Raw genomic sequence first — 144,179 nt, forward strand, 5'->3', positions numbered from 1 at the left:
TTCCGGTCCTCATTTATGACATCTAACATTGATGAGTTGCTGTCAATATCCCTTTTATGCTGATTCCAAGCATACATAGATTTGATATGATGCTCTGCCTTCGAATGGAGCTTAAACCCAGAATCTTTAAACTGCGCCTTTTTCCAGTTACAAAAACCTGACTGTGATGTGAAGGCAGATTAAGGTGTATTGAGCAGAGAAAAATGCCTACAGGCGAAACAATAAGTCGAATCTTGATTTACAGAATATTCAAGCCAAGAATTGTCCTTATACTAGGAGCAGTTGAAAGCCCTTTTCCTAGTACCATGCTGAGTTCTGGGAAATGTTTTCAGACACGGCTGTACAGGACCGTCTTCTCTGGTTCTTGAAATGTCTGAAATACAAGTTAAATAATGTGTCATATCTCTATGGAAATGTATAATTAAGGGATCCACAATATTAGATACTAACAGCTGCTAACTAAAATGTGTAGTTTAAAGTATAGGCCTGGCCTACCATCGGGTCCTTTTAGAACAGCATATCTGGTGCTTGATGCAGTTGGGAGGGGCTCGATGACATCTCCTGGCAGCTCTGGCTCACTGTCGTGCTCAGAGCCAGAGGTCTCTGTGTCATCCCTTGATATATCTATTACATTAAAATAACACAAGAATCATTAGTGTATAATCACTACAAAAATGCCACAGCCATCAAACCAAGAACACACATGAATCAACAACCAACATTTTAAAGTGAGGCTTTATCTGACAAAACCATCTATTACAAGCTGAAGCTAAACTTAAATTCTGAACTGGGCATGTGACTGACTGCCTGGTAGATGCTCTGACCTGGTGGTGGTAGACAGGGTCCTTGTGAAGTCTGACCACACTGACTCTGACTAGCCTCAGGTAGGGAGCTGCTCTGGGGTCCGGTGGTGATGCAAGGGCTGGGGTCTGTTTTCACCTGATCTGCCTGTTTGTGCTTCCTTAAAAAGAAGTCTGATATCTCTCCCTTTCTTTTCATGTTTATTTGACCCTATGCAAAAATAAGACAGCCTATGGTTACATCTAAGCATCCAATTACCCACATTTTAGACCAATCTCAATCTTAATTACAAATCCCCATTATCATAACTGTAGCTTAAAATCATCTACCAGCCTAAGTTACTAGTTAGATCATGGCTAGCCCTACTCTGCAGTAAGTAACTTAGCAAACTATAATTTATTACTCCTTTACGATTGTAAACAGGCTATCTGCAAATTGTGGTAATCTTTTTAGTAACGTTAACAGATTGATAATAACAATTGTTTGTTTTCAGTTCAAGTACGAAAATCTAACTGAGTTAATGGATTTTAAATTGCTGGTTGTTAACTTGCTGAACACTGACAGCTGTAGCCTACTAGTTACCCCACATTAGCTAAACATTCGTATACTGTAACTTACAACACCACACTGCATATGCGTTTATTACTAGCACAGATGTAAACATAATGTTAGGCTAAATTGGGAACCGATCTCTCTTATCTGATTAAATGTCTGTTAATGGAGCCAAATGTCTAATGTTAACTTACACAGTGACTCAACTTTCGTAAAAGTTGTTCAGGAAACCTAAACCTGATGCTAAACCTTAAAACTTACTTTAAATATGATGCTTTCGCAAATCACAAAAAGAGCTTGTGGAACTGTGGAAATATTCTCTCTTCTTCTTCTGTATGTTCTTCTCAATCCTATTCTTCTGTATCTCTCAACCAACGTTAATTTTCTCTCTTCCTCGTCCTCAATTTGAAAAATGCGCCGCCGAACATCAAAATAAATTCTTCTTTCAACAAGAGGTGAAATGAGGTGTCAATCAGCATCAAACTGCCAGTAGCGAATTCAATTTTGGGGTGGCACCCGGGGTGGCCAAACAGATGTCAGGGGTGTCCAGTGCCACCCCGGACACCCCTCTGGCTCTGCCGCTGGTGTTAGGAATGTCTGTCACCTTACCTACGTTTAAGCACAACTAAACACGACATTTAATTCAAGAAATATTTTCAATATCGTTGTGTTGTTATTACTCAACTGTGTAAGGCCTCATTATAATGTTATTACTCAACCAGCATACTTTGTTGCTGGTTGACTTTTAGAATAGTTTGTTTTAAAATCTATGTTTCCTCATGCACATTGATTGATTATTTGATCATATACTAAACTCAGTTAAAAAAGAAACGTCCTCTCACTGTCAACTGCATTTATTTTCAGCAAACTTAACATGTGTAAATATTTGTATGAACATAACAAGATTCAACAACTGAGACATACACTGAACAAGTTCCACAGACATGTGACTAACAGGAATGGAATAATGTGTCCCTGAACAAAGGGGGGGTCAAAATCAAAAGTAACAGTCAGTATCTGGTGTAGCTACCAGCTGCATTAGGTACTGAAGTGTACCTCCTCCTCATGGACTGCAACAGATTTGCCAGATCTTTCTGTGAGATGTTACCCCACTCATCCACCAAGGCACCTGCAAGTTCCCAGACATTTCTGGGGGGGAATGGCCCTAGCCTTCACCCTCGGATCCAACACAGCCCAGACGTGCTCAATGGGATTGAGATCCGGGCTCTTCGCTGGCCATGGCAGAACACTGACATTCCTGTCTTGCAGGAAATCACGCACAGAACGAGCAGTATGGCTGGTGGCATTGTCATACTGGAGGGTCATGTTCACCTCCAAATCGATCCCACTCCAGAGTACAGGCTCGATGTAACGCTCATTCCTTCGACGATAAACACGAATCCAACCATCACCCCTGGTGAGACAAAACCGTGATTCGTCAGTGAAGAGCACTTTTTGCCAGTCCTGTCTGGTCCAGCGACGGTTGGTTTGTTCCCATAGGCGACGATGTTGCCGGTGATGTCTGGTGAGGACCTTCCTTACAACAAGCCTACAAGCCCTCAGTCCAGCCTCTCTCAGCCTATTGTGGACAGTCTGAGCACTGATGGAGGGATTGTGCGTTCCTGGTGTAACTCGGGCAGTTGTTGTTGCCATCCTGTACAGGTGTGATGTTCGGATGTACCGATCCTGTGCAGGTGTTGTTACACGTGGTCTGCCACTGCGAGGATTATCAACTGTTGGTCCTGTCTCCCAGTACCGCTGTCTTAGGTGTATCACAGTATGGACATTGCAATTTATTGCCCTGGCCACATCTGCAATACTCACGCCTCCTTCCAGCATACCTAAGGCACGCTCATGCAGATGAGCAGGGACCCTGGGCATCTTTCTTTTGGTGTTTTTCAGAGTCAGTAGAAAGGCCTCTTTAGTGTCCTAAGTTTTCATAACTGTGACCTTAATTGCCTACTGTCTGTAAGCTGTTAGTGTCTTAATGAACGTCCCACAGGTGCATGTTCATTAATTGTTTATGGTGCATTGAACAAGCATGGGAAACAGTGTTTAAACCCTTTACAATGAAGATCTGTGAAGTAATTTAGTTTTTTACGAATTATCTTTAAAAGACAGGGTGCTGAAAAAGGGACGTTTCTTTTTTTGCTGAGTTTATACAAAGATAAATATAAATACATTTTTCTAAACTAATCCAATCTGTAAGGGGTTGGACTTTTTCCAATCTGTAAGGAGTTGGCTAGATTGCACCTGATACTGAGATGGTTGTTCCAGTTTAGATGGTTTAGGTAGTCTTATTTATTTAGTCTTTTACCATAGCAGGTTGTGGGTGATAAGATATTCCAGTTGTTGGATATCCTCCCTCTGGCTGGATTCCGATGGGAATTACTAATCAATTCACAAACCAGTGTATTGTGACTTGCAGGTCTGATGTGGCCCATGAGCCAGGAATTTCAGACCACAATGTTGAGAACAACTAGGCCATAACTAAAGGTCATATGAATGTTTAAATATGTGAAAGGTTTAGTTTTAATTGAAACACATTCACTCAAGCAGTCACTTGGTGAAGGCTTCTGGAATACAAGTTATTGAATGCAACAATTATGTCTCTGTCACTAACAAACACAGTCATATGTGGGTATCTCTCACCTTCACTCGAAAGACATGAGGGGAAATATGCAAATATGGCTTTACACCCTATAATGTTAAAACACCTCCAGTGTTTAGTGTTCAAAACATGTTCTGGTGTTTACAATCTAAACACTGTGACAGGTTTCCATTGAAATTCTAAATGAACACGTTTAAAAAGTGTTACAGAAAAGTGTTTAGTTATATGTTCAGATCCTAAACACTTGGTTTTATAGTGTACAATAGACAGAATATAGGATCTAACTACATTGTATGATGCTGTTTAATATCTGTCTCCTTTTGGAACTAAATCAATGATTTAGAGATGTTAGGTGTGTGTCTACTCCGATGGTAATTCAAAGAGAAGGACATTGCTAAACTGTATACTATGTGTGTGAGTGCAGGACTAGGAGAACATTCAAGTGCATATCGACACTGTAATTAGAGAACAGAAAGCTGCAGCTTGACACTGCTTGGTTTTCCATTGTCGTTTGGTCTTTGTTGTTCGACGGAAGAAAAAAAGATTTCCCAGTTTCCCAGTTATGTTTTCATCAAAGCTTTTCTTTGGCACTTCAGAGCAAAGTCAGTATGGAAATGTGTTGTGCTGCCTGGAAAGCTGTCAAAAAGCTCCCACCTTGGATGAGAAACCATGGTAATTCAACTGGGCTCCTGTCTTCTGTGTGTTCAGGTCTCCTCATTATTCAGCTTTGCAGGGTAATGGCGTCTTGCTCTGTTTTATCTGTCAGCTCACAGAAAACCATAGTTTTTTAGCCCTGTATATTAGATGCCAACATCAAAGGCAGCTGTCTTGACACAAGAGGGGATTTTTTTTTTTTATAACAAAAAAAAAAGAGGAAACCCTCCCGGTAGGCGAAAATTGAATCTCTTTACGTCTAGGGTGATGTGTGTATTGAGAATAGATTTGTTGGTTGGCATCTATGTGTTTGTTCTGAAGTAAACAGCACGGCTTGTTTGGGTGTAACTGTCAGGTAACTGTGTGTGTCCCGTGTGAAAATGGGTTTGTTCGCAAAGTGGGAAATTCACTCTCGCTGTCTGATCAATGGGGATTTAAGTTACCAGTGACAAATGCATAAGTGGAGTCAGGAAAGATGCACCCCTGGCATAACAGCAACAGCAGCCACAAATTCCATGAGCAAGTTTTGGGATGTTTTTTTCTGAGTTTTTACCAACTGAATGCCACAAAAAGTATTTTACAAACAACAACATGGATTTGGGCCAGTAACTTTGTTTTGAGTTTGATTTAACTTAGTTATTCTCTGAGCCCCCTCGCAACTTTTCCCTAGCTATCCTCATCCAATCCCTTCCGCTGTCTGTGTTCATATGGAACCACTGCGCCCTTGGGTGGTGGCCCCCGCCACAGCTGCAGTGGTATTAGCAAGGTGTATGCCAGCGTGTGTGTGTGTGTGTGTGTGTGTGTGTGTGTGTGTGTGTGTGTGTGTGTGTGTGTGTGTGTGTGTGTGTGTGTGTGTGTGTGTGTGTGTGTGTGTGCGCGAGGGAGGACTCTTCAGAAGATGGGTAGAGCAAATTAAAACTCACCGCAGGAAACATTCGCTCTTGGCACTCTTCATCCCTAGCAGCTGCACACACCCCGACCATCATCTGCCATTTTGACACATCCACAGGGCGTAGCAGGGGTGCCAACTTGACACCCCACAGCTCCTAGAGTCTCCAGGCCCCTGCCTCCAGCCAAACAGGTGTGTGACATCATGCCACTGGTTCCTCTTCGGGGCCAGGGGAACAGGCACAGTGACTGGAGAAGAAAGGTGGGAGGTGGAGGGAACAAAAGGAGGTTAGGCCTTTACCTGACAAGCTCATTGATAACGTTTGGGAGCAGAGCCCTTAAGTTGGTGGCAAATTGCCTATGAATTCCCCTGCAGATTTCTGGCCAGAGTCCGGTGCTGGGCGCTAAATGGACTCATTAGTTATGATTTTTTGGAGTTAGTAGAGAGTTTCACACTCCATAACAGAGCATGTTACTGTAAATCCAGAGACGTTATTAATCTGTGAAGGGTTATTGACGTCCAACTGTTGTTTGAAATCTGAACATTACAAAATAGTACATTTACTCAATTGAAGATAGTGATATAATTCAACCACAAATATTTTTCTTTGTCTCTCTTAAATGATTGAATCAAGAACTTATGCAAAAGAAAATAAGTTAAAAATGTGGACACACCTACTCATTCAAGGGTTTTTCTTTATTTTTACTATTTTCTACATTGCTTATTTGAGCTGTTCCTGCCATAATATGGACTTGGTCTTTTACCAACAAGGGCTATCTTCTGTATACTACCCCTACCTTGTCACAACACAACTGCTTGTCTCAAATTCCACAATCTTACTTTTAACAAGGCACACCTGTTAATTGAAACGCATTCCAGGTGACTACCTTATGAAGCTGGTTGAGAGAATGCCAAAAGTGTGCAAAGCTGTCATCAAGGCAAAGGGTGGCTACTTGGAAGAATCACAAATATAAAAATGTTAGTTTTTATTTTCTAAACACTTTTTGGGTTACTACATGGTTCCATATGTGTTATTTTATAGTTTTGATGTCTTCACTATATTATAAAATGTAGAAAATAGTCTAAATAAATAAATGAATTCTTTGAATGAGTAGGTGTGTCCAAACTTTTGACTGGCACTGTACATATTTAGAACGTATCTCCCAGATACACTTCTCTGCTTTCTAAATCCCAAGTGACAGATAACGTAGCAGAGGAGAGGGAGGCTGTGAGTAGCCTGGGGGGTTCCTGAAGGCTCCCGTCTGGGACCTGTTCATAATCACTGGACAGACACACAGACATAGTGACGCACAGACAAACACAGTCAGGGTTGTGGTACAGTGGTACAGCCTCTCTCCCCCGGCTTCCCCAGCCCGAGTCAGCACCCCAAGGCTACATGTTATGGTGATCCCCTGGTCTGGTCTCTCATCCTGGTCAAGAATCTCACATGTTGTCAGTTGTCTCCAGCGCGTGTTGAATAAGACCAAGATGTTGATGAGATGAAGGGGACAGAGGAGAGGGTTGGAGGGGAGAAGGCGGTGGCATAGGATGTGAGGTTGGGGAGGGCTCTCTCATCACACTGAGAGGAAGAGTTTGTTCTCAAGAATCCACAAGAACCAAACTATGAAGGTAGAATATAACTCACATAGACCTACTGTTGGACCAAATGGAAAGATACAGTATATTGAAGCTAACAATGATGATTACATTCACAGACTCTATACTCTATCTGTTAGATAGATCTGTTAGATGTCTGATATTGTTGAATCAATTATTTAAAAATAAATTCAAAGGAAATATAAAGGGTTGGATTTAGAAATGTGACAACATTGATGCCTTTATCAAGACTTTAATGTGAATGTGTTTATAATAAAGTATGGCACATCAGTGACTGATTTCTGTTTGTTGGTCTAAGCATGTACAGTAGCATCCATTGATGTGTTTCTGTGAGTCCACAGACAGCTTTTCTCTTGGCTTCGCCTAAGGGTATTTCTCCTCTTGTTGCTGTTCAACAACACTTTCCATCCTGATGAGCTGCTACTGGAGATGCAGTAACCTATGGGCGGGGAAGTATATTATGTCTATCTGGATATTCTTATATAGCTGGCTAGCTGTGAAAGCTGAAGACAAACACTGGCTATTTCCAAATCTCCTATTTGTTCAGTGGTCCGTGGTTCACTAAGATATCTGGAAGCGTGGAGCAGGTGAGACCCATGCTGTCACCAGTGGTGTAAAGTACTTAAGTAAAAATAATTTAAAGTACTACTTAAGTCGTTTTTTGTGGTATCTGTACTTTACTATTTATAATTTTGTCTACTTTTACTTTTACTTCACTACATTCCTAAATAAAGTAATGTACTTTTTACTCCATCAATTTTCCCTGACACCCAAAAGCACTCTTTACATTTTGAGTGCTTAGCAGGACAGGAAAATGGTCCAATTCTCGCACTTATCAAGAGAACGTCCCTGGTTAACCCTATTGCTTCTGATCTGGCGGACTCATAGCACACATGCTTTGTTTGTTAGTTATGTCTGAATGTTGGAGAGTGCCCCTGGCTATTCATAAATAAACAAACAAGAAAATGGTGCTGTCTGGTTGGCTTAATATAAGGAATTTTTAATTATTTATATTTAAATTTACTTTTGATACTTAAGTATATTTAAAATCAAATACTTTTAGACTTTTACTCAAGTAGAACTTTACTGGTGACTTTCAACTTTTACTTGAGTCATTTTCTATTAAGATATATTTACTTTTACTCAAGTATGGCGATTGGGTACTTTTTCCACTAATAGCTGTCACCAGTTTGGTTTGGTTAGGGTTCTGAGCTGGCCTGATCAGACCATGGGAACCAATGCCGGCTTGAGATATGCTGCATGCCTATGTGTGTGTAAACAAATGTGAATGCAAGTAATGCATGTCCATGATAGACCTTAACAGAAGCTTGAGTTACTCATGCAAGGAGTTGAACATCCTTGTCTCTGTGAATTCATCTGTTTATATTCTGTCTTACTTGCTTTATCTGAGAGAGCTTACCTGGGGAAAAAAAGGTGTGTGGGGGGTGTAGAATATTAGGTGGGGGGGCTTACCACCAGAGACGTCCACTGACCTACAGTCTTAGGGCTGTTGGACTGGAACCAGGGCCTTGTTCTGACAAAGCAAGCGTTGCGTGAGCTGTGACGGATGGCGCCGGTCCGTTTGAGAGCCCCTAAGCAGGTGTGTCTCGTTCACATCTGCAGGGGAGCACAGTGAACCGAGACAAAATGGCAGACGCACTGGGCCCCATCCGCTACCTGTGCACTGAGACACACTAATGATTATGGATGCAAGCATATTAACGGTCACATCTGTAAGAGAGCACAACAACCAGCACACTGGGACTGAGTCAGCACTTTCAACTCCCCACTGGAAAATAGGCATACTGGTGTCAATGTGGAAAATGGTGCCTCTGTCTCCCTCGTAGGGCATAAGATAACTTGACCATTGTTCTAGCTTTCAGTATGTGTCGGCAGGAGATGTTCTTCCTCTATACTATAGAGTTCAGAAGTTTGCCAGTTTAACTTTAGTATCCACTTCAACTGGATTTCCCCAAGAAGGGCAGACATTCAGGACATTGAGGCAAAACAAGAAACACAAAATGATCTAATGAATTCATCAACTTGAAAACAGCTTTAAATATTCATTCTAAGAGTATAGGTAATAAATTAATTATTACTCATTGACTCATTATTTAAAAATGCATAATGTCATTTGCATAGTTTATTTTCCTGATAGGAAATAATAATGGGTATAGTTGTCTTGTAGTGTCTTTCATGACGGATGAAGCTCGCGTCTTTTTGTTCCCCCATCCTCCCTCTCTCCTACTTGCTTCTCATTAAAGTTTTAAAGGAGGCTGTTTTAATTGTCAATCCTTTGACAGGTTGATAAAAGCAACTTGACAATTAAGTTCATGGGTGCCGTTATGCATATTAACTAGGTCTTATTTGGGTTTCTATTGTTATTGGAAGGAGCACTCCTGGTGGAGATAAATGTCAACCATTAACTTTTTCTCTGCTAGGAACTTGGCGTAATTAAGCTTGTTTTGGAAGACTGCCAGTGGAGACTCTAGAGAGGAGAACTTTCAGTATTCACTCTATCAATGAGTAATACCAATTCTATAACACTACAGTAACAATATTACACCAAGTCTTCTACGATATACTGTAACTGTAATAGTCTCTGGCACTATACTGTTCACGGATCAATGGCAATCACCTAGCTTCCCTTCCAAGTCAACTCTAATGTTGGTAAAAAGACGTCAACTTCCGATGAGTCTGTTTCTTATGACTGTTGACAATTTTTCTGTAAAATTACTATATAAGACTAGCAAGAACATTAGGTAAAGGGAAAGGCGGCAGGGGTGAGAGAAAGTAGGCAAGAGAGAGATGTGACCGAGAGAAGAGGTGATAGAATATGAAGAGTGGGCAAGAGAGTTGGAGAAACATAGGGTGCAGCCAGATTACCCAGCACACCTTGCACCACTCTGCAGGGCCCACACACTCACATCAAAGCGGTACCCCATCTGCCCGAGGCACAGTCAGCCCCCTGTCCATCCCCCATGTCACTCCACACATCCTCCTGTTCATGTTGAATAATTGACAGATCTGTTTTACATGCTCAGCATTTGCTAGGACATGGCATTGTGACTCTGAATGGGGCATGACTCCACCAGGGCACTGGGTTGGCTGACTTCATTACAATGGAGGCCTACTAATACTCTATGGGGCTGAATTCAATCAAACTTGCGCTGGTAAAATATTGTTGTTACCACGGTGTAAAAGCACACTCTTAGGAAGAGTAATGAAAAAAACAAAGGTTATTTTGATTACGATTACAATTCTTGTTTTAGTCATGAAGTGCCTGCAGGTTTAATTTTAAAAAGTTTTGGGGATTATGATTACAATTCTTGATTTACTTATGAAGTGCAGATTTGATTGAAAACAAGTGAATTTCTTACCCCACAGGTTACTGGTTCAACGATAACAAGTATCTAATGTGTACTTATTACTGATTGTGCTGAACGTTTTGGCTGTCTCACAACAAAGACAGAATGTCCATGCATCGAAAACGACAATGACTCCCCTGCTATCTGAAGGGGATGGGTGTGTTTGTGCCAGAAAACCTCTGAAGTCATATAAGCCATAACCAGTCTGTCAAGCCAGGTCTCTTTCAGGGTCTCTTAATACCAGTTACAGTAGGAGGTTTAGTGGAGTCCCCCTGACTTTGGTGCAGTAATAGTTTCAGCAACTGGAATGCAACTTTGGATAAATCGTGTTTGGTGTGCACAATACCACAGTGCTAACAAAACAGGGTGGTTTGATAAAAGTGATTGTCATAATTTTATTTTAGAGGGAATTCATCTAAAATCCAAGCATTGTTGTTATTACTGTAATACCAAATAGGCATGGTTGCAATCTGTGAATATGGACATTAGGATTGAGATAGACAACAGTGTACACAGTACTAGATCTGTTTTACCTCAAGACAACGAGGGAAACCCTGACTCTGTTCATTTTGATCCTTTACCTTGACCTCTGAAGTGTGTCGCCACCAACCTGAGGGCTTGACTTGGCCCAACCTTTCCCACAACCTCCTGGGAATGATAATCTCAGTGTGGGCGTTTACAACGGACGCCAGACACAACACCATTAGCCACAACCCTACTGCTGCTCATTAGGACCCCGGTCGATAGAGGTGACCACAGAGATCGTCAGCGCTGCAGAACCACCAACCAGCTATATCACTCTTCAGAGTTATTATTATAAACAGGAGTGTCTGAGACTTAGGGCTGTCTTCCTCTCCTTATGGCTGTAAATGGGGAAGGTTGGCCTGAGTAAGTGATTGACTGTAGCTACCTTAATTATAATATATACTACTTTAGTCTGCAAAAGAGTATTGTCTGCAATAAGAATGGAAGTAATAAGTGGGTGTTCTGGTCTCCTGTCTTCTTTATGGGGTTGGTATGACACATCGCTAAGAAAAGAGAAACCTAGGCTGGGATTTAATCACATCAGACTTTGCGGAAAATGTGTCATTTAAAGGTACTTTTCGATTGATCCGGCATATCCAGTCTTTACCATGCATGAGGTCTCGACAAACGCGGGAACATTGCTTTTAAAAGCACCATTGTCGACAAAGGTATACGGATTGAATCCCGGCCCTAGTGAGATGTAGAGTAGAGTCTAACAATCACAGAGAAGATATTTTAGGGTTGATGAACTTCATATACCATGAACAAAGTGTTTGTAAAATTGACATTGGAGATGTGTTTTTCATGAGGTCAATATTATTGTTACAATGGCAGTCATTTGTGAACCTACAATGGTAATATCAAGTGCTCTGAGAGACCAGATCACAACGTGTATGAAAAAAATGAACTACCTAGTTGCTTTATAAAATAGTGATTATAGGATCTGTTTTGTATCAAAAGAGCAAAATAACTTGCCAATCATTTCTCTATTTCTTTGCTTTAAATGAGAGTTGTGGACCTATAACTCACAGGAAATAGAAGATAAAAGAAGCTGATCCTGCATGTGTATTCAGCTGAGAGGTGAATCATATTGAGGCAAAATGTGAAACTAAGAAAAAGGGGAGATGTATTGATTTTTGGTGGAGCCAGGGAAAGAAAAGAGAGGGAATAAAGAAGTGCTCTTTGGCCGATGTGTCCAAATGATGTCCAGTGGGAGCTGCTTAATGGTGGGGGAGGGGTGAAGGGGGGTTCAGGGGGTGAGGTGGGGATGACGGGGGCAGGTGCCTACCCTGACTAAGGCATGGAACTGCCCTTAGGCTAGGGCTAATAGTATTGGCTGAGCTTACTATAAGCAGCTCTCTCCTAATGGCCAACTATGAGTGTGCCACAGGACAGACAGGTATTGATTGGTTCAAATGCTCTCGAGTTGACAACAGCAAAAAGTGAAAACCTTTCAGGCATATATAAACTCCCAGCAAATTTTGTCACCCAGCAAGGTAATTAAAAATGTGCGCTTAGAGTAGATACACTCATTAAAAGTGCATATAATCTTTCATCTCACACACGCACACATAAAAAAACACACGCATGCGCACACGCACGCACGCACACGCGCACACACACACTCTATCCTCAATTAATTTTCCTTGTTTAGAGTGAATGACCTCTACTTTTTAACACTGACATCCTAGCTTACCTACCATCATTGAAGAACTTACATTTTTCGTCTGTGAGAGCCTTGAGGAAAAATCACTCTAATGCAAATGATTCAGAAGGAAATTGTGTTTTTTGTTTTGATGAATGTGTATTAATTTTATACTCAAACAGTTATGGATTGAACCATAATGTAAAGGGTTGGCATACTGTATCTCTTTGAAAAACGAGCAGCATGCAGGTAAGCCTATATTTTACATGGAACAATACCATATATGTTAGCTTTGTTTCCATGTTTTCATTCCTCCCCCCCCAAATGCTGTGTACAAGATTTTCTCTTATTCACAAGAGGCACTTTCCAGACTGCTTGAGGCATCTGCTTTTGATTGCATAATTCCCCAGAGAAGAACAACACTGACTGAATTCAGACCTATAATATACCGAACAAATAACAAACCAGCTCTACTCTTCGAATCCATGGTTCCTAAAGAGAAGGAATTGGAAAATAAATTCTTACTTGAAACCTTAGCACATTCTAAAGGCACTGGAGAATGACGAAGAGAGGGGATAGAACCTTTTTCCTGACTGAGAAGCGTATAGGCCATAGCCCAGACTGTCTATGTTGCCTAATAGGATCAAAACACTGTGCCAGTGGGACAAAAGGCTCCACTACTAGCTCATCTTCCTAATGTTACAATCAAGAGTGTTAAGGTGATCAAAATATTGGGAATAGTTTTGTTTTTGGGGAACAAAGGCAACCACTTTGTCTTAATGAGACAATATGTTTTCATGTGTGATTAAATGCAAAATAAAACTGATAAAATATAAATATCCATGTTTTGAGACTAGCATGGTTTCATCTGAACTTTCTCTACATTGTGCTGGGAGTTGATGTTCATTTAAAACTGAGTGGACGTGGGCACAATCAGACAGTGTGCTGTATGAATGTAAATCCCTCAAATTATGTGACCAAAAAAAACGAAATTCCAAAAGTCAAGAAAAGGACTGCTACATTCTAATGATAGAGCTGCTCTCAAAGCAGTAGCTTTTTAGTTTTCCATTAAATGCTCTTTGTCTGGCTGTTTGTGGCGTACAGTGGAGTGCGCTACATTGCTACTTTCTTCTCTACAGGGGCCCTGGGCTCCCCAAGCAATAGGAGTAAATTAGAGTGCACCTGTTCCAGCTCCAAGATAAGCCATCTCCAGGGGCTTTGCTCTGAGTAAAATGAAGTGAGTGAAGAATAAACAGAATATCACAGCATTACCCCACCAAGGTGAAGTTGCTGCCACTCTGGGGAACTGGTTCGTTTTGCACAACACCCAGTGAAATATCCTCCATAAAGCCCAATGGTAGACTGGAGGAACGGCCTTGTTCCCAGAGCACAGAGAATAGAGCTATGTTTAGTGCTCTGAGCAAGGCAGTCTGTTTTTCTATCTATTGGTAAGCTAAAGTTCTATCCTCTACTATAGTGGTAAAGGAATGGGTCATTTCAAACAGGTTGGGACAGAATCAACATAGAACATCTCTAATGGTGAAATATACAATAGCTCACATCTCTCATCTTTCTGTACTAATACAAAATATATTCAAATGTATTTCATTAGCTGTGCAAAGTCTAACTAAGAAATGTGTCAGTGGATCTCCCTTTCTTCTCAGCAGCCTAGCTGCATGAGTTACATCTAGCACTCCTTTCTTACAAGAAATAAAAGCTAGAACCCCAGTGTGATATCTGAAGGCCACTGGCCAGAGATGGCTAGTATGCAAAAAACATGCTGTTGGTCCACACATAAGGGAATGGATAATTAGAGGCTAGAATGTAATTCATCATTGCATTGTATGTTTGATTTTCTTCATATCCCACAACATATAACCCCCCCCATTAGCCTCCCATTCGCATCTCACCCCAGCACTGTTCACCTATAACACATTATCATTATTGTGGCTAATTGCATGGCTTGCCTTGAAGTCGGGTTGGAGACTCGTGATCTGGGGTTGAAAACGTGGACATGGATCCTGTCCTCCTTCACAGCTTGCCATATACTGCTAATTGCTATGTAGCGATGGGCTGAAACCTACTTAGGGGACATGGCATAGAAAAGTCTAGGGAGGAAGGCTTACAGTATGGGTCCAGCATTAGATGTTGTGGGTCATGGGGAGTGCCGTACCCAAATGATCATGTAAGAACTTTTACTGTTATGGCCCACCTCTAACAGTACAGCGACATTATCTCAACTCTGGTCCAAAGACTAAAATTTTTATCAGAAAAGTTTAAAGAGAGGGCAACAGAAGAAGGATATCTCTCAAAAGTATGAGGTCACAAGAAAATAAAAATGTTTCATTCAGAAAACATATCTTTGCTATTGATGAGTTCATGTAAATGATGCTATCCCCCTTAATTCCGATGAGAACAGTTCTACAGTACATTATTAACTTATAACCTCCGATGAGTCACAGCTCCCAATGGGCATTAGGAACAGGAAATGAAAAGCTGCACACAGTGGTGACAAAGCCTCAACCATCTCATCTGCTGTTGTGATCTCACACCATCTGTAGGAACTCTGGCTCTCCAGTAGAACTGGTTTCTTAAAACTCATTATTCGATTTGTCCAAAAGAGATTTCAAAATCAAACAAAAATGAATGATATTATTATTTATACATCACAATCCTCTTGGATAAATTATTTACACATGCTGTATGATTCATGATTGATCTATGTGCAAACAAAACAGAGCTAACATTCAGCACTAACTGTTGTAAGAAACAAGCTGCTAAGATAACATTTCCAAAACGCAAACACTGGCCTTTAGCAGTGTCTTACTGGGGTACTTTGAGACATGGGTCGTTCCACAAAATGAATCTCTTTTGCATCCCTTTGATATTGTAAGTAAAAAATGTGCACCAATATTGAATGTTAAAAGCCTGTTATATTAAATTAGTTTCCCTTTATTATAGACCACATGGAACATTAAATAAAGCCCTAGTTATTTGGTTGCTTTAACAAAATCATTTCTGAAGATTATTGTTTATTTCATTAAAAAAACATATCTTTGCTAATGATGAGTTCATATGAATGATGATATCCCCCTTCATTTTAGGTATAAAAAAAAACCTGGCCCTCATTTTAAATCTCTACGGGATGAGTGTCCCTAAACCGGGACAGTTGTTGCTAACGTGCGCTAATGTGACTAGAATGACATTATATACAACAGACAACTTTCTGGGAAAAATACATTTCTTATATGGGCAGAAAGCTTAAATTCTTGTTAATCTAACTGCAGTGTCCAATTAACAGTAGCTATTACAGTGATAAAATGCCATGCTATTGTTTGAGGAGAGTGCACAACAACATCAAAAACTTTTATCACAGCAACTGGTTTGATACATTCACCTCTGAAGTTAAATAATGTACTTACATTCAGTAATCTTACTCTGATTTGTCATCCTGCGGGTCCCAGAGATAAAATGCAGCATAGGTTTGTTTGATAAAATCAATTTCTATGTTCAAATGTAGCGACTGGGGTATACAGTTTGACCCCACGGCCATCAAGATGTATGAAATTTAGTGTATAAGCTAATGATTCATCATGTATGACATTCCTGAGTGTGTAAACTTTCATTTTGGCCTTCCCTGTAGCTCAGTTGGTAGAGCATGGTGTTTGCAACGCCAGGGTTGTGGGTTCGATTCCCACGGGGGGCCAGCACAGAAAAAAAATGTATGCATTCACTACTGTAAGTCGCTCTGGATAAGAGCGTCTGCTAAATGACTAAAATGTAAAATGTAAATGTAAATTTTTTATTACCATAGCATTTTGTATGTTCTCTATAGTTATGTACTTGAAAATGTATCAATTGACCAATTCGGCACATTTGGGCAAACTCCTGGCAGACTTGATACAAAATATTGTGCAGTAATGTAATTCTTCACTGGATCAGTCTGAAACATTGTGCACACACTGCTGCCATCTGGTGGTCAACATCTAAATTACACCTAGACTCCTATCTGAAAGTATGGCCAATCTCCTGCATTTCAAAGATGGTAAAAAAAATATATAAAATAAATATATGTATTATCTTTTATCAGATCTAATGTGTTATATTCTCCTACATTAATTTCACATTTCCGCAAACTTCAACACATTTCCTTTCCAATGGTATGAAGAATATGCATATCCTTGCTTCAGGTCCTGAGCTACAAGCAGTTAGATTTAGGTATGTCATTTTAGGCAAAAATTGAAAAAAAGGGTACGATCCTTTAAGGTCAACACTGTTATGTGAACTGAAAAATGTAATATGGTGAAACCATTTTTTTTTAAGAAACATTGAACATCTAATAGTCAAATCCGACTCTGGAGATTTATGGTGGAAAACTGAGTGGGTCTAGCATAACACGTCAACCCTTTTACTTATAGATAGACAGGCAAAACATTTTTTTAACAATTAAAATGTTTGGTGAAGCTTGCATTTGATTACACCACCATGTCGTACACAACAAGCTTCAGTTACCCCTTTCATTAGGGGATTTATGGCTAATTTAAGATTAAATCGTCAACCCTGTTACGGTCAACCCTGTTACTTTGTTTGTCACTTAATATAGGCACTTAATATAGTCATTTTTTATTTAACCTCTTGAGATTGGAAAACAGGTTATTTTATTAAGTTGAACATGTGCTCTTCATGACAGAATGTTAAAATTAGGTGAAATAAAAGTTTTTTTTTCCACCAAGTTATACTATACCCAAAAGGGACTCATTTCATGGAACGACACACATATCCATCAAAGCACAGCTGTATTCATTAATATTTCATATTTACTTCTCCTCACAGTGCTTTAACACTATTCTTTGATCAAAGGATATAACTTGGTTCTCAACAGGAAGGTTCCCTGCCAGCATACAGTAGAAGAGAGGAGCCCAGTCTACTGTAATAACTAACATATACTATAGAAATGTATCCTATAGCAAATACCTGTTGTTACAGTAACTCAGAAATTACAATGTTTATTTACAGTATGTGTTAATGAGAGAGACATGCTTATACTTTCACTATGTACTTTTGTTCATCCTAGCAAATATTTTGGTGAAAACAGCAGCATGTGCCACTCACCTGGATTTTAAGACCAGTGTAACCCATCCTCGGCAATTCAAATATATTATTCTTAAATGTTTTCACCAACATGTGTCATGCATGTTTTAGGTTGAAGTGACAGCTGTTTGATTCAATTCTTTGTTTGATTTTGAGAAATGTTCAATTTATATGATTGAAATGCTTGATGAGGTATGGACTAGATTCATAATCAGACAGCTCAAGAGTGTCACCATGTGGGGAAATGTGGATATGGCAAAACATTCAAATGTAATATGTGATGTATTATGAGACCATCATCATCCATTAGGCAATTTTAGTTTTGGTACAATACACTGAATTGGTGCTTTGTTGCTCACAGTCCAAAGTTTAACAATAACATAATCACTACAAAACATATCAAAATGATTTGATATGTCAAATAATATAGATCAAATAGGCTAATGATTGCCTTAGACCACCACATAACCTTGTCATCCCAAGTTCCTTGATGGATACCCTTACTATGAGATACTAAAATCCCTTTAAGTTCCCTCTGAAGTATTTGATGGCCTCCCTTGCATTTAAACTCTCTCTGAAGACTAACTTTGCTTCTCTCTATAGCCTGCGGGAACATTGTACTACCCACATGAAACTTCAATTGATATTCCATCTCACGGTTACCTCATGGGAAATTCACCAAGCTGTTAATAATAAGAGACACAATAATAAGTCACCTACTAGGGCATACAACTTCATCATACACTCAATCTTAACTGGTCTAACTGATGAATGTTTGAAAATAGCATTTGTTCTTTCTCTTCAAGTATACTGAGACCAATTGTTATAGATAATAATCTCTAAACTGATACTGAAATTATGAAAACAAAGTAGGATGCTTGTTGGATGTACTCTTTTGACAGATATAAAATGAAATGCTTTGGCCTTGGATGGATGGGTTTTGAGAAATTTTTCCTGAAGCTATTATAAAAATAAGTATTGTTTTGAAGATTACTCAATGGCACAAAGAATCAAAATGTATTGCTCTTCATAATAGTATTCCCTCCGAGCGAGGACAAGTAACAATGGGCTATTCTACCTTCCTGTCCTTTCCCTCTCAATGCGCCAATGGATGTGACCTCCATCTTTAACAATAGCCAACCAATAACACAAGCACTTGGCTTTCTGCCACCACCACTAAGGCCCTATAAGGTTGCTTTTTATCTCTGTTGTTATATTTAAAGATGACATCCTAGCCTGCCGGCCTCTACTATTGTCTCCACCATGATTATTTGCCACTGTTGTTAAGCTCCAGTTGCAGGTCTTGGATGAAAAGGTCACCACTCAATTGGAAAACAGTCATTAGAATGCAGTGGGTACTATTCACCAGTGTGCATGGGGGAGAAAACGCAACAGAGCTGGTTAATCAAAAGTTAATTATATAATTTTCATGCAGATGAGGGCAACATTGAAATGAATCCCAACACTACAATCATTACCAAAAATAAATAAATATATAATTCCAAAATGCTATAAAATGTTCAGGGACTAAGAGGCTGTAAACAATATGAGGTTTAATTTCAGGTAAACAAAGTGAATATCCACCAGGGGGTCTGGAAAGGAGAAAGTGAGGTTAAATCAAATTTGGAAACATAGATACCGGCAATTTTTGTTTTGTATTAAAAGATGTGCAATTAACTAGGTCCTTGGTGAGGCCATCTGGAAAAGAAAGGGGGGATTTAAGAAGGTGTACTGGTTACAATTGGAACAACATTAAATAAATGTGTGGGTAGACCTAAACATATTTTAACCAAATATATATACCCTCATCCTGCCTCATGAACCAATTATGTGTTACTTGGATGAAAAAGTATGAAAAACTGCACTGATTGAATAAAAACAAATATATTACCTAAAAGTATGTTGTCTCCTTGTCGAAACAATTCTAGACTGAGAAAAATGTTGTTTCTTAAATGGTTCTTCCTCAGCTCTTAAGGTTCTTTGGAGAACTTATGCCCAACAAACAACTTTTGAGTTCTTAACATTCTTAACGTGGCATCTACGATATGGAAGCCTGCAGATGTGTCCCTTTCACACCAAACAGCAAATGGGACAATATTACCTAGTGTTGATTTTTCAGTATAACATTTCTAGTGTTGATGCAAGAGTTAAAGTAACACTGTAAAAAGTTAAATTAGCACCCAGTGGTGTAAAATAATCCCATTGTTGGTGTTAATAACCAGAGTTGAAACAAAACCACACCCATTATTATCATATTTCCCACTATGCTCGATTGCAGCTTCATCTACCAACCAATCATCTTCCACAACGCCTTCCCCATATGTCGTGTGCACCTCTGTCATATTGGTCTGACATCTTGGCAATAAAGAGATGGTGTTTGTAGCTCTTATTTGGATCGTTTTTTCCGCAAGCGCCACACACATTGACCGCAGATTTTAAGGGTGTAGTCTTTCTTCTTCTCGGTGAAGCCATTAGCTAGCTAGATATGTCTTTTGCTACGTACTTAGCTAGCTGGAAGGTAGGGCATGTCATTTTTTTCTCCCTTGAGGCCAGGGGGAATAGTTTCTACTATATAGCACTGCCACAAATTCAAACTAGCCTAAATCATAAAAAATAATAATAATAAAAAATCCTGAAAACAAAAATGTGCTTTTTGGTTAGGGTTAGGCATAAGGTTAGCAGTGTGGTTAAGGTTAGGGTTAAGGTTAGGTTTGAAATCTAATTTTAAGAAGATACATTTTAGAAATGGGTGGGGTTTTGCCATGATTAGGACTTTGTGACTGTGTTAACTAGTGACGACCAGGGGGGAATGTTTTTCTAGCAAAGGACATAGCCTGATGACAAATACCTTACTCAGTAAGGTCACTCCCATAGAATGCTATGGTCACTCCTACTAAGGCAAACTTTGACTGGTTTATATCCCAGGCTTATACATATGTGCTGTGTGCACAATAGCCTGGGGACAATGTTACACCAAGAAACATTTAGCTTGATGTAAGCCTCCAACGTAAGCTATTGAATGTGGCATTCTTCTGGAACCAAGTTACAGGTTCTTCAGTACACAAACACACACACAACAATGTAACAAGCCATACCGTGCGGTGCTGGGCCCAGTCAGGACTTTGTCACATTCACCCTCTCCCCCACTGAAAGATCAGAAACAAAATGTTTGGATCATTATAACAGGTTGTAATCAAGCCCTGGTCTCCAGCATGGGAACAGAAGAGTAATATCTGGTGCGGTAGTCTCAGGTAGGACTACTCCAAATCATCTTGGCTCTGACACATACACACACAAACCAATGCAAACTTTGCATGTCCATCAACCCATCTAAACACCCTACAGTAAGCTATGGATTATGAGAGAACCCTCATAAATCAACAGAACGTTTATAAACTATTTATTGACACATTATGTTGTGTCCTGTAATACTCAGCCTGAATATAACATGGACTATTTTGAGATTGTTTTGTCACTGCATAAATACTATACCCCATAATGTCAAAGTAGAATTATGTTTTTTCGAAAAGGTAGACAAATTAATAAAAAATGAAAAGCGGAAATGTCTTGAGTCAATAAGTATTCAAACCTTTTGTTTTGGCAAGCCTAAATAAATGAAAGAGTAAAGATTTGCTTAAGTCACTGTTGAAAGACTACCTAATCTCTGTACACCAAACATACAATTATCTGTAAGGTCCCTCAGTCGAGCAATACATTTCAAACACAGTTTCAAATACAAAAGACCAGGGAGGTTTTCCAATGCCTCGCAAAGAAGGGCACCTATTGGTAGATGGGTAAAAAAATATTTTTGACATTGAATGTCCCTTGAGAGGGACATTCAATGTCAAAGATATTAATTGCACTTTGGATGGTGTATCAATACACCCAGACACTACAAAGATATAGGCGTCCTTCCTAACTCAGTTACCGGAGAGAAAGGAAACCGCTAATAGTGACTTTAAAACAGTTACAGAGTTTAATGTCTGTGATAGGAGAAAACTCAGAACTCAGGACAGATCAACAACATTGTAGTTACTGCACAATATTAACCTAATTGGCAGAGTGAAAAGAAGGAAGCCTGTACAGAATACAAATATTCCAAAACATGAATCCTGTTTGCATCAAGGCACTAAAGCAATACTGCAAAAAAAATGTGACAAAGCAATTAACTTTTTGTCCTGAATACATAGTGTTATGTTTGGGGCAAATCCAACACAAGATATTAGCGTACCAAACTCCATATATTCAGAAATATAAAATATATTTTGATTTGTTTAACACGTTTTGGTTATTACATGATTCCATATGTGTTATTTCTTAGTTTTGATGTCTTCACTATTATTCTACAATGTAGAAAATAATACAAATAAAGAAAAACCCTTGAATGAGTAGGTGTTCTAAAACGTTTGACCAGTAGAATATATCAATCATTGGTTCCAACCTTAAAAGTGACAACAAAGAAAGTTAGCAGGTTGTTAGAAAATACCTTTGTCAAACCTTCTTGATAAGGGTATGTCTGTGCTGCACCAGAAATACTCTAAATGGGGAGATGGGAAACTCGATTCATATGTGACTCACCAACTTGATCCGGTCTCATGTAGCAACATTTTAAATGGTGTTTTTTTACATTGGATAAAAGTAAAGACTCAGAGCTACAAAATAGTATATCATACACTGAATGTTTGAGGAACAATGGGAAAGAAATTCTTCTTTGAAAGTTGCTAAATTAGTACACTCACTTTTGAGAAAATGGCCTTTGACTGTTATGGTATCTAGTGAAGAGCTCTTCTTTGTCTACACCCATTCAGCATCATTCACACCATCTCAAGCTTTAGCCCCACCCATCTCGTTTCGCTCTCGGAGAGTTCAGAGCGCAGACTTGACGCTCTGGCCAATGATTTGTTTACCTTTGGATAACATGAAAACGGCCTAACCAGCTCTTTTGCCAACAATTTCATTATGCTTTTTGTCAACTTTTACCAACACTGGCCATATTCAATGGGTGTTGTACACTTTAGCTTAAGACATGTAGCTAGCTAGCTAGGTAAACAATGAACCTAGCTAGGTAAACAACATGTCAGATCAAACACGTCACGTAATGTTAGCTAACGAGCCAGCCAGCTAACGTTAGCTAGTTAAACAACAATGAACATAGTGCCAAATCATGTCGTTACTACCCTGCATGAATCTGCTGGGAGCCAGCCAACCAGGTTCAATGTTAGCTAGCTAACATTAGGCTCTAACTAGCAAAGCAAACGGCTCTGGGATACGAATAATAACATCAGCTAGGGAGCCAGCCAGCTAATGTTAGCTAGCTATCAGTACACTTTAGCTTACGACATGTAGCTAGCTAGCTAGGTAATCAATTAACCTTGCTAGGTAAATAACGTGTAAGATCACGCTATATCTAGGGGAATTTGTATTTAATTGAGACTGCTAGCTAGCTACATGTTGTAATGGTATAGCTAGCTAGCCCATGCTGCTAATATTAGCTAGCGATCTAACGTTAGCTTGCTAGCAATTGCTGTGAAGTCACCAAAATTATTTGAAATAACAATGGTGGTTATTATGGAATCTAACTCAACGCTTAACTACTGCAAACTCATTTAAATTATAATAAATAAAGGTTACCTTACTCATTTTTCGCTGTCCAGTATTACTACAAGTATCCATTTGATTTCCAAATTCCATCACATGTGCCGTTGCTGTGATACAGAAACACTTCTAACCAAACAGTGCATGCTCACTGAATTAAACGGTAACTACACTCAAAAATCAAAGTTTCTTAGATTTTTTCCATACATCAAAAGTGGTCCCCTGATGCGGTTTAAGCATTGTTGTGAAGACAGAAAATCCCATTGTGCAGTATTTCTATTAAAAAAGTGTGAAAATAACTTGGGGAAGCCAGAAGAAACTGTGAGAGATCCGAAACCTGGAAAAACAAAACCCAGAGAACTGAATTTGTGAAAAGAATACAGAATTAGCTAAATAAAAATACAAACAGGTTTAAAAAAGGCTATCCTGCAGCACAGCAAGTTGAGGTCAAGTCCAATACTGACTATGCACCCTAGAGGGAAAGAGGTTGGGCCATCCAATAACTGTTTTTGAGTAATATAATATAATATATGCCATATAATATGTACACTTGTATCCAAAGAGACTTATAGTCATGTGTGGATACATTTCTACGTATTGGTGGTCCTGGGAATCTAACCCACTATCCTGGCATTACAATGCTCTACCAAGATGCATGATAAGGTTATAAACGCTTTGTGAAGCCTCAATTTAATATTATTTTATAAAGCTTTTATTAAGCGGTGCTTATGCCACCCTTTATAACGCACAGGTTTATGTCATAGTAGATTATTTGATATTGGTGGTTATGTCACACAATGCCACATTTATGAACTCTTTATTTACATGACATATGGTTATAGATCATGATTTATGTTGTGTTTATGAAGGCTTTAAGAAGCCTTTATTAACTGCACATAATTTAAAGCAGGACCAAAATATGTATTGTATTGTCTTAAAGAATTACATTTTAATGACAACATATTCACTTAGGATCTCACTTGGTGAAGGCCACAGGAGTGAAAATGAATGAATGCAACAACCATGTCTCTGTCACTAGCAGGCACAGTCATGAGTGGTACTGGTAACTCTAAAATTCACTCTAAGGGGACCCAGAAAAATATGCAAATAAAGCTTAAAATTCTACTGCAGGGCTATTCAATTCCGGTCCTGGAGGGCCAAAACATTTTAGTTTTTAAAATTTTTGTATGGTTCTTCAAAGAACCATTCCATTTATGGTTCTTCAGAGACGCTGAATGGTTCCCTATGGCATCGCTTTCAAGAACCGTATTTGGTTCCAACTTGCATTTTATTTTAAATACACAACAGGTAATGAACGGGATTGTAACCAGGTGTGTGTGAAAACAAGACAAAACCAATGGATAATGAAAAATGCATCAGTGATGGCTAGAAGACCGTTGACGTCGACCGCCGAGCACCACTCGAACAAGGAGGGCCATCGACTTCGGTAGAAGTCGTGACAAAACCCTTGACTGATTAGGTGTGTCCAAACTTTTGACTGGTACTGTATATCTTTGTTGCAATAGTTGGAGCCAGTTCTCATGTAAAAAACGAGTAAAGTACTTTTTTGAAGTAAAATACTTAAGTCTTTCCTCATCTAAGAAAATGATTGCATTATGCAAATTGTAACCGTGAATATTAACCGAACGATGTTAGGTATCACAAATGAAGAACCATTGTTCTGAAAGTGCAATGGAAAGTGGTTTAATTTCTTTCTAATTCTATGTGCTTTAAAAATGTTCACCTTTTCCCTAAAGTACCGGCGGGTTTGGGTTCATTGGTGGGCATTACAACCACACGCTAACAATGAAGGGTCTCCCTCGTGTTGGCACAGTTCATGAATCATGGGCCCCTAATGCACTACGCGATTAGTGAGGTACCATGTCTGTTGGGCTTTGCCAGAAAATGAGTTCTATTTAAAACAAATGCCCCCTGCAGATTCCTTTCCTTGCCGGATATGAAATGAAAATGTGTATAACTAACACCAATTTATTGAACGACATTAAAGTTTTACACAGTCTTTTAGTGATGTCTATGATCCTGGCAAAACTATTCGAAAAATGACATTTCAGAATTCTTTTTAACTAAACAAAATTCAATTATTCAACAGGTGACATACTCAAGTACATCTGAGGTAAAATAAATGTCCTGTTTCAAAATGCAATTGGTCTTGGGTTTTTATGGATTAAATTATACATGACTGACAAGCAATACGATCTAATTATAAAAGGGACATAAACCACTGTTTCAAATCTAATGACACCATTGAATTTTAATACATTTACTTAATCACCAGCTGTTGTCATGCTAAGGTTGTTGAATTACAAGTTGATCAGGCTTGTCGGTCATGGAAAACAAATATACGATAATAATCAATTCATGGTTTGTCAACTCCACCTCAATCTTATGATGGGTCACTAATTGATGAATCCAAAATTGGATAGGACACTGCAGATACTGTATTGTAAGGACATACAAAGAGACATATCTTTCAATCACTCTTTATTACAATTTTACAGGAGGTTAGTGTTTCATACTTCAAGTAAATTACATCAATCTAAATGTGATCTTAGTTGGAAATGGACAGAACTGTTCTTGAATGCTCCATCATCGTTGTCTTCTTGCTTTTTGTGAATTGTCTCACAGTTCTTTATTTATGTGGCATCCGTTTCTTTGACATCTAGGGAAACAAAGTGAAAACGTCAGAAGTCTACTTTATGTTGTATAATACTGTATCTACAGTATATTACAATGATGTATCAGAAATTAGCAACATTGTCTCCATACATTTATAAGTACCACTTCAGGAAAGCTTTCCGTTTGTCAGCCAATACTCTCATCTTAACATTTCTTTCTGATACTTTGGCATATCTTTTTACAACATATTACAAGGAGACATTAATTCAATATCTTTAGACGAAACAAGGAATTTACCATTAGAAATACAATGAATACATTATCTAACCTATAATATGAATATGAATACTTACTACATCATATGGTCTCAGTCTCTCTGGGACATGGGCACCTGTCTCCTCAGGAAGAACCATTACACCACCTGTGTCCATCATCTTGATAGCAATATGTAAGAGGAATTTGTAATGTTATTACCCATATACTCGATATGCAACACCCTCAAAGAGCTTCATAAACTTTGCCTATGTACTCTTGAAAAGACTGCTACTTGAACAAATATCCCACTCCAAAAATGACGGTCATTTCTGAGATACTGGATCTGGCACGCCTGGCACGACACCATGCCATGCTCAAAGTCGATTTGGTCACTTGTTTTGCCCATTTTGACGTTCAATCGAACAGTAACTGAATACCTTGTTGCTTGTCTGCCTGCTTTATATAGCAAACCACGGCCACGTGACTAGCAAGCCACGGCTGTGTGACTCACTGTCTGTAGGAACGATACATTTACGTGAAAGGGGAACTGACCCCTGGGTGTATATATACATGTTCACAGGTTTTCAAGGCACAGTAGATTTACTTAAAGGACAATTACATGTATGTTCAGGTAGACATAGTTACTTACATACAGGTAAACATAGGGTAAATAGTACTTGCCCTGATGGTGGCCTCCAGCTCCCCAACACTTCTCTTTCCTCCAGGTAGCCACCCATACGACCAATGCTGAGAGAAAGTGACCTGAGCTATCAACGCCAACATCACCACCTGCACAACCGTTTTGCTGCTAAGATCCATGGAAGCTGGAAAAAAAGCCAGTAAAATACAAGCTACATTTGATAGTCCAAAATATTTTATCATAACTCAAATATAGTTTGGGATTGTCTTGCAATGATTACCTATTGAACATGCACTTAGTAGATATTATCAACACATAAATCAGTTAACAATTTTAAATGTACTTGAAAGCATATGAATGAATCACATACTGTCTCCGTTCCGTCTATTCCTTACAGTGTGGTGGGAATAATCATGGGTCCTTTTTATAAGGGTCGTTAGAAATGGAACAGTCATTAGGATTATAATCCCTTCTCCACAGGTGTGACACACTAAGTGCCTAATGGACACTAAACGTCACCAACGGGACCAGCTTAGTGCATAAGCTTCAAACTGAATTTGATGGAAGCAAACAAATTTGTAATGTGTTAAGAGGTGACGTCAGTGTAGATATTATAAATATGTAATGTTTGTAAATTAAATTATATATTTGTCTCAATAAAAAAGTTACTTTGATACAAGTGGCAGCTGGTGGGAGGAGCTATAGGAGGACAAGCTCATTGTATTGGCTGGAAAGGAATAAAAGGAACAGAGTCAAACATGTGGTTTCCATATGTTTGATGTGTTTGATACCGTTCCATTTATTCCATTCCAGCCATTACAATGAGCCTGTCCTCCTATAGCTCCACCCACCAGCCTCCACTGTTTGATACACATGTTTTGTATCTTTTACAAATATGCAGAAATGAATGGCAAATTTGTTTATTTTCTTTGCATTTATTGCACTCAGAATTAAAAAATGTAAACTTTATACAGACTTAAGATTGGGGCGGCAGGTAGCCTAGTGGTTAGAGTGTTGGACCAGTAACTGAAAGGTTGCAAGATCAAATCCCCGAGCTGACAAGGTAAAAATCTGTTGTTCTGCCCCTGAACAAGGCAGTTAACCCACTGTTCCTAGGCCGTCATTGAAAATAAGAATTTGTTCTTAACTGACTTGCCTAGTTAAATGAAGGTAAAATTAAAAAAATGATAAGAGACTGTACAGGAACCACTAGCCTTAATTTCATACTCAGTACATAAGACTGATTCTAAATGAAGACACAATCCTTATACCTTTACCTAATACAGTTCGCCATTTAGCTTACAGTTATTAGTACATACAGGTGGTCCTGAGAATCGAACCCACTACTATACTGGCATTGCAAGTGCCATCCTCTACCAACAGAGCTACAGATAACCACTCCTTAGAGGTTATGAATGCATAAATGTACCTTTGGTATGAAAAGGATAGTCTAACAACACTTAATAACCAGGTAACCAAGTAATTCAAATTTGTGTTATATTACATTTATGATCATATACTGTGTATATATTTCCCATTGAAATTCCAGAAACTAGCTTCCTGAAATTTGCTATTGTCAATAACCGGGTGGCAGGTAGCCTAACGTGTTGCCTAGCGGTTGGGCTAGTAACAGAAAAACCACTGGTTCGAAATCCCTGAGGCGACTAGGTGGAAGTGCCCTTGAACAAGACACTTCACCATAATTGCTCCTGTAAGTTGCTCTGGATAAGAGTGTCTGCTAAATGCTAATAATAATCAAGTTAATTAGTGATTGATATGAGGGCACTATGACTGAACACTCCTTATCAAGAGGAAATTGATGCCTGTTTTTAATGTATACTTTTCAAGTTGAGAACTCTATAAACAGAATAAATACTATATTTTTGGTACATTGGTATTATAATAATTTCCCTTAACACCAATCATGTTTATTACAGAGATGAAGGCTGTTTTATTAACTATATGGGAATAGTAAAATGTATATTTTGTTGAAATCTAACTTCTTAATTTAGTCTTGAAAAACATAAAAACAGTCTGCTGGCTTAGCAGACTGTCTACTTGAAGTTGAAGTCACTTGTCGACAATTGATTCTTGATCAGAAAGGTTTTCCAATCTTTGTATGGCACTGCTTCATGCAAACGCTGAAATGTTAGGTCCAATATACTGTAGTTATTTTGAAAAGCATACAAATGCTTTATATTCTACCTTTAAAAAGTTATTACAACTGTATGTACAGTACCAGTCCAAAGTTTGGAGACACCTACTCATTCCAGGGTGTTTCTTTATTTGTACTATTTTCTACATTGTAGAATAATAGTGAAGACATCAAAACTATGAAATAACACATATGGAATCATGTAGTAACAAAAAAAGTGTCAAATCAATCAAAATATATGTTATATTTCCAAGAGTGTGCAAAGTTGTCATCAAGGCAAAGGGTGGCTGTAGAATCTCAAACATATTTTGATTTGATTAACACTTTTTTTGGTTACTACATGATTCCATATGTGTTAATTAATAGTATTCTACAATGTAGAAAATAGCACAAATAAAGAAAAAACCCCAATACTGTTGATATAAAAAAAACATCATACACAGCAAATATTAAATGGCCCTTTAAGTCACTTGTAAGGTCAGTAAAACAATGACAAACTCTTATGGCAGGTTGTGTATCTTTACAACAGCAGTTCTTTTGTCCAATCTGTGGACTTCCACAGTATGTGCCATAGCTATGGTACAGACCACAGCGAACGAAAGGCAATCTCGTGGTAATGTTTTTAACATACTCAAAATGTACATTAAATTCTACATTATATAAATAGATAAAGATTATATGCATAAATTAATTAAATGTACACTGAGTGTACAAAACATTAAGGACACCTGCTCTTTCCATGACATAGACTGACCAGGTGCAACTCAATATCATGAAGCTGTCCTTAATGTTTTATACACTCAGTGTATATACATAATGTTAACATAATAAACCCTTCATTCCCGTTTTTGATCGAATGGTGTTAGGTTTTCAATTCAAAACGTTTGACATCCAAATACTGAGGACACAAAGCTAGTTGGAAAGTTCATGACTAAATAGACATAATATTCCATTTTCTTTTGGGCTGTTTTGAACGAGCAAACAAAAAAACAGACAGAGACACAAACAAATATATTACAATAAGGTACAATAAGTTTAAGTACTGTGTTTAAGTGCAAAGCGTAAAAAGAGATTAAAAGAGCGATCTAACAAAATGGTATATGCCTGGTGGAAAAATACATGGGTATATGTAGCAGATATTGTCATTTGAAATTGGCATAGTCTGAGAAAATGTCAACAAAATCTTGAACCACTCTGTAGCAGAAGTCATATTGTTCCTGAAACAACAAACAAAACACACAAAACAAACATAAATCACTGAAATACATCATTGTCATTCTTTTGAAGATCATTTGAATGTATGTAATCTTTATACTGTATCTTTTAATTAATTTAGGCTACCATCATGCATTAAATCTCTATGATATAAATTGTATCCAAACATGGCAAACAATGTGTTGATGCTACGATATGTAATACCTACCACAGTCTGAACCATGTGCGGTCTCTTCATGCGTAAGCTCTTGACTGTCTGAAACACGTCCAGTAGGCCCTCGGCTTTCACCCGCTCCAGAATATTACTCAGGGCGATGAATGTCCCAGTCCGACCCGCACCAGCACTGAGAAATAAACCCAGAACAAAATCATCATCATCTACAGCATCGACTAACTACCATTACAGCGTATTGAAATTATGTGCTTAGAACTGAATGTGAATCAAAGGAGTATACTACATTACATACACCCACAGGGTTCTACCAGTTCACTGTCATGCCGTTTGGGCTGCATTGAGCGCCAAAGCAATGCACTGATTTCACAACATTCAGGTAAGTTACACTACATGACTAAAAGTATGTGGACACCTCTTCGTCGAAGATCTCTTTCCAAAATCATGCGCATTAATATGGAATTGGTCGCTCCTTTGCTGCTATAACAGTCTCAACTCTTCTGGGAAGGCTTTCCACTAGATGTTGGAACATTGCTGCGGGGACTTGCTTCCCGTTCAGCCACAAGAGCATTAGTGAGGTCGGGCACTGATGTTGGGCGATTAAACCTGGCTCGCAGTCGGAGTTCCAATACAACTCAAAGGTGTTCCATGGGGTTGAGGTCAGGGCTCATTGTAGGATCATTCAAGTTCTTCCACACCGATCAACAAACCATTTTTGCATGGACCTCACTTTGTGCATGGGGACAATGTCATGCTGAAACAGGAAATGGCCTTCCCCAAACTGTTGCCAAGGCCTAAGGGGCCAAGTCCGAACCATGAAAAACAGCCCCAGACCATTATTCCTCCTCCACCAAACTTTACAGTTGGAAAGGTGGCATCCTATGACGGTGCCACACTGAAAGTCGCTGAGCTCTTCAGTAAAGCCATTCTGCTGCCAATGTGTGTCTATGGAGATTGCATGGCAGGATGCTTGATTTTATATACCTGTCAGCAACGGGTGTGGTTGCAATAGCCAAATCCACTAATTTAAAGAGGTGTCCACATACACCATATATACAAAAGTATCTTGTTAAGAGGTTGATAAGAGATATCTCTAACAGTAGAGCTCCTAGATCTACACCTTCTTAGTCTCCCATTTCCCTAGCCATAGGGCTATACTGCAAACCCAACAGCTTACAGCGTCCTTTCCCATTTGTATTGAAACAATTAGTTGGAGAAAAGGTGACCTTTGACTAATAGTACTAATAATCAGCCTCCCTTAAAGAGACACTAATCCAAACGGTAGCACTAATAAATCTGCTATCTCTCACTCTCTTTGGATTGAGTCAGTGCTTACAATGCCGGTGAGAGCGAGAGAGGAGAGAGGGCGATTGTAATGGGCAAGCACCCACTCCCAACAGATGAGAAAAAGCTTTAAAAAGCCCCTCTTTAGACAGGCCCTGATGAAGGAATACGAGAGAGTGATGACACCATTTCCTGTCGTTAGCTCATTCTATCAGATTAATCAAAGTGCGAGTCGTAGATGATTTCACTTTGAGAGGTTTTAATTGACTGTGAATCAGTGGATTGGATCAATCCCAGTGGGCCGTGCTGCATGATAAGTACTTCACCTGGAGCTACGTATGTTCTGATCAGAGCTTTCACAGCAGTCTTTCACACAAGTAGTTATAAAGAGTTGGCCTGTAGAACAGTCTACAAAGGCTAAATGTACCATTTATTGAAACTGACATGACCAAAATGGAAAAAAAGTAATCTATATTCTTTAAAACATAATTTTGTGTTTGGTATGCTACTAATGTGTTTTGAGCCCCCTAGATTCGATTGACGCAGTACATAACAAAAAAATTGAAGTTACTTCAAAAAAATATATATATCCCCATCAAAATCTGTCAGTTTAAGCTAGAGATATATCTGTTTTTTTTTTTGCATTGGATGTGTCTCAATCCACCGCATCTGCCAGTGCACTTCCACATCTGTGGTGAAAGGTAGTACAGTTAGCACAAAAACGTCTATAACATCCAAACGGTTTGAACTACAAACTATTATGACCACTCTATGCTCTACGACCCCTGAAGGTAACCTGTACCGGTTTTAAAAAACATACGGAAGTATGATGGTAGTTTTGTGCCTACCCCAAAAAGGGGTTAAATATGTGCCAAAAAAAATATACATATATTTCCTGAGTTTTTTTTATATCTCCTAGATATACTGTAGGACAGATACTTCAAAACCTTGTTTTTTATTATTTATGTTTTGACTGTCCTTTTTGCTATTTATGAATGTGTTATTCAATGCGTTTCTATGGGCTTTACTAGTAAAGGCCAAAATCAAAATGTTCTCAAATAATTTGGGATCTTTTTTTTTATAACTAAAGGGGTCCTAAAATTCAAAATCCAATAGCTAAATGATCCATAGTATAACCGTCTGAATTTTTTTTAATCATATGTCAGCTTTGCACCCCCCAAATCCCCACCCCCCCTCAACGTCTTACGCTCTACAGAATTAAAAGGGCAATAGTAATGAGTGTTTTGGGCTACCAGATTTGGTGTGTGTACAGTACATGTACCTTACCTGCAATGTACTATGATAGGGTGGTTTCCAGACTGTTGTTGCTGTCTCTGCACTGATGCAATGATGTCGATCATTCCCTTGCCCTCTGCCGGTATTCCGATCTCAGGCCAGCCGTGGAAATGAAAGTGTCGGACGTGCCTTGACAGTTTTTCCTGGTGATGGGAAACATATGTGATTCATCATTACATACATTCGTATACCTGGTAACAATAAAAATAAACCTAACATGAACTTAACCTAATTCACTTCAAGATAAGACACACATTTAGATAACAGAATGCCATTGATTAGAGGACCAAACCCAGTGATCCTCAAGGACAAAAATAAAGATCACAAAGAATATATTTAAAATACATCCATATCGGGTAGCTCGCGTAAATGCTTGTTTATGTAAAGGAAACTCACTGGTCCATATGTGAGCACCATGTCCTTCAGAGTGAAAGTGTCACATAGGGCATCCCCCTTCAGCTCCAAAGTGTAGTCTCCAAATGTCGCAGTGCCCTCTGCTGGCCAGTACTGGAAACATTTGTCCTGGGGAAAGTGACAGATAAATGTCAGGCAGGGGTGTCAAACATAAAGCCCACAGGTGGGAAAAACAGCCTACATCTACATTGAAATTACTAATAACAAATCGAAACTGTGTAGAAATTATAATGGTTGAAAATAAAATATAATGACAATGGACCTACATTTATAGTCTCTCTGTTCAGCTTAATATAAATTCCCGAAATTAAAGCTATACAGTCAGGGTACATTGAAAATACAGAAAAACGATGGATAGAAATATCTTTGCTAATTTTGACGACAAGGAATGTTTGAGCGGACTTCCAGACCACTGAAGTGGTCCCACGGGGCAAAATGTATTTGACACCCCTGATGTAAGGCAATTCCACATGGATATTTCTGTAGAAGCTCAAGACTATAGAACATTATAATATTAACCCCCCAAAAAATACTAAGATAAATAAATATGTTGTGTATCACTATTAGAGGCAGCTAACTAGCAACGCGTATGCCCAGCCCACCTGAGGACCTCTATTTCCTGTATTTGAGGGGTGCAAAATCGACTTGTCACTTAAATCTCGTTGGATTGATTGCTTTAATTTTACACTGTTGGCTCTTTCCCACTATTGCTTGTGCCATTTTTTCCCCCCACTAACGTTAAGACCTCGGAAACATTTGAAATGACCCGTTAAACACATTCTAGTTATGGCTGAAATGGGCTCAATGGAATACAATGGTTTTCCGTTGCATCTATTGGTGTTGATTTTTTGTGCAAATGAAAAAGTAAACATTTAATAAAGTTTACATTTTTACAAATTAGATGCACTGAAATTAAAGCAATTACCGAATATGAACACTCGGATTATAGTGATACTGATCTCTCAAAAAATGTAAAGCAGGGGTCTCCAACCTTTTCTAGCATGACAGCTACTTCAAAAAATATATAGATATGCTACAATTATTATTTTTTTAATTATAGCTTTTAAATAGGCACATTATTCTCTTCTCCTCTCCCCTTCAACTCTTCCCCAGGTCCTTAACGCACAAAAGAAAGTAGTGCACTATGTTTTATAAACAACTGTAAGGGGGGGCCCTATAAAATAATGTTAAAATATATTTTCCCAAATTACTCTTAAAAGTACAATTGTTCATAGAGAAACAACAAAATTGGATGTTCTGAGTCCATGTCAATTCTTAAATCAAATCGACATGTTGGAGACCCCTGATGTAAAGTATGCATAGATAGGTGTAATCTACAGCCAAGCATTTTGTTTTTAAATCACGTGGGTATCCTTCTCTACACACTTATTAAATTATGCAAGGGAATGTGACAACAGTAATTCATAATTAATGAGGCAGTATAGACAGCGCAGGTTAGCACTGCGTTAGGCCTAAACAGGGGAAGTCTTTGGTGGTTGCAGCCATTATATAATGTATGCAAATACACCCAGTATATACAGTATATGCAAATGAGGCACATATAATTAATTTGATAAATACCTGATATACTAAGAAAATGTATATTAGAAAAAAAAGTGACAATTTACAATGAGTTGAATTCCTGAATTCCCACCAAAATGCCTGAACTCCATTCATTATTTGTCTGTGCCAGTACAATGTTTCATGTGCTATAAATCCGTTAATATAAGATGGATTTTAAAAACGCTAAAAGTTCAGAGGTTCTTCATCCATTGTCCAACTGCAGCATTCATCAGAATTGTATTTTAAAGCTTTTAACAATTTTGATGACTGTTGCTAAAATAACAGCTGTTATTTACTGATCAGGCTGTAGTTAGCTCTTGCCACAGTGGGGTCCGTACCTGTTCCCTCTCCTTGAGTTCAGTGAGCATGACAATAGAGTGACACCTGTACTCCCACACCATCCTCCAGAAGTCTTCTACCGTGTGGGACAGAGGACCTTGGGTAGCGATGAAGTAGTCCTTCTGTCTGTAGCCCTGGAAAAGAACACCCATACTGTTCAGGGCATCATATACGTAAAGACATAAACGGCTCTGGAGAAAGTTAAATGTGCTTCTAAATACTTACATCAATAAATGATGCATTGATGTAGTCCGTGAACTCTTGCCCCCTTTTCATTGACAATATAACCCGGTTGAAGTCATCTGTGGTAAAGCAAAAACCTTAACAACTTCATTTATTTCCAACAATAGTTCAACTACTTGTGTCGTTTGTGTCATTTTACTACAGTATATTAATTCCAAAAACTAAGACTACTTCAAAGGGGTAACTTGGCAAAGTTTTTAGGCCTAAAATGAATTCATATCAAGCATCAATACAGCACTAAGTTTGATGGTGGTAGCATTGTAATGTATTATGGACCAGTTAAGAGTGTCAGAGTATTCCTTACATGGAATGATCTGAAGCACACGGTTCTTCTTCATGTTGGCAGGAAGGTTTCCGGTCCTCATGTTCTCCTTCATTATGCGTACGTTGGTCAGTTTCTGAGGAGAGGATATGGAGTGAAATTAGGACTACTTAAGAGAGATGGCTACCCTCATTTGAATGTGTCTATAAATGTGAGACAATTTAGGAAAGCAGATATACAATAAGTGTTTGACTGGCCCTTACCCTGAACTCTTCTTCTAGGCCCAGCCTTTCGAGGGGTGCTCTGGTATTGTGGAGCTTCTGCAGGTGGCCTTCCAGAGAGGACACATCCAGCTCTGTGTCACCATATAGATAATACTCCAACAGAGCCTGATAGATGAATGAGTACTGCATCTGAAATACAGACAGAGTGAGAGATGGGGTGAAAGAGGCATCTTTGCTTGTTTGTACTGCAGGAATATATTGAAATGTCAGGAAACACTTACATCAGTCTGGACGAGTTGAGAGCGCTGCTCCCGTATTCTGGTCACAAACCCAAAGACATCCAGCCTTCGCTCTACATGCATCATGTCAATCATGGCGTCTATGACGATAAACGTTCCAGTCCTTCCTACGCCAGCACTGAGGAAAGACAAGAGACAGGACAGAATAGTGACCCCTACATTGTCATAGAACTCTGAGGTAAGTTAGATGATTCAATTGAAAGCTAATGCACTGTATTTCTGTGGCTCAGTTTGCAACAGGAATCTTGATTGTGGTATGGCCTAAAATGTGCTAAATTGCAACATGTCCATAAGAAATATTCTAAAAAGCCACATGTCTACAAGCCAACAAAATCCACAGTGTTTGAAGGGCCAGTCACACAGACAGCAGTCTGGGATATCAGTTTAGGGTGATGGAAACCAATCAATGAGGCCCATTCAGGAAGCAAAGCCCCAGTGCCAACACCTGCTTCAACAGGTGTTCCTGCAAGTGTCTGACTTCAGTGGTATAGTCAGAGGCAACATGCCCATAGGGGGAAAGTGCCCCGTCAGATTTTTCCTGTTTAAAAAAAATACTTATGTATAAAGTATCAGTCAAAATTTTGGACACACCTACTCATTCAAGGATTTTTACTATTTTCAACCCAATTGAGATGGCTTGGGATGAGTTGGACAGCAGAGTGAAGGAAAAGCAGCCAACAAATGCTCAGCATATGTGCAAACTCCTTCAAGGTTGTTGGAAAAGCATTCCTCATGAAGCTGGTTGAGAGAATGCCAAGAGTGTGCAAAACTGTCATCAAGGCAAAGGGTGGCTACTTCGAAGAATCTCAAATATAAACACATATTTTAATATGTTTAACACTTTTTTTGGTTACTACATTATTCCATATGTGTTATTTCATAGTTTAAGTCTTCACTATTATTCTACAAAGTAGAAAATCTTTCAAAGATAATTCGTAAAAGTCCAAATAACTTCACAGATCTTCCTTGTAAAGGGTTTAAACACTGTTTCCCATGCTTGATCAATGAACCATAAACAATTAATGAACATGCACCCATGGAACGGTCGTTAAGACACTAACAGCGTACAGACAATAGGCAATTAAGTTCACAGTTATGAAAACTCAGGACACCAAAGAGGCCTTTCTACTGACTCTGAAAAACACCAGAAGAAAGATGCCCAGGGTCCCTGCTCATCTGCGTGAACGAGCCTTAGACATGCTGCAAGGAGGCATGAGGACTGCAGATGTGGCCAGGGCAATAAATTGCAATGTCCGTACTGTGAGACGCCCAAGACAGCAGTACTGGAAGACAGGACGGACAGCTGAAAAACTAGGGAGTTTTTCCTAGCCACCATGCTTCTACACCTGCATTGCTTGCTGTTTGGGGTTTTAGGCTGGGTTTCTGTACAGCACTTTGAGATATCAGCTGATGTAAGAAGGGCTATATAAATACATTTTATTTTATTTTATCGTCCTCGCAGTGGCAGACCACATGTAACAACACCTGCACAGGATCGGTACATCCGAAAATCACACCTGCCGGACAGGTACAGGATGGCAACAACAACTGTCCGAGTTACACCAGGAAAGCACAATCCCTCCATCAGTGCTCAGACTGTCCGCAATAGGCTGAGAGAGGCTGGACTGAGGGCTTGTAGGCCTGTTGTAAGGCAGGTCCTCACCAGACATCAGCGGCAATAACGTCGCCTATGGGCACAAACCCCCCGTCGCTGGACCAGACAGGACTGGCAAAAAGTGCTCTTCACTGACGAGTCGCGGTTTTGTCTCACCAGGGGTGATGGTCGGATTCACGTTTATCGTCGAAGTAATGAGCGTTACACCGAGGCCTGTACTCTGGAGCGGGATCGATTTGGAGGTGGAGGGTCCGTCTGGTCTGGGGCGGTGTGTCACGGCATCATCGTATTGAGCTTGTTGTCATTGCAGGCAATCTCAATGCTGTGAATTACAGGGAAGACATCCTCCTCCTTCATGTGGTACACTTCCTGCAGGCTCATCCTGCGCGCTTCAGCACTCAGCGGTCCCGTTCTGTGAGCTTGTGTGGCCTAACACTCCATGGCTGAGCCATTGTTGCGTCTAGACTTTTCCACTTCACAATAACAGCACTTACAGTTGACCGGGGCAGTTGTAGCAGGGCAGAAATTTGACGAACTGATTTGTTGGAAAGGTAGCATCCTATGACGGTGCAACGTTGAAAGTCACTGAGCTCTTCAGTACGGACCATTCTACGTCCAATGTTTGTATGGCGGTGTGCTAGATTTTATACACCTGTCAGCAACGAGTGTGGCTGAAATAGCAGAATCCACTAATTTAAAGTGGTGTCAACATATTTTTGGCCATGTATACATTTAGATTTAGCCAATATATATATATACACACACACACACACACACACACACACACACACACACACACACACACACACACACACGCACGCACGCACGCACACACACACACACACACACACACAGTTGAAGTCGGAAGTTTAAATACACTAAGGTTGGAGTCATTAAAACTCGTTTTTCAACCACTCCACAATTTTCTTGTTAACAAACTATAGTTTTGGCAAGTCGGTTAGGACATTACTTTGTGCATGACACAAGTAATTTTTCCAACAATTGTTTAAAGACAGATGATTTCACTTATAATTCACTGTATCACAATTCCAGTGGGTCAGAAGTTTACATACACTAAGTTGACTGTGCCTTTAAACAGCTTGGAAAATTCCTGAAAATGAAGTCATGGCTTTAGAAGCTTCTGATAGGCTTATTGACATCATTTGAGTCAATTGGAGGTGTACCTGTGGATGTATTTCAAGGCCTACCTTCAAACTCAGTGCCTCTTTGCTTGACATCATGAGAAAATCTAAAGAAATCAGCCAAGACCTCAGACGGGTTCATCCTTGTGAGCAATTTCCAAACGCATGAAGGTACCATGTTCATCTGTACAAACAATCGTATGCAAGTATAAACACCATGGGACCACACAGCCGTCATTCCGCTCAGGAAGGAGATGCCTTCTGTCTCCTAGAGATGAACGTACTTTGGTGCGAAAAGTGCAAATCAATCCCAGAACAACAGCAAAGGACCTTGTGAAGATGCTGGAGAAAAGAGGTACAAAAGTATCTATATCCACAGTAAAACGAGACCTATGTCGACCTGAAAGGCCGATCATCAAGGAAGAAGCCACTGCTCCAAAACCGCCATTAAAAAAGCCAGACTACGGTTTGCAACTGCACATGGGGACAAAGATCTGACTTTTTGGAGAAATGTCCTCTGGTCTGATGAAACAAAAATAGAACTGTCTGGCCATAATGACCATCGTTATGTTTGGAGGAAAAAGGGGGAGGCTTGCAAGCCGAAGAATACCATCCCAACTGTGAAGCACGGGTTGGCAGCATCATGTTGTGGGGGTGCTTTGCTGCAGGAGGGACTGGTGCACTTCACAAAATAGATGGCAATATGAGGAAAGACAATTATGTAGATATATTGAAGCAACATCAAGACATCAGTCAGGAAGTTAAAGCTTGGTCGCAAATGGGTCTTCCAAATGGACAATGACCCCAAGCATACTTCCAAAGTTGTGGCAAAATGGCTTAAGGATAACAAAGTCAAGGTATTGGAGTGGCCATCACAAAGCCCTGACCTCAATTCCATAGAAGATTTGTGGGCAGAAGTGAAAAAATTATGTGCGAGCAAGGAGGCCAACAAACCTGACTCAGTTACACCAGCTCTGTCAGGAGGAATGGGCCAAAATTCACCCACCTTAATGTGGGAAGTTTGTGGAAGGCTACCCGAAACGTTTGACCCAAGTTAAACAATTTAAAGGCAATGCTTCCAAATACTAACTGAGTGTATGTAAACTTCTGACCCACTGGGAATGTGATGAAATAAATAAAAGCTGAAATAAATCATTCTCTCTACTTTTATTCTGACATTTCATTTTCTTAAAATAAAGTGGTGATCCTAACTGACAGGGGATTTTTACTAGGATTAAATGTCAGGAATTGTGAAAAACTGAGTTTAAATGTATTTGGCTAAGGTGTATGTAAACTTCCGACTTCAACTGTATATAGTAATATTACTAGCCAACCAGCAATTTTATGAAGTTCGCTTTATCTATCCCAGATAGGTTCCCAATCCACCAACCGCATAACTAGCTACCAAGAAGCCATTTCAGGCTATCAAGTTAGAGTAGCTTGTCTAACTATCTTAGCTGGCATGCCTGCTGGCAGGGTTGGTAGACCTTAGAAAAGCAAGCAAATCTAAATGTACTGTATAAGACTCACATTCCTTTCAATCTTTTACCCAGATTTTATCAAAAAGATGCAGAGAAGCATATTTAATTTCTTTAAAAAAAGAAACACCAGTCAGGAGGATACAGACAGCTCAAGATGTATGCTTAGATATGCAGAAAAATATACATAGAATCAAGCATAATGATTATGGCTCTAGATTGCAGGAAAATGCTGTTTCAGGTGTTTAAATAATACCAGATTCTCCAACTGACCCCCCCCCCCCTGCCCCCTTAGATCGTTCATGATGCCCCTTGGTAAGGTAGTTTCATATGACATGACAGAGGCATTGAAATTCCAGCCATACCAGTACTAAATAAAGGAAAGATGATTGGTATACTTTTTTAGTAAACAATTTTACACTATAATCTTGTTAACTTATACATATCATACAGTTTATATTAACCACTATAGCCTTAATTTAGTACAGCCTGTAGATATGAATTTCCAGTTACAATCCCCAGTCTCCTTCCCTGGTTCAGTACCTGCAGTGCACCACGATGGGTCCTGCATAGGACGGGTTGACCGTCTTCACCTTCTTGAGGAACTTGAGCATGCCGATGGGGGAGAAGGGCACCCCAAAGTCTGGCCAGTTGGTAAAGTGGAGCTGGGTGACCAGGCAGGGGGCCCTGGGGCCGTCACTCCCCTGCTGTTACAACAGGAAAACACATCAATCATTTAGATAATAAACTGCAAATTGTCACACCCTGATCTTTTTCACCTGTCTTGTGCTTGTCTCCACCCCCCTTCAGGTATCGCTAATTTTCCCCTGTGCATTTATACCTGTGTTTTCTGTTTATCTGTTGCCAGTTCGTCTTGTCTCGTCAAGCCTACCAGCGTGGTTTTTCCCGTACTCCTGTTCTCTCTAGTCCCTGTTTTCTAGTTCTTCCGGTTTTGACCATTCTACCTGCCCTGACCCTGCCTGCCATTCTGTACATTACTGACTCTGCCCTGGATTACTGACCTCTGCCTGCCCTTGACCTGTCGTTTGCCTGCACCCTGTTTAGTAATAAACATCTTTGATTCGAACTGTCTGCATCTGGGTCTTATCCTGAGTCCTGATAGTAAATACCTGGTCACAGACTCACACAGCATCATGTTTTCTAAGTGAGGGATCATGCACAGGGTTGTCATGTAGGCACATACAATGACACTTACATATTGTACACAGAACTTGCGGATGGTGTAGTCCACCAGTACAGTAAAGTCCTCTGCTGCCACCCTCACGTTCCCATACATCCAACAGCCTTGGTCTGGCCAGTACTGGTAACACTTGTCCTGAAGAGAGGCGAAATGGACATTCAGCAAAGCAAAAAGCAACTATTTGAATAGTTTCACCAATGTGGATGGCAGAGACTTTTATGGGGATTAATATTACTGACCAGGTGATAGAGTTGACAGAGGTGATAGTCTGTCAGTCAATAAGTTAATCACTCTGATATTCTAGACCATTAATGAGACTCTCAGACTAATTATAATCAAGCCTTGGGATGACTTTATCAACAAATTGTTTAGTGCCGCTAAACCCTCTGTTTTGTTATTTATTGATCAGCCCCTTGAGGTTCAATATCAGATGCCAAGTTATTTGGGGTGACACATTGTATGGATTGGGAATGTTAGGAAAGGGTCAAATAAATGATACCCATGACCTTGAGGTGTGAGAAGACAATAAGGGGCCTAGCAAAGGCCCTTTAGAACATCTAAGAATGTTGAACTGTCAAATCATTCCACAAGAGATCCCATTAGCAAATCTGAAGACGTTCTTTACAGGTTGTATATGCAGACAAGGGAGCAGTCAAAGTGAGAGACCTCTTTTCTCTCTTTCAGGTTAGTGAGCATCACTATAGTAGCAGTCTTCTGTTCCCAAACCATCCGCCAAAAGTCTGCCACAGTGTTGTGCATTGGGCCTATGGAAAAGAGAGAGTGACATGCTTACCACAGACATAAGAAGACACTGTAGATATACAGTAGGCCTAGTGTGCTGCAAAATAGCATATGCTCACATAAAAGAGTTAATTGAAAAAAAATGAATCCTCTAGTAGTACAGTATTTTGCACAATAATGTTGCACATGGCTTATTTACCTTGAGCTGCAATGAATTTGTCCTTCTCTTTATAACCCTGGTGAAAAAGAAAATGTGTGTTGGCAAGTTACAGTAGTTATTAGATCGTAATGAGAAAGGAAGTAACACTGGATGCATTGAAGTTATTCATAATAGGATGGAACGAAATACATGGTAAATATAACTCACATCTATGTATGAGGCATTTATGTAGTCCGTACAAGAATAACCATCGATTTGACTTAGCAACACTCTGGAATGGTCATCTGTTGAAAATGGAAGAAAGAGACTAAATTGTACTAGGAAAATAAGTAAGCCTATTTAGAATAATTTCATTACATGTTATAATTTTATTTTTCTCTCTCTTAAGTGGGTTTTATGGTTGCAAAATGTATTCCCATAACAATTCCATCACTCACATGGTAGGATGTTTGGATATCTGTTCTTGTCCCTGTTGATCACCCTGCTAGCCTCCTCAAAGAAGCTGTGCTGGTAGCCACAGGGCAGTGACTACACAGACACAAAACAAACACAGGGGGTCACACTATGAAGCCATTAATGAAGCCCTCATACATACAGCATAATATGTAACAACATAAAGAACTATAAACTCTACGTGACATTATTAGCATTAACAAATTAAGGTATCACACTACTGTGACTACTATGTGTTGTATGAAAAGGAACCTACATTGAACTCCTCTCTGAAAAGCTTGCAGTCGTCTGCCGAGCGTATCCGGAACTGGTCTTCTAGCGAGTCCAGGGAGATGGGGAAGTAACGCTTGTATGGAGATGCGGATCGTGGGAGGAGGACCACTGTCTGCTCTCCTGTGTAAAACAATAAAATAAATGTAAACGTCAATGTTTTTACATTCAGTACAATAATTGTGATATAACTGAAATAATAGTTCTGCATTTTTGTTTTTTAAAGGGAAAAAAGTAGATGACCTAATAACAAATGTGATGAGGTGAACATAAGGAGGGTGACATCTTACTTATAACTTACAATAACACACCTCACCGTTGCAGGACAGAACATCCCTCTCTCCCCCTCACACGGAACCCAAATCGGCTGCGTGCGTGCGCCATCATGCATAAATGTATTTTGTCCCCCCACACCAAACGCGATCACGACAGACAGGTTAAAATATCAAAACAAACTCTGAACCAATTATATTAATTTGGGGACAGGTCGAAAGCTAGCTAGTTAGCTTGCACTTGCTAGCTAATTTGTCCTATTTAGCTAGCTTGCTGTTGCTAGCTAATTTGTCCTGGGATATAAACATTGAGTTGTTATTTTACCTGGAATGCACAAGGTCCTCTACGGCACCAATTAATCCACACATAAAATGGTCAACCGAATCGTTTCTAGTCATCTCTCCTCCTTCCAGGCCTTTTCTTCTCTTGACGTAATATTACGATTGGCAACTTTCATAAATTATGTGCATTACCGCCACCAACCTATTTCGTCTTTCAGCCCCCCACGTGGGTATAATCAATGACGAGATGGCACGTGGGTACGTGCTTCTATAAACCAATGAGTAGATGAGAGAGGCAGGACTTGCAGCGCGATCTGCGTCAGAAATAGAACTGACTTCTATTTTAGCCCTTGGCAACGCAGACGCTTGTTGGCGCGCGAGCAGTGTGGGTGCAATAATTGAATAATATAGATTTCTACATTTATTTTGCAACGAGCGGTGTAGTCAGCCTGTCAGTTTCCAATCTGGGTGTAAAGCTTGATTCCTCCCTGACCTTTGACAGCCACATCAGACACCTTTGTAAAGCGTCATTCTATCACCTCAAGCACATTGCCAAACTCTGTCCCACCCTCACTCAGTCTGATACAGAAAAGCTTGTCTATGACTTTATCTCCTCGAGGCTGGTTTACTGCAATGCACTCTTCATCAGGATCCCTAGCAGGAGTCTCCAGAAGATTCAATACATCCAGAACAGAGCTGCCAGAGTGTGGAAACGCCACCACATCATACCCATCCTGGCATCTCTGCAATGGCTCCCAGTCTTATTCCGGATTGAATGCAGGACCCTCCTGCTGATTTTCCAGTGTATTGATGGTAATGCCCCTCCTTATCTCAAATAACTGCCCTCCATTAACCCCACCCGCACCCTCAGCTAGACCACCCCAGCCTCTGGAATGCCCTTCCGGAACACCTGAAGGCACCACAGACTCTGGGCTCCATTAAAATGGGTCTAAAGACCTTTCTCTTTAGTAAGGCTTTCTGCTGATAGCTGTGATCCTTAGTGTCCTTGTCCCTTGTAGCATCAGCTGTGTTCTTTGTGTCAGTTGACCTGTTAAGTTGTGTTCATTATTTGCTATTTGGTTTCTTTAAATGTTGTATTTATGCACTGTGAGATGGTGTATAATGAAAAGTGCTTTACAAATGTAATAAATTATAATTATTAATTAGGTTAGAAAGTTTGAATTTGGCCTCAACTGCGTGTGGTAAGGTATACAGTGAATCTTTTTATAATTTTCTACCCTTTTAGACGCATTAGTTCGTCTTGACAGATCTCAATAGCAGATTATGTCTTCAGTAGGATATCGCTACAGAATAGACCTGACTTTGTGTTTTGATTGTGACGACTTATCTAGAGAACAGATCAGTATTGAAATTCAAGAAGAACTATGTACACACAACCTAAGGCTTGCATCATATCCCACAACACATACTCAATGGTTCAAATTAAATATTGTATATATAATTAGGGCTGTGGCGGTCATGAAATTATGTCCGCCGGTTATTGTCATGCAAAAGCCTGCCGGTCTCATGGTAATTGGCCGTTAATTAACAAACACGTTAAGCATCTCCAGGCCACCAGCATACAAGCCGCTGATGCGTGCCTTTGGAACATATACAGTGCATTTGGAAAGAATTCAGTCTCCTTGACCTTTTCCACATTTCGTTACGTTACAGCCTTGTTCTAAAATGGATTGAATAATTTTTTCCCCTCATCAATCTACACACAATACCCCATAATGACAAATCGAACAGTTTTTTTTATTTTTATTTTGCAAATGTATTAAAATGTACATAAGTATTCAGACCCTTTGCTATGAGACTCGAAATTGAGCTCAGGCGCATCCTGTTTTTATTGATCATCCTTGAGATGTTTCTACAACTTGATTGGAGTCCACCTGTGGTAAATCCAACTGATTGGACCTGATTTGGAAAGGCACACACCTGTCTATATACAGTGCATTCTGAAAGCATTTAGACCCCTTGACTTTTTCCACATTTTGTCACGTTACAGCCTTATTCTAAAATTGATTAAATTGTATTTTTTCCTCATGACAGCCTGCTTGGAGTTTGTCTACAGGCTTCTAAAGGACTCTCAGACCATGAGAAACCAGATTCTCTGGTCTGATGAAACCAAGATTGAATGCCATGCGTCATGTCTGGAGGAAACCTGGCACCATCCTTACAATGAGAAATGGTGGTCGCACCATCATGCTGTGAGGATGTTTTTCAGCGGCAGAAACTGGGAGACTTGTCAGGATCGAGGTAAAGATGAACGGAACAAAGTACAGAGAGATCATTGATGAAAACCTGCTCCATAAACAAGATTCTCTGGTCTGATAAAACCAAGATTGAACTCTTTGGCTCGAATACCAAGCGTCACATCTCCAGGAAACCTGGCACCATCCCTACGGTGAAGCATGGTGGTGGCAGCATCATGCTGTGGGGATGCTTTTCAGCAGCAGGGACTGGGAGACTAGTCAGGATCGAGCGAAAGATTAACGGAGCAAAGTACAGAGAGATCCTTGATGAAAAGCTGCTCCAGAGCGCTCAGGACCTAAGACTGGGGCAAAGTTTCACCTTCCAACAGGACAACGACCTTATGCACACAGCCAAGACAACGCAGGAGTGGCTCTGAATGTCCTTGAGTGGCCCAGCTAGAGCCCAGACTTGAACCCAATCGAACATCTCTGGAGAGACCTGAAAATAGCTGTGTAGCGAAGCTCCCCATCCAACCTGACAGAGTTTGAGAGAATTTGTAGAGAAGACTGGGAGAAACTCTCCAAATACAGGTGTGTCAAGGTAGTAACATCATACACAAGAAGACTTGAGGCTGTAATCACTGCCAAAGGTGCTTCAACAAAGTACTGAGTAAGGTGTCTGAATTCTTATGTTAATGTGATATTTGCCTATATAGGCTTATGCATATGCTCTAATAGACATATGTGCCCGACCGGCTCAAAATCGGTCTTATGTAGCAAAATTTGAAATTGAGTTTTTTACATTGGATAAAAGTAGAGACTCTGTACACAATGGTATATCATACACTACAGTGGAGAAACAATGGGAAAGTAATTTTGCTTTGAAAGTTGATAAACTTGTAAACTCACGTTTGAGAAAATGGCCTTTGAATGTTTCGGTACTACTATTGGAGAGCCCTTCTTTGTCTACACCCATTCAGCATCGTTCACACCCTATTAAACTTTATCCCCACCCATCTCTTTAAGGGTTGATCCGAATGTACTAACAACAGCAGTCAAGCACACAAGCTAACTTACTAGCTACTTCCAGACATCTAAGTGAGAGAGAACAGATCACTGAACATTACTGGCCCTAGCAGAGCTGGTTAGGCTGTTATGTTATCCAGAGCGTTGGTGACTGCAACTGTGCTGTCAGATTGTCCGTTTGTAAATTCAGAGCGTTTTGTAATCAGAGCGCACACCGGACGCTCTGGCCGATGAGTAGGGTTGATCCGAATGTACTGACTTTACAACGGCAGTCAAGCACCCAAGCTAACTGACTAACATTGACTACTTCCAGACACATAATGAGAGAACACTCCACTCTGACCATTTTAATCACCCTGGCAGAGCTGATGAGGCTGTTTTCATGTTATCCAGAGCGTTGGTGACTGTAACTGTACTGCTGGAAACAATTGAACTACGCTTTTCTGCAGACGTTTACTGACACCGGCCATATTCAACGGGTGTTGAGCGTTAGTAAATTCATTGCTACTCTGCCCTCTCTGGCACACTCAGACAAGAGTGCTATAAAATCGGAGTGATGGCCAGACTGAATTTACGAACACACCCGAAATGGTTACTTACTTACATAGTGGAGTCTTTTGTTAAGACATGTAGCAAGCTAGTTAGGTAAACAATGAACCATAATCACAACTCATGATATTACTAGCCTGCATGAATCTGCAGGTAGCTAACCAACCAGGTTCAATGTTAGCTAGCTAACATCATGCTATAGCTAGCCAAGCAAACGGCTCTTTGTCAAAATTTGAAATGTGTAATATCTGAAAATGTATAGTTAGCTAAAGCACTGTAACGTACAATTTACCTTATTTTAGAGACCAAAAACATAATATTTCTAGGTCAACTGTAATATGAATACCATTGTAAAGTACAATTTCTCACCTTTCCAGCAAAATCAATGACGAGACCTTCATGCTGCTCATCTCTGCATGATTCAAGAAGGCAATGAGCTCCGTCGGGTCTTTTTAAAAATGGTGGGTGGGGAAGCGAAACCTACTTCGTGACAGGGAAAGGGGGAGATGAGGCGTGTGGGGAAACAGCTTTATATAATGTGCCATTGCATACCTATTTGAAGGTTTGTGTCGAATTTGAATTGAGTTTTTAGGGCGGCGCTAATGTTATCTTCAGAAGTAAACAGCGGCTGTCGCGGCTTTTGAGAGTCATGATGGCTTGCAGTGAGGAAGCAAAAAATGTATGCATTCAGTTGTACAATTGACTAGGTATCCCCCCCTTACCCTGTCCCATTCTTGTTTTTAAACTGCGAGAGAAGCGCTACACCTGGTTGAGAGAGGCTGTATGACACAGAATTAGTTGCATTATGTGTGCTGTACGTTATGTCATGACGTCACAATTTAACGTAGAGGTGTCAGAGGGGTCCGTTTTTTTTCAACTTTTCTCCAATACTATCGGACCATTACCATGTCAACCAACGCTTGAATAGAAACGTAGTTCACACCCCAAATTTTGATGCCAACACAGTTGCTACAGTCCCATTAGTTTTCATTGCAGCCTCGTTTCAAGCCGCGGTTGCACACATTTGTACGGAATGGGGTTAGTCAACAGTAGCTAGCTAGCTAGACTATCTTACCCGTATACATCATTCATGGTTGGACGCATCTCCTGTTGGATGCCATGGTTGCCCTTAGTTTGAAGATGTAATTCAGAAACATGTGTTTTCTCCATCTCCTTAGCTATCATACTCGAAGTCCACTGATTTCAAAACTCAGTCCTCCAGAAAGTAGAGAGCAACCACTTATGCAGTTTTAATACACGATAAAAAAATGTTAAATGCAGCGTTAGACAGGATTACCTAGACATACTGACCAGCTCGAATAGACAGAAGCGTGCTATATAGCAGACCAATCCAAACTTATCTCTTGGCATGTCCAACCAATCATGGTTAGTGGGAAGGTTGCTGGCTTTTTCTATGGCTAAACCAACTAGGCTCATAATTTAACAATTTAATTCATAATTGCAGATGGCATACAAGTTTGTTAATAAGGCACATGAAAGTGCACATGTTCGAGAAGGCATTTCTGCCCAAAAACGTATTTTGACAAAAAAGTTTACGTTCAAACGGCTCTCCTGTGAAGTAGTGACCCGCGACATACGCCTAGTTTCCTGAAACAGGTCACATATGGATGTTTTTGAATTAATCATCCATCACTTTCGAAAGTGCTGTCCATTTCGTTGCGTTTGAAACATCCACAACGACCATGTTTTACACTCAGTTTCAACGTGTTGTTTAACTTCTTTCTTCAAATTGATCATCACAGAGAGTAGAATTTTAAAAGCACATACTCTTTTGATGATAAGTGTTTGATGTGATTTTCAGTTGCATTTGCGTTGATGTCAGATGACAATACAGCCCTGAGCCCTGAGTACCAGGCCATTAGAACCTGATCGTTAGCGAGTTGGGTACTACTAACACATGGATAGAGTGCATAAGAGGAGATTACTGTGAGTCAACGGTCAAGTGGAATTTTACTGTGGTCAAGACTCAATGACTGCCGGTGTGGCGGTAATACAGTTACCGCAACAGTCCTATACATAAGATGTATGTGGAAAATTGAAGTTGTGAGACGTACCTTGATCTTCCAAGAAGCCATTTGGAATCTTCTTATCAACCGAGGTGACAAGAGCCTTCCTGTGGTTTCTAAACCTAACCAGAGAGTGTGACAGAGAAGAGGAAAAGGAAACAAAAAAAGAAAGAACTGACCATAACCGATGAAAGAGAATATTTCAGCTCAACAAGTCAGAATAAATAGAAACCCACCATCTGTACTGAAAGCTGTTCTTTCTCATGAGAAGCACAGAGTATCCTCACCACTGAGAGAGGAGTTGACAGTGAGTGAGTGAGTGAGTGAGTGAGTGAGTGATTGAGAGAGAGAGTGTGTGAGTGTGTGAGTGAGTGAGTGAGTGAGCGAGCGAGCATGGTATAATATGACCCAGCTAGGCATTTGTTTTCTGTTTTAGCGGAAGAGCAGTTGCTGGGACACTTCCAACGCACAACCACACGCACACAACGTGGGGGTGGGCTGGGCTGATGATAAAGGAAAGGGTGGGGGTGCGGTGAAGCCACCCAGTGTTGTTTGTTACCTTAGGAAGTATACTGTCGGGAGAACGATGATGATGAGAAGAAGAGAGATGACCAGCATAGAGGAAAGTACATGGGCACCCTGGGTTGTGGGGTTTTCTGGGAAACAAAGATAAATATATTATTTTGTATATTACACATACAAGTGTTTTCAATATTTTAACATCTATATGCACCCATTTAAATAGATAATTGCACTGTGCATGTCTAACAATTGTTTAAATTTAGGATCGAGTTAATGTATGCTGATTGTTCTGGGCCTCGTTTCCCAGAGCCTTCATAGCGTTAAGCTCATCGCTAGAACCATCTTAAGTAGCTGAGTTGTTTCCCAAAACCATAGTTACTGAAGATGCACTTAAATGCTTTTTATTTACCGACTGCCTCAGACCACTCGTAGAACAGCTAAGTGCGTCGTCAGATGCTTTTTTTGCCCTTTTGCATCACTTCATACACAGAAGATGTACGCTAAACACAGAATCAAGAGATATATCTGTCTCTAACGAAGTTGACTACAAATACAAGCAAATAATAAAATTATGCTTCAAATGAAAATGTAGATGACTGCAAAAGATAAATACATTATAGGGCAGGTAGGCCTATATATTTCAATCACATTAACATACATTTTATGTTCATTCCATTGAATTCTATTTAGCTAATTCTAGGCTGCTGTCTGTAATGTTTTCCTCAATATATTTCATGATGTGTAACAACATGTGCGCAGGGTCATAACTACATGAGGACATGGAGGTCAGGAACTTTTTTTCAAACTTGAAAATAAATAAATATATATTATGGCTGTCAAACAATTAAAATAATTAATCGCAGCCTCCCGAGTGGCGCAGCGGTCTAAAGCACTGTATCGATCCCAGGCTGTGTCACAACCGGCCGTGACCGGGAGTACCATAGGGCGGTGCACAATTGTCCCAGCATCGTCCGGGTTAGGGGAGGGATTGGTCGGGGGGGGGCTTTACTTGGCTCATCGTGCTCTAGCAACTCCTTGTGGCGGGCCGGGTGCCTGCAGGCCGATGAGACAAGATCGCAATTGGATATCACGAAATTGGGGAGAAATAGATGGAAAAGTCCTGTAACTTACTAATGCTCCCTCATAAATTAACCCCAACCCTAGCTCCTAACTCTATTTCTGATGTCTAATGTCCCCGGTTGGTCAATTTTTTATTTGTTTACTATTATTGTGGAGACCATAAGTCCCCACAAGAATAGTTACACACACACACACACACACACACACACACACACACACACACACACACACACACACACACACACACACACACACACACACACACACACACACACACACACACACACACACACACACACACACTTAAAGCTTCAGCCATTCCAAATGATTGTTCTCCCAATTACTGACTGGAGGGTTAGCTATAACTTGTCCAACAATGTTATGAATTCCACAGAACATAAACCTGTGACCATACACTTCAGTCCTCCTGTTTCTTTTCACTGAGCCAGTTGCAAAGACAAACAAGACTGTTGACATTTTCAGATGATAAAGCTGCTCTTTACTTTTGCACGATATGCCCAGAGAGTGAAAACAACCTCTCACAAGGTACTGATATAGCAGGTGTTGCCAGGCACCTTCGTGCAATGCAGGCCAGCCTGGTGTGTGCCCCTGCATGCTGTGACCACCACTGTAGAGGACAGTCCTCCATGTTGATGCTGAGCTCTGCTTTGTAACGCTCTACACATTTCTCAATGAACTCCTCCTCTTTATTAGAGTCCGACTCAGAAGAATTCAACAAAAGGGCAGCTTTCTTTTTTGGTGGCTCTGACTCTGTTGCTTTATCAGGTTGCTGTGCAGGCCTCTCTTCCTTCAGAAAGTTGCTGACCAAAGCCCACACCTCACCCTTCTCAGATCTGGGAAGGCACTTCACTTCCTTAAACCTTGGGTTGAGAGCTATGGCGATCTTCAGCCATGTGAGGTTGGTGTTTTCCTTGCGTTTATCCAGGTCTGTTGTGAATGTCAGCTTGAATCTTACCATGTAGGCAGGGTCATCATCAGAGCTCTCCATCACCCAACGGAGATGACACAAAGCAGGCAACACCACTGAGCAGGAAATGTACTTCTCTCCTATCAAAAGTTCAGTCAAGTACCTGCAGTGAAAGATAATTCAAAACTACTTCAGTCAATTGTGAGAGGCTTGTTACAGACTCTCTCTCTCACACACTCTCTCTCTCTCTCTCAAACACACAATTACACAATTGCTCTCTCACACATAGACACATACAACATCTTATTATAACACTAATATAGAGATAAAGAATATTACCTGCAGGGCTCCCATAGTGCTTCCAGCTTCTGCAGTTTCTCCAGTTCTGCTGTGATTGGCATGGTGATGTTTGTTTTCTGTTGGGCCAGTGGCTTTACCATTTCCAGAGTGGAGTTCCATCTTGTTGTGAAATCTTGTGCGAATGACTCCTTCTTTAGCACATTTGGAACTTGCTGTTGTCCTAGCAATGCAGCGTTTGGTGGGCTGTTTGAAATGCCCCCCAAAAATGTGGCATTTGGCTAGGGCATTTTCGAACCCACTGTTCTGTAGGGACACTGTGATGTACATTTGGAGACTGTGCGCGATCAGGGCAGATGTTCAAAAGGCAAATGTCTCGCAGCTGCAATCATGTTCCGTACACTGTCTGTGCAAACTGTGGTAACTTTGATTTCAATGTTCCACTGCTTTGCTAGAGCCATGAAATGCCGAGCGCACGTTTCAGCATAGTGACTGTCTTCTGTCTTCATTATGGCCATAGCGTGTGAATGCAGTTTCCAAGTTCCCTTTGTCCTCCACAGTGTTACATTTACATTTACGTCATTTAGCAGACGCTCTTATCCAGAGCGACTTACAGTAGTGAATCCATACATTCCACAATGTTTTCCCCCGTACTGGTCCCCCGTGGGAATCGAACCCACAACCCTGGCGTTGCAAACGCCATGCTCTACCAACTGAGCCACACGGGACCACGGGGAGTGTTAACTCGCTGCTCGCCGACTTGTCCATAGGCCTCCAGCGCGCACACTCTTGTAGCTTAGCCTGCAAAAGTTGTCCTCTACTGCTACTATTAACGTTACTTGTATTGCCGGCGTCAACAGGATATTTTGCTTGTAAATGATAACAAAGATTCGATATTCAGTACTAGTCAAATATTTGGACCCACCTACTCATTCCAGGTTTTAACTTTATTTTTTATATTTTATACATTGCAGAACAATAGTGAAGACATCAAAATGATGAAATAACACATATGGAACCATGTAGTATCCAAAAAAGTGTTAAACAAATGAAAAAATAATTTATATTTGAGAATCTTCAAAGTAGCAACCCTTGATGACAGCTTTGCACAATATTGTCATTTGTTCAATCAGCTTCATGAGGTAGTCACCTGGAATGCATTTCAATTAACAGGTGTTCCTTGTTAAAAGTACATTTGTGGAATTTCTTTCCTTCTTAATGTGTTTGAGCCAATCAGTTGTGTTGTGACAAGGTAGGGGTGGTATACAGAAGATAGCCCTATTTGGTTAAAGACCAAGTCCATATTATGGCAAGAAGAGCTCAAATAAGCAAAGAGAAACGACAGTCCATGATTACTTTAAGACATTTCTTTCGATCCTATCAGTATCGACAGATGTTCTAACGTTGCACTTAACAAACGTTCTCTCTACGTGCTTGTTTGAGAAACACTCTTAAAAAGTTGACTCGTAAATAACGATGCATCTGGTAAGATCATCGAAATGCTTAAGTTACATCGCAACTGGGAAACGAGGCCCTGTTTGACTCCCTATTCATATGAAAGTTACTTACCTGTAGTCTGGTTCTCATGAGAGGAGTTATGCAAGGTTATTATAGTTGCAGTCAGAAACAACACCATTGTGACTGTGGAGATAAAACAGAACATGAGTGAATACATAATGCTGTAAAAAAAAAAATATCCACTAACTAAATTCCACTAGAGGGCGCCCACGATACAAACAAATTCTGGCCTGACGATGTCAGGGTTGTCAGTGTAAAATAGAGGATGATGCCAGGCCCTCTGACTGTATGATTCTGTAACTCCTTATAGCCTATCAGTTTCCTGTCCTGTCCGAGCATATCCACTTAGCAGCATGGTGCATCTCCTCTGACCTCATATCCCTAAAATACACATATCAATGTCCAAACAGGCAGCATTATCTCATAGTCAACAGAAACCAGATCCCCTGTAGTCCTAGACAGACTGGAGCAAAGCTAAACATAAGCTCAAGAGATGTACATCTCACATAGCAATGAGCAGCGCTTAGGAGGGAGTGGATAGGAGGGAGTGAGAAACAGTGAAAACCGAATGAGAAATATCATTTTCTCGGAACAACCACTTTAAAGGAAGAGGAATCTCCTGTTACCATTGAGTCACTATGTAGCCTGAAGGCACTGCAAGGATGCATAGGCCGTATTAAAAAAGAGTACAGTTAAACAAGAGTACAGTTATTGTTAAGAGTTTTATCCATGTGCAGACTTGAGAGTACCACTTTATTCTCTGTTAAAGTCAGAAAAAGCTGTATGGCATATATATAATTATTAATATTGCCATTGTTAATAATCTCTCTCTTTATCTTTCTCTCTCTCTCTCTCAATTCAATTACATTTGCTTTATTGGCATGATGTAACAATGTACATATTGCCAAAGCTTACTTTGGAGATCTACAATATTAACATAATTAATAATAATAATCAATGCTGTCAAAGGGACAACAGTAACAACAATAACCAAGGGTCAAAATAACCATACATTAAACAATAACAATAAGCATAGAGGACATGTGCAGGTTGGTTGGTCTGTCAGACACTGTCCCTCATCTTATGACAGGCAGAAATGTAGTGCGCTGCCAACCCACAGCTCTCTGCATCCTCCCCCAACAGTGGCTACACATCTCAATGGCAAGGCTGTGCTCACTGAACCTGTACTTTGTCAAGGTTTTTCTAAGGTTTTGATCAGTAACTATGGTCAAATAGTTTGCCACAGTGTACTGTCGATTTAGGGCCAGATAGCACTGGATTTTGCTTTGTGCTTGTGTTTCCCAATAAGTACTGTAGTTTTGTTTTGACTGTGTTGTAATTTGTTTTGATCTGATGGATTGGATGTTCTGGTCCTGAGGCTTCAGTGTGTTAGTAGAACAGGTTTGTCAACTCAGCCCCGGGACCAGCTGGATGTGGGGACTCTTTTCTTTGCTCAGCTCTTGGCATTGAAGGGCTTGGTAATGATATCAAATCAAACTTTATTTGCCACATGCGCCAAATACAACAAGTGTAGACTTTACCGTGAAATGCTTACTCTTGGCATTCTCTCAACCAGCTTCATGAGGTAGTCATCTGGAATGCATTTCAATGAACAGGTGTGCCTTCTTAATTAATGTGTGGAATGTTTTTCCTTCCTAATGCATTTGAGCCAATCAGTTGTGTTGTGACAAGGTAGGGGTGGTATACAGAAGATAGCCCTATTTGGTAAAAGACCAAGTCCATATTATGGCAAGAACAGCTCAAATAAGCAAAGAGAAACGACAGTCATTACTTTAAGACATGAAGGTCAGTCAATGCGGAACATATCAAGAATTTTTCAAGTTTCTTCAAGTGCAGTCGCAAAAACCATCAAGCGCTATAATGAAACTGGCTCTTTTGAGGACTGCCACAGGAAAGGAAGACCCAGAGTTACCTCTGCTGCAGAGGATAAGTTCATTAGAGTTACCAGCCTCAGAAATTGCAGCCCAAATAGAGTGGCAAGAAAAAGTATGTGAACCCTTTAGAATTACCTGGATTTCTGCATAAATTGGTCATAAAATTGTATCTGATCTTCGTCTAAGTCACAACAACACATCCTGCTTAAACTAATAACAAAAACAATTATACTTGTTCATGTCTTTATTGAACACACTGTGTAAACATTCACAGTGCAGGTTGGGAAAAGTATGTGAACCCTTGAATTTAATAACAGGTTGACCCTCCTTTGGCAGCTATAACCTCAACCAAATGTTTTCTGTAGTTGAGGGTCAGACCTGCACAACGGTCAGGAGGAATTTGACCATTCCTCTTTACAAATGTTTCAGTTACACAATATTCTTGGGATGTCTGATGTGAACCTCTCTCTTGAGGTCATGCCACAGCATCTCAATCGGGTTGAGGTCAGGACTGACTGGGTCACTCCAGAAGGCGTATTTTCTTCTGTTCAAGCCATTCTGTTGTTGATTTACTTCTGTCTTTTGGGTTGTTGTCTTGTTGCATCACCTAACTTCTGTAGAGCTTCAATTGGCAGACAGATAGCTCTCCCACAAAATGTCTTGATAAACTTGGGAATACATTTTTCCGTCGATGAGAGCAAGCTGTCTAGGCCCTGAGGCAGCAAAGCAGCCCCAAACCATGATGCTCTCTCCACCATAGTTTACAGTTGGGATGAGGTTTTGATGTTGGTGTGTTGTGCTGTGCCTTTTTTCTCCACACATAGCGTTGTGTGTTCCTTACAAACAACACAACTTTAGTTTCATTTGTCCAAAGAATATTTTGACAGTAGCGCTGTGGAACATCCAGGTGCTTTTTTGCCAACTTCAGACGTGCAGCAATGTTTTTTTGGACAGCCGTGGCTTCTTCCATGGCATCCTCCCATGAACATCATTCTTGTTTAGTGTTTTTGTAACGAGGGTCGAATGAAGGGGACCAAGGCGCAGCATGTAAAGTGCTCATATTTCTTTTAATGACGACACAAAAATAACAGCCAACAGTTCCGTCAGGTAGATGAACAAAACGGAAAACAACTACCCAACAACTACACTACCTTTGACTCATTCCTCTCTGCCTCCTTCTTTCCACTCCTCTCCTCTTTTGACCTCACCCTCTCACCTTCCCCCCCTACTCACAAGGCAGGCAATACGCTTGACCTCATCTTTACTAGATGCTGTTCTTCCACTAATCTCATTGCAACTCCCCTCCAAATCACCGACCACTACCTTGTATCCTTTTCCCTCTCGCTCTCATCCAACACTTCTCACTCTGCCCCTACTCGGATGGTATTGCGCCGTCCCAACCTTCGCTCTCTCTCTCCCGCTACTCTCTCCTCTTCCATCCTATCATCTCTTCCCTCTGCTCAAACCTTCTCCAACCTATCTCCTGATTCTGCCTCCTCAACCCTCCTCTCCTCCCTTTCTGCATCCTTTGATTTTCTCTGTCCCCTATCCTCCAGGCCGACTCGCCTCCCTGCGGACCTGGCATCCTTTCACTCCCTCCTCTCTACATTCTCCTCTTCTGTCTCTGCTGCTAAAGCCACTTTCTACCACTCTAAATTCCAAGCATCTGCCTCTAACCCTAGGAAGCTCTTTGCTACCTTCTCCTCCCTCCTGAATCCTCCTCCCCCTCCCCCCCCTCCTCCCTCTCTGCGGATGACTTCGTCAACCATTTTGAAAAGAAGGTTGACGATATCCGATCCTCGTTTGCTAAGTCAAACGACACCGCTGGTCCTGCTCACACTGCCCTACCCTGTGCTTTGACCTCTTTCTCCCCTCTCTCTCCAGATGAAATCTCGCATCTTGTGACGGCCGGCCGCCCAACAACCTGCCCACTTGACCCTATCCCCTCCTCTCTTCTCCAGACCATTTCCGGAGACCTTCTCCCCTACCTCACCTCGCTAATCAACTCATCGTTGACCGCTGGCTACGTCCCTTCCGTCTTCAAGAGAGCGAGAGTTGCACCCCTTCTGAAAAAACCTACACTCGATCCCTCCGATGTCAACAACTACAGACCAGTATCCCTTCTTTCTTTTCTCTCCAAAACTCTTGAACGTGCCGTCCTTGGCCAGCTCTCCTGCTATCTCTCTCAGAATGACCTTCTTGATCCTAATCAGTCAGGTTTCAAGACTGGGCATTCAACTGAGACTGCTCTTCTCTGTGTCACGGAGGCTCTCCGCACTGCTAAAGCTAACTCTCTCTCCTCTGCTCTCATCCTTCTAGACCTATCTGCTGCCTTTGATACTGTGAACCATCAGATCCTCCTCTCCACCCTCTCCGAGTTGGGCATCTCCGGCGCGGCCCACGCTTGGATTGCGTCCTACCTGACAGGTCGCTCCTACCAGGTGGCGTGGCGAGAATCTGTCTCCGCACCACGCGCTCTCACCACTGGTGTCCCCCAGGGCTCTGTTCTAGGCCCTCTCCTATTCTCGCTATACACCAAGTCACTTGGCTCTGTCATATCCTCAGATGGTCTCTCCTATTATTGCTATGCAGTCGACACACAATTAATCTTCTCCTTTCCCCCTTCTGATAACCAGGCGGCGAATCGCATCTCTGCATGTCTGTCAGACATATCAGTGTGGATGATGGATCACCACCTCAAGCTGAACCTCGGCAAGACGGAGCTGCTCTTCCTCCCGGGGAAGGACTGCCCGTTCCATGATCTCGCCATCACGGTTGACAACTCCGTTGTGTCCTCCTCCCAGAGTGCTAAGAACCTTGGCGTGATCCTGGACAGCACCCTGTCATTCTCCACTAACATCAAGGCGGTGACCCGATCCTGTAGGTTCATGCTCTACAACATTCGCAGAGTACGACCCTGCCTCACACAGGAAGCGGCGCAGGTCCTAATCCAGGCACTTGTCATCTCCCGTCTGGATTACTGCAACTCGCTGTTGGCTGGGCTCCCTGCCTGTGCCATTAAACCCCTACAACTCATCCAGAACGCCGCAGCCCGTCTGGTGTTCAACCTTCCCAAGTTCTCTCACGTCACCCCGCTCCTCCGCTCTCTCCACTGGCTTCCAGTTGAAGCTCGCATCCGCTATAAGACCATGGTGCTTGCCTACGGAGCTGTGAGGGGAACGGCACCTCCGTACCTTCAGGCTCTGATCAGGCCCTACACCCAAACAAGGGCACTGCGTTCATCCACCTCTGGCCTGCTGGCCCCCCTACCTCTGAGGAAGCACAGTTCCCGCTCAGCCCAGTCAAAACTGTTCGCTGCTCTGGCACCCCAATGGTGGAACAAGCTTCCTCACGACGCCAGGACAGCGGAGTCAATCACCACCTTCCGGAGACACCTGAAACCCCACCTCTTTAAGGAATACCTGGGATAGGATAAAGTAATCCTTCTAACCCCCCCTTAAAAGATTTAGATGCATTATTGTAAAGTGGTTGTTCCACTGGATATCATAAGGTGAATGCACCAATTTGTAAGTCGCTCTGGATAAGAGCGTCTGCTAAATGACTTAAATGTAAATGTACCCACAAAACCCAAAGGAAAAACAGGCTGCCTAAGTATGGTTCCTAATCAGAGACAACGATAGACAGCTGCTTCTGGTTAGGAACCATACTCGGCCCAACACGAAGAAATACAAAACATAGAAACTGAACATAGAAATACAAAAACAGACAAACACCCCCTGTCACGCCCTGACCTACTCTACCATAGAAAATAACAACTTACTATGGTCAGGACGTGACAGTTTTATGGATTGTAGACTCGTCAACAGAGATGTTAGCATCTTCCAGAGATTTCTGTATGTCTTTAGCTGACACTCTAAGATTCTTCTTAAACTCATTGAGCCTTCTGTGCTGTGCTCTTGCAGTCATCTTTGCAGGACGGCCACTCCTAGGGAGATTAGCAACAGTGCTGAAATTTCTCCATTTATAGACAATTTGTCTTACCGTGGGCTGACTTTTAGAGATACTTTTGTAGCCCTTTCCAGCTTTATGCAAGGCAACAATTCTTAATCTTAGGTCTTCTCTTTTCTTCGAGGCATGGTTTATCAGGCAATGCTTCTTGTAAATAGCAAAGTAACATTTTGTGAGTGTTTTTTTATGGGGCAGGGCAGCTCTAACTAAAATCTCCAAACTGATCTCATTGTTTTGACTCCAGGTTAGTTGACTCCTGACTCCAATTAGCTTTAGAGAAGTCATTAACCTAGGTGTTCACATACTTTTTCCAACCTACAGTGTGAATGTTTAATTTATGTATTCAATATAGACAAGAAAAATACAATAATTTGTGTGTTATTAGTTTAACCTGTTAGGGCTAGGGGGCAGTATTTGCACAGCTGGATAAAAAAAATGTACCCGATTTAATCTGGTTACTAATCCTACCCAGTATCTAGAATATGCATATACTTATTATATATGGATAGAAAACACTCTAAAGTTTCTAAAACTGTTTGAATGGTGTCTGTGAGTATAACAGAACTCATTTGGCAGGCAAAACCCTGAGACATTTTCTGACAGGAAGTGGATACCTGATGTGTTGTATTACCTTTAAACCTATCCCATTGAAAAACACAGGGGCTGAGGAATATTTTGGCACTTCCTATTGCTTCCACTAGATGTCACCAGCCTTTACAAAGTGTTTTGAGTCTTCTGGAGGGAGATCTGACCGAACAAGAGCCATGGAACGATGATGTCCCATTAGACACCTGGCGCGCGAGTTCATGTTGGGTACCCTCGTTCCAATACGTTATAAAAGAGTATGCATTCGTCCACCTTGAATATTATTCATGTTCTGGTTAAAAAGGCCCTAATGATTTATGCTATACAACGTTTGACATGTTTGAACGAACGTAAATATATTTTTTCCCCTCGTTCATGACGAGAAGTCCGGCTGGCTTAGATCATGTGCTAACAAGACGGAGATTTTTGGACATAAATGATGAGCTTTTTTGAACAAAACTACATTCGTTATGGACCTGTGATACCTGGAAGTGACATCTGATGAAGAGAATCAAAGGTAATGGATTATTTACATAGTATTTTCGATTTTAGATCTCCCCAACATGACGTCTAGTCTGTATCGCAACGCGTATTTTTCTGGGCGCAGTGCTCAGATTATTGCAAAGTGTGATTTCCCAGTAAGGTTATTTTTAAATCTGGCAAGTTGATTGCGTTCAAGAGATGTAAATCTATAATTCTTTAAATGACAATATAATATTTTACCAATGTTTTCTAATTTTAATTATTTAATTTGTGGTGTTGACTTGACTGCCGGTTATTGGAGGGAAATGATTTCCTCAACATCAATGCCATAGTAAAACGCTGTTTTTGGATATAAATATGAACTTGATAGAACTAAAAATGCATGCATTGTCTAACATAATGTCCTAGGAGTGTCATCTGATGGAGATTGTAAAAGGTTAGTGCATCATTTTAGCTGGTTTTATGGTTTTGGTGACCCTGTCTTTGAATTGACAAAACATTACACATAACTCTTGTAAATGTACTGTCCTAACATACTCTAAATTTATGCTTTCGCCGTAAAACCTTTTTGAAATCGTAAAACGTGGTTAGATTAAGGAGATGTTTATCTTTCAAAGGGTGTAAAATAGTTGTATGTTTGAAAATTTTGACATTTATTTGGATTCAAATTTGCCGCTCTTGAAATGCACCTGCTGTTGATGGAGTGCACCACATAGAGGTTAACCTGTTGGGTCTAGGGGGCAGCATTTGCACGTCTGGATAAAAAAAATGTACCCGATTTAATCTGGTTACTAATCCTACCCAGTAACTAGAATATGCATATACTTATTATATATGGATAGAAAACACTCTAAAGTTTCCAAAACTGTTTGAATGGTGTCTGTGAGTATAACAGAACTCATTTGGCAGGCAAAACCCTGAGACATTTTCTGACAGGAAGTGGATACCTGATGTGTTGTATTGACTTTAAACCTCTCCCATTGAAAAACACAGGGGTTTAGGAATATTTTGGCACTTCCTATTGCTTCCACTAGATGTCACCAGCCTTTACAAAGTGTTTTGAGTCTTCTGGAGGGAGATCTGACCGAACAAGAGCCATGGAACGGTGATGTCCCATTAGACACCTGGCGCGCTACTTCATGTTGGGTACCCTCGTTCCAATACGTTATAAAAGGCTATGCATTCGTCCACCTTGAATATTATTCATGTTCTGGTTAAAAAGGCCCTAATGATTTATGCTATACAACGTTTGACATGTTTGAACGAACGGAAATATATTTTTTCCCCTCGTTCATGACGAAGTCCGGCTGGCTTACATCATGTGCTAACGAGACGGAGATTTTTGGACATAAATGATGAGCTTTTTTGAACAAAACTACATTCGTTATGGACCTGTGATACCTGGAAGTGACATCTGATGAAGAGAATCAAAGGTAATGGATTATTTACATAGTATTTTCGATTTTAGATCTCCCCAACATGACGTCTAGTCTGTATCGCAACGCGTATTTTTCTGGGCACAGTGCTCAGATTATTGCAAAGTGTGATTTCCCAGTAAGGTTATTTTTAAATCTGGCAAGTTGATTGCGTTCAAAAGATGTAAATCTATAATTCTTTAAATGACAATATAATATTTTACCAATGTTTTCTAATTTTAATTATTTAATTTCTGACGCTGACTTGACTGCCGGTTATTGGAGGGAAACGATTTCCTCAACATCAATGCCATAGTAAAACGCTGTTTTTGTATATAAATATGAACTTGATAGAACTAAAAATGCATGCATTGTCTAACATAATGTCCTAGGAGTGTCATCTGATGGAGATTGTAAAAGGTTAGTGTATCATTTTAGCTGGTTTTATGGTTTTGGTGACCCTGTCTTTGACTTGACAAAACATTACACACAACTCTTGTAAATGTACTGTCCTAACATACTCTAAATTTATGCTTTCGCCGTAAAACCTTTTTGAAATCGTAAAACGTGGTTAGATTAAGGAGATGTTTATCTTTCAAATGGTGTAACATAGTTGTATTTTTGAAAAATTTGAATTTTGACATTTATTTGGATTCAAATTTGCCGCTCTTGAAATGCACCTGCTGTTGATGGAGTGCACCACAGGTGGCACGCTAGCGTCCCACCTAGCCCCAAGAGGTTAAGGACACTGTGTTCATTTATCGTTGTAAAATTTTATGTAAAATTTATGCAGAAATCCAGGTAATTCCAAAGGGTTCACATACTTTTTCTTGGCACTGTAAATGCATCACAGAGTAAGAGACACATCTTAACATCAACTGTTCAGAGGAGACTCCGTGAATCAGGCCTTCATGGTCAAAGTGCTGCAAAGAAACCACTACAAAAGGACACCAATAAGAAGAAAAGACTTGCTGGGGCCAAGAAACACGAGCAATGGACATTAGACCAGTGGAAATTTGTCCTTTGGTCTGATGAGTCCAAATTTAAGATTTTTGGTTCCAACCACCGTCTATTTGTGAGACGCAGAGTAGGTGAACAGATTATTTATGTATGTGTGGTTCCCACAGTGAAGCAGGGAGGAGGAGGTGTAATGGTGTGGGGGTGCTTTGCTGGTGACACTGTATGTGATTTGTTTAGAATTCAAGAGACACTTAACCAGCACGCCAACCACAGCATTCAGCAGCGATACACCATCCCATCTGGTCTCTGCTTAGTGGGACTATCATTATGTTTTTCAACAGGACAATGACCCAAACACACCTCCAGACTGTGTAAGGGCTATTTGATCAAGAAGGAGAGTGACGGAGTCCTGCATCAGATGACCTGGCCTCCACAATCACCCAACAACAACCCAATTGAGATGATTTTGGTGAGTTGGACCGCAGAGTGGAAAATCAGGAAATCAGGAAAATCAGCCAACAAGTGCTCAAAAATATTTTTTTATCAAAATATTTTGGGGGCAGAAATGTCTTCTCGAACATGTGAACTTCCATGTGCCTTAACAACAACCTTGGATGCCATCTGTTAAATTACGAGCATGGTTGGTTAAGCCACAGAAAAAGTAAGCAACCTTCCCACTAGCCATGATTGGCTGAGATAATGAGTGGGCTGGACATGCCAAGAGAGGAGTTCGGATTGGTCTGCCATATTGAAGGGGTCTGTCTGAGCTCGTCAGTCTGTCTTGGTAAACCTGTCGAACGCTGCTTTTTAAAAAATGTCTTGTTTAGTGGAGCTGCATAAGTGTTGCTCTCCATTTTCTGGAGGAACACATTTTGAAATCAGTGGAATTAGAGTATGATAGCTAAAGAGATGGAGAAAACACTTGTCTCCGAATTACATCTTTAAACTAAGGGCAATCGTGGTATAGCATTCCTGACAGGGAGACGCGTCCATGATGCATGTTGATGTATGCAGATAAGAAAGTCTAGCGTTAGCTAGCTACATTTTCATATATTACATGTTTCTAATTTTGACAGAAAGTGGTTTCATTTCAAGCTAAAGTGTACTGTTAGCTAGCTAGCTAACGTTAGCTGTCTGGCACCCTAGCAGAAACAAATTAGAAACAAATTATCTTACTGTCTCTATAGGACAAAAGAATATTGCGTTAAAGGACAACGTTTAGCTAGCTAACATTAGACCTGGTTGGTTAGCTCCCAGCACTGTGGCATTGTTGCCACTTTGTTGTTTAACTAGCTAACATTAGCTGGCTGGCTTGATAGCTAACGTTACATGACGTGTGTGATCTTAAATGTTGTTTACCTGGCTAGGTTCATTGTTTACCTATATCTCTTAAGCTGAAGTGTACTGTTAGCTAGCTAGCTAACTTTAGCTGGCTACCTAGCGGACGTTATTATTTGTTTCCCAGAGCAGTTTGCTTTTCTAGTTAGAGTCTAATGTTAACCTCTTGACGGTCGCCTAGGATAGGGGCGCCACAGCGCATTTTGAAAAAAATTTGTGCCCATTTTAAACGGCCTACTACTCAAACTCAGAAGCTAGGATATGCATATAATTAAAACATGTGGATAGAAAACACCCTAAAGTTTCTAAAACTGTTTGAATGGTGTCTGTGAGTATAACAGAACTCATATGGCAGTCAAAACCCCGAGACAGATCGAAACAGGAAGTGGAATTCTGAATTGCGAACTCAACTTCATCACGTTGCCTATTAATCACAACGTGAGCTATGGTTCATTGAGCACTTCCTATTGCTTCCACTAGATGTCCCCAGTCTTTACAAAGTGATTTGAGTCTCCTACTGTGAAAACTGACAGAATGACACGCTGTGGAACGTGGTCACACGGAGAGGGCCATCACCATTATGACGCAGGTGCGTCCAAACTTTTGACTGGCATGTCACAAAGATCTGTACACAATTCCTGGAAGCTGAAAATGTCCCAGTTCTCCCATGGCCTGCATACTCGTCAGATATGTCACTCATTGAGCATGTTTGGGATGCTCTAGATCGACATGTACGACAGAATGTCCAGTTCCAGCCAATATCCAGAAACTTCGCACAGCCATTGAAGAGGAGTGGGACAACATTCCACAGCACAATCAACAGCCTAGATCAACTCTATGCAACGGAGATGTGTCGCGCTGCATGAGGGAAATGGTGGTCACACCAGATACTGACTGGTTTTCTGATCCACGCCCCTACCTTTTTCACAGGTATCTGTGACCAACAGATGCATATCTTTATTCCCAGTCTTGTGAAATCCATAGATTAGGCCCTAATGAATTTACTTCCATTGACTGATTTCCTTATATGAACTGTAATTCAGTTAAATCTTAGAAATTGTTGCATGTTGCATTTATATTTTTGTTTCGTATAAATATTATAAAGTGCCAAAATAAATGAATGGTAAGAAAGGAAGTGGAGAAGGAAGTGGAGAATCTGATGATAGCTTCATCTCAAAAAGGAACAGCTGTGCTTAAAACCTGTTGGGGCTAGGGGGCAGTATTTGCACGGCCGGATAAAAAACATACCCGATTTAATCTGGTTACTACTCCTGCCCAGTAACTAGAATATGCATATAATTAGTAGATTTGGATAGGAAACACACTAAAGTTTCTAAAACTGTTTGAATGGTGTCTGTGAGTATAACAGAACTCATATGGCAGTCAAAACCCCGAGACAGATCCTAACAGGAAGTGGAAATCTGATTTGTGGAATCACCTTCAACACTTTGCCTATGAAACACACCGTGAGTTAGGATTCATTTAGCACTTCCTAAGGCTTCCACTAGATGTCAACAGTCTTTACAAAGTGGAGTCCTCTATGGTAGAAACTGACCGAAAGAGAGGCTTGGAAAGTTGGTCATAGAGGGAGGGCCATTACTACTATGACGCGGGCGCCCATGGATACCCTCTCATTCCGAAACGTTTAGTAAGACAATGCAATCGTCCGCCTTGAATATTATTGAAGCTCTGATTGAAAAAGGCCCTAAAGATTTATGTTATACAACGTTTGACATGTTTGAACGAACGTACATTTTTATTTTTTGCACATTCGTGATGACAAGTCCAGCGCACCTCGTACATTATGAGTAGCCTTCGGAACGCGCTAACAAGAAGGAGCTATTGGGACATAAATTATTTACTTTTTCAAACAAAACTACATTTGTTGTGGACCTGGGATTCCTGGAAGTGCCTTCTGATGAAGATAATCAAAGGTAAGGGAATATTTACAATAGTATATTTGATTTCAATGGTTCCAAGATGGCGCTAACCTTTATCGCCTAGCCTATTTTTCTGAGTATAGCAACTCGTTTATTGCAAAGTGTGATTTCGCAGTAAAGTTATTTTTAAATCTGGCAATGCGGTTGCATTCACGAGATGTTAATCTATAATTCTTTGAATGACAATATTATAATTTACCAATGTTTTCGAATAGTAATTTAGTAAATTATAGCGCTGATCCACCGGAAGCATTTGAGGGAAAATATTTTCTGAACGTCACGCGCCGATGTAAAATGCTGTTTTTATATATAAATATCAACTTTATCGAACAAAAAATACATGTATTGTGTAACATGATGTCCAAGGAGTGTCATCTGATGAAGATTGTCAAAGGTTAGTGCTGCATTTAGCTGTGTTTTGGGTATTTGTGATGCATGCTAGTTGCTTTGAAAATGGCAGTGTGATTATTTTGGGCTGGGTACTCTCCTGACATAATCTAATGTTTTGCATTTGCTGTAAAGCCTTTTTGAAATCGGACAACGTGGTTCGATTCAGGAGAGGTGTATCTATAAAATGGTGTAAAATAGTTATATGTTTGAGAAATTGAAGTTATAGCATTTATGAGGTATTTGTATTTCGCGCGACGCGATTCCACTGGCTGTTGACTAGGGTGGGACGCAAGCATCCCACTGGCCCAGAGAGGTTTTAACCTCAACTCACACGCAAACATGAGCAAGCACGACAGACCCTGAGAAAAGTGTTTGCCGTTAAAAATAACATCCTCATATATTTATTGTATCTTTTCCTTTCAGAAGACTTGGAACCTTTACATTTCTCTGTATTAATAATTCAAGAGATATGCAGTTACATGTACTGTATGTATTACAACTGTACAAGAGCTTTCAGATTTGAGAGGTTTTCCCTTTCTGTTCATATGGCAACTGCTTGGCCTCTGGCCGTAAGGTGCTACAGAGGGTAGTGCGTACGGCCCAGGACATCACTGGGGCCAAGCTTCCTGCCATCCAGGATCTCTATACCAGGCGGTGTCAGAGGAAGGCCCTAAAAATTGCCAAAGACTCCAGCCACCCTAGCCATAGACTTCTCTCTGCTACCGCATGGCAAGCGGTACCGGAATGCCAAGTCTAGGTCCAATAGGCTTCTTAACAGCTTCTACCCCCAAGCGATGAGACTACTGAACAGCTAATCAAATGACTACCAAGACTATTTGCATTGACCCCCCCCCCACACGTTTTTACACTGCTGCTACTCGCTGTTTATTATCTATGCATAGTCACTTTACCCCTACCTACATGTACATATTACCTCGACTAACCTGTACCCCCACACATTTACTCGGTACTGGGACTCCCTGTATATAGCCTTGTTGTTGTGATTTTATTGTTGCTCTTACATTTTTTTTGCTTTAGTTAATTTAGTAAATTTAGTTCTTAACTCTTATTTTTCTTAAAACTACATTGTTGGTTAAGGGCTTGTAAGTAAGCATTTCACAGTAAGGTTTACACCAGTTGTATTCGGCGCATGTGACAAATAACATTTGTTTGATTTGATTACAACCAATGTACAATAACATTCATTCATATTTCACTCACATTTCATTTTATTTGTTCTGGTTCAAAAACATACAAGGCCTTCATTCATTTGATCCACCACTAAGTTGTGCAGCAATTGCTAATGTAAATACTATGGTCAAAGGTACTGTACCAGTCAAACGTTTTAGAACACCTACTCATTCAAGGGTTTTTCTTTATTTTTACTATTTTCTACATTGTAGAATAATAGTGAAGACATTACAACTATGAAATAACACATATGGAATCATGTAATAACCAAAAAGTGTTAAATCAAAATATATTTTATATTTCTGATTCTTCAAAGTAGCCACTCTTGAAGGAGTTCCCACGTATGCTGAGCACTTGTTGGCTGCTTTTCCTTTACTGTGCTGTCCAACTCATCCCAAACCATCTCAATTGGGTTGAGGTCGGGTGATTGTGGAGGCCAGGTCATCTGATGCAGCACTCCATCACTCTCCTACTTGGTCAAATAGCCCTTACACAGACTGGAGGTGTGTTTTCCCACTAAGATCAAACCAGATGGGATGGCGTATCGCTGCACAAATGCTGAGGTAGCCATGCTGGTTAAGTGTGCCTTGAATTCTAAATAAATAATTGACAGTGTCACCAGCAAAGCACCTCCACACCACCACACCTCCTCCTCCATGCTTCACGATTGGAACCACAGATGCGGAGATCATCCATTCACCTACTTTGCGTCTCACGAAGACACAGCGGTTGGAACCAAAAGTCTCAAATTTGGACACATCAGACCAAAGGACAGATTTCCACCAGTCTAATGTCCATTGCTCGTGTTTCTTTGTCCAAGCAAGTATCTTCTTCTTGTTGGTGTCCTTTAGTAGTGGTTTCTGTGCAGCAATTCGACCACGGAGGCCTGATTCACACGGTCTCCTCTGAACAGTTGATGCTGAGATGTGTCTGTTACTTGAACTCTGTGAAGCATTTATGTGGGCTGCAATTTCTGAGGCTGGTAACTCTACTGAACGCATCCTCTACAGCAGAGGTAACTCTGGGTCTTCCTTTGCTGTGGCAGTCCTCATGAGAGCCAGTTTCATCGTAGCACATGATGGTTTTTATGACTGCACTTGAAGAAACTTTCAAAGTTCTTGAAATGTTCCGGATTGACTGACATTCATGTCTTGAATTAATGATGGACTGTCGTTTCTCTTTGCTTATTTGAGCTGTTCTTACCATAATATAGACTTGGTCTTTTAACAAATAGGGCTATCTTCTGTATACCACCCCTACCTTGTGACAACACAACTGATAGGCTCAAACACATTAAGAAGGAAAGAAATTCCACAAATGAACTTTTAACAAGATACACCTGTTAATTGAAATGTATTCCAGGTGAATACCTCATGAAGCTGGTTGAGAGACTGCCAAGAGTGTGCAAAGCTATCATCAAGGCAATGGGTGGCTACTTTGAAGAATATAAAATATATTTTGATTGGTTTAACACTTTTTTGGTTACTACATGATTCCATGTCTGTTATTTCACAGTTGATGTCTTCACTACTATTATTCAACAATTTTGAAAATAAAAAAGAAAGAAAGAAAAACCCTTGAATGAGCAGGTGTATCCAAACTTTTGACTGGTACTGTATGTGCATCAAATGAAGTGAAAGTAACTGTTTAAATGTGATGAATCCCCTCTGATCTAGTTTGACCGTCAGCAACACTGATGGTTATAGGTGGGTAAATATTAATCCCAGCCATAACCCTGAGTGGAAAATCCTAATGTTCATTGTTACTTTACTTCAGTAAGCCCTGAAAGCTATTGTATGTCTGCACACACACACACACACACACACACACACACACACACACACACACACACACACACACACACACACACACACACACACACACACACACACACACACACACACGTATAACTGAAATCCGCTCTCATCTGATGAAGAGTATGCATTTGAATTTCTAATTGTCCATTGTTCCCAAAATATCCACTCTGACATGTGGGTAAAGAAAAACATTACGGTATACAACCTGACAAGAACCCAGATGATCCCAGCTAAAGGGCACACAGTAATGAATGAGCCATGGATTAAAAAATGAATGGTTTATAAATTGTTAAAACATATCTTACGGGTTCCAATGTCAGAGGACAATGTATACTGTATCCGCGAGCATGGAAATATGTTTTGTGTATGTTCTTTACCAATGGACATAGTGCAAACATACATGGATTGCAAAATTGTATCCAAGCATAAAAAAGGCATCCAAAATATAGCATTCCATTTAGAGCACACGAAATCTTTCCTTATCTCCAATTTCAAAGAGATTTCATCAGATTGGCTAGACTAGTGGCTCCCGAGTGGCGCAGAGGTCTAAGACACTGCATCTCAGTGGAAGAGGCGTCACTGCAGTACCTGGTTTTAATCCAGGCTGCATCACATCCAGCCGTGATTGGGAGTCCCATAGGGCGGTGCACAATTGGCCTGGGCTAGGCAGTCATTGTAAATAAGAATTTGTTATTTTCTGACTTGCCTAGTTAAATAAAAACATTTAAAATAGTGTACCCTTTGTCTTATGAAACAAAGATAAAACATTAATCTTCATGTGGCAACCCAATCCACATCCATTTAACTTCAGATTTCTCCATGAATCAATAAAACCTAAAAACATTTTTTTTTACAAGGAGAGAAAAATGAAAGACAGTGGAAAGCAACACCCAAACCAGGGGCGAAAATCTGATATCAACTTTGGGGGGGACAATTACATGAAATTTTCTCAAGAGCAATTCCTGAGGGGGACACCAAAAGTAGTGCTGTAACACATAGCCTACATTGTAATATGGTAAATGTATATTGAGGAACCAAAGAAATAAGGTGTTTGCCGTACTCCTAACTACCGGTACCCAAAACTACACAACTACTCACAACAGCAATACCATTGCCTTTAACAAATCTTAGTTCAGTCACCAGTTTAAGTTGAGAGTGGGGGTATCCATGGCATTTTCCAATTATGTTCCTATTTTACAAGTAAAAAAATGGAGAACCTTTCATAATGTTGCCAAACAAAGACTCAACTAACTTACCTGAGACTCCCTGTCTCTGCCAGTCTGTCCCTGCATATCTGTCCCCAACTCTGCTGTCTGTGTGCCATCTGTTGCCTGCTCTGCCTAATGACATCATTGTGAAACATTTCCATTAGAATTTCATTTCTTTCTTATGAACATTTTATCAACTAATCTTTGAGATATTAGGCTACTAGGGTTCTTACTTTGCGTTTTGGTGTACTGAAAAATACTCTGATGTCCGTCTTTTATTTTTCTGCCATTTTTCTACCTGGCTGGCTGGCTACACACACACACAGTGTGTAGGTTATTTACAGTAGGAGATGGGCTTCTATCATCTTATCTTTTATCATTCTAGGTAGCTAGCAAATGTGAAACTGATTAAAATGACAAGACTTGACAGCTGTATGAGTTCACCATTTACACAACATATGAGGCAACCTTTTGTAATGTTAATAGTTTGTTTCATATTGGCTGGCTTCCAACAATAGCTGAATTTGCAAAGCTAGCGAGCACCAATTCAGTTTCAGTGGTGTTTGCTATAATCTTTGCTACCCGGGTTAAATAAAATAAATAAATAAAAGTTCCCTTGCGACAATTTAGCTTTTGCAACAAGACCATTAAATATATTTAAGACAATGGTAGAAGAGAGTGTAGTTCTGTTCAGTTTGGACTTCAGTTTATCGCTAACCTTATCACAGGGACTTTGAAGCACTAACTTACATCATCTGCATGCTGATCTCGGAATAAATTGACGATAGCAAAGATTCCATCTTTGACGAGGCCACATAAATGGAATAGGTACTAGCTAGCTTAATAGTTAATATTTGCGCGCTAGCTCTGCATATTCAGCTAGTGTGTGTGCGCGATTGACTGGATTAACCTCACGTCAGTTACGTTCATTGAGTGCCTTTCAGACAGTGGCTACGACCCCTCTGTTCCCTTGCCAGTGGATCAAACCATTGTGAGGAAAAGGGTGGGGGGGTCGCAATCTTTTGAAACTTAAAAACGCGCTATTAAGTGTCTATAATCAGCACAATTGCTTTCATTGCGTATTATTAATATTATTTAAATTACATAGTTATGTTTCAGTGATATATTGGGGGGGACAAATCATATTTTTCCCAGGATGGGGGGGGTCGTGTCCCCCCCGTCCTCCCCGGGATTTCCGCCCCTGTGTCCCAAACACATTCAGTAGCATGGCTGTCTGGCTGGAGCAGTCAGTTGAAGTGCAAAACAAATACATGTCAGAAGGGCGGGTGAACAGAGGAGAGGATGAAAAGAGAGATGAGAGGCTGGAAAAGATACATGTCTAGGCCCTGGGTAAAGCATTAGCCGCCATAATGGGAAACTTCCCTATCAGACAAACAGCAACAGTACTAGAGGGAAGGATGGCTTCACTGGTAAGAAGCAGGTCATGCTACAGACAAATATCACAATCACCACTATATGCTTTACAACTCTATGGCATCAATTGTCAAAAGAATGGCTAGTTGACACAAACTGTTTCCTTTGTTGTAGGATGATGGAAGGTTGAATATTTGCCTGTTCAAAAGCATGAAACTGTATTGAGCCTCTGTTATGGGATTTGCTTTCAGCCAACATGCACTAAGCTTATCCATACACACAAGTCGTCACAGTATCATATGCACTGACATTGAAGCTGTACCATAATCTTGTTTTTGTAATCTCCTATATCACTGTGTCGGAAGAATGGTCAGGGTCAACAAAGTATTTCAAGAATTGAATTTAAATCCTAATTGAAAACAAGGGGCCCTTTGCATTAATAGATGGCATTTAGATTGATTCCCTAAATTGATTGAGTTTAAATGAAATTGACTCAGGGTTTACTCACAGTTCCAAGCAGAGCTGACAGGATTCAGGAGTTGATCCAATAGTCCATAGCAGCCTGAAAGTCTGATTCTCTTCCTGACTGGGCACTTGGGGTTCTGTACCCATAACACAGTCCACATTCACATAGTCTCAGAGGAACAGGGTCTGGTGGGACTGGCCGGGGATGTATTGGTTGTGATCAGGACACACTTTGTTCCTGTAGCTAATGTCCAGTGGGCTGGGATTCAGGGGACTTCCAAGTTTCAGTTCATGACACGGTTTAAAAGTCGTCTCGAACTCAGTGATCTCCATAAACACATACCACCTGAAGAAAGAGAAGACAAGAGAAAAGGTTGGACCATGGTTGCTTCTATTAAAGTGGCTATAGAAAACCTCATTGCCTCCTTACTATGGTGACACCCCCAGATATAGTACATTCAAAATAGCTTCAAAAAGACCAGGGAATTCAATGAATACAGTCATGACCTGGACTCCACTCTGCTTGTTAGTCAAAATACATTTTTCTCTTGCTCATTGTTTGGGCCTGACTCAGAGGAAAAGTCTTTATAAAAGAGATGAACAAACTATAAAGCTACTTCCTGTGTACACCAGGAATGGGTGTCTGATTGAGTGAACTGTACCGTAGAGAGAGATTGTACTATGCTAGACTGTGTGGGTGAGAGAAGGGAGGGTCGAGGATAGAGAGAGAAAAAGAGAGAAAGAAAGAGAAGGGGTGTAGTGTTCACAGTCACGAGTGTGTGTGTGTGTGTGTGTGTGTTATTCTGTTTCTTTGTCTGCACTGAGACAAACCCCTTTGTTCTAGCCCACACAGTGTGGCAAAGCAAAATATGAACATTTCAAGAGCTATTAAATCGCTAAGCATGCAATCTAATCCCACCCACGGCAGAATTTCAGAACAGAGTGAGGAATAGACAATCAGTTACGCTATTTCTCAACAATAGAAACATTGAATACTTAAAATGTTTTACATGACAGCCAAGCCAAACACATACACAATACTGTTTTTATTATGGAATCTACACGAAACACATCCAGTTCTGTACATATTTGAAATTGGCTGTGTTTCATTCCATTGTGGTCTAAACGACTAAGTATTGCTACACATTGTTGCATTTTGGAATCTGAGCACCCAAAACAAAGCATTAACTGTGGCGTTACTCTATGGCTCTAGCAGTGTACGAAGGAAAAAGCATGGCTCTGAGTGCTTACTCGCTCCCTCTCGCTCTCCCAGCCCCAGAGTTCCTCTACCCACAAGTGGAAACACAAAGCCAGATTGTTAGCACCCGGCCACTGAGACAAAGCAGAGGTGAGTCAGTGAACTTAGCTGGAGAAGCCCTCTCACACAGAGCTGTGATGGGAAAATAGGGCCTCCAGGAAAAAGGGAAGAACTATTGTGCAATGTCAGTTTCCTCTGATTAGAAATAATGGACGAGAACCTGGGACAGATAAGGAGCTTCTATTGGGTTACATGATAATGATCATATTCTAAAACTGCTGACACATATCATACAAACAGTTACTTATCCCTGTTGACAGTACATGACTTTCACTGTTCATTGGCTTACTTAGGGATGCACGATATATCGGTTAGTATATCGGAAACGGATGATATTAACTAAAAATGCCAACATCGGCATCGGCCCAATGTCTAGTTCAAAGCCGATGTGCAATACCGATGTCAAAGCTGACGTGCATAGCTACAGTTGAAGTCGGAAGTTTACATACACCTTAGCCAAATACATTTTAACTCTGTTTTTCACAATTCCTGACATTTAAAATCCTAGTAAAAATTCCCTGTCTTACGTAAGCTAGGATCACCACTTTATTTTAAGAATGTGAAATGTCAGAATAATAGTAGAGAGCATGATGTATTTCAGCTTTTATTTCTTTCATCACATTCCCAGTCGGTCAGAAGTTTACATACACTCAATTAGTATTTGGTAGAATTGCCTTTAAATTCTTTAACTTGGGACAAACGTTTCGGGTAGCCTTCCACAAGCTTCCCAAAATAAGTTGGGTGAATTTTGGCCCATTCCTCCTGACAGAGCTGGTGTAACTGAGTCAGGTTTGTAGGCCTCCTTGCTCGCACACGCTTTTTCAGTTCCGCCCATATATTTTCTATAGGACTGAGGTCAGGGCTTTGTGATGGCCACTCCAATACCTTGACTTTGTTGTCCTTAAGCCATTTTTCCACAACTTTGGAAGTATGCTTGGGGTCATTGTCCATTTGGAAGACCAATTTGCGACCAAGCATTAACTTCCTGACTGATGTGTTGAGATCTTGCTTCAATATATCCACATAATTTTCCTCCCTCATGATGCCATCTATTTTGTGAAGTGCAACAGTCCCTCCTGCAGCAAAGCACCCCCACAACATGATACTGATGGTGTTCTTCGGCTTGCAAGCGTCCCCCTTTTCCCTCCAAACATAACGATGGTCATTATGGCCAAACAGTTATATTTTTGTTTCATCAGACCAGAGGACATTTCTCCAAAAAGTACGATCTTTGTCCGCAAGTGCAGTTGTAAACCGTAGTCTGGCTTTTTTATGGCGGTTTTGGAGCAGTGGCTTCTTCCTTGCTGAGCGGCCTTTCAGGTTATGTCGATATAGGACTCGTTTTACTGTGGATATAGATACTTTTGTACCCATTTCCTCCAACCTCTTCACAAGGTCCTTTGCTGTTGATCTGGGATTGATTGGCACTTTTCACACCAAAGTACGTTCATCTCTAGGAGACAGAAGGCATCTCCTTCCTGAGCGATATGACGGCTGCGTGGTCCCATGGTGTTTATACTTGCGTACTATTGTTTGTACAGATGAACGTGGTACCTTCAGGTGTTTGGAAATTGCTCCCAAGGATGAACCAGACTTGGAGGTCTTTTTCTGAGGTCTTGGCTGATTTCTTTTGATTTTACCATGATGTCAAGCAAAGAGGCACTGAGTTTGAAGGTAGGCCTTGAAATACATTCACAGGTACACCTCCAATTGACTCAAATGATGTCAATTAGCCTATCAGAAGCTTCTAAAGACATGACATAATTTTCTGGAATTTTCCAAGCTGTACAGTCAACTTAGTGTATGTAAACTTCTGACCCGCTGGAATTGTGATACAGTGAATAATAAGTGAAATAATCTGTCTGTAAACAATTGTTGGAAAAATGACTTGTGTCATGCACAAAGTAGATGTCCTAACCGACTTGCCAAAACTATATTTTGTTAACAAGAAACTTGTGGAGTGGTTGAAAAACGAGTTTTAATGACTCCAACCTAAGTGTATGTAAACTTCCGACTTCAACTGTATATAACGTAGTTAGATGACATAATGACACCACGAAAAATACAGAGCTACACATAACAAAAGCAGAGACATACTAAGCGCACACTTCCAACAACTAAACAAGTCCAAGTCGAGCAGTCATTTGAAAGAGTAAGAACATTTCAGCAAGACAACTCAAAGACAAAATCCATTAACACCAGATAATGGAATTCATTGCCCTTGACAATCAACAGTTCTCTGTTGTGGATGATGTTGGCTTTTGCCGATTGGTCGAGCACCTCGAGCCCCGGTACACACTACCAAGTAGGCGCTATTTTTCAGATGTTGCCCTACCGGACTTACACAGTATTGTTGAAATGCACATCTATGAGCCACTTGCTATGGGTGTCACTGCTATTAGCTTCACGACTGACATTTGGACCAGCGATGTCAGCTCAATGAGCATGCTGAGTATGACAACACAGTGGGTCGACGAGGATTTCGTACTGAGGAAAGCCGTATTGCATGCTCAAGAATGTGCTGGTTCTCATTCCGCTGCTGCCATTTCAATGGCATTTGAGATGTTTGAAACTTGGAAACATGAACACACTCCTAGCGCCATTCAAACAACTGATTAGAGAAATAAGCTAATCAACTGTGTCATGACGTTGCCCTGTTGGGTGAGGTTTATGATCCCCCCATAAATACCTTTCCCCCTTTTTTCTCCAATCTACAGAATAGGCTCTTGGAAAGCCCTTTGTTAACATTGAGAGAGTATGGTAACATCAAAAGGTTGGGGAATAGAACAATATTTCCCTTTCTCAAGCAGTTGAAAGTGTCAGTTGGTACTTAAAGAATATGATGTCAGATCAGTTGGTGTCTGGGACATTATATCTGATGATAGAATGACATAACTTGTATCTTGGAAAGTCTACACATTCTAGTTATCAGATTCACATGGAATTGTTGTGCAATTTAAATTTTAAATATGAAACTATTTGTGAAAAGATTAAATATAATTTTAGCTTCTAAATGAGAGAATTGTTTTCATAAGTACACTATGCTCACTCAGTGGCCACACCCAAGAGAACAGACATTGGTTGAGAACTATGAAACACGCCCTTCTCTCCCCCAATACAAAAGCCCGTTGACGGAAGTCAACCATAGTTCCTGATGACGTGAGGACTGGTGTCCATTCATTTAAAGGGCTAATTTCAACTACAACTTAACATTTAGTTCCAGAAATGTTAGGACTTTCGACTAGAACAGCCAGAATACACTGTGATCTGATTGTGGCAACTTGGTATGAACTTTGAACGATTATTCACTAAATAAGAAGTGATACCTCCTAGACGTCGCGTTATCAGCTGCAGCTGAAAACGTACGTGGCTTAGGAAAGGACAGACAATCTCCTAATAATGACAGGGTACTTTAACGTATCCGCTCTATAACACTACGATCAGAAAGATTCTTCAAAGGACAATGACGATCTCTGCTGGGTAAGCAGTCTTCCATCTTCGACCCATATCGAAGCGCAGCTCAGTGTAAATATATCTTGCATTTTCATTTTCCGAATAAGTGGTTATTAGAAGGCATAAGATTCTGTATTTACGGTAGCATAGCTTCTCAAGGTCCGATAAAGACCCATTCCCTTTGTCCCTCAGTCTTCCCACTCTTTCATTCAAACCCAACCCCCTTCCTTTGTGTAACCAGCCGTCATATCGGGTTAGCACTAGGGGCTTTTCATGACATGATTAGTAATCGATGTATGATCTTTCCTGTGTATATATGTAATTCTGTGTGATTATTTAGGTATTTAGTAAATAAATAATTAAGCCAATTTGTGTATTGCTGATTCAACTTATTAGCTAGGGTTCGTTCAGATAACCAAGTACTTACGACAATCAGAATGAGACTGAATAAGGTGACGATTAACAATTGACTGCTATTGATAGTAAAGATCTTCAGATCTTTAAGAGAGTGGATTTGGGAGATAACCGAGCTATATAAAATTAATGCTTCCGTGGTGCCCCAGGTTATTAATGGCTTAATTGTTGCATGGTTTAATTAAATCACGTAATCAATTAAACGTTAGGTAATTGATTTGATAAAATAGCATGTCATACCATTTAATCATAGTCAGAGACACGACAACTGCGTCTGCAGCAGATGTGATACCCTCTGTCATGGCATTGAAACGCCTGCTCAACAAAACTGTCGACACACACCGTGGGGTTAAAACTTACAAAAGTACTCGAGGCTGTGAACAAGTGTTTTGGTGGTTTTCTCTCTGAGCCTCTTTACTGTGTCGCCACCATGCTTGATGCTAGGTACAAGGACCGCTACTTCGATGCAGACAAGAAACAGGGTTTACGTGAAGTGTTACATATTGTACACTACACAGCTGGACAAGATGGAAACGGACACAGTGACAGTGCGCACTGAGGAAGAGAGGCCACGGACAGACAGAGCTGAAACTTCAATGGTTGACATGTATGATGAAATCCTGGTTGAGACTGAACAAATGAACAACGAAACAGCACAGCAAGTAAGTGAAAGAAATAGGTTTTGATTACGTTTTACTGGTAATGGAGACATACGTAAATGCCAACAAAATAACTTTTTGGTCAGTGTGGTTTGGTGTGTGTCTGTGGTGTGTGTAACCTTTATTTAACAAGGCAAGACAGTTAAGAACAAATTATTATTTACAATGACGACCAAACCCGGACAACGCTGGGCCAATTGTGCGCTGCCCTATGGGACTCCCAATCACGGCTGGATGTGATACAGCCCAGATTTGAACCAGGGACTGTAGTGATGCCTCTTGCACTGAGATGTGTGTGTGTTAAGTATTTAACTGTACTAGAATGCTTAAAAGGCCACAAAAATGTTAAATATCGGTTATCGTAATCAGGTTTTCTATGGCAAGGAAAATATTGGATATCGGTATCGGACAAAAATGTCATATCGGTGCATCCCTAGTTTACTTGATTTGATTGAGTCAAATTAAGCATATATTTACCCACGCAACATATGGAAGCTGTTTGCCATCTTTCGTGTATGCCAACATATAAATTACTTTATATTATTAAAAGGGTTTTAAGTGGATTGACCCTGAATGCATCTAGGTGCACTGTTTCACAGCAACAAAAATATACAAACTAATAAATTCACATGTTCCTAATGTAATAAATTTTTTGGGCTGAAGTATACATTTGACTAATTGAAGCAGTGTCCATTCAGCCCATATTTTAACTACACCAGTTTACTGATGAGACTACAACATACAAATCACAAGGAGGTCATAATCTATTCCCTGATGATTTAGTAGACACAGTACAACATTTTGTGTCTATTGTGTCTGTCTGTTTCGATACCATGACAAACAATGAAAAAATTCTCTGGATTATGGTATGGCTCAGCCAAGGACAGCCAGAGCATACATAATCTACCTGGACCCCCACGGAGAAAGATGGGTGTGAGTTTACTTTTTGGGAGTTGTTTTTGTGATGGCAACACAATGACCTAAAGAGCATTGCCTAATGATAAATGAGTGACTTTCAAACAAGTACAACAGCACTGAAAGTCACAAAATATAGTAAAGTTATTACAACTGCACTCCGTACTTGTAATCCAAGAATGTGAAAAACTGGATTGTAGATGAACAATTGCACAATAACAAGCAAGGCTAAACATGATAAAACATTTCCCTCAACCCTTGATCACCATGCTGTGCAAAGTAGCCTGCAAGAGTCCAGCAGATACAGTCACAGGAGCCCCACACTGACACAGGACCGTCACTGATGGCACAGCCCCACCCCCTGACCAGGTCATGCACAAACAAATCACATTAGAGAAGCTGTCAGTCAAATATGAATCATAGTGTATCCCGGCAGAAATGGCCCTGTGAGTGATCTCTGGAGCTGGAAAGATAATGCTGCTTTAGCTTTCTACTGGACTTTTACTAACGTTTCTTCACTATGATATTATTTACAGACGAGGAAGTGAATGAAGAAAAGCAGTACTTGCAATTAAAAAATATGTGAATATCAATTACCAAACTATTATCTGGGGCTAGATCAGTCACATTGCCCTAACATGGAATATCGCTAAGCGTACACTATGTAGGGAGTTTTTCAGGAAAATAATGAACCAAATGGAGCTAAGCACAGGCAAACATGGTATGTCTGCTTTCCACCAGACACTGGGAGATGAATTCACCTTTCAGAAGGACAATAACAATAAACAATAAAACCCAAAGCCAAATCTACACTGGATTTGCTTACCAAGAAGACGGTGATTGTTCCTGAGTGGCCATGATACAGTTTTGACTTAAATCTTCTTGAAAATCTATGGCAAGACTTGAATATAGTTGTCAAGCAATGATCAACAACCAATTTGACAGAGCTTGAAGCATTTTGAAAATAATAATAAGCAGATAATGTACAATCCAAGTGTGCAAAGCTTTTAGAGACTTAAAGAGAAACACCCACAGCTGTAATCACCTCCAAAGGTGATTCTAACATGTATGTTAGAATCCTTACAGTGGGAATTCCTACAGTGCATTCGGAAATAATTCAGACCCCTTGACTATTTCCACATTTTGTTACATTACAGCCTTATTTTAAAATTGATTAAATACATGTTTTTCCTCATCTACACACAATACCCCATAATCATCAAGCGAAAACAGGTTTTTAGACATTTTAGCAAATGTATTCAAAATAAAAAACTGAAATATCTTATTTACATAACTATTCAGACCATTTGCTATGATACTCAAAATTGAGCTCAGGTGCATCCTGCTTCCATTGATCATCCTTGAGATGTTTCTACAACTTGATTGGAGTCCACCTGTGGTAAATTCAATTGATTGGACATGATTTGGAAAGGCACACACCGGTCCCACAGTTGACAGTGCATGTCAGAGCAAAAACCAAACCATGAGGTCAAAGGAATTGTCAGTAGAGCTCCGAGACAGCATTGTGTCGAGGCACAGATCTCGGGAAGAGTACCAAAACATTTCTGCAGCATTGAAGGTCTTCAACAACACAGTGGCCTCCGTCATTCTTAAAGTTTGGAACCACCAAGACTCTTCCTAGAGCAATCAGGGAAGAAGGGACTTGGTCAGGGAGGTTACCAAGAACCCAATGGTCACTGAAAGAGTTCCATTGAAGATTGGAGAACCTTCCAGAAGGATAACCATCTCTGCAGCACTCCACCAATCAGGCCTTTATGGTAGAGTGGCCAGACGGAAACCACTTCTCTAAAAAGGCAAATGACAGCCAGCTTGGAGTTTGCAAAAAGGCACCTAAAGGACTTTCAGACCATGAGAAACAAGATTCTCTGGTCTGAGGAAACCAAGATTGAGCTCTTTGGCCTGAATGCCAAGCGTCACATCTGGAGGAAACCAGGCACCGCTGATCACCTAGCCAATACCATCCCTACGGTGAAGCATGGTTGTTGCAGCATCATGCTGTGGGGATGTATTTCAGCGGCAGGGATTGGGAGACTAGTCAGGATCGAGGGAAAGATGGAGCAGGAGAAATCATTGATGAAAACCTGCTCCAGAGCGCTCAGGACCTCAGACTGGGGTGATGGTTCACCTTCCAACAGGACAACAACCCTTAGCACACAGCCAAGACAATGCAGGAGTGGCTTCAGGACAAGTCTCTGAATGACCTTGAGTGGCCCAACCAGAGCCCGAACATGTCTGTAGAGACCTGAAAATAGCTGTGCAGCGAAGCTCCCCATCCAACCTGACAGAGCTTGAGAGGATCTGCAGAGACTAATTGGAGAAACTACCCAAATACAGATGTGCCAAGATTGTAGCGTCATACCCAAGAAGACTCGAGGCTGTAATCGCTGCCAAAGGTGCTTCAACAAAGTACTGAGTAAAGGGTCTGAATGCTTACGTAAATGTGATATCAGTTTGCCCCAAAAAAATTTACCTGTTTTTTCTTTGTCATTATGGGGTATTGTGTGTAGATTGATGAGGACTTTTTTTTTCTTTAATCCCTTTTAGAATAAGGCTAACATAACATTACATTTACATTACATTACATTTAAGTCATTTAGCAGACGCTCTTATCCAGAGCGACTTACAAATTGGTGCATTCACCTTATGATATCCAGTGGAACAACCACTTTACAATAGTGCATCTAAATCTTTTAAGGGGGGGGGTTAGAAGGATTACTTTATCCTATCCTAGGTATTCCTTAAAGAGGTGGGGTTTCAGGTGTCTCCGGAAGGTGGTGATTGACTCCGCTGTCCTGGCGTCGTGAGGGAGCTTGTTCCACCATTGGGGTGCCAGAGCAGCAAACAGTTTTGACTGGGCTGAGCGGGAACTGTGCTTCCTCAGAGGAAGGGGGGCCAGCAGGCCAGAGGTGGATGAACGCAGTGCCCTTGTTTGGGTGTAGGGCCTGATCAGAGCCTGAAGGTATGGAGGTGCCGTTCCCTTCACAGCTCCGTAGGCAATCACCATGGTCTTGTAGCGGATGCGAGCATCAACTGGAAGCCAGTGGAGAGAGCGGAGGAGCGGGGTGACGTGAGAGAACTTGGGAAGGTTGAACACCAGACGGGCTGCGGCGTTCTGGATGAGTTGTAGGGGTTTAATGGCACAGGCAGGGAGCCCAGCCAACAGCGAGTTGCAGTAATCAACAATAATAACAAAATGTGGAAAAAGTCAAGGGGTTTGAATACTTTCCGAAGGCACTGTGAGTGTGTATATAAATATATATAAACACACACACTCTCAACATGATGCAGGACTCCATCACTCTCCTTCGCCAAAAAGCCCTTACACAGCCCGGAGGTGTGTTGGGTCATTGTCCTGTTGAAAAACAAATGATAGTCCCACTAAGCGCAAACCAGATGTGATGGTGTATCGCTGCAGAATGCTGTGGTAGCCATGCTGGTTAAGTGTGCCTTGAATTCTAAACAAATCACAAACAGTGTCAAAAGCAAAGCACCCCCACACCATCACACCTCCATGCGTCACAGTGAAAACCACACGTGATGATCATCACTCACCTACTCTGCGTCTCACAAAGACACGGCGGTTGGAACCAATAATCTCAAATTTGCGCTCATCAGACCAAAGGACAGATTTCCACCAGTCTAATGTCCATTGCTCGTGTGTCTTGGCCCAAGCAAGTCGCTTCCTATTATTGGAGTCCTTTAGTAGTGGTTTCTTTGCAGCAATTCGGCCATGAAGGCCTGATTCACACAGTCTCCTCTGAACAGTTGATGTTGAGATGTGTCTGTTACTTGAACTTTGTGAAGCATTTATATGGGCTGCAATTTCTGAGGCTGGTAACTCTAATGAACGTATCCTCTGCAGCAGAAGTAACTCTGGGTCTTCATTTCCTGTGGCGGTCCTCATGAGAGCCAGTTTCATCATAGCACTTGATGGTTTTTGTGACTGCACTTCAAGAAACTTTAAAAGTTCTTCAAATTTTCCGGATTGACTGACCTTCATGTCTTAAAGTAATGATGGACTGTCATTTATCTTTGCTTATTTGAGCTGTTCTTGCCATAATATGGACTTGGTCTTTTACCAAATAGGGCTATCTTCTGTATACCACTCCTACTTTGTCACAACACAACTAACTGATTGGCTCAAACGCATTAAGGAAAGAAATTCCACAAATGAACTTTTAACAAGGCACACCTTTTAATTGAAATGCATTCCTGGTGACTACCTCATGAAGCTGGTTGAGAGAATTCCAAAAGTGTGCAAAGCTTTAGTCAAGGCAAAGGGTGGCTACTTTGAAGAATCTCAAATATATTTTGTTTTGTTTAACACTTTTTTGATTACTACATGATTCCATGTGTTATTTCATCATTTTGATGTCTTCACTATTATTAAAGAATGTAGAAAATAGTACAATATAAAAAAAAACCTTGAATGAGTAGGTTTGTCCAAACTTTTGACTGGTACATATATACATTTTTTTAATATATTTGTTTTTATTTGAGTCATTTAGCATATGCTCTTATCCAGAGTGACTTACTTAGTGCATCCATCTTAAGATAGCTAGGTGGTACAACCACATATATATTTGATATGCTATATATGAGCACATTACCAAGCAGCCAACCTTCTTGCACCAACACCATGCAATTACTGTAAAAATATTACAGTAAGAGCATTGGTACCATGAACCTGATTATGGTAACATTATGTACTGTAAATTTACAGCATTATACTGGCAGCAGAGTTGCCAGCAAACAACTGTAATTATATAATACAGCTGTGTTGCTGTAGTGATTACAGTATGCTACAGTATAATGCTGTATTGTATAATACCACTGTTTTTCTTACTGTAAATCATTTTACAGCATCCCTGCTGTAAAGAAAACATACAGTATTTAGTTGGCAACTCTGCTGTCAATATAATGCTGTATATTACAGGGAAAGGTTTTACAGTGTAAAGTAGACATGCTATAGGCCAGAATAATTACTCAATTTGCCCATTGGCTAAGAGAGAGGACATATGCCAGTCATTAAGATTTTATGTGTGAAGTCATCATGTAGCACTCATCTGTGACTTGATCATTCATTCAAACTTACTTACAAACACACAGCATCAAGTAGTGCATAAGCCATGCATAGCCTCCACATAGCAGCCAAAACATTGATTGGAAAATATTTCCAAATAATGTGACATTTTAAATGCCAGTGTTGGATTACAAATACATTGTAGGCTTCTTAGTTAATGACATAAGATTATGTTGTATTTTAAGGGAAGTGCCTTGCTAGTTGCTCCACTACGAAGCATCTTTAAGCAGAAAGAGTTAAAAGGGCTATTCCACGTGCATGTCGATATATTTCTGGGATGCAGGACATCTAACATCTGTAGTTGTGGTTTCTAGACATACTGAACACGGATGTGTGGGGACGTTTGAGGAGGTTTTGCCAGGTGGATGTGTGGAGCTTTGCCTTTGAAATGCTAGATACATATTCATCACAGATATTGCATTTCATGTCATAAATGACTGTGATCGATTTAGAGCGTGGACGGAAGAGCAAAGAAAACCTCAACCAATGGCTCCAGAGATCCCCACCCTTGAGTTTTAGGGGACCAAAAATTACACTTCTAGGCCACAGCCAAGGCGGGACCAGGAACTGGCAAACATAATCATTACAATTACAACTCAACGTATCCTCTACAATGTGGGGTCCAACTTTATCAGAACTCCTCACATGTTCATCATGCTGAAAAATAAACATTAGTTATTCCACAATGATGGGAAATACATGGTAATTAGTGTCATAATAATTTTACAATTTAGTAATTTAGCATACACTCTCCCAGTGCATACATTTTTCGTACTGGTCCCGCATGCGAATCGAACCCTACAACTCTGGCGTTGTAAGTGCCATGCTCTACCAGCTGAGCCACACGGGAATCATAAAACATACTGTACTTTACAGTTTCAGTTTCTAGGATGCCATTCAAGAACTACGCAGCACCGTCATCTTTTCAAATGTTTCAAATTAGCTTCTCACAGCTGGGTTTCATGACTGCTTAAGTTAAGAGTTTTAAAGAAACAGCTCTTTGTGTTAGCTTGCAGACGGGCACATTAAAGTGAAAAGACACTTCCTTCTCTCCCTCAACATCTACTCACTGTAACCACTGGCATTCCCTATAAATGAACATCCTCTCCACTGAGTCAGATCAGGACACATCAAGTTGTTGAATGATATCTGATGTGCAACACACAACAGTCGATCACGACTTGTCGATGTGGTCATCCTGTTGATGACCTTGCTCTCTGTGATGCTACAATAAACTGTCTATTACAGTAATCTTATGCAAAGGCCCAATGATGATAACATAGATAGAGGTTTTGTAAGGCAGTGCACTATAACTGACATGTCCCACATCCCACAATCCATATAAGGAGCATGGGCAATTCCATTCCCACACAGTTTATCATTCTGATTACAAGGAAACGTTGTTGTGTATTTTTTTGGCAAGCCAACCTCCTCCCACAGCTTTCACTACAGGGAAGTGAAAGGCCAGGCATAACTTATCAACTTGGTTTGCTCCAGTGTGACTAATGCATTGTAACATGCAAACTCAGGTTGATACTTCAATGTGTCATGTTTCCTCTCCCCCAGGGACAGATTTAGCCTATGTGCATGCACACACGTGCATACAAGGTCGCTCTGCTTCTTCTCTCTCTCTATTTTACTTTCTCTCACTCCAGCAGGCCTCTTAGCAACAGAAGACTTCTTAAGCATCCTATTTCAAGGACACAAAGCAGACTAAATAAAATATAACAACATTCTAGAGCCTCTTAACTTCATCATCCCAATTGTAATTACCCAGCTGCTCACAAACAGATGTATAGTAGCAATAAGCTCAGATGCACCCTTCAATCTCAGCTTTAGTAGAACACACACCAGGGTGGTTTGCAATTGTCAGTCAATCCATATGGTCTGCAATATATGCCAAATGAGCCAAGTAGGAGCATACTACCAGGGGTTTAAACATAAACCGTGTTGATTGTATCAGCACATTTGGGTATACAGGGCAGTTCAAAATAAACTGTACATTTTCTATGAGATTTCATACATTTTTATATCAGCCAGCCACTTTAACACTTCCTGGCAATACTATGCAACTCAATCCTTGCAAAGATTTTAATGAACGAAACCCCAAATCTTGCAGCATACTCCAAGCAGAATATGAATAATGAAAGATGGACAATGTAGCCTTTGTGTTTATTTCCTGCGATTTGCAAACACAGTGAAGTGAACACGGCTTCCCAGTGTCCTCCCTATGGATGGAATGGTAAACAGTTCACAGCCAATTCCCACTTCAGATTAGCAGGGGAAATGGCTAAATTGACCTCTATCTAGACTCAATCTCCTCAGAGATGGACAATTCATCCATATCCACTCCCTCTCATCTAATCTCTCCCTCCCCTTTTTATCCATCCGATGTCCAACTGCATACCTGATGGGACTGTAAAGGCTGCAGGATTAGATTTTATAGCTGTAATATAATTGTGCTTCTATGGCAACCATTGAATTATTCCTTAGGCAGATGGCAATCTGAATCTTTTCAGCAAACAATGTCAGAGCACGGAAGTGGATCTTGACATTCATATAACAACCCTGGGCAACCATGGGTGTGTTACACACAAAATACACATACAGTATAAACTATGCCATTTGTTTGAAATGTCTGTCTTTAACTGAATTGCAATTAAGCAAAAGCCAAACCTGAGAAACACTGTTATTGAAGTGATTACCCACTACCCAGAATGTGAATCAGGACATGAAAAAAAAGTAATCATGAAATGAATCATCTCCATTTGAGCAACACGTATCTAATCCCATCCCACATATCTCCAGGTCTGTAAAAAAGCCAATATATTATTCATCGACTTCTGGATGAAGCATCTGTTTATCAGTCTAAAATTATCTAGCTTTATTTTGGTCATTTGATCAGGGATAGAACTGAAGGATATTACAGCACTGATATTGTGAATGAATAACATCTATAATTCATGCATGAGAATACTGATTAATTTGAATGCTAGGCCTATGTCACATATTGGACCAATTACTGACAAATGTACCTCAGAGTCTATTTGCTGTTATACAGGCTAATAGGGTTTCTTCACATTAAACAGAGAAATGACTTGTTGCACGTGGTATATCCTTTCAATGATGTGCCTTTGTTAAGAGGATCGGATTTTAGAAAGGTATGCAAACAAACACAGCACACATTCAATCAATCCAGTCCCCCAGAAACCTGTCTGAAAGGTTAAATGCAGGCTCCTGTTATAAACATGACAGGAGAATCAACATTACCTAAACGAAGAGCACACATAAATGTATTTATACAATGGGTGGGTCTAAACCATGGACACTGATTGGTTAAAAGCTATGACGTTGAAATGCCTTTTTACTCTGTTGCCTCTCACTGCGCAATCCAATGTCTCATCAGCCCAGGCAGGGAAGTTATAAACTTGATCTCCACTATAAAAAGCATCTAGACATTATCTCACATTTCTTTTAGACAAACATGTAGTTTTCAACAGCAGAGATTTGTATAAACCTTGCTGTCTATCTCTCCAACATTTGCAACATTGTTTCAATATTCAGATTCGATCTCCAACTGTCCCCATAGTAATGAACGTGTAGGGTTTGGGATTCGGGCCGAGAGAGAGGCAGGCAGCTTTTCTCAGCCAGTCGAAATCATGAATCAGCTGGCATCATTTTTATGGATATATACAAAGACATGCAAATTGAAAAAAGGTAAAACGAAACGAAGTGCAGCTAGTTTGCAGTCTTTCCAGCTTCAGTTTGAAGTTATTGTGTTAGCTGTGTTGTTGGCTAGCTCCCCTGAACAACAGTGTCCTAAAGAGAGAGCACATTTTCTATGCCAGGCGAAATCGTGCCTCATTAGGTCATTGTTACGGATGTCTCCAAATAAATAAATGTCACTAGCAAACAGCTTAAACAAATGCAGCTACTGTTGTTATTCTGTCTGCACTGTTGGACTTGACTGAAAATTAGCCGAGTTGGCTAGCTACAGTGGTTTGCGAAAGTATTTACCCCACTTGGCATTTTTCCTATTTTGTTGCCTTACAACCTGGAATTAAAATAGATTTTGGGGGGAGTTGTATCATTTGATTTACACAACATGCCTACCACTTTCAAGATGCAAAAGTCAATACTTTGTAGAAGCACCTTTCGCAGCAATTACAGCTGCAAGTCTCTTGGGGTATGTCTCTATAACTAGCCACTGGGATTTTTGCCCATTCTTCAAGGCAAAACTGCTCCAGCTCCATCAAGTTGGATGGGTTCCGCTGGTGTACAGCAATCTTTAAGTCATACCACAGATTCTCAATTTGATTGAGGTCTGGGCTTTGACTAGGCCATTCCAAGACATTTAAATGTTTCCCCTTAAACCACTCGAGTGTTGCTTTAACAGTATGCTTAGGGTCGTTGTCCTGCTGGAAGGTGAACCTCCGTAACAGTCTCAAATCTCTGGAAGACTGAAACAGGTTTCTCCTCAAGAATTTCCCTGTATTTAGCACCATCCATGATTCCTTCAATTCTGACCAGTTTCCCAGTCCCTGCCAATGAAAAATATCCCCACAGCATGATGCTGCCACCACCATGTTTCACTGTGGGGATGAGATTCTCGGGGTGATGAGAGGTGTTGGATTTGCGCCAGACATAGCGTTTTCCTTGATTGCCAAAAAGCTCAATTTTAGTCTCATCTGACCAGAGTACCTTCTTCCATATGTTTGGGGAGTCTCCCACATGCCTTTTGGCGAACACCAAACGTGTTTGCTTCTTTTTTTTCTTTAAGCAATGGCTTTTTTTCTGGCCACTCTTCCGTAAAGCCCAGCTCTGTGGAGTGTACGGCTTAAAGTGGTCCTATGGATAGATACTCCAATCTCCGCTGTGGAGCTTTGCAGCTCCCTCAGGGTTATCTTTGGTCTCTTTGTTGCCTCTCTGATTAATGCCCTCCTTGCCTGGACCTCTCTTGGCAGGTTTGTTGTGGTGTCATATTCTTTCCATTTCTTAATAATGGATTTAATGGTGCTCCATGGGATGTTCGAAGTAGTGGTGTTGCAGACTCTGGGGCCTTTCAGAACAGGTGTATATATATACTGAGATCATGTGACAGATCATGTGACACTTTGATTGCACACAGATGGACTTTATTTAACTAATTATGTGACTTCTGAAGGTAATTGGTTGCACCAGATCTTATTTTGGGGCTTCATTACAAAGGGGTGAATACATATGCAGGCACCACTTTTTAGTTTTTAACATTTTTTTTAAACAAGTAATTTTTTTACATTTCACATCACCAATTTGGACTATTTTGTGTATGTCCATTACTTGAAATCCAAATAAAAATCTATTTAAATTACAGGTTGTAATACAACAAAATAGGAAAAACGCCAAAGGGGATGAATACTTTTGCAAGGCACTGTAGCAATAGCAAGCAAGGGATAAGAACGTTGCCAGCCAGTATGGCAATGGAACATTTAGAATGAACGACTGAGTCATGTTCATATATACAGAACAAAAAGACTGAACGACTTGGTCGGTCTCTGGCAACCGAACCAATGGAATAAATGACCAGCCGTATTGGGTAGCAACCCTAGATTTGTGTCGGGACTATATCTTGTGGAAGGATGAAATAGTATGAGTAAATTCAGCAAAATAAAGTTTTTAATTGAGATATGTCAATCATTATTTTAATATGTTGGCAACCCGTTATATAAAAGTGATAATGCCCGTATTGGCACTGGTTTGCAGGCCTGAGACTAACACCCATGCCAATATATCCTCCAAACACCGGCTTCTCGGGCGTTATCACTTAACTATACAATGGGTGGGTCTAATCCTAAACGTTGATTGGTTAAAACCACATTCTAGCCGGTGCTAATTCCACAAATTACCACTGGCTAAAGCTATTATGTTGAAATGCCTATTTACTCTGTTCCATCTGACTGCGCAATCCACTGTCTGTCTATCAGTTCAGCAACACAATTTATAAAGTTGATCTCCACTGTAAAAAGCATCTAGCCATTATCTCCCATTTCTTTTAGACTAGACATTGGTTTTCAATAGCAGAGTTTTGTATAAACCTTGCTGTCTGTTGCTCTGACATTGGCAACATTGTTTCAATATTGAAATTCGATCTCCAGCTGTCCCATAGTAAAGAACATGTAGGGGTTGGGAGTCGGGACGAGAAATACAGGCAGGCAGCTTTTATCAGCCAGTCGAAATCACGAATCAGCATAGTTTTTATGGATATATACAAAGAAATGTCAATAGAAAAGAAACGAAATGCAGCTAGTTTGCAGTCTACCCAGCTTCGGTTTGACGTGATTGGGTTAGCTGTGTTGTTCGCTAGCTCCTCTGAAGAAGAGTGTCCTGATGAGAGCACATTTTCTATGCCATGTGAAATATCGCATCATTAGCTAATTGTTATGAATGTCTCCAAATAAATGTCACTAGAAATAAATGTCTCCAAATAACCATTGCAATAGAACATTTAGAACGAAACGTTTGGGTCACGTCCATAGCTATAGAACAAAAATACTTAACGACCAGCCTGGCTTGGATAGCAACCCTAGATTTGTGTCGGGGATATATATATCTTGTGTAAGGATGAAATGGTATGAATAAATTCATCAAAATAACGTTTTTTAATGAAAATATGTCAATCATTATGTTGATATGTTGGTAACCCGTTGTATAAAAGTGATAATGCCCGAGAAGGTGGTGTTTGGAGGATATATTGGCATGGTTTGCCAGCCCTTGTAAAAACCCATGTCAATAGATAACATATCTAATGCACCCCTACCAATTACAGTATCGAGCAATTTCTTAGGTACACAGCTAGAATATCTACTTTTAAAAGATGCACATGTCTCATACAGCATCTATCATTGAAGGTGGTCAAGGGTGAACCAAAGTTGTGACATTAGGCAACCTGCTGCTGTATTGGGTAGCCTACAAATAAATATCCAATGTGTTCTCTGCTCCTCGCCCCTGCCTGATTCCGTCTAAACCGGGTGGGCTAACCTCAACACCCTGTCCTTAGTGACGGTGTAAGATACTGCTGGTGAATATGAGCTTCGGAAGGCACAGAAAAGTGCAATTTAAACAGGTTTAGATCCACAGTTATCAAACGTTATCAATTAATGCATTCGTGAACATTCTTGGTGGTCGCAAGAGGAACGGGTTTGCTGTACGTACTGTAGTGTAGACGTCGCCAACCTCGTATCATGCTAATTTAAGGAACTGCGGTACGCAAAATATCGAATTATTCATGTTGCATTCAAAGCTTGCACACAATATGCCATGGACAATATGAGAATAGAGGTTTTGAAATCTGCCATATATAAATGCGCTGGGCCTATTCACAGTGCTCGTTGACACGGATTGAATTGTAAAACATGATTGGTTGGGTAGGCTATATCGGATAGGTCTACATTAGAGAGCTATCTCAGAACTGTTTTTTTTATTTGTTCACTTGGCTCAGGTTGCTAGGCTAAGGCTGGCATATGAATAGAAAGAAGTGGCATCATCAAAGCAGATACATTCTTACCGTAGAGATGTAGGAAATGTGATATCGCAGCGTCTTGAGGAATTATATGGTTTATTGGCTGAGAAAAAAAACTATGTGTTTTTATTCGCTGGTGTTAATGAGATGTGGATATGAAAATGAAGACTATCTTCCATGCCGCAAACCTCTTAGGAAAAGATTAATCTTGCTGCCCGGCCGATGATGCCGTAGTATAAAAGTCGCTATGAGAGAAGTAGACCTGGTCCGTCCCACGGGGCGCATAGGCTACATGAATCTGCATCAGGCAGGTCGGAGTGAGCATCACTGCAGAGCGGCGCATCATCTACATCACTCAATTCGTAATGATGATAGCTGCTGGACGTTCCATGATAATAATTTTCTCTATGATTCTGTGTTTTTCCTGTAAACACGCCTACGTATTGAAATTAAATTAAAGTGACATCGCACAAGTAGGCTACTAGCATACGTGTAATAGGCCTAATGGTTATAACATGCCTAATAAAAAGGCACGTGGCACATAGCACATCAAGTGATGAGAATTAAAGTTAGATGATTTTCTGGTAGCCTAAATATGTCGTTTTTGTTTTATGTTTAGGCCTTTCTAAGCTATTTATCCTACAATGACTAATTCCTGAACATAAGCTACACACTTAATTATTAGCCTACACCGTTTTATTTAAAGGTTGATTAACGTTGTTATCTTGTTCGAGAATCATACAATAACTACGGTAGGCTATCAGCAGAGCCATCTGCTGGTAAGAGAGAGCAAACATAGCCTACAACACACACACAAACAATGGATAGCCAACAGTGTCTCAGGGCCTAGGGAGGTGAATAGTGATGGGAATTCCGTATCTTTTCAGTGAGCCGGCTCGTTCGGCTCAACTCACCAAAAAGAGCCGGCTCTTTTGGCTCCCAAACGGATCTTTAAAAAAATATGTTTTATATCTTTTCAAGTCAGTTTGCGATAGTTGGACTATGATTGGTATTAAAACAATTATTATTAAATCATACTTAACCACAATGTATTTAAAAATGCATTGGTTTGTTATGAAAAAGGACGCTATTAAACATTTGCATTTAAAGTATAACATTTTAATGTATATAAACAAAGTGCATATAAATCTAACCATTCAAAACGAATACAATCTGAACAGCATAATTGTGATGATCGTCAAAAGGAGTAGACCAAGGTGCAGCGTGGTGAGTGCTCATGATACATTTATTTTTACTCAGACCACTAAATCAAAACAATAAACAACGTCACATTCCGCAGGCTAAACTGAGCTGTACAGAAACAAGATCCCAAACGGAAGGAGGGAAAAAGGGCTGCCTAAGTATGATTCCTAATAAGAGACAACGATAGACTGCATCTGATTAGGAACCATACTCGGCTCAACACAAAGAAATAGAAAACATAGAATGGAACATAGAAATACCAAAACCTAGATTGCCCACCCCATATCACACCCTGACCTAACCAAACTAGAGGAAATAAAACGTGACAATAATAGAATATTGCAACATATTAAAAAAATAAAAACATTTTTGCAAAACTGCAGCATCCCACTTAAAACATTAAACTGGTCCCTCTTTTCTCTGTTCTTTATTGCCATGTTATAACCAGCAGCACACAGCAATGCTGACCATATTTTGCTTTTATGAGAGATTTGCATTCAGAAATGGAAGCTGCCTCACTTTCGAGGGGCTGATGCGGTTTCTTCTCTCAGTAATTATTTGTTCCATTTTCGAGAAGACCCTCTCAGAGGGAACGGATGTGGCCACTATGCAGAGTCTCCCTGTAATGACTTTAGTATGCCATGGGTAGACAGAGGCCTTGTTCTTCCACTAGCTCAGAGGATCTGCAGGATCAGACCTCCATTATGGCATTTGCTGAGGGATTCCTTCGTGCTGCATCCCCAGTTACTCTCTTGTCAAACAGCATCCAAACAGCAGACGTTTGTGGCACTGCTGGTGCTTCTGCTCCATCTAATCCCTCTTCTTCCTGTTGGCCTGGTGCCTGAGCCAGCTGACCGCTGGGGCTGTCCCTCCCTGCTGCTGAGGTTATTTTTTGAAGAGCCTCATCAATCGCTCTGGCATCACTGAAGGCTAACTTCTTAAACCTGGGGTCAAGTGCAGCGGTTTCTGATAGCACGTGATTATGTTCCATTCTGTGGAACGTTGTCCATTGATGAACATAGGGTCTCCATCAACTCTGTCACATGTCCTGTGGTTAAATTTGCTTCTCTCTGGCGGCTAGCTGTGATTCGCTCCAGACCCTTACACAGGAGTACCATTTTTGAGGCTGTCACATAGCTGAAAATAGAGAACAGTAACTTATTTGTTCAGGTTCATGTTTTGTCTACTGATACTACATTCTCATCTACTGCTCATATACATATATAATACTGGATTAAATAATGATGTAGTAATAACTGCTTACTGTACCTCTCTCCACAGTGACCTGCTCAAAGGGTGCCAGGACTCTGCACACCTTGTCACGACTTCCGCCGAAGTCGGTCCCTCTCGTTGTTCGGGCAATGTTCGGCGGTCGATGTCACCGGCCTTCTAGCCATCGCCGATCCATTTTTCATTTTCCATTTGTTTTGTCTTACACACCTGGTTTCAATCCCCCAATTACTTGTTTATTATTTAACCCTCTGTTCCCCCATGTTTGTTTGTGAGTAATTGTTTGTATGTTAGACGGTCCGTTATGTGGGCTCGCTTTATTGTATTATATTTGTCTATTTTGAATAAATTCAGTTTATTTACTCATCTGTTGTCCTTGCGCCTGACTCCTCTACACAAGCTACACACAGACCACATTACAGAATAACTCACCAAGAATGGAGTCAGCAGGAGCAGACGCCCTCCCTGTGGTGATAGAGGAGTGTGTCCAGCAACACGCAACCATATTGCAACATCTGGGCACCGCCATGGATCGCGTGCTGCAGACGATGGATCGTTGGGAGAGAGGAGGAGGTCGTCCAGCGCCTCCACCAGCCCCACTACAGCAGGCCCGACTGGCCACCCCTCCTTCACCCGGTCCCAGCGGAATTCGGCTCGCGCTCCCGAGGGAGTATGATGGGACGGCTGCCGGATGCCAGGGGTTCCTCCTCCAGTTTGAGCTCTACCTGGCGACCGTCCACCCGGCTCCTTCGGGACGTGAGAGCGTGTCCGCCCTCATCTCCTGCCTCTCAGGCAAAGCCCTGGAGTGGGCCAACGCCGTATGGAGTGAAGGAGACGTGGCGTTGGACCATTACGCAGAGTTCACCCGCAGCTTTCGGCAGTTTTTGACCACCCGCCTGAGGGTCGAGCGGCGGGTGAACGTCTGTTCTAGAGGTCGACCGATTATGATTTTTCAACGCCGATACCGATTATTGGAGGGGCAAAAAGGCCGGTGCCGATTTAATCGGCCAATTTTTATTTATTTATTTGTAATAATGACAATTACAACAATACTGAATGAACACTTATTTGAACTTAATATAATACATCAATAAAATCAATTTAGCCTCAAATAAATAATGAAGCATGATCAATTTGGTTTAAATAATGCAAAAACAAAGTGTTGGAGAAAAAAGTACAAGTGCAATATGTTCCTTGCTCAGAACATATGAAAGCTGGTGGTTCCTTTTAACATGAGTCTTCAATATTCCCAGGTAAGAAGTTTTAGGTTGTACTTATTATAGGAATTATAGGACTATTTCTCTCTATACGATTTGTATTTCATATACCTTTGACTATTGGATGTTCTTATAGGCACTTTAGTATTGCCAGTGTAACAGTATAGCTTCCGTCCCTCTTCCTCGCTCCTGCCTGGGCTCGAACCAGGAACACATCGACAACAGCCACCCTTGAAGCAGCGTTACCCATGCAGAGCAAGTGACGTTTGAAACGCTATTAGCGAGCACCCCGCTAACTAGCTAGCCATTTCACATCGGTTACACCAGCCTAATCTCGGGAGGTGATAGGCTTGAAGTCATAAACAGCGCAATACTTGAAGCATTGCGAAGAGCTGCTGGCAAAACGCACGAAAGTGCTGTTTGAATGAATGCTTATGAGCCTGCTGGTGCCTACCATCGCTCAGTCGGACTGCTCTATCAAATCAGAGACTTAATTATAACATAATAACACACAGAAATACGAGCCTTAGGTCATTAATATGGTCGAATCCGGAAACTATCACGTTTATTCTTTCAGTGAAATACAGAACCGTTCCGTATTTTATCTAACGGGTGGCATCCATAAGTCTAAATATTCCTGTTACATTGCACAACCTTAAATGTTATGTCATAATTACGTAAAATTCTGGCAAATTAGTTCGCAACGTGCCAGGCAACCCAAACTGTTGCATATACCCTGACTGAGTGCAATGAACGCAAGAGAAGTGACACAATTTCACCTGGTTAATATTGCCTGCTAACCTGGATTTCTTTTAGCTAAATATGCAGGTTTGAAAATATATACTTCTGTGTATTGATTTTAAGAAAGGCATTGATGTTTATGGTTAGGTACATTCGTGCAACGATTGTGCTTTTTTCGCAAATGCGCTTTTGTTAAATCATTCCGCGTTTGGCGAAGTCGGCTGTCTTTGTTAGGAAGAAATAGTCTTCACACAGTTCGCAACGAGCCAGGCGGCCCAAACTGCTGCATATACCCTGACTCTGTTGCAAGAGAAGTGACACATTTTACCTAGTTAAAATAAATATGTTAGCAGGCAATATTAACTAAATATGCAGGTTTAAAAATATATACTTGTGTATTGATTTTAAGAAAGGCATTGATGTTTATGGTTATGGAGCAACGTGTACCTAAGCGATTATATGCAACGCAGGACAGGCTAGATAAACTAGTAATATAATCAACCAGGTGTAGTTAACTAGTTATTATGATTGATTGATTGTTTTTATAAGATAAGTTTAATGCTAGCTAGCAACTTACCTTGGCTTCTTACTGCATTCGCGTGACAGGCAGGCTCCTCGTGGAGTGCAATGTAAAGCAGGTGGTTAGAGCGTTAGACTAGTTAACCGTAAGGTTGCAAGATTGAATCCCCGAGCTGACAAGGTAAAAATCTGTCATTCTGCCCCTGAACAAGGCAGTTAGTTCCTAGGCCGTCATTGATATAAGAATGTGTTCTTAACTGACTTATAAAAATAAATCGTCCAAATCGGTGTCCAAAAATACCGATTTACGATTGTTATGAAAACTTGAAATCAGCCCTAATTAATCGGACATTCCGATTAATCGGTCGACCTCTAGTCTGTTCCACCTGAGGCAGGGGACGAGGAGCGCGCAGAATTTCGCTTTGGACTTCCGGACCCTGGCCGCCAGCGCGGGATGGAATGACAGGGCCCTGATCGATCACTACCGGTGCAGTCTGCGCGAGGACGTCCGTCGGGAGTTGGCCTGCCGTGACACCACCCTCACGTTGGACCAGCTGGTGGACCTGTCCATCCGACTGGACAACCTGCTGGCTACCCGCGGACGTCCGGATCGGGGCCTGTCAGTTCCATCCTCCAGCACCACCGCTCCGACACCCATGGAGCTGGGAGGTGCTGCACTTAGGGCGACCGGAGGAGGGGCCATTCCCTGCACCATCTGTGGCCGCAGAGGGCACACTGCTGGTCGGTGCTGGGGGGGGTTCCTCAGGGAGTCGAGGCAGCAGGCAGGGCAGTATCGTGTCACCCCAGGTGAGTCGGCACCAGCCTCACCCAGAGCCCCCTGTTGCTCACATGTATGTGTTCATTACATTTCCTGAGTTTTCCCCGCATTCCCAGCATAAGGCGCTTGTAGATTCAGGCGCAGCTGGGAATTTTATTGACCGTTCATTTGCTCATAGTTTAGGGATCCCCCTTGTTCCTGTAGATATGCCCTTCCCTGTGCATGCCCTAGATTGTCGACCATTAGGGTCGTGGCTGATTAGGGATGCCACCGCTCCACTAAGCATGGTTATGCAGGAGGGTCACAAGGAGAGAATCAGTCTCTTCCTTATTGATTCTCCTGCGTTTCCCATGGTGCTGGGCCTACCCTGGTTGGCCTGTCATGACCCCACTATTTCGTGGCAACAGAGGGCTCTCAAGGGGTGGTCACGAGAGTGCTCAGGGAGGTGTGTGGGAGTTTCCATCGGTGCGGCTACGGTAGAAAATCCAGACCAGGTCTCCACCGTGCGCATCCCCTCAGAATATGCCGATTTGGCTCTCGCCTTCTGTAAGGCGGCGGCGACTCAATTACCACCCCATCGACGGGGGGATTGTGCGATAAATCTCCTGGTAGACGCAGCACTTCCCAGGAGTCATGTGAATCCTCTGTCACAGGAGGAGACGATGGCTATGGGAACATATGTCTCCGAATCCCTGGGGCAGGGATACATTTGGCCCTCCACTTCACCTGCCTCCTCGAGTTTCTTTTTTGTGAAGAAGAAGGATGGAGGTTTACGCCCGTGTATTGACTATCGGGGTATCAATCAGATCACAGGGAGGTACAGCTACCCGCTGCCTCTCATTGCCAGTGCGATCGAGTCAATGCACGGGGCGCGCTTCTTCTTCTTGCTCACATCAACAACTGACACCCCACGAAGCATCGTTACCCATCGCGCCACAAAAGCCGCGGCCCTTGCAACGCAAGGGGCAACCCTACTTCAAGTCTCAGAGCGAGTGACGTCACCGATTGAAACGCTATTAGCGCACACCACCGCTAACTAACTAGCCATTTCACATCGGTTACACTCACCCCCCCTTTGACCTCCTCCTTTTCCGCAGCAACCAATGATCCGGGTCAACAGCATCAATGTAACAGTGTAGGTTCCGTCCCTCTCTTCACCCCAACCCGGGCTCGAACCAGGGACCCTTGCACACATCAACAACTGACACCCCACGAAGCATCGTTACCCATCGCGCCACAAAGGCCGCGGCTCTTGCAACGCAAGGGGCAACCCTACTTCAAGTCTCAGAGCGAGTGACGTCACCGATTGAAATGCTATTAGCGCGCACCACCGCTAACTAACTAGCCATTTCACATCGGTTACACGTATCCGGGAGGGGGACGACGGCATTTAGTACCACCTCAGGGCACTATGAGTACCTCATCATGCCGTACGGGTTGATGAATGCTCCATCAGTCTTCCAGGCCTTTGTTGATGAGATTTTCCGGGACCTGCGCGGGCAGGGTGTAGTGGTGTATATCGACGACATTCTGATATACTCCGCTACATGCGCCGAGCATGTGTCCCTGGTGCGCAGGGTGCTTGGTCGACTGTTGGAGCATGACCTGTATGTCAAGGCTGAGAAATGTCTGTTCTTTCAACAGTCCGTCTCCTTTTTAGGGTACCGCATTTCCACTTCAGGGGTGGAGATGGAGAGTGACCGCATTTCAGCCGTGCGTAATTGGCCGACTCCCACCATGGTAAAGGAAGTGCAGCGGTTTCTAGGGTTTGCCAACTACTACCGGAGGTTTATCCGGGGTTATGGTCAGGTTGCGGCTCCCATTACCTCACTGCTGAAGGGGGGACCGGTGCGACTGCAGTGGTCAGCTGAGGCGGACAGGGCTTTTGGTCACTTGAAGGCTCTGTTTACCTCGGCTCCCGTGCTGGCTCATCCGGATCCCTCTTTGGCGTTCATAGTGGAGGTGGACGCGTCCGAGGCTGGGATAGGAGCCATGCTCTCTCAGCGCTCGGGCACGCCACCAAAGCTCCGCCCCTGTGCTTTCTTTTCGAAGAAGCTCAGCCCTGCGGAGCCAAACTATGATGTGGGGGACCGGGAGCTGTTGGCTGTTCGTAAGGCTCTGAAGGCGTGGAGACATTGGCTTGAGGGGTCTAAACACCCTTTCCTCATCTGGACTGACCACCGCAATCTGGAGTACATCCGGGCGGCGAGGAGACTGAACCCTCGCCAAGCAAAGTGGGCCATGTTCTTTACCCGTTTTGTTTTGACTTTGTCCTACAGACCAGGTTCCCAGAACGCTAAGGCAGACGCACTGTCCTGGATGTATGACCCTGAGGAGCGGTCCATGGATCCATGGACATCGAGAGGGCGTTACACACAGAGCCCACTCCCCCTCAGTGTCCAGCTGGGCGCCTGTATGTTCCGTCTGCTGTCTGCGACCGTCTAATCTACTGGGCCCACACGTCAACCTCCTCTGGTCATCCTGGCATCGGTCGGACGGTGCGTTGCCTTAGTGGGAAGTACTGGTGGTCCACCTTGGCCAAGGATGTGAGGGTTTATGTTTCCTCCTGCTCGGTGTGCGCCCAGTGCATGGCTCCCAGGCACCTGCCCAGAGGGAAGTTACAACCCCTACCCGTTCCACAACGGTCGTGGTCGCACCTGTCGGTGGACTTCCTGACGGATCTTCCTCCCTCACAGGGCAACACCACAATCCTGGTCGTTGTGGATCGGTTTTCTAAGTCCTGCCGTCTCCTCCCTTTGCCCGGTCTCCCTACGGCCCTACAGACTGCGGAGGCCCTGTTCACTCACGTCTTCCGGCACTACAGGGTTCCTGAGGTCCCCAGTTCACGTACAGGGTCTGGAGAGCGTTCATGGAACGTCTGGGGGTCTCGGTCAGCCTCACCTCAGGTTTTCACCCCGAGAGTAACGGGCAGGTGGAGAGAGTAAACCAGGATGTGGGTAGGTTTCTGCGGTCATATTACCAGGACCGGCCGGGGGAGTGGGCAGCGTTCATGGCCCAAAACTCACTCCGCCACTCCTCCACTAACCTCTCTCCCTTCCAGTGCATACTGGGGTATCAGCCGGTTCTGGCACCTTGGCATCAGAGCCAGATGAAAGCTCCTGCGGTGGATGAATGGTTTAAGCGCTCGGAGGAGACCTGGGACGCCGCACATGTGCACCTGCAATGGGCCGTGAGGCGGCAGAAGGCGAGCACCGACCGCCACCGCAGTGAGGCCCCGGGACCGGGTCTGGCTCTCGACCCGAAACCTGCCCCCCTGCCGGAAGCTGGGTCCGCGGTTTGTGGGGCCATTCAAAGTCCTGAGGAGACTGAACGAGGTATGCTACAGGTTACAGCTTCCCCCAGGTTACCGTATTAATCCCTCGTTCCATGTGTCTCTCCTCAGGCCGGTGGTGGCTGATTCACTCCAGGAGTCTGAGGTGCGGGAGGTTCCTCCACATCGAGGGGGGCCCCGGCGTATGCTGTTTGAGCCATCCTGGACTCGAGGCGTCGGGCGAGGGGCCTTCAGTACCTCGTGGAGTGGGAGGGGTACGGTCCGGAGGAGAGATGCTGGGTGCCGGTGGAGGACGTCTTGGACCCTTCGTTGCTGCGGGATTTCCACCGTTTCCACCTGGATCGCCCTGCTTCTCGTCCTCCGGGTCGTCCCCGAGGTCGGCGCGCTGCTGGAGCCGCGCATCAAGGGGGGGTACTGTCACGACTTCCGCCAAAGTCGGTCCTTCTCCTTGTTCGGGCGGTGTTCGGCGGTCGACGTCACCGGCCTTCTAGCCATCGCCGATCCACTTTTCATTTTCCATTTGTTTTGTCTTTGTCTTACACGCCTGGTTTAAATCCCCCAATTACTTGTTCATTATTACCCTCTGTTCCCCCATGTTTGTTTGTGAGTAATTGTTTGCATGTAAGACGGTCAGTTATGTGGGCTCGCTTTATTGTATTATACTTGTCTATTTTGAGTAAATTACGTTTATTTACTCATATCTGCTGTCCTGCGCCTGACTCCTCTACACAAGGTACACACAGAGCACATTACACACCTCCTCCACCACCTCCCATTCCTCTTGGGTCAGAGCATCAACAGGTGCATTGACAATGGCCAGGGTAGAGATAAATGGCATCCTTTGACTCAAGAAACCACTTCGACATATAAAATATTTAATTCCACCTTGTAGTGCAGTCTTGTTTAGGCCTCAGCTCAGGCATCCCCATCTGGTGTTGTGTAGACTTTAGTTTTTCAGCACCTACTGTGCTCCTGTGGAAGTATTCCACAGCTGCATTCACTTTGTCCACAGTGGGCTTCATCACCTTCAGAGCATCTCTTACAAATCAGGTTGATTGTGTGGGCAAGAAATGGATGATGGGTCCATTTAAACATTTTCATGGCTTTGGTTATGTTAGCTGCATTGTCGCTAACACAACAGACCACTTTTCCATCTACTTGCCATTCTCTGGCCACTCTCAACAGTTATTCTGCCAAGTTCTCTGAGGTGTGTTTGTCACTGGACTCAAAGCAGTCCAGAAGACAGTTAGACATCGAAAAATCTTCAATGAAGTGACATGAATCGACATGTAATAAGTGGTTACTCTTGATGACCAGCAGTAAGACAAACTGCAGTAGCCTTTTGGACTCTTTCCTGCACTGACGCCTTTGTGATCTTGTACAGTTGTGGAATAAGTGATTTTGAAAGGGTTTTCCTGCTTGGAATGGTGTACATTGGATTTAGACTATTGCCATAATTTCTAAAACCTCTGTCCTCCACGATTTAGTTTTGGCAAATTCTACACTATGCTCAAACATTGTCTACATTATGAAAATGCATCCAAATGCTGCTTCTGACTCATTTTCCAGCTGTTGTTTTCACAGCTGTCCTTCCTCTCTCTCCTCGGCTGCTAAGTGTGTGACTGTGAGTGAGTTGGCTCGGCCCTCCCTCATGCATCTTTGGTTCATTGGTTGACACTGCGTTTCTGATTGACAGGAACAACAGGTGAGGCTGTTAGTCGGAGCAGACAGTCAGAACGAATATGTATGCGCTTGAGCATTTAGGGCTGTATTATTTTATTTATTTTTTCGTTCTTTGAATTAGTTAATTCTATTCATTTCAATCTTTTGATTATTCATATCTTATTTTTTAAAATAATTTTATAAATAGATTCGGCTCTTCTGATATGCGAGCCGGATCCCAACGTTTACCTACAGGAGCCGGCTCTTAGAGCCAACTCGTTCGCAAACGACCCATCACTAGAGATGATACCTACTGTCGGTCGGCAGCACAGGTTGCAAGATGATTTCCAATTGGTGCCGGATTTATTGAATAACGGGTTAGTGAGCTATCATTGGCGACAGCATTCATGTGCTCAAGACCAAGGAGAAATGAAGAAAAAAAGGAGCAAAATACATTGGCCCAAACTTGACATGACTAACGTAGCAACACACAGCAGCACACACATTTACATTCTCCTTCTTCTCATTCTCCTTCTTCTCTCCTCTGAAACCAACCGATTCAAATACCCTCTGTGTCAGGAAGCTCACTCTATTCTTGCCATATGTAAACAGGTTGCGTCAGGTAAGTAGATTTTAGGGCAGTGTTAATTTTGTCAACAAAAATAGCACAGTTGGGATCAAGTCACTATTATTCGAGTAACAAACAAGTCTCAAGTCATAAGGTCCAAGTCTCAAGACAAGTTCCAAGTAGAACGGGTCGAGTGAAGTTCAAATCGTGCATTTAAAGAGAAAGTTGAGTCGAGACAAGTTTTTAGGTTAAGACTCAAGTCAAGTAAAACAATTAATCTATACAGACAATGACTTGTTCAATTTACAAATCTGTGTCTATTTATTGAGACTACCAATCAGCCCTTATGTTAATCTCAACAACAAAATCCAAATGCAAGCTTCATAAGTAAATTATAAATTTCAAGCAATTTTGACATACCAAAAGATGCTAGTAATTGTTGCTTGTTGCCCCATTGCATGTGACCTAGCAAAGTAAACGGTTAATATTCTTGATCACCAAACACTTTTTGTAGCTGCACAATCATTTACGGCAATCCTCTCTCCCTGCAATTTGAGTGTGGCCTGCAACCGATTTTATAGCTGTACGGCAAATCAGCAATCTGTTTGATGGCTCAGGAGTTTCCAAACTTTTTAACCCGCAACCCCAAAAGAGTAGTGGTTCAAAGCATGCGAAACTCGCGCACGCATGCAATTTCTGCGCAAATAAAATGGTGATGCATTTTCAAAACGCAAGATGCAGAAATAAACAGTGTTTTACAATATCAACTAGGGATATCATGTCACACTGTCACTTCTCTGTAGTCCAGAGAAAGCAGAATCATAGGCCTGCCTACCTGTATGCACAGCATGGTCTCATAGACTAGACGTCTATGAGTATGATACTGTATGTTACATTTGGTATGGTTACATAAGACAGAATGTAACTTAATGCAAAAACTGAAATAATGCGAATGTCTAGCAACCGAAAGGTTGCTTGTTCAAATCTGATCATGGACAACTTGAGCATTTTAACTAATTAGAAACTTTTCAATTAATTACTTATTTTTAGCTACTTTGCATTTAGCATGTTAGCTAAGCCTAACCTTAATCCTTTTAGCTAACCCTAACCCTGACCTTAACCCTTTAACCATAACTCTTAACCCTAACCTTAACTTGAACCCCTAGCCTAGCTAACATTAGCCAGCTAGCTAATGTAAGTCTTAGCCACTTAGTCACCTAGCTAACATTATCCTACATTTTTCAAATTCATAACGTATCACACGCATTGTAATTCGTAACATAATATATGAATGGATGATGGACTTCCACAAATGAATATAAATCATACGAAAAGTAACATATCATACTAAATAGACTGCCCTCGGATTTACGTACAGAATAATATGAAATGCTCTGAGATCAGTTTGTATATATACTTCAGTGGTGGAACTGCATGTCTAAAGATAGCTGTAACATTGCACTACCTTCAATAATTATGGGATGAAGACATAACATATGAATTAATTACGATATGTGTGAGGAATAAAAAAGCTACAGACTGTTCATGCTTTCTATCCAATCCTGCAACGTCCACTGCAGACTATGTAACCATACCAAAATTTGAGTGTTCCGGATTTACTTTTACTGTTACGTGTAGTTTATTTATAACCCACCCAAACTATGTCTATCTGAAATATGAAAATGATCAATGTTGTGGCAAAGATGCGTCCATAGCAGATTTCTAAACAGTACTTTATATGTATAATATTAAGGTTCCGGTAGGTACACTACTCTGTTTTTGCCAGGCAATACCGGAGAAAATTAAACAAGGGCTTTCTGGTCACAAATATGGATGTGTGTGCCACCTTCGTGGCCAATGCTGATGACTGGTCATTAATCAACAATGAAGACACGCAACTTTTTGGTTCTGAAGCACAGATTATATGTTTTTTTAAACAATATTCTGGTGCAATGCTGTAGGCCTGTGTTAATGACCAGATAGAATAAGCAAAGGTATAAATATAAAATACAAATGGAAGGCTAAAGTGCCTTCAGAAAATATTTCTCAAAAACAGGTTATAGGCTACTTGTGCACCACCAAGTCAGAACAGTAGGCAAAATTAAGAGGTGAAAATAGACCAAATGATTAGGGTGAGGCACATGGGCTACTAACAACTTACTACACAACATACACTTAGTATTACTTTCTTAGCTACAGTATACATATCTCCCTGGCATATTACATAATTTATACAGCAGCATACAGGCATTTTTGGACTCACCTTGTTGTGCTGTGTTCACTTGAACAGGAAGGTGGCACGGTGGGCCTTCAAGGGCAAATTTTGACATTAAACTTTGTCATCAAAGTCTGGCATTCTCTGGATTTATGGTGCTTTCAAGACAACTGGGAACTCAGGGGAAAAAAAGGTTGAATCATGATGATGTCAGTGATCTTCAGGTCATAGCTCTAGAAAGAGGCCAGAGGTCATTTGGATGAAAGTTCAAAACGTATTTTCCCAGTCGTAGCTCGTTTTCTCTCAAGATCCCAGTTGTCTTGAACTCACTAAAGTCAGATTTTTCAGTTGACAGTTGTTTTGAGCAAGGCACAAATCATGCTTCATTGACAGCATGGCCAATGTTGAATGTTTATAATTTTAAACTAGGAAAAGAGACCCTTAAGGCGAGGCACCATAGGCTAATATTGTAATTTACCAGTTGAAAGTATACATAAATAAAATATATTATTGTATTACAAGTTTTATTTATTTAAAATATGCAAATGATGCAAACCCTCCTTAAATATGAGCTAATTTCCATATTACTAGAATCTGTTTTTCAACACATTACTTCAAGGCAGAATTGTTTATATATTTTTTTATTGTGACAATAATGGTTAGACTTTTACAGATTATTTTATCAAAATATTGTAATTTCATGGAATTATTTAAACACTATTGACATGTATGACGGATGCATATTGTGCATATATTTACACATAAAATTACACTTAAAATCAAAACGACACAAGATATAAAAAAAAAGCCTCTGTAAAAGTAAGACAATAAGACCTAAGAACCTGTGTGTTGAATAATGTGAATGTACATCAAAGTCCTTTGAAGACTGAGAAAAATAAATTGGCGCACGGGGAATATGTCATTTTGAGAAAATTGCCGATAAAGATAAGCTAATGCAATTAAAATGTACTTTCCATAAATATGACAATTTATGTCACATTAATTCAGCTGTTATTCATATATCTCTTCTAAACTGACAAATAAACAAAATATACCTTTTACAAATACATTTTCACGTTTAATACATTTGTTTCAAGCAATAGAGCATTTGCTTTGAATACTGGTCTGTTGGGCAAATATGCAGTTTTGGGCAAATTCTCATATCACTCATATCACTTTGCTCAATTTGTCACATACAAGGACTTCGATTAAATCCAATAAGCATTCAAGTTTATATGGTTTGGAGTTCGAAAATGTGAATAGAAATGATAAGATCAGAATACTCACTTGCCTAATAATTGTGCACGCAGTGTAGAAATGACAGGGCAATTACATTGACTGTTTGTGGACTAGCTAATGATATGCTCCGGAAAACAAGCATTTGAATGATGTATGATTCAACATCAAATCAAATCAAATCTATTTTTATATAGCCCTTCGTACATCAGCTGATATTCTCAAAGTGCTGTACAGAAACCCAGCCTAAAACCCCAAACAGCAAGCAAAGCATGTGAAAGAAGCACGGTGGCTAGGAAAAACTCCCTAGGAAAAACTCCCTAGAAAGGCCAAAAACCTAGGAAGAAACCTAGAGAGGAACCAGGCTATGAGGGGTGGCCAGTCCTCTTCTGGCTGTGCAGGGTGGATATTATAACAGAACATGGTCAAGATGTTAAAATGTTAAAATGTTCATAAATGACCAGCATGGTCAAATAATAATAATCATAGTAGTTGTCGAGGGTGCAACAAGCACGTCCGGTGAACAGGTCAGGGTTCCATAGCCGCAGGCAGAACAGTTGAAACTGGAGCAGCAGCACGGCCAGGTGGACTGGGGACAGCAAGGAGTCATCATACCAGGTAGTCCTGAGGCATGGTCCTAGGGCTCAGGTCCTCCGAGAGAAAGACAGAAAGAGAGAAAGAGAGAATTAGAGAGAGCATATTTAAATACACACAGGACACCGGATAAGACAAGAGAAATACTCCAGATGTAACAGACTGACCCTAGCCCCCCGACACATAAACTATTGCAGCATAAATACTGGAGGCTGAGACAGGAGGGATCAGAAGACACTGTGGCCCCATCCGATGATACCCCCGGACAGGTCCAAACAGGCAGGATATAACCCCACCCACTTTGCCAAAGCACAGCCCCCACACCACTAGAGGGATGTCTCCAACCACCAACTTACCGTCCTAAGACAAGGCCAAGTATAGCCCACAACGATCTCCGCCATGGCACAACCCAAGGGGGGGGCGCCAACCCAGACAGAAAGACCACGTCAGTGACTCAACCCACTCAAGTGACGCACCCCTCCCATGGACGGCATGGAAGAACACCAGTAGGCCAGTGACTCAGCCCCTGTAAAAGGGTTAGAGGCAGAGAATCCCAGTGGAAAGAGGGGAACCGGCAAGGCAGAGACAGCAAGGGTGGTTCGTTGCTCCAGCCTTTCCGTTCACCTTCACACCCCTGGGCCAGACTATACTTAATCATAGGACCTACTGAAGAGATAAGTCTTCAGTAAAGACTTAAAGGTTGAGACTGAGTCTGCGTCTCTCACATTGGTAGGCAGACCATTCCATAAAAATGGAGCTCTATAGGAGAAAGCCCTACCTCCAGCCGTTTGCTTAGAAATTCTAGGGACAATTAGGAGGCCTGCGTCTTGTGACCGTAGCGTACGTGTAGGTATGTACGGCAGGACCAAATCGGAAAGATAGGTAGGAGCAAGCCCATGTAATGCTTTGTAGGTTAGCAGTAAAACCTTGAAATCAGCCCTTGCCTTAACAGGAAGCCAGTGTAGGGAGGCTAGCACTGGAGTAATATGATCACATTTTTGGTTCTAGTCAGGATTCTAGCAGCCGTATTTAGCACTAACTGAAGTTTATTTAGTGCTTTATCCGGGTAGCCGGAAAGTAGAGCATTGCAGTAGTCCAGCCTAGAAGTAACAAAAGCATGGATTAATTTTTCTGCGTCATTTTTGGACAGAAAATTTCTGATTTTTGCAATGTTACGTAGATGGAAAAAAGCTGTCCTTGAAACAGTCTTGATATGTTCTTCAAAAGAGAGATCAGGGTCCAGAGTAACGCCAAGGTCCTTCACAGTTTTATTTGAGACGACTGTACAACCATCCAGATTAATTGTCAGATTCAACAGAAGATCTCTTTGTTTCTTGGGACCTAGAACAAGCATCTCTGTTTTGTCCGAGTTTAAAAGTAGAAAGTTTGCAGCCATCCACTTCTTTATGTCTGAAAGACAGGCTTCTAGCGAGGGCAATTTTGGGGCTTCACCATGTTTCATTGAAATGTACAGCTGTGTGTCGTCCGCATAGCAGTGAAATTTAACATTATGTTTTCGAATGACATCCCCAAGAGGTAAAATATATAGTGAAAACAATAGTGGTCCTAAAACGGAACCTTGAGGAACACCGAAATTAAAATTGTTTTGTCAGAGGACAAACCATTCACAGAGACAAACTGATATCTTTCCGACAGATAAGATCTAAACCAGGCCAGAACTTGTCCATGTAGACCAATTTGGGTTTCCAATCTCTCCAAAAGAATGTGGTGATCGATGGTATCAAAAGCGGCACTAAGATCTAGGAGCACGAGGACAGATGCAGAGCCTCGGTCTGACGTCATTAAAAGGTCATTTACCACCTTCACAAGTGCAGTCTCAGTGCTATGATGGGGTCTAAAACCAGACTGAAGCGTTTCGTATACATTGTTTGTCTTCAGGAAGGCAGTGAGTTGCTGTGCAACAGCTTTTTCTAAAATTTTTGAGAGGAATGGAAGATTCGATATAGGCCGATATTTTTTTTATAATTTCTGGATCAAGATTCGGCTTTTTCAAGAGAGGCTTTATTACTGCCACTTTTAGTGAGCTTGGTACACATCCGGTGGATAGAGAGCCGTTTATTATGTTCAACATAGGAGGGCCAAGCACAGGAAGCAGCTCTTTCAGTAGTTTAGTTGGAATAGGGTCCAGTATGCAGCTTGAGGGTTTGGAGGCCATGATTATTTTCATCATTGCGTCAAGAGATATAGTACTAAAACACTTTAGTATCTCCCTTGATCCTAGGTCCTGGCAGAGTTGTGTAGACTCAGGACAATGGAGCTTTGGAGGAATACCCAGATTTAAAGAGGAGTCTGTAATTTGCTTTCTAATGATCATGATCTTTTCCTCAAAGAAGTTCATAAATTTATTACTGCTGAAGTGAAAGCCATCCTCCATTTGCGAAGGCTGCTTTTTAGTTAGCTTTGCGACAGTATCAAAAAGAAATTTCGGATTGTTCTTATTTTCCTCAATTAAGTTGGAAAAATAGGATGATCGAGCAGCAGTGAGGGCTCTTCGATACTGCACGGTACTGTCTTTCCAAGCTAGTCGGAAGACTTCCAGTTTGGTGTGGCGCCATTTCCGTTCCAATTTTCTGGAAGCTTGCTTCAGAGCTCGTGTATTTTCTGTATACCAGGGAGCTAGTTTCTTATGACAGATGTTTTTAGTTTTTAGGGGTGCAACTGCGTCTAGGGTATTGCGCAAGGTTAAATTGAGTTCCTCGGTTAGGTGGTTAACTGATTTTTGTCCTCTGACGTCCTTGGGTAGGCAGAGGCAGTCTGGAAGAGCATCAAGGAATCTTTGGGTTGTCTGAGAATTTATAGCACGACTTTTAATGCTCCTTGGTTGGGGTCTGAGCAGATTATTTGTTGCAATTGCAAACGTAATAAAATGGTGGTCTGATAGTCCAGGATTATGAGGAAAAACATTTAGATCCACAACATTTATTCCATGGGACAAAACTAGGTCCAGAGTATGACTGTGGCAGTGAGTAGGTCCAGAGACATGTTGGACAAAACCCACTGAGTCGATGATGGCTCCGAAAGCCTTTTGGAGTGGGTCTGTGGACTTTTCCATGTGAATGTTAAAGTCACCAAAAATTAGAATATTATCTGCTATGACTACAAGATCCGATAGGAATTCAGGGAACTCAGTGAGGAACACTGCATATGGCCCAGGAGGCCTGTAAACAGTAGCTATAAAAAGTGAGTGAGTAGGCTGCATAGATTTCATGACTAGAAGCTCAAAAGACGAAAACGTCATAGTTTTTTTTTTTGTAAATTGAAATTTGCTATCGTAAATGTTAGCAACACCTCCGCCTTTGCCGGATGCACGGGGGGTATGGTCACTAGTGTAACCATACCCCCCGTTTTAAAAATATTGGTTAAAGTCCTATATGAAACATGCTATCAAGAACGACATTTATGGTAGGTGTGGTTGACAGAGTTGGGATAAAATTATACAAAAAGTATTTACATACATTATTGACGATTTATTTGTACATTTTATGAAAGTAGGGAAGTTATAGTTGTAAAATATTCCAAAATCTGAAAATTGACAAATGGAAGCAAAATCCAAATTCTTGCCTGTGGTGCCTGGCCTTAATCTTAAACTTTGGACCTTTGCAATGCTTGCAGTTAGACACTCTGATTCCTTCCAAACCACGCATTGTTGAAATCGCAATTTCCAACTTGTTGTGTAATGTTTATGTCCAATGGGCGATGAGCACCAATACGTTTTATCTATAATTTATACTTATTATTTATCTTCATATGACAAGGATTAAAAAGGATTTGCCAGTAGATTGTCGACTTGATTCATGATGATGACTGCTAGCTAAGATTTTGAAAGTATGATGTTGACATGATCAGTCCAATCAAAGCTACTGTAGATATGTGATTTGACGTAGTGTCCCCATGAGTGACAGAACATTGAGCCAATCACAGCGCAACGCTCAGTATTTTCTGCTGACTTGCCCCACCACAGAAAGCCAGAGCTAGGCTGAAACAGCTGCATTTTGAAGCTGTCTTACTCAAGAAAACAAAAGAAAGAGACCATTTTTGTATGCAGTTTTATTAACTCAATTATATATTTTTTACATTGTTTGCAAACTGATATGTGACATGTATTATTGCCAAAATAGCATGCAAAACAGGAAAGCCCCCCAAAAATGTGGGCCTCAAAAGCCCCACCTGCCTTGAATGACAGGTAGCCACTGGCTAGAAAGGATATGGCTGAGACATGATGTTGCCAAATCACAATCTGCTCAGACGAGTAGAAAACTGAGTTTGCAAAATCAATGCAACATGTAATCAACTAAACATTAGTTTATACACACGTTGCAAAACACCCAACACAATGTTTTCAGTGTGGGGCATAACGTGTAGCCTACACATTTTAATAGTTAATAGCAACGTGAAAGAGTTTGTATGTAGGGAAATGGAGCTGTACAGTCACATGATGGTCGTTTTATGATAAAAACATTTATTACACATGTGCACATACACTTTATTTACATAGGCTACGTATCACAGGCAGACCCGGTGTGGTGAGAACTCGATCAGTTGGAATAAGGCGATTTAAGCACTTATTTCAAAGCGTGCTCCATAATCCACGGACCAGTGGGCAGAGCTAGGCATGTTGGACTGGGGCACGTTTTCATACAAAGAAAAAAACTAATTTTACGATGGGTCCGCCGTGATTCTGTGTAGCCTAATTATGCTAATATATTTGAGACCACTGTATTGCTGTTCATTTCTTCTTTGACTTAATAAGTAAAATATCTTTGGGTAGTAAACATGGAAACAACAACGAGTCCCAGACAATTCGCAATAGAACATACCAAAGAGGGGCATCATTTACTAGGCTAAATCAATTATTGTGATCATCTGGTTACCACCAGTGTTTGGAATATATTGATCGAGTTGACAAAACAGTCCAGGGACCCCTTTTCACGCAGAGATATATTTGTCAAAGGTCAACAGTAGTATTTCTAAGTAGCAGCCATATCAGCCAAGGAAACTACAGTGAGGGAAAAAATTTGATCCCCTGCTGATTTTGTACGTTTGCCCACTGACAAAGAAATGATCAGTCTATAATTTTAATGGTAGGTTTATTTGAACAGTGAGAGACAGAATAACAACAAAAACATCCAGAAATGTTATAAATTGATTTGCATTTTAATGAGGGAAATAAGTATTTGACCCCTCTGCAAAACATGACTTAATACTTGGTGGCAAAACCCTTGTTGGCAATCACAGAGGTCAGACGTTTCTTGTAGTTGGCCACCAGGTTTGCGCACATCTCAGGAGGGATTTTGTCCCACTCCTCTTTGCAGATCTTCTCCAAATCATTAAGGTTTCGAGGCTGATGTTTGGCAACTCGAACCTTCAGCTCCCTCTACCGAGTTTCTATGGGATTAAGGTCTGGAGACTGGCTAGGCCACTCCAGGACCTTAATGTGCTGCTTCTTGAGCCACTCCTTTGTTGCCTTGGCCGTGTGTTTTGGGTCATTGTCATGCTGGAATACCCATCCATGACCCATTTTCAATGCCCTGGCTGAGGGAAGGAGGTTCTCACCCAAGATTTGACGGTACATGGCCCCGTCCATCGTCCCTTTGATGCGGTGAAGTTGTCCTGTCCCATTAGCTGAAAAACACCCCCAAAGCATAAAGTTTCCCCCTCCATGTTTGACATTTACATTTACATTTAAGTCATTTAGCAGACGCTCTTATCCAGAGCGACTTACAAGTTGGTGCATTCACCTTATGATATCCAGTGGAACAACCACTTTACAATAGTGCATCTAAATCTTTTAAGGGGGGGTTAGAAGGATTACTTTATCCTATCCTAGGTATTCCTTAAAGAGGTGGGGTTTTAGGTGTCTCCGGAAGGTGGTGATTGACTCCGCTGTCCTGGCGTCGTGAGGGAGCTTGTTCCACCATAGGGGTGCCAGAGCAGCGAACAGTTTTGACTGGGCTGAGCGGGAACTGTGCTTCCGCAGAGGTAGGGGGGCCAGCAGGCCAGAGGTGGATGAACGCAGTGCCCTTGTTTGGGTGTAGGGCCTGATCAGAGCCTGAAGGTACGGAGGTGCCGTTCCCCTCACAGCTCCATAGGCAAGCACCATGGTCTTGTAGCGGATGCGAGCTTCAACTGGAAGCCAGTGGAGAGAGCGGAGGAGCGGGGTGACGTGAGAGAACTTGGGAAGGTTGAACACCAGACGGGCTGCGGCGTTCTGGGTGAGTTGTAGGGGTTTAATGGCACAGGGGATGATGTTCTTGGGGTCATAGGCAGCATTCCTCCTCCTCCAAACACGGCGAGTTGAGTTGATGCCAAAGAGCTCCATTTTGGTCTCATCTGACCACAACACTTTCACCCAGGTGTCCTCTGAATCATTCAGATGTTCATTGGCAAACTTCAGACAGGCTTGTATATGTATTCTTGAGCAGGGGGACCTTGTGGGCGCTGCAGGATTTCAGTCCTTCACGGGGTAGTGTGTTACCAATTGTTTTCTTGGTGACTATGGTCCCAGCTGCCTTGAGATCATTGACAAGATCCTCCCGTGGAGTTCTGGGCTGATTCCTCACCGTTCTCATGATCATTGCAACTCCACGAGGTGAGATCTTGCATGGAGCCCCAGGCCGAGGGATATTGACAGTTCTTTTGTGTTTCTTCCATTTGCGAATAATCGCACCAAATGTTGTCACCTTCTCACCAAGCTGCTTGGTCTTGTAGCCCATTCCAGCCTTGTGTAGGTCTACAATCTTGTCCCTGACATCCTTGGAGAGCTCTTTGTTCTTGGCCATGGTGGAGAGTTTGGAATCTGATTGATTGACTGCTTCTGTGGACTGGTGTCTTTTATAAAGGTAACAAACTGAGATTAGGAGCACTCCCTTTAAGAGTGTGCTCCTAATCTCAGCTCGTTACCTGTATAAAAGACACCTGGGAGCTAAAAATCTTTCTGATTGAGAGGGGTCAAATACTTATTTCCCTCATTAAAATGCAAATCAATTTATAACATTTTTGATATGTGTTTTTCTGGATTTTTTTGTTGTTATTCTGTCTCTCACAGTTCAAATAAACCTACCATTAAAATTATACATGGATCCTTTCTTTGTTAGTGGGCAAACGTACAAAACCAGCAGGGGATCAAATACTTTTTCCCCCCACTGTAATTGTTCTCACTTTGATAGACCATTCAGATTTTTCTGCCTGACTTTGTCGGTCTTGAATTGTTAGGATTTTGTTATTATCAAACAAAACAACTTATTTTTGCTCAAATAGATCTATCATTTAATTGTTTTCTTTTAAAAGACGGGCCTGGCTGAGAATAGAACATTCCATTTTCTGCCTGAGTGTGGCGCTATTTACCGCAATTTTCTGGATTATCTTGTGACCAGAACAAAACGATTTATGTTAATAAACTAGACTGAAATAAATGGTGTTTCTTTATTAAAAAGATGGGCCTGGCTGACATGGGTGTTTCTCCACCTTACTTTCATTGTGGTTATCCATGGTTGTTTGTTATTTAACAGGTAACAAGAAAGGAAAACAAAATAATTGAATAAATGGTATTTCTTTGAAAAGTAGGACATTGAATGCTACCTGAATTGACTCAGAAAAGTAAAATAAGTAGGCCTACAGTATCACAGCCAGGTCAAACAAGTGTGTGTGTGTTAGTCAGATTATCCAGTGTCCACGGCAACACTATTGATTATTCTCTACTCCCAGTGCATTTGGTGTACTATGTTCTTAGCCATGCTCTCACTAACCATTATGTTTTAAATCTTTCGCTGTCTCTCCTTCCGGAGGGCCTGAGGCTCTTGGACCATGACTGAGGACACCCTGGCCTGACACCTGGACGTACCTGTCCCAATCCCACCTGGGCCTCCTCTACCTGCTACCTGTCTGCTACTTTAAAGTCCATAGTTAACCTATACAGCTCTGGATCCATTGTCTTACCTAACGTTACTACTACAACAACTTGTGTCAATTATTTTCTCTTTTACAGAATACCCTTTATTACTACTGACTCAAAGGTGTGCGACCATTAACTTTGGCTGCATTCCATTGTCCTTCTCCCAAAGGGTGGCTAGAGCTAGTTTTCCATCAAATTGGTGACAGATTTTCATGAGAATATTCTAATATCTGCATAAAAACAATATGCGCACTTCAGAGTTTCCTTTAGGAACATTTGCCGCCGGACAACGTGAACATGAAGATTTTAATTTACTGGACATTTGAGAAATTTACCAGACATCTATATGCATTCAGATCCAACCTGGTGCAAAAAGCGGCATCAATAAACAAGGGATATTGGCCAAATGAGACACATTTCCATTTCCAAACAGCCTATAACAACTTACAAAAACCGTATTCATTGGGTTTCGATGTGAAGCATATGCAAACTTTTTATAGTCTTTTTTTGGGGGGGGGTTTAGGCTACTTTCCAAAAACAATAATTGTTCATCTCACGGTTCAGCTGTCGGAGATTTGAGCACTAAATGCATCAGGGCATTGCATAAATAGGCAAAAGGCTTAGGTGTCCACTTTATGATATACAGTGCCTTCGGAAAGTATTCAGACACTTTGACTTTTTCCACTTTGTTACGTTACAGCCTTATTCTAAAATTGATTAAATATTTTTTTCCCCTCAGCAATCTACACACAATAGCCCATAATGACAAAGTGAAAACTGTTTTTTTGTTGTTGCTAATTTAGATATTTTTTTAAACTGAAATACCTTATTTACAGAAGTATTCAGACCCTTTGCTACGAGACTCGAAATTGAGCTCAGATGCATCCTGTTTCCATTAAGAATCCTTGAGATGTTTCTACAACTTGATTGGAGTTCACCTGTGGTAAATTCAATTGATTGGACATGATTTGGAAAGGTACACACCTCTATATAAGGTCCCACAGTTGACAGTGCACGTCAGAGCAAAAATCAAGCCATAAGGTTGAAGGAATTGTCCATAGAGCTCCAAGACAGGACTGTGTTAAGGCACAGATCTGGGGAAGGGTACCAAAAAATGTCTGCTGCATTGAAGGTCCCCAAGAGCACAGTGGCCTCCATCATTTTTGAATGGAAGATGTTTGGAACCACCAAGACTCTTCCTAGAGCTGGCCGCCCGACCAAACTGAGCAATCGGAGAAGGGCCTTGGTCAGGGAGGTGACCTAGAACCAGATGGTCACTCTGACAGAGCTCTAGCGTTCCTCTGTGGAGATGGGAGAACCTTCCAGACAGACAACCATCACTGCAGCACTCCACCAATTAGGCCTTTATGGTAGAGTTGCCAGGGGGAATCCACTCCTCGGTAAAAGGCACATGACAGCACACTTGGAGTTTGCAAAAAGGCACCTAAAGACTCTCAGACCATGAGAAACAAGATTCTCTGGTCTGATGAACCCAAGATTGAACTCTTTGGCCTGAATGCCAAGCGTCACGTCTGGAGGAAACCTGGCACCATCCCTACGGTGAAACATGGTGGTGGCAGCAGCATGCTGTGGGGATGTTTGTCAGAGGCAGGGACTGCGAGGCTAGTCAGGATCGAGGCAAAGATGAACAGACCAAAGTACAGCGAGATCCTTGATGAAAACCTGCTCCAGTGCGCTCAGAGCCTCAGACTGGGGGAGAAGGTTCACCTTCCAAATGACCCTAAGCACACAGCCAAGACAACGCAGGAGTGTCTTGGGAAAAGTCTCTGAATGTCCTTGAGTGGCCCAGCCAGAGCCCGGACCTGAACCCAATCGAAAATCTCTGGAGAGACCTGAAAATAGCTATTTAGCAACGTTCCCCATCCAACTTGACAGAGCTTGAGAGGACCTGCAGAGAAGAATGGGAAAAACTCCAAGTACAGGTGTGCCAAGCTTGTAGCGCAATACCCACTAGGTATCCCCCAATCCCTTTCCAAGAAAACTCAAGGCTGTAATCGCTGCGAAAGGTACTTCAACAAAGTACTGAATAAAGGGTCTCAATACTTATGGAAATGTAATGTTTCCATTTGTTATTGTTTATAAATTTGCAAACATTTCTAAAAAACGGTTTTTGCTTTTTCGTTATGGGTTATTATGTGTAGATTGATGAGGGGTAAAAAAATATTGAATACATTTTTGAATAAGGCTGTAACGTAACAAAATGTGGAAAAGATCAAGGGGTCTGAATACTTTCCGAATGCACTGTAAGTGGTCACATTATCATGGAACAACTTGGGAGAATGATGATCTGCAACCGACAGCGCATTCAGTATCAGAAGTAAGAATACAGCCAGACTGGCTTGCTACTGTGGCTTTCTAGACCTTATAAACTGTCGAGAGTAGATCCACATTGAATGAAACATTCAAATCACAGGGATTTTGTGCCGTTATTGAAATTACATTTTCACTGCAGACTAGAATATAATTTTGTACTTGCTTGAAAACAACAATGAAATTATTAATTAATTAGGCTAGTCTAGGTAGGATCATTTTATTGTCCCTAAACAAGATCAGTAGGGGAGCTTTTTAAGCGGTGTGTCATGTCTTCACTGTTATTTAATGCGAAATGATGCACCTGGCCTCTCCACTGCCTATCATCTATTCCTATTTGTTCTTGTGGATTCATATTTAAAATTGATGCAGCTTTGAATGCTTTTACGTGTGGTATGATTGCTAGTTAGCCTATTGCAGATCTAGAAAAACGATCCACCTAGCACTATTGTCACTATGAATGGTGCAAAGAGGGCACCATTGGTTTATCTGAACAAAATAAGTGGTTTTGTTGTGATCACAAGGAAATCCTACCAATTCAGGTAAAGAGCACCAGTCAGTCAGAAAAATCTTAATGTTCTATCATAAAGTGAGAACAATTAGTTTCCCTTGCTGGTATGCTGCTACTTAGAAATACTATAACAGTAAATGAATAGATGACATTCACTGCTATAAACCTGTCTCCAATATAACCGCATAGTTTACACAGACCCACCGTGGACCTTTAACAAATAAATATCTGTGTGAAAAGGCATCCCGTGGTCTGTTTGTCAACTCACTCAATGTATTCCAATATATTGGCATAACTAGCATACACAGAACCACGGTGGACCCATTGTAAAATTAGAGGCTTTTCTTCATATTAAAACGTGTCCCAGTCCATCATGCCTAACTCTGCCCACTGGGGCGTGGCTTACGGAGCACTCTTTGAAATAAGCTCTCCTATGGCCTTATTCCAAGGGATCGAGTTATATCACCACACCGGCACCAGGATAAATTAACTAAGAGAGCAGTTGAAGTCGGCAGGGTGCAACATTTCCTGGGGTCCTTCCAATGGAATTATATCGAATTCTGCTTATATAATCAAGCTATACCACAATAAACATAACGTTTAAATGCAGAGAATCCGAGATCATTAAGAGATTTTGATCTCTGCTGCTCTGTATCAGCACAATGGACAGTGCCCTACAGCTAGGCCATTTTGGTGATGAATATAAGCTACAAGATAGATAGGTCAATTCACCTATTACAAACAGCCTATGTGAATCCAGCCATACACACAGCTGTCTTATCAAAATAATGCAGAGTAAATGCTGAAAGTCATAGCTTAGTTATTCATGCATGCAACCAAAAATACTGAACAGCAGTTTGGCTTAGAATACCGCCACAACAGCGAATCCAAACAAATGTGAACAGAACAAAACAGCGGTGCGAAGTAGTAGGCCGCCTAGTAAACAAAATATCAGATCGTTAAAGAACTGACCTACGCCTTGACCTCTTTCTCCCCTCTCTCCAGAAGAAATCATGCCACTAGTGATGTCTGGCTGCCCGACAACCAGCCTGCTTGATCCCATCCTCTCCTCCCTTTTCCATACCATCTCTGGAGACCTCCCATGTCTCGCTTCCCTCATCAACCACCGGCTGCGTCCCCTCTGACTTCAAAAATGACCCGATGCAGTCTCCTCCACAAGAAACCAACACAACTCATCTGACATCAAAAACTATAGATCTGCATGATCTTTCTTTCTTTTCTATCCAAAACAATTGAGCGTGCTGTTTCTGATAAACTCTCTTGTTATTTCCCAGAACAATATTGTTGACCCTAACCAATCAGGTTTCAAGAAGGGTCACTCACCCGAGACTGCTCTTCTCTGTTTCACAGAGGCTCTCCGCACTGCCAAAGCTGACTCTATCTCTCCTCTGTACTCATCCTCCTAGATCTATCCCCTGCCTTCGACACTGTGAACCATCACATCCTCCTCTCTACCCTCTCAGGGCTGGCCGTCTCAGGCTCTGCACACTCTTGGATTGCATTTAGGCCCTATCCTCTTCTCTCTATACATCAAGTCACTCAGTTCCGTCATATCCTCACATGGTCTCTCCTATCATTGCTATGCCTTCTGACACCCAGGTGGTGACACCCAGGTGGTGACATGCATCTCAGAGTTCCTGGCAGATATCTCAGCTTGGATGTCGACCCACCACCTCAAGCTCAACAAGACGGAGCTGCTCTTCCTCCCAGGGAAGGCCTGCCCGCTCAAAGACCTCTCCATCACAGTTGACAACTCCACAGTGTCACCCTCCCAGAGTGCAAAGAACCTTGGCGTGACCCTGGACTACACCCTATTGTTTTCTGCAAACATCAAAGCAGTGACTCGCTCCTGCAGGTTCATGCTCTACAACATCCGTAGAGTACGACCCTACCTCACACAGGAAGTAGCGCAGGTACTAATCCTGGCATCTCCCGTCTGGACTACAGCAACACGCTGTTGGCTGGGCTCCCCGCTTGTGCCATCAAACCCATGCCACTTATTCAGCCCAGTCCAAGCTCTTCTCTGTCCTGGCACCCCAATAGTGGAACCAGCTTCCCCCTGAAGCTAGAACAGCAGAGTCCCTGCCAATCTTCCAAAAGCACCTGAAATCCTACCTCTTCAAAGAGTATCTTAAATAATCCCCTTTCTCACCTCACTCCCCTAATTACTAATAACTATTTTATTGAGGAAAAGTGTACAAACTATGCCTGTGATATGTGGTTGTCCAACCTAGCTATCTTAAGATGAATGCTCTGAATGCCAAAAATGTAAATGCAAAATAAAGGCATGACACAATCTATATTTAGGATAGTTACATTAACAATAAAAATAAATAGACCTATACAGGCCCGCTTCAAACATGGAAAATCATGCCGCTCATGAGTTCAGCAACAATGTAATATTTAAGTGATAATGCCCGAGAAGCAGGTGTTTGGAGGATATATTGGCACTGGTGTTGTTAGACCCGAGATTAAGTCAAGTGCCGGCAAACCGTGCCAATCTATCCTCCAATCACCGGTTTCGAGGGCTTTTTCACTTTTATACAACTGGTTACCAACATGTAAGAGATAATCAACTAGGGGCTATGCGTTCTCTGGAAAAAACAATGAACGACGTGGAAGGTGTGTTCCACGACGTGCAAGCGGAGTGGAACTAACCTTCAATGGAGTTGCATTATCTTCGTGAGAAAACAGAGCCCCGAGATGATTATCTCTTTCATATCATGGCTATAATTTAACAAATGTGTTAATTTGCAGGTAGAAATGTGTTAAAACTCCACTGAAGTAGCTAGCAAGTTTACTAGATAGTGACAGTAGTTGTCTTGGTAACCAAACAATTACTTGCCAGTTTAGGTAACCAAACCATCATTCCTATTATGAAAAAAAATCAACAACGCCAATAATGTTTTCAATTAGACCTTTGCTTTCAAAGGCACCTCAAACATTGAACATGTAAGAATGAACTATAGCCATTGAATTCTACCATTACAGGGAATTAAACCACAGCATTGTTGAATACTAATTTGTAATTGGCAAGAAGGGCATTCTCGAATGGACATTACAACCAGATAATGGATAACGGGACAGTTGGAAAAGATATCGGGACACTGAAAGCTAAACCAACATCTAAACAAACAGAAATTGGATACATTGTAAATGCAGGTCCAAAGAGGAAAAAACGTAGCTTGCATTGATTTGCTTTTTGCAGAGGTATATGTTCTTGGCGCATCTGATGGCCTAACGTGGAGAGTGATGAACATTAATTTCTACGGTCCCCTCCGCCGCTACGGCTGTGAAATCTTCCCACGTGGTTCTATTTTGACCAGCTGTTTTCAGCAACTGATAGTGTTTTATATAGGTTGTCATATTGGCAGGTTTGCTAGCAACGAACTATTTAGCTAGCTTCTTGCATCTTGTTTGAAATGCAATGTGATCTCGTAATTATCAGTCAGTGCTGACGAGTGTCCTGACAAGGCGGCAAACATTTCTAGCTATGCCAGGTAAAATCAGGCATTATCAGCTCATTGTTATGGATGTATCCAAATGAATGTCAATAGAAAACAGTAACTATTCTGGCTGCAGAGTTAGTCGTAGCTAGCTGGCTAGTTAGCAGCAAGCAAGGGATAAGAACTTTGCCAGCGAGCAATGCAACTGAACACAAAGAACGAACGAGTGGGTCGCGTCTCTAACAAATCGGCTTTTGGAGCATCTGTCACATGAAAACGATGTTGTCATTTATTTAGGGACTAATAGATTATTTCTGAGGCACTCACAACCCAATCACACGCTTTATAGCAGTGACCGGCTTCATCTTAATTGTCACCGCAAGGTTAGGCTTTTTGATTATTTGCAGCGTTTTTTGTTTCATTACATGAGGTAGGGTAGTCAGTTTATTTCTGTTATTTTCTTTGCATTCATTTTCTGAGTTGCCTCATATTTCTTTTATTTTACCTTACATTGACTTGAGGTTTTATTATGCTATCCGGTGTTCATGTTCCTTGTTGTTTTCCAAACATTAAAATGCACCAAACCTCTTAGTTCATGTGATGCCATTCACTTGAATATGAGAACTGATGCAACTCCTTGTCAATTTATGAAATGTTCACAAACACTATTGGCTTCTGCTGTGTATTTTCCAAACATTAAAATGCACCAAATTGCCTCATTCTTGTGATGCCATTCACTTGTGCAACTTCTGACAGGCTTATAGTATCTTAAACACACCTATGTTATTGCATTTTTCCCAACAGGTGTAGGTTTACAACACAAGCATGCTACATACATTTCCCACCCCCCATGTTATTTCTGAAATACTCCCAACCATTATATGTCAGGCTAAGAATGAAGGTGGCGCCCTGACTACATGTTAAATTGCAGGTATCTTTGGATGATTGTAAAGCCCTATATCTAAGATACTCGGGATATGGTCGACCGTCAATTTTAGTCCATGGGAAAATGTTATATTGCTATATAAGTAGGTTATATTGCATGCTAATGAAATGCATGCACTTGGTGGCAAAACCCTTGTTGGCAATCACAGAGGTCAGACGTTTCTTGTAGTTGGCCACCAGGTTTGCACACATCTCAGGAGGGATTTTGTCCCACTCCTCTTTGCAGATCTTCACCAAGTCATTAAGGTTTCGAGGCTGACGTTTGGCAACTCAAAACTTTAGCTCCCTCCACAGATTTTCTATGGGATTAAGGTCTGGAGACTGGCTAGGCCACTCCAGGACCTTAATGTGCTTCTTCTTGAGCCATTCCTTTGTTGCCTTGGCCGTGTGTTTTGGGTCATTGTCATGCTGGAATACCCATCCATGACCCATTTTCAATGCCCTGGCTGAGGGAAGGAGGTTCTCACCCAAGATTTGACAGTTCATGGCCCCGTCCATCGTCCCTTTGATGCGATGAAGTTGTCCTGTCCCCTTAGCAGAAAAACACCCCCAAAGCATAATGTTTCCACCTCCATGGTTGACGGTGGGGATGGTGTTCTTGGGGTCATAGGCAGCATTCCTTCTCCTCCAAACACGGCGAGTTGAGTTGATGCCAAAGAGCGCCATTTTGGTCTCATCTGACCACAACACTTTCATCCAGTTGTCCTCTGAATCATTCAGATGTTCATTGGCAAACTTCAGACGGGCATGTATATGTGCTTTCTTGAGCAGGGGGACCTTGCGGGCGCTGCAGGATTTCAGTCCTTCACGGCGTAGTGTGTTACCAATTGTTTTCTTGGTGACTATGGTCCCAGCTGCCTTGAGATCATTGACAAGATTCTCCTGTGTAGTTCTGGGCTGATTCCTCACCGTTCTCATGATCATTGCAACTCCACGAGGTGAGATCTTGCATGGAGCCCCAGGCCGAGGGAGATTGACAGTTCTTTTGTGTTTCTTCCATTTGTGAATAATCGCACCAACTGTTGTCACCTTCTCACCAAGCTGCTTGGCGATGGTCTTGTAGCCCATTCCAGCCTTGTGTAGGTCTACAATCTTGTCCCTGACATCCTTGGAGAGCTCTTTGGTCTTGGCCATGGTGGAGAGTTTGGAATCTGATTGATTGATTGCTTCTGTGGACAGGTGTCTTTTATACAGGTAACAAACTGAGATTAGGAGCACTCCCTTTAAGAGTGTGCTCCTAATCTCAGCTCGTTACCTGTATAAAAGACACCTGGGAGCCAGAAATCTTTCTGATTGAGAGGGGGTCAAATACTTATTTCCCTCATTAAAATGCAAATCAATTTATAACATTTTTGACATGCGTTTTTCTGGATTTTTTGTTGTTATTCTGTCTCTCACTGTTCAAATAAACCTACCATGAAAATTATAGACTGATAATTTCTTTGTCAGTGGGCAAACATACAAAATCAGCAGGTGATCAAATACTTTTTTCCCTCACTGTACATCCCGCAATGAACTGAATGACATTCAGATCAGCATGGACGGCTTGAATTAACCTGTTTTCATTTTGGGTGAGTCTCGTAAAGTCCAACAAGTCAGTGTAGAGATAGTAAACACCTGCTGCATTGTGGAACATCATATTTATGCGGTTTCCTTTGAAAATAACTAAAGGAACGTCGTCTGAACCATTCTTGTTAAGCAAGAATGTTCTGAATTTGACTGGCTTGCAACTCTTCTCACATGCACGTTCCTCTACCACTTTACATACAGTTTGGATAAGCTTAACTGTACCACTCTCACCGCCTGATGTGTGTGTGTGTGTGTGTGTGTGTGTGTGGGGGGGGATCTACACTAGTACTACCTACCTTGTCCAGTTGGAAAATAAGGGATTCCCACATAGCTAATGTTGTACCCACCTGATGTGCCAGCCCATCAATAACGTGCATACCGCAAAATAGCTTATTGACAAGAGAAAGTCTAGCCTTTTCTGTGTCATCTACAATATCTGATAATATGTTTTGACCTGAACTGGGATAGAATCTCATTACATTTTTTTCTCTATGCTCGCTCTGTCACCAATTAAGTTTGTTATTTTTGTAAATATGTGTTTGATGTGATGATCACGTGAAAACTATGTTTTACCACTATTGACAACGTCCTGTACCATTTCAACAATGGTGTCAAACGTGTATTGCGCAGAACCAGATGCCTATTGTCTTAAACCCTAAATGAAGCCTAGAGCTGTCTTTAAAACAAAAACCTGCTGTTCCGTATTTATGACCCAGCTTACTGGTCCCATCAGTGGTCAGCGTAACCTCGTTTTCATGCATCATTCATATCTTGAATTTGCTGCAATGACACCTGTCTTGCCACCAGTGTAATATTTTTACATGGCGATATGCTAGATAACCTATCAATTTGCATCTCTGCCATATTTTCTACTACGCAATCTATTGCTTGAGGTGCTTTGTTACTACTGACCCCCAATGCACAGGTCAGCTCCATCACTGTCTGCCTAGTGTTGTCACTGAACACACAACCATCCACTAGTGTGGAGAGGCCCCTTCCTGTTTCTTCTGTGCTTTGTTGGGATTGCAAGTAAACTCTCTCATTGTTTAAATCATCCATTTTATCTTGCAATTCTTTTTCCTTTCTCTTCTTACACCTAAGTTTATTTAAATTGCTCTCTTTTCCACGCTTAAGGTTTTTCATTTTTACTTGCAGCTCCTCAACATTTCTCACCAACTATAAATTAACCTGCTCTAATCTGTGATTCTCTGCTCTGGGATTTTAGTTTGAAGTAAATCTATTTGAACATCTTTCCATTTACTGCGTTTGTTTGAATTTCGCAAGGTCTCTTGCACGCTCTAATATTTATTTGTAAGGGAGATAATGTTTCTTTGACTGTTGAAGCCCATGCTCCATTTCATTGCGTTGAATCTGAAGTCTAGACATTTGAATCTTTAGTATAGAAATTTGTGCATCTAAATTCTCTTAGCTCTCTCTTGTTTGATGGTAAACTGTGAAGTCCTTGTTTAACCCAATAACAATTTAATTTGCATTTCTTACAAAATCTATTTTATCTGTATCGAGATAGGGAGAGGGAGGACAAGCGCTAGCAGCCAATGTTTCTCCTGTGAACTCAGGCTGTTCAGAGTGGAAGTGTAAACACTTGATGCATGAATGTTTCTTTGTCATTTGGACGAATGAACTTCTTGTCTGAGACTTGTTTGGCTATCGAAAATACTAGTTTACTTGCAACCTGGTCACTTAAATTGAAATTATTAGCTAAAATGTCATACATTAGACTAGTGGTCGACGCAGGAGACGATCTCCGAGCAATTGTCAGAATTTCAATCATTACTCTGTTTGTTAATGATTGTAATGCTAATTTGGGCGATCTGCTACCACAACTTAATTCTACATTTGCACCTAACTGCACGCATCATTTATATTGTTGCTCCCACTCACCTGTAGTTATCTTTTTAAATGATATTGCAGTCATGTTTGCAGTCCTCTTAGTCAGTTCTTCCTCTTGCGTTAGCAGTGTGGAAAGGGACAGACAAAAAGCGTACGAGGGAGTTTTCCTGGGAGTGGTGTATTACATTTACATTTAAGTCATTTAGCAGACGCTCTTATCCAGAGCGACTTACAAATTGGTGCATTCACCTTATAATATCCAGTGGAACAACCACTTTACAATAGTGCATCTAAATCTTTTAAGGGGGGGGTTAGAAGGATTACTTTATCCTATCCCAGGTATTCCTTAAAGAGGTGGGGTTTCAGGTGTCTCCGGAAGGTGGTGATTGACTCCGCTGTCCTGGCGTCGTGAGGGAGCTTGTTCCACCATTGGGGTGCCAGAGCAGCGAACAGTTTTGACTGGGCTGAGCGGGAACTGTGCTTCCTCAGAGGTAGGGAGGCGAGCAGGCCAGAGGTGGATGAACGCAGTGCCCTTGTTTGGGTGTAGGGCCTGATCAGAGCCTGAAGGTACGGAGGTGCCGTTCCCCTCACAGCTCCGTAGGCAAGCACCATGGTCTTGTAGCGGATGCGAGCTTCAACTGGAAGCCAGTGGAGAGAGCGGAGGAGCGGGGTGACGTGAGAGAACTTGGGAAGGTTGAACACCAGACGGGCTGCGGTGTTCTGGATGAGTTGTAGGGGTTTAATGGCACAGGAAGGGAGCCCAACCAACAGCGAGTTGCAGTAATCCAGACGGGAGATGACAAGTGCCTGGATTAGGACCTGCGCCGCTTCCTGTGTGAGGCAGGGTCGTACTCTGCGAATGTTGTAGAGTATGAACCTACAGGATCGGGTCACCGCCTTGATGTTAGTGGAGAACGAGAGGGTGTTGTCCAGGGTCACGCCGAGGCTCTTAGCACTCTGGGAGGAGGACACAAGGGAGTTGTCAACCGTGATGGCGAGATCATGGAACGGGCAGTCCTTCCCCGGGAGGAAGAGCAGCTCCGTCTTGCCGAGGTTCAGCTTGAGGTGGTGATCCGTCATCCACACTGATATGTCTGCCAGACATGCAGAGATGCGATTAGTTGTGTGTCGTTGTGTGTCGATTAGTTGTGTGTCGTCTGCATATTAATGATATGAGAGACCATGTGAGGATATGACAGAGCCAAGTGACTTGGTGTAAAGCGAGAATAGGAGAGGGCCTAGAACAGAGCCCTGGGGGACACCAGTGGTGAGAGCACGTGGTGCGGAGACAGATTCTCGCCACGCCACCTGGTAGGAGCGACCTGTCAGGTAGGACGCAATCCAAGCGTGGGCCGCGCCGGAGATGCCCAGCTCGGAGAGGGTGGAGAGGAGGATCTGATGGTTCACAGTATCAAAGGCAGCAGATAGGTCTAGAAGGATGAGAGCAGAGGAGAGAGAGTTAGCTTTAGCAGTGCGGAGAGCCTCCGTGACACAGAGAAGAGCAGTCTCAGTTGAATGCCCAGTCTTGAAACCTGACTGATTAGGATCAAGAAGGTTCATTCTGAGAGAGATTGCAAGAGAGCTGGCCAAGGACGGCACGTTCAAGAGTTTTGGAGAGAAAAGAAAGAAGGGATACTGGTCTGTAGTTGTTGACATCGGAGGGATCGAGTGTAGGTTTTTTCAGAAGGGGTGCAACTCTCGCTCTCTTGAAGATGGAAGGGACGTAGCCAGCGGTCAAGGATGAGTTGATGAGCGAGGTGAGGTAGGGGAGAAGGTCTCCGGAAATGGTCTGGAGAAGAGAGGAGGGGATAGGGTCAAGTGGGCGGGTTGTTGGGCGGCCGGCCGTCACAAGACGCGAGATTTCATCTGGAGAGAGAGGGGAGAAAGAGGTCAAAGCACAGGGTAGGGCAGTGTGAGCAGGACCAGCGGTGTCGTTTGACTTAGCAAACGAGGATCGGATGTCGTCAACCTTCTTTTCAAAATGGTTGACGAAGTCATCCGCAGAGAGGGAGGAGGGGGGGGAGGGGGAGGAGGATTCAGGAGGGAGGAGAAGGTAGCAAAGAGCTTCCTAGGGTTAGAGGCAGATGCTTGGAATTTAGAGTGGTAGAAAGTGGCTTTAGCAGCAGAGACAGAAGAGGAGAATGTAGAGAGGAGGGAGTGAAAGGATGCCAGGTCCGCAGGGAGGCGAGTTTTCCTCCATTTCCGCTCGGAACAAGCTCCCTCACGACGCCAGGACAGTGGAGTCAATCACCACCTTCCGGAGACACCTGAAACCCCACCTCTTTAAGGAATACCTAGGATAGGATAAAGTAATCCTTCTAACCCCCCCCTTAAAAGATTTAGATGCACTATTGTAAAGTGGTTGTTCCACTGGATATCATAAGGTGAATGCACCAATTTGTAAGTCGCTCTGGATAAGAGCGTCTGCTAAATGACTTAAATGTAAAATGTAAATGTAGTGTTGCTTGTAGAGTTGATCAATTCTTATATATCTTTTCAAAGAAGCTTGGATCATCATTATTTTGACCGTATAGGTTAGTAAGCCATATCTGTTTTTTGTCCAATAACATATTTAAAATAATCCATCTACCTTGATGATCTGTTTTGACAATTTGCACATTTGGATCAAAATTACTGTTAATTAAAACCATCACCCCTTTTGAATTTCTGAGTGTCTATATAGCTGTACCATGATATTTGCATTGCTACTAAGTAAACCTCCAATTGATCCCCACTATTCCACCCGCTAAAAGCCCTCCTCATCCCGAGTTGGGTTGTCATCCCAATGCCCGGCAGACCACCCCGATCCCCCATATCCCTGAAAAGACTGGGATCCATCCTTCGAAAAGAGCTTACAGTGCCATTTACAGAACAGAAGAAGATCAACCACCAAATGCATTTCCATCGCCCTCACCTCGATTTGTATTGTGTATATATAGCAATCAAAAAATATACAGTTGAAGTTGGAAGTTTACATACACCTCAGCCAAATACATTTAAACTCAGCTTTTCACAAGGAAAAAGTTTTAATCCAAGTAAAAATGCCCTTTCTTAGGTCAGTTAGGATCACCACTTTATTTTAAGAATGTGAAATGTCAGAATAATAGTAGAGAGGATGATTTATTTAATATTTTATTTCTTTCATCACATTCCCAGTGGGTCAGAAGTTTACATACTAAATTAGTATTTGGTAGCATTGCCTTTAAATTGTTTAACTTGGGTCAAACATTTCAGGTAGCCTTCCACAAGCTTCCCACAATAAGTTGGGTGAATTATGGCCCATTCCTCCTGATAGAGCTGGTGTAACTGAGTCAGGTTTGTAGGCCTCCTTGCTCGACACACCTTTTCCGTTCTGCCCACAAATGTTCTATAGGATTGAGGTCAGGGCTTTGTGATGGCCACTCCAATACCTTGACTTTGTTGTCCTTAAGCCATTTTGCCACAACTTTGGAAGTATGCTTGGGGTCATTGTCAATTTGGAACACCCATTTGCAACCAAGCTTTAATTTCCTGACTGATGTCTTGAGATGTTGCTTCAATATATCCACATAATTTTCTTTCCTTATGATGCCATCTATTTTGTGAAGTGCACCAGTCCCTCCTGCAGCAAAGCACCCCCACAACATGATGCTGCCACCCCCGTGCTTCACGATTGGGATGGTGTTCTTCGGCTTGCAAGCCTCCCCATTTTTCCTCCAAACATAACGATGGTCATTATGGCCAAACAGTTCTATTTTTGTTTCATCAGACCCGAGGATATTTCTCCAAAAAGTACGAGCTTTGTCCCCATGTGCAGTTGCAAACCGTAGTCTGGCTTTTTTATGGCGGGTTTGGAGCAGTGGCTTCTTCCTTGCTGAGAGGCCTTTCAGGTTATGTCGATATAGGACTCGTTTTACTGTGGCTAGAGATACTTTTGTACCTGTTTCCTCCAGCATCTTCACAAGGTCTTTTGCTGTTGTTCTGGGATTGATTTGCACTTTTCGCACCAAAGTACGTCCATCTCTAGGAGACAGAACGCGTCTCCTTCCTGAGCGGTATGATGGCTGCGTGGTCCCATGGTGTTTATACTTGCGTACTATTGTTTGTACAGAGGAACGTGGTACCTTCAGACGTTTGGAAATTGCTCCCAAGAATGAACCAGACTTGTGGAGGTCTACGATTTTTTTTCCGGGGTCGTAGCTGATTTATTTTTATTTTCCCATGATGTCAAGCAAAGAGGCACTGAGTCTGAAGGTAGGCCTTGAAATACATCCACATGTACACCTCCAATTGACTCATATGATTTCAATTAGCCTATCAGAAGCTTCTAAAGACATGACATCATTTTCTGGAATTTTCCAAGCTGTTTAAAGGCACAGTCAACTTAGTGTATGTAAACTTCTGACCCACTGGAATTGTGATAGAGTGAAATGTGTCTGTAAACAATTGTTGGAAAAATTACTTACATTTACATTTAAGTCATTTAGCAGACGCTCTTATCCAGAGCGACTTGTGTCATGCACAAAGTAGATGTCCTAACCGACTTGCCAAAACTATAGTTTGTTAACAAGAAATTTGTGGAGTGGTTGAAAAACAAGTTTTAATGACTCCAACCTAAGTGTATGTAAACTTCCGACTTCAACTATATCACTTAACTGTTTTGTGTTTACTTGGGTTATCTTTGTGTAATATTTCAATTTGTTTGATGATCTGAAACATTTTAGTGTGACAAATGTGTAAAAAATAAGAAATCAATACTTTTTCACAGCACTGTGTATATATATTGTTTTAAATCCTGTTTCTTAATTTCCATAATTAGCTATTCATATTTGTAGTAATGTAGGAAATTTATGCAAAGGATTTTATCTCTCACCAGTCTCGCCATTACCAAAATTACATTATTGCAAGCAATTATTATATCAGCAAACAATTCTTGGTAATCACCCTATATTGTCCCTAGCATCTTTTACTCCTTCGCAATAGTTGTGGGAAACGCACATACACGCTCAACCCTTTCACCCCACACAACCATAGGCTCATAATTCTCAACAGTTGCACCATCCCAGAGTCCAACTCAAAAAAGGTATTGATTTACGAATGCATATACAGTTGCAGCTATATGAGAAAGCCTGCAAGACTGTGCAAAAAAAAAAATGGGTATAAATGGAGAGATTTTATTAACCATTGTCACGTCCTAGATGACGGAGGTCAAATGTACACCTTTTCCATGAAACACCCACAACACAGTCCCCCGTATTGACCATACGCCCAAGTATCTCCATGCAGTCAGAATTTTGATTTTGTTCCACCAGGGCCACAATAATATACCCCCTCTCTGAATGTCCGAGTGTGACCCCCTCCCCATGGGTTACTGCAGCTAGTGTTGCCAGCACTGCCACTGCCTGGGTGGGGGCACCCCACCGGAATCCCCACCGGCTAGGTACAAGGTCGTCAAGGTTCTCATTAACAGCTTTGAGAATTTCCTTGTGTAGTATGCTCTCCCTTTAGGGGGCTTTGGCTTTGCAGGACCAACCCTGCCAAGTGGGCTCAGAATCTTGAGGGGGCAGTGCTGCTGCTTACAGCAGGCCCATAAAACAGTTAGGGACTTCTCCTTAGTATCTGGGTCATTCAGGTGGGTGTCTAAGGTATAGGGTTGTGGACCGTTCCATCAATATAGGATCATAAATAAATAAATTAGATACATGATTTATTTTTAAAATGTAGTTCCCCGTGATAGGATCCACAATAAATAAATCAAATGTATAATTTATTTTGAAACACTGTTCCACCATGATAGGACAATAAATAAATAAATAAACAAGACATATAATTCATTATAAAAAGGAAATCCATCATCTGAACAACATTGAAAGCTCTCTCACACCCCCGCTCACAGCAATACATTGGTTCTGGGATATGCAACCATTTCCTTTCTCACTCAACGCCACACTTTCCCAAACATAACAAAAAAAAACACACACTGCACCATCCACACATACTGTGCCTTCTGTTTACTGAGTTTTAATCTTCACCATGTTGAATTAGTGCTTTTGAGTTCCAATTAGTTATATTTGAAAATATATAGAAAAGCTATATTTTGTATTGTATTATTATAATCCATAACCGGGCTAGAATTGTGTTTCATTATTTTCCACGTCTATAAGAACTTTGTAATTTTTTAAATAGCCATGGAGTAGTCTTTGTGTCACTGGTTATCAATATATAGTTTATCGACGACAAGAGCTACTCGTTTCCCTTTTAATCTATTTTCCTTGAAAATTGGATACAGAACTTTACGCCGTTCTGCAATTTCCTTCGGGAACTGGTCATTCATGCAAGTCTTTTACCCAGGATTTTAACCATTATTTGATCTTTAAATGAAGCAAATTTGACAACGATTGGGCGTTCATACCTCTGCCCGAAGCGGTGTACACGTTCGAGTTGGATTTTGTCGATAGCTTCGCGTGGAATCTGCAGCGCTGTAAGAAAGGAACTCTCTAACTAGGGACTAAGGAACTTTTCCTTCTTTCTCTTGGATACCTGTAAGTACCCGATACTTTCTCATGGATCTAGTCTGTATGTCAAGTAAGGCTTCTCTCAGAACGGTGTTCTCCTTTTTAAGTTCATTCACTTTGGTTTCAATCTTATTGACTGTCACTTTTAGCTTGCTTGTTTCCTTCTCCAATGTCGCAGCTTTTTCAACGCTCATCTCGAGGCTTGCCTTCAACTCTTTTATATCCTTACTGACTAATTCAAGTATACCTAGTTTGTCATTTATTGATTTTAAAAGAACGGTTTCGATGTTTACCATTCCTTGTGGTGAAAATATTAAATCGTCTGTGTCTGTAGAAGAGTCACGTTTTCGTTTAGAAATCGGTTCCCCTGTCTTACTCTCCGTCATGTCTGGGTGTCGCTTGTTTTTGTAATATTTGTCGATACATTTCTCTAGTCTTAAGATTTGTTTTGTGTTATTATCCAGATTGAAGGTTATCACCCACCAGATTGTGTAGTGCTAATATTTAGTCTAACTTGCCGATATTGAATATTACGCTTTTATCTTGAGGTGCTCTACATAACTACGTTCAGTCCGCCATTCCTGTTTCAGTCCCGCCCCTTCAAGTGGGCCAGGTGACCCCGGTGCACAACTGAGCAAGAGGACAAGTATATTAAGAGTGTCTAGTTTGAGATACAGATGTCTCACAAGTCCTCAACTGGCAGCTTCATTAAACAGTACCCGCAAAACAGCAGTCTCAACGTCAACAGTGAAGAGGTGACTCCTGGATGCTGGCCTTCTAGGCAGAGTTACAAAGAAAAAGGCATATCTCAGACTGGCCAATAAAAAGATGAGTTGAAGATGAGCAAAAGAACACAGACACTGGACAGAGGAACTCTGCCTAGAAGGCCAACATCCCGGAGTCGCCTCCTCACTGTTGACGTTGAGACTGGTGTTTTTACTATGAAGCTGCCAGTTGAGGATTTGTGAGGCGTCTGTTTCTCAAACTACTTGTCCTCTTGCTCAGTTGTGCACCGGGGCCTTCCACTTCTTTCTATTCTGGTTATAGCCAGTTTGCGGTGTTCTGTGAAGGTATCAGTACACAGCGTTGTATGAGATCTTCAGTTTCTTGGCAATTTCTCGCATGGAATAGCCTTCATTTCTCAGACCAAGAATAGACAAGGGAGTTTTAGAAGAAAGTTCTTTGTTTCTGGCCGTTTTGAGCCTGTAATCAAACCCACAAATGCTGATGCTCCAGATACTCAACTAGTCTAAAGAAGGCCAGTTTTATTACTTCTTTAATCAGAACAACAATTTTCCGCTGTGCTAACATAATTGCAAAATGGTTTTATAATGATCAATTATCCTTTTAAAAATTATAAACTTGGATTAGCTAACACAACGTGCCATTGGAACACAGGAGTGATGGCAGCTGATAATGGGCCTCTGTATGCCTATGTAGATATTCCATAAAAAACCTGCCGTTTCCAGCTACAATAGTCATTTACAACATGAACAATGTTTACACTATATTTCTGATAAATTTTATGTAATTTAATGGACAAAAAATCTCTAAGTAATCCCAAACTTTTGAACGGTAGTGTGTGTGTGTGTATATATATACACCCAGTACCGTTCAAAAGTTTGGGGTCACTTATAGATTTCCTACACATCCTGTGTTGTGTGCATATTCTTTTACCAGGTACTGCAGGAATGACTACCAATGGCATACCCATCTTTATGTGAGAAATATAAATAGCGGTCACTTTAGATTAGGGACTGCAAAACTATTTTACTAATAATTAGTAAATAGTTTATAAATGTGTGAGTAATGATTAATAAATGGTAAACTACACAATTTATAAATGGTTTAATACATTCCCTTAAAGTGAAGTGTTACCGAACAGGGTACAAAAACACATTTATTGGAAGAACTGTGCAGATGTTCTTTTTTAAGTGACCACATTTTCCAAAAACGAAATATCTGCTCTGATTAAGATTTAAAGATGTCTGCAGATAGAATGGGGTGTCATCTATGACATGACACCTTGACTTTGAAAACATCTATTTTGGTTATTGAACTACAGTAAGTGAAGTGGATTTACATCCGGTAACAGAATTATGGTAACGGATTTACATCATGGGTCCCTTGTCTGTACTATACAGAAATTGATAATTATCGATCTGAATATAATCTCTTCATGGTGATGTATCCTGAAAAGGTACAAGGTAAAAATATGCCATATCCTCCTTTGCATATTTGCATATTATTCTACACACTGGCTATTCTAATGAGCTCCGCCCCCAAACAAGACCACATTTAGTTGGTCCGGACCAAATCTGTCTGTTACAAAAGTTTGGACATCACAGTAGAGCACTGTAGATTACAGTAGAATAGAGTTCAGTACACTACAGTACAAAATATACAGTATAATCCTGTTCTAGATTGATATATATAGCCCTATATATATAGATGTCCTACCTTACCTCTTTCAGGTAATGCAGTCAATGCAGTATTAGCCTTATATTTAGTGAATTAATGATGGGTTATGCATAATAATCTGCTAATTTATAGCCTCTGATTCTTCCGCAATACGCACGCGTCCCATGCAGGAAAAGATAGACTAGAATAGATTGCATGACATAATTTTTTTTACTAATTCTTATACCAATAGACTATTCGAGGAGGGACGCAAGCTCTTGTTTGCTGAATGTTAAATACAGCAGCCAATCGCCTCATGGGTAGTTTGAAAGAAGAGCGAATGCGCTAGGCTAGCAGTTATTTATTCAGACCCATAACTGTTCGTGAAGAGAAGTGAAAGCCTTCTGCATCTAAATCTAGTCGTATATTATTCAAGGATATCATTAGAATGATGAAGATAAGGACAACTTATTTAAGTTGTTGATATTGAGAAAGGAATGAAGCAACAATAGAGAGATAAAGAGGAGGTAGGCTAATAATATTAGGGGAACTATTATGAAAGGTATATATGCGTCAGCCTACTAATTATACAAATAGGTCCTAATATATTTCAAAATTAAAATCTAATTCGTTAGCCTATTCTTGTACGTTTGTAGGCTGCATGTGCTGCACCAGAATCACATGTTCTCGCCCTACTTTATTATTGTTTGAACGATGTGCGTGAAGACCACTCCATCTAATATAGTATAATACAGTACAGTAATATAGTTCACACTCAAAAAGATTAGTCTACTGGAGCTTGTTTAATTTATTTACACAAGAGAGCATATATTGTAGCTACAGTGGTTCCTCCTTTAAAAGTTGAGCTTACACCGCAGGACTTAGGAGGTACCCAGCTTCACGACTTCATTGCTCCAGACCACCACAAGGGGGAGTTAGAGCACTCATTATGAGTTTGGGTCGCAAAGTTTTAAATGAACAATCATATCAAGTGGTTCCAATGGCGAATTTGATGGGAGCCACTGGTGACTTTCTTCAGCAATGATGGCTGACAAAACATTACGGGGGAATCAAATGTAAGTAGTTATAACGTCATAACGAGTCAAGCAAAAAATGTACAATTGAGAGGAATATGCTAGTTAATGTAGGGACAAACGATTGTGCATATTCTTTTGTTATAAAGTTAATTCACGAAAATCGCTATTTAGCATGTTTTCTTTTCAGTCATATCCAATACCAGGTGTATCAAACTCCATTCTGTGAATGATGCTGTGTCTGCATGTATGTATTACAATTATACACTTCAACAGTGTTTACTGCTCCTGGGACATCAATGATTACACATTGTAACTACGCAATAGACTAGGAACATGATTTAAGTAAAGGCTGATATGTAAATCATATATACAGAATAATAAACAGTACATCCTGCCAGCACGCCCACAAGCGTGCTGAATGACGCGTGGAAGAGAGCGGGGAATGAGATGGGAGTAACAAACCAGGCTATTTGCTCTGAGACGAGCATAATAATGTAATGAAACGAGCAGGGAGCAGGTTTCAAACCTTCAACATTCTATCCCGAAATCCAGCGGGCTATTGACTGTGCCCAAATGTATTAATTGGGGTTGGGGCCAATTGTGGCTAAAAACACTTTTTCAATTGGAATCTGTAACATTTCGAAAGGGGAAAAAGTATTATTATTAGTTTTTCACAAGCGTAGCAGCATGGGCTATTAGGTGAACAATAGACTATTCAACCTTTACTAAAGAATTGTCTAGTAGCTGAGCTAGGTGTGAACACCCCAGAGTTAGGTGTGAACCCCCCCCCCAAATTGCAACAAATCACTTGTATCTATCTTTCCACATCTACCTACAGTACACACGTATCTACCTACACACGGTTAATGTTCAGATTTGTATATATATATACACAGTTGAAGTTGGAAGTTTACATAGTGTACACCTTAGCCAAATACATTTAAACTCAGTTTTTCACAATTCCTGACATTTAATCCTAGTAAAAATTCCCTGTTTTAGGTTAGTTAGGATCACCACTTAATTTTAAGAATGTGAAATGTCTAATAGTAGAGAGAATTATTTATTTCAGGTTTTATTTCTTTCATCACATTCCCAGTGGGTCAGAAGTTTACATAGACTCAATTCGTTTTTGGTAGCACTGCCTTTACATTTTTTACTTGGGTCAAACGTTTCGGGTAGCCTTCAACAAGCGTCCCACAATAAGTTGGGTGAATTTTGGCCCATTCTTCCTGACAGAGCTGGTGTAAGTGAGTCTGGTTTGTAGGCCTCCTTGCTCACACACACTTTTTCAGTTCTGCCCACAAATGTTCTATAGGATTGAGGTCAGGGCTTTGTGAATGCCACTTCAATACCTTGACTTTGTTGTCCTTAAGCCATTTTGCCACAACTCTGGAAGTATGCTTTGGGTCATTGTCCATTTGGAAGACCCATTTGCGACAAGCTTTAACTTCCTGACTGATGTCTTGAGATGTTGCTTCAATATATCCACATAATTTCTCTTTCTCATGATGCCATCTATTTTGTGAAGTGCACCAGTCCCTCCTGCAGCAAAGCACCCCCACAACATGATGCTGCCACCCATGTACTTCATGGTTGGGATGGTGTTCTTCAGCTTGCAAGCCTCCCCCTTTTTCCTCCAAACATAACAATGGTCGTTATGGCCAAAAAGTTATATTTTTGTTTCATCAGACCAGAGAACATTTCTCCAAAAAGTACGATCTTTGTCGCCATGTGCAGTTGCAAACCGTAGTCTGGTTATTTTATTGCTGGTTTTGGAGCAGTGGCTTCTTCTATGCTGAGTGGCCTTTCAGGTTATGTCGATATAGGACTCGTTTTACTGTGGATATTGATACTTTTGTACCTGTTTCCTCCAGCATCTTCATAAGGTCCTTTGCTGTTGTTCTGGGATTGATTTGCACTTTTCGCACCAAAGTATGTTCATCTCTAGGAGACAGAACGCGTCTCCTTCCTGAGCGGTATGATGGCTGCGTGGTCCCAAGGTGTTTATACTTGCGTACTATTGTTTGTACAGATGAATGTGGTACCTTCAGGCATTTGGAAATTGCTCCCAAGGATGAACCAGACGAATATATATGTTGGTCATGGCTCCTGAGTGGCGCATTGGTCTAAGTCACTGCATCTTGGTGTAAGAGGCTTTATTAAAGTCTATGGGTCAAATTCAGGCTGTATCACATCCGACCATCATTGGGTGTGCCATAGGGCGGCGCACAATTGGCCCAGCGACATCCGGGTTTGGCCGGGGGTAGGTCTTCATTGTAAATAAGAATCAGTTCTTACCTGACTTGCCTAGTTAATTAAAAGGTTCAATTTAAAAAACAACTAGCCGCAACCGCAGCGCAATCAATAGGAGGTGAACGTATGCTGGTGCTGAAAATGTAGCTAACTTGTTATGCAAGTGTTGCACACCAACAGATGAAGAAAACCTACACCAGTCGAGCAATTCATTTCAACAATAATCTTCATTTTATTTTGACTTTACAAACAACGAGGACTTAATTGGAGTCTATTTCTTCGGAGCCTCGACCTATATAAAATAACTTAACTGGCTGAGGTAGGCTATGAGGCTTAACAGCCTAATAGAAGTAGATTTTTTTTAAAGGCCTACTTCCAATTGCAACTGGTCAAAAATGTAGCATCCTACATAAAACAATCAATAATAGAAAAAAAGTCTGCACGTTCAAACTAAAACAATATAGCTAATAATTAAAGCGCACATTTGTAAATCCCAAACTCAAAGTAATTGGAAAGGTAGATACAAATGATATGTGACATTGTGGTTATAATAAAGAATATAGCCCATCATGCAAATGTTTCCTATTAGCAGGACAATATACTTTTTATAGCCTGGCTACTGTTGTGGAAATCCCTCAACTTGCAATGTAAATAATTTCTCGAAAATGAAATATGTGTTGATATTAGTTGGCAGGTGTCTTTACTTCAACATTATTGTTTTTCTGGTAAATGTTGTCTAAGACCTATTTTCCATCTGTTTGACCAGCAATCAAAGCCTTTGCTTATTCCTAATTCTTAGCATGGAAAATGGTTGAAAAATGTATTATGCCTTAATTTCACAAATATAGACTCTTAGCTTTCACTTGACACCCAATTTGACATGCTCCTATGAACTTCACATGTTGATGCTCATGGGTCCTTTTACATGGAAATGTCCCAGAGCAGTTATTCAAACACTGAGTGATACTTCAACTTGACTCGTAATTTGGACTCACTCTTAGACATACACACAGTTTACTGCCTTAATCAAATGGACACTTTGAGGTCAGCTACACCATCACTCTACATGTTTGTCCCCCTAGAGTTACCACAACACCTTCCACTAAACACTTGATGGATGGTATATGCTGTGGTCTGCACTCAAATAGGATGGGAGTGAATATAGATATGCCCTCTTTAAAGGGTAAAATGCAAGGTCAAGTGAATGTTTTGTTGTGGTCTGTTTTTAGATAAAATAATGTTTTGCTTAAATTGTATTAGAGTTTGATCAGTACTAGAACTAATTTGCTGTCGGCCTTCATGTAATAAGGGATAACCTAAACCATTCAGACTACAATGTCCTAGAACGATTCCTAACCAGTCTGCACCTCTGTGCTGCACACCATCAATGGGCTCTTCTCAGGGTCATTCTGATACTCTGTCCAACTGACCAGGAGTTAATTCCAGGTCATCTGGTTTCAATTCAGCATATCTACCTCCCCACATACCAAAAAAAAACATATAAGCACAGCAATGGAGATGCCCTTCAGTTAAGTGACATGGAGTGGAAGTATTATACATCTGGATCTGTGTGAATGTGCCATATCAGACTTTGATTGATTGATGTTGTACACGTCTAATGGCTGATTTAAAAATACAACATTGACTCAAGCAACTGGGAAAAAACTGATTGAATCAACGTTGTTTCCACATTTCAACCAAAAAATTAAATGTGATGACGTTGAATCAATGTGGAAAACTGATTGGATTTGCAAAAAGTAATCAAGCCAAGGGAATTGAGTATTTTTTCACTCAACTTTTAACTTAAATCCATTGACAGGGTGAAAGTTTTGGTTGAATTCATGATAGTTGACAAAAATAGATGTTAAACTGACTCCGACGTGGAACTGACTCCTGTGCCCAGCGGGAAAGCATGTTACAGGGCATCAGAATGATTTTGTTTGTAGTACATTTTGTCTGTAGGAGGGAACTAAGCCAAAATATGGAATTATTTTAAGATGGTCATACCATGGATCATTTTGCTATATGATTTTGAATTTTAGGACCCCTTTAGGTATATAAAGAAATATATACTTACATTTTTTTGTCAAAGTATGATATATTAAGGCTTGAAGTGACAAATCCGAACTGCCCACTTCGTGGAAATCTGTCTTAATGCGATATCTTTTCCTATGATGACATACCATTTTTTTTCAACCTATGTTTCATTTCAGGGCTGCGTTTTTATTTGAATGTTACCACCCACCAGCATGGCATTGTTTATTATTCATAAACAGATGCAAAGTTATTCCTGTTTGCGATTGAGTTGAGCCAAACAGCCTCATGTCCACTTAGCACCTTGGCCTGAGCCATGGGCCAAATTTGACCACTAAAGTTTTGCTTCACTACACATTCAACTGTTTTGACTGAAATAACATTAGCTAGAAACCAAGTGTCTATCCAGATAATGAAAAGGCACCTGCAATAGAACATTCAAGGAACTTACAAAGTGAATGTACATATAACTATATAAGTCGCTCTGGATAAGAGCGTCTGCTAAATGACGTAAACGTAAACGTGTGTCATTTGCAGCGTGCATGATCATGAGCAAAGTCATTGTAGCCTATCATTTTACTTCTCCTGTGAGAACCATGAGCACAGGCTGACTTGGCTTTCCTAGCTAGCTAGATACGGTTAGCATGCTAGCTAGCTACACTGGTACAGTAGCTGTTAGTGCCCTATTTGTTGATATTAATCAACTCCACGTGGAAATTCCCATACCCAATTTGTGAATATGTACACTAAAAACATCAGGGTATTGCATGAATAGGCTATAGGCTTAGGTGTCCACTGTATGATATACAGTGCCTTCGGAAAGTATTCAGAACCCTTGAATTTTAAGTTAGAGCCTAATTCTAAAATGGATTGAATGTTTTTTTTGTTCTTATCAATCTACACACACTATCCCATAATGATGAAGCAAAAACGTTTTTTATTTTTTTATTTTTGCAAATGTATTAAATACAAAAAAGATGAATTATTACATTTACATAAGTATTCAGACCCTTTACTCAGTACTTTGTTGAAGCACCTTTGGCAGGGATTACAGCCTCAAGTCTTCTTGGGTATGACACTACAAGCTTGACACACCTGTATTTGGGGAGTATCTCCCATTCTTCTCTGCAGATCCTCTCAAGCTCTGTCAGGTTGGATGGGGAGTGTCGCTGTACAGCTATTTTCAGGTCTCTCCAGAGATGTTAGATCGGGTTCAAGTCCGGCCTCTGGCTCGGTCATTCAATGACATTCAGAGACTTGTCCCGAAGCCAATCCTGCATTGTCTTGGCTGTGTGCTTATGGTCGTTGTCCTGTTTGAAGGTGAACCTGGAGCAGGTTTTCATCAATGATCTCTCTGTACTTTTCTCCTTTAATCTTTCCCTTGATCCTGACTAGTCTCCAAGTCCCTGCCACTGAAAAACATCCCCACAGCATGATGCTGCCACCACCATGCTTCACCGTAGGGTTGGTGCCAGGTTTCCTCCAGACGTGACACTTGGCATTCAGGCCAAATAATTCAGTGTTGGTTTCATCAGACCAGAGAATCCTGTTTCTCATGGTCTGAGAGTCTTTACAGTAGGTGCTTTTGGAAAACTCTAAGTGGGCTGTCATGTGCCTTTTACTGAGGAGTGGCTTCTATCTGGCCACTCTTCCCTAAAGGCCTGATTGGTAGAGTGCTGCAGAGATGTTTGCCCTTCTGGATGGTTCTCGTATCTCCACAGAGAACCTCTGGATCTCTGTCATAGTGACCATCTGGTTCTTGGTCACCTCCCTGACCAAGGCCCTTCTCCCCCGATTGCTCAGTTTGGGCGAGCGTCCAGCTCTAGGAAGAGTCTTGGTGGTTCCAAACTTCTTCCATTCAAGAATGATGGAGGCTGCTGTGTTCTTGGGGACCTTCAATGCTGCAGAAATGTTTAGGTACCCTTCCCAAGATCTGTGCCTCGACACAATCTTGTCTTGGAGCTCTACGGAAAATTCCTTTGAACTCATGGCTTGGTTTTTTTCTCTGACATGCACTGTCAACTATGGGACCTTATATAGACCAGTGTGGGCCTTTCCAAATCATGTCCAATGAATTTACCACAAGTGAACTCCAAGTTGTAGAAACATCTCAAGGATGATCAATGGAAACAAGATGCACCTGAACACAATCTCAGTGGTGTTCCTGAACTCAATCTCAATATAATGTTGTGATTGATTAGCAGTCAAAAACCTGTGATCTGTCACACAATTATTTACTGTGGAAAACCAGTAATGCGTAAATGTCAAAGGGTTGCCATGTTGTCTCCAGCATAGAGTTAAGTGAAAATGTGAAGGATTCAGCCTTTATGGAGACATTCACACTGTCATCACAGTGACAAAGCACTTTGGCTCTGTGGAACAATCACTAGAAAAAGACATTGTCTGGAAAGGGAATGAGATGCAATGCAGTACATTCACTCCCCTAAGGGCCCAGGAGACCTTTTGAGAGTTACATATTTTTCCTCTGCATGTCAAATAGACTGCTGTCTTTCTAAAGGTGAATGTTTTCAGTGGATGAAATTGCAAGTTCAATTTGCTTAACATTTTTATGTGTGATATAAAATGCACAATATCACTACGCATGCAATGCATGTTTTGGCATCAGCAAAGGAACCTGGTCCAAAATGGATTGCATTTTGGAAGAAGAAACTGTTGTGGAAGACCTCCACTATTTTATTTGAGCAACATTTTATTTATTTAACCTTTATTTAACTAGGCAAGTTAAGAACAAATTCTTATCTACAATGACGGCATAACTGTAAACCCCCCCCCCCGCCATACCCTCCCCTAACCCGGATGATGCTGGGCCAATTGTGCACCGCCTTCTACATCTACAGTTGAAGTCGTAAGTTTACATAAACTTAGGTCATTATAACCCGTTTTTCAACCACTCCACAAATTTCTTGTTAACAAACTATAGTTTTGGCAAGTCGGTTAGGACATCTACTTTGTGCATGACACAAGTAATCTTTCCAAAAATTGTTTACTGACAGATTATTTCACTTATAATTCACTGTATCACAATTCCAGTGGGTCAGAAGTTAACATGCACTAAGTTGACTGTGCCTTTAAACAGCTTGGAAAATTCCAGAAAATGATGTCATGGCTTTAGAAGCTTCTGATAGGCTAATTGACGTAATTTGGGTCAATTGGAGGTGTACCTGTGGATGTATTTCAAGTCTGGTTCATCCTTGGGAGCAATTTCCAAACGCCTGAAGGTACCATCTTCATCTGTACAAACAACAGTACGGAAGTATAAACACCATTGGACCACGCAGCCGTCATACCGCTCAGGAAGGAGACGCGTTCTGTCTCCTAGAGATGAACGTACTTGGTGCAAAAAGTGCAAATCAATCCCAGAACAACAGCAAAGGACCTTGTGAAGATGCTGAAGGAACAGGTACAAAAGTATCTATATCCACAGTAAAATGAGTCCTATATCGACATAACCTGAAAGGCCACTCAGCAACCTCTGAAAACCGCTCGGCGGTTTTGCAGCCAGTGCTCCAAAACCGCCATAAAACTTCACATGGCGACAAAGATCTGACTTTTTGGAGAAATGTCCTCTGGTCTGATGAAACAAAAATAGAACTGTTTGGCTGT

The 144,179-nt window shown here is 41.3% G+C and overlaps 2 protein-coding genes across 3 annotated transcripts; both read right to left on the reverse strand.

Moving 5' to 3' along the window:
* Window positions 1-25,837: 25,837 nt before the first annotated feature.
* Window positions 25,838-29,219, reverse strand: LOC106608723 (progonadoliberin-3). Its single transcript, XM_014206827.2, has 4 exons — window positions 27,251-29,219; window positions 26,922-27,064; window positions 26,339-26,419; window positions 25,838-26,028 (listed from the first exon to the last, which is right to left on the reverse strand). The coding sequence occupies exons 1-4, from the start codon at window positions 27,333-27,335 to the stop codon at window positions 25,999-26,001; spliced, it is 339 nt and encodes a 112-aa protein (XP_014062302.1). The 5' UTR covers window positions 27,336-29,219; the 3' UTR covers window positions 25,838-25,998.
* A 263-nt stretch (window positions 29,220-29,482) lies between these two features.
* Window positions 29,483-92,875, reverse strand: LOC106607391 (receptor-type tyrosine-protein phosphatase epsilon). 2 transcript variants are annotated; one of them, XM_014204316.2, is made up of 21 exons: window positions 92,542-92,875; window positions 73,179-73,481; window positions 54,157-54,228; window positions 50,320-50,416; window positions 49,809-49,882; window positions 43,393-43,529; window positions 43,121-43,211; window positions 42,891-42,967; window positions 42,723-42,759; window positions 42,449-42,546; window positions 41,798-41,917; window positions 41,125-41,288; window positions 36,329-36,464; window positions 36,087-36,236; window positions 35,866-35,959; window positions 35,544-35,620; window positions 35,318-35,452; window positions 33,399-33,524; window positions 32,994-33,145; window positions 30,459-30,594; window positions 29,483-30,252 (listed from the first exon to the last, which is right to left on the reverse strand). In XM_014204316.2, the coding sequence occupies exons 2-21, from the start codon at window positions 73,294-73,296 to the stop codon at window positions 30,178-30,180; spliced, it is 2,166 nt and encodes a 721-aa protein (XP_014059791.2). In that variant the 5' UTR covers window positions 73,297-73,481; window positions 92,542-92,875; the 3' UTR covers window positions 29,483-30,177. The 2 variants fall into 2 exon arrangements, with proteins under 2 accessions (XP_014059791.2, XP_014059796.2); XM_014204321.2 differs by lacking the exon at window positions 92,542-92,875 and adding an exon at window positions 73,643-73,783.
* Between the last annotated feature and the right edge of the window lie 51,304 nt (window positions 92,876-144,179).

The sequence above is a fragment of the Salmo salar genome, chromosome ssa01, assembly GCF_905237065.1.
Source record: "Salmo salar chromosome ssa01, Ssal_v3.1, whole genome shotgun sequence".
In the NCBI taxonomy this organism is placed as follows: domain Eukaryota; kingdom Metazoa; phylum Chordata; class Actinopteri; order Salmoniformes; family Salmonidae; genus Salmo; species Salmo salar.

Coding starts and splice junctions, on each gene's coding strand:
- LOC106608723 (XM_014206827.2), bottom strand. CDS start 27,335: ATGACTGTTCCATTTCTAACGACCCTTATAAAAAGGACCCATGATTAT. Junction 27,065..27,250: donor GAATAGACGGAACGGAGACA/GTATGTGATTCA, acceptor CTTTTTTTCCAG/CTTCCATGGATCTTAGCAGC. Junction 26,029..26,338: donor GACTGAGACCATATGATGTA/GTAAGTATTCAT, acceptor TTGTTTCCCTAG/ATGTCAAAGAAACGGATGCC.
- LOC106607391 (XM_014204316.2), bottom strand. CDS start 73,296: ATGTGGACTGTGTTATGGGTACAGAACCCCAAGTGCCCAGTCAGGAAG. Junction 42,547..42,722: donor CAAATTCATTGCAGCTCAAG/GTAAATAAGCCA, acceptor TCTTTTCCATAG/GCCCAATGCACAACACTGTG. Junction 36,237..36,328: donor CTCAACTCGTCCAGACTGAT/GTAAGTGTTTCC, acceptor TCTGTATTTCAG/ATGCAGTACTCATTCATCTA.